Raw genomic sequence first — 126,584 nt, 5'->3', positions numbered from 1 at the left:
AGAACACCCTCCCTGGGCGCCCTAGTTTCACCAAGAGATGGCGCAGTCCTTGCGCTAATGTCCTCATTTGACCTCTCCAGAAGTCTGATCAGTGTGGAAGAACCGACCATGATTCCTACCTTCACTTCCGAATGAGAAAAAAGCACATGAAAGGCGTTCTAGCGTAATTTAATAATCACACTAGAATGCATCATATTTTTCCTACAGCTTCTGTAAGCCTTAATGAATAAAATCAGTACTTACAACTCAAAAGGATGATGACAATCTGCACAAATTCCACAGGTTACAATGTGACTTGAAATTTATTAACGTTAAGCCCTCATGTATATGAATATCCATCTTTTAAAACTGCTACGTGCAGATCTAATAGTTCACACATTACTAATCTTGAACTGATCTAGTCAGCAGGTCAGCATGCGTAAGAACAACTGGTGAGCCCATCATCAAAGCTGATTCTGGTTACTTTTAAAAATTTGTATATGCAAGATGAATAAATAAAAGATACTGACGCTATTTGTTAGAGTCAGGAATATGCTCACAAGCAAGGACAGCAAGGCTGGACTACTACTACACTAAATGCAGTGGGCCTTCAGGTATCAGGGCCCATCTGAACAAAGCACCTGCAGGCTGAGGATCCCTGGCATCTCTCCTAGAATGGTCCATTTTTGCTATGGCTGAGTTGCCTTTCTTGAGTGTTCAGCCACTTAATGGTCTTGTAAGAACTGAGAATGGATCATCAAGAGCATATAGCTGTTCAGATCCCTTTGGTTTCATTGGGAATCTTGAGCATTTTTGAGCCAGTGAAGGGTTTTGCTGCTCCAAAGACACTAATTTTTTGGTTCCTAATTACAATGTATTGTTCCACATCAGTGTAGTGTTGAGCATGGAACATGTTCCAAATAATAACAAAAATACATACACTAAAACTATTTTGCCTTTCATTACTGCCACATATTTTATATCAAACTGTATGTGACCTTTCATCATCGAGTAATGCAACTACTGGAAGTACTGTTTAATTCTTACTCCAACAAATAAATTTGAAGCACTGACAGTTTTACAATAGTAACTTGGCTTTATTATTATTTAAATCATTGCCAAACCACCCCTCTTCCACCCCATCATCTACATTCCAACATGTTACACTGCTAATCTGAGCATAAAATTCACAGTGAAAAAATTGAAGATGTGCTTCTCTACTATCAAAACAGTGCCACCACTTCATTCTTGGCATGGCAGATACATGTTTTATGACAATTACAATGCAAGGATGCTGGGGAGGGACTGTTCATTAGGGACTGTAGTGATAGGACAAGGGGCAACAGGTTAAAACTTAAACAGGGGAAGTTTAGATTAGATATAAGGAGGAAGTTCTTTACTGTAAGGGTGGTGAGGCACTGGAATGGGCTGCCCAGGGAGGTTGTGAATGCTCCATCGCTGTCAGTGTTCAAGGCCAGGTTAGACAGAACCTTGGGTGACATGGTTTGTGTGAGGTGTCCCTGCCCACGGCAGTGGGGGTGGAACTGGATGATCTTAAAGTCCTTTCCAACCCTAACTATTCTATGATTCTATGATTGCCTTTTAAAAATCAAACAAACATACTTAAATCAGTAAAAGGCAAACCTGAAGTTAGCCTATAAAGAGTATATGGTTTTTAAACATACGGAGCTAAAATTATATATCTCTGTGGGTATTTGAGCTCATACATGTATAATTTCATGGATATTTTGAATACGTTGAACATCTTAATGAAAGCAATTATGCCGAAAGCATAAATATGCTATGTGATACTGATTCATTACTGAAATGGGTCTATGGAATTATTTTCATACTCAGTGACTACAGTTTCAGCCATAAGAGTCTTTTTTAACTGTCTGTACCCACAATTTTAAGACTGGAGGGCTACAGAATACTGTCCTGAAATATTCAGGTACAGGCATTATTTTATTTAGGAAACGTATATTAGAATCACTGTGGTTCAAAATGCTATTATATATGAACTTAATACATCTTGCTAGCTAGAAAGTAAATTCTTTTATATTATCTCTCTACATTTCTGGACAACTCTGCAAAAATCTTTACTGCCTGTTCGTGTTTTCCGTCCTTAATTTCATAATAGTTTGACATTGTGAAGAATATATATGCTTCCTATTCTGGGGCAGGAGTTAGGGACACCATCTTTCTGTGTAAAACATACATTATGTTTTGTTATGCTGGTACAGCACCTTGTTTTTTCAACTCAATTTGAATGGAAAAAATAGCATGGACAATTTGTGTATGAGTCACCCCACAGGCCTGTTTGTCTCAGTAGAAACAAGGCAGACAATCAAAGCAGTCTAAGTTGGAATATTCTAAGTTGGAATATTTCTAATTCTTGTCCACTTTCTTCCAAGTTTTCATCTTCTGCAAAGATGTGAATTAGTCTTCCCTAGTTTGTTGTGGATATCATATTACTTAATACAATCACAACCTTACAGCTTTTCTGCCAATTTAAATTTATTTCTCCTTTTGTATAACAACACAAATGATCCATAGCTATAGAATCATAGAATCACAGAATCGTTAGGGTTGGAAAGGACCTTAAGATCATCTAGTTCCAACCCCCCTGCCATGGGCAGGGACACCTTACGCTAAAACATATCACCCATGGCCTCGTCCAGCCTGGCTTTGAACACTGCCAGAGATGGAGCATTCACAACCTCCCTGGGCAACCCATTCCAGTGCCTCACCACCCCAACAGGAAAGAATTTCCTCCTTATATCCAAAATAAACTTCCCCTGTTTAACTCGTTACCCCTTGTCCTGTCACTACAGTCTCTAATGAAGAGTCCCTCCCCAGCATCCCTATAGGCCCCCTTCAGATACTGGAAGACTGCTATGAGGTCTCCACACAGCCTTGTCTTCAGGCTGAACAGCCCCAACTTTCTCAGCCTGTCTTCATACGGGAGGTGCTCCAGTACCCTGATCATTCTCGTGGCCCTTCTCTGGACTTGTTCCAACAGTTCCATGTCCTTTTTATGTTGAGGACACCAGAACTGCACACAATACTCCAGGTGATGTCTCACAAGAGCAGAGTAGAGGGGCAGGATCACCTCCTTCGACCTGCTGGTCAAGCTCCTTTTGATGCAGCCCAAGATACGGTTGGCTTTCTGGGCTGCGAGTGCACACTGCTGGCTCATGTTCATTTTCTCATCAACCAACACCCCCAAGTCCTTCTCTGTAGGGCTGCTCTGAATCTTTTCTTTGCCCAACCTGTAGCTGTGCCTGGGATTGCTCCCACCCAGGTGTAGAACCTTGCACTTGGCATGGTTAAACCTCATGAGGTTGGCATCAGCCCACCTCACAAGTGTGTCAAGGTCCCTCTGGATGGCATTCCTTCCCTCCAGGGTATCAACCGAACCACACAGCTTGGTGTCATCAGCAAACTTGCTGAGGGCGCACTCAATCCCACTGTCCATGTGCAGCGACAAAGATGTTAAACAAGATCAGTCCCAACACTGATCCCTGAGGGACACCACTCGTTACTGGTCTCCAGACGGACATTGAGCCATTGACCACAACTCTTTGTGTGCGCCCATCCAGCCAGTTCTTTATCCACCAAGTGGTCCATCCATCAAATTGATGTCGCTCCAATTTAGAGACAAGGATGTCGTGTGGGACAGTGTCGAAGGCTTTGCCCAAGTCCAGGTAGATGACATCAACTGCTCTACCCCTGTCCATCAGTTTTGTAGCCCCATCATAGAAGGCCACCAAATTGGTCAGGCAGGATTTCCCCTTAGTGAAGCCATGCTGGCTGTCACCAAGCACCTTGTTGATTTTCATGTGCCTTACTTAGTATGCCTTCCAGGAGAATCTGCTCCAAGATTTTGCCAGGCACAGAGGTGAGACTGACTGGTCTGTAATTCTCCAGGTCATCCGTTTTCCCCTTCTTGAAAATGGGGGTTCTATTTCCCTTTTTCCAGTCATTGGGAACTTCACCTGACTGCCATGATTTTTCAAATATGATGGCCAGCGGCTTCGGAACTTCATTTGCCAGCTCCTTCAGGACCCACGGATGGATTTCATCAGGTCCCATGGACTTGTGCACGTTCAGATTTTTAAGATGGTCTTGAACCAGTTCCTCTCCTACAGTGGGCACAAGGTCTTCATTCTCACAGTCCCTGCGTCTGTCTTCCAAGACTTGGGTGGTGCAGTCAGAGCCTTTGCCAGTTAAGACCGAGGCAAAGAAGTCATTCAGAACCTCAGCCTTCTCCAAATCCCGTGTAGCCAGTTCTCCCGAGAGCTTCCTGAGGGGGCCTACATTCTCCGTAGTCTGTTTTTTATTTGCTATGTCCTTGTAGAATCCCTTCCTGTTATCCTTAATACCTCTAGCTAAGTTTAATTCTAACTGGGCCTTAGCTTTCCTAACCTGGTCCCTAGCTTCCCGGACAACATCCCCGTACTCTTCCCATGCCACCTGTCCTTGCTTCCACTTATTATAAGCCTCTTTTTTCATTTGAATTTTCCTCGGGAGCTCCTTATCCATCCGAGGAGGTCTCCTGGCCCTCCTGCTGCACTTCCTTCTGGTTGGGATGCAACACTCCTGAGCTTGCAGCAGCTGATACTTGAATATCAACCAACAGTCTTGGGCCCCTCTGCCCTCTAAGGCTGTATCCCATGGAACCTTCCGAAGCAGGTTCCTGAAGAGGCCAAAGTCTGCTCTTTTGATGTCCAGCACAGTGAGCTTGCTGCACACTTCTCACTGTCCTGAGGATCTCAAATTCGACATCTCAGGATCACTGCATCCAAGGCTGCCCTGGAGCGTCACATTTCCAACCAGCCCTTCCCTGTTGGTGAGCATGAGGTCAAGCATGGCACCTCTCCTTGTCAGCTCCTCTATTACTTGCAGAAGGAAGTTGTCTTCTACACAATCGAGGAACCTCCTGGATTGCTTGTGCCGGGCCGTACCGTCCTTCCAACAGATGTCAGGGTGGTTGAAGTCACCCATGAGAACAAGGGCCTGTGAGTGTGAGGCTTTTCCTATCTGTCTATGGAGTGCTTCATCCACAGGTTCTTCTTGATCAGGCGGTCTGTAACAGATCCCCACAGTAATGTCTCCCATAGCTATATTCCCTTCAACCCTGACCTACAAACTCTCTGTTGACTGCTCTCTGTAGATATAGCTACAGAGAGAAGTCACAGTGGACCAGATCCTGAATGTACGTTCACTTGGCAGGGTCCATGGTAGGGATGGAATTATGTGCTCCATCTTAAAGGTCTGCAAAGATGATTACTGTCTTGCAAATTAGAGGCATGACAACATATTTTTATACAAGATATAATTCTAAACAGATTCTTTTTTATTCACCCTGCTTTTCTCAGAAGGCTGTGAAGATAGAATTTGGTTTCTTTCTTTCCTACTGATACACTGATTTCTGAGAAAGGAAGGGTTCTTTTAGGCCTGGCAGCATCAAATGTACATACTGCAAAAGAGAACAACTCAGATGAGTGAAAGAACTGTCTTTTGCCTCCACAAAGTCTATGTCTCTGTGTTCCTGCTAACTTTTATGCTGAACTTAAGAAACCGAAGTCCCTTCTGAATCTCTGGGGATTTTTTACCAAAAGCTACAAAACTATAATCACTTTAATGGTTGTCCTATTACTTTATGGTATCTTTTGCATTTTTGTTTTACCAGAATTGGAGTGTAGAAGAGCAGAACAGCTTTTATATTCAGGCCACTTCTACATAGTTCCGGTAACAGCACAGGCAAACAGAGTAGCTATTTGGCTTTTAACAGTAGCTCTAATAGAAGCGGTCATATCTGAACCTATTTATCAAGCGAGAAGGTATCCAAGAAGTCAACAGTCTCTGCTATGCTGTATAATCAAGACTGCTGGATTTTTAATTTTATCCAGTTTAAATTTTATCCATAGGAGAAACAGGAAAGAAAAGAGTTCTTCTGTGGAACGGAGATGTTTTTAATTCAGTAGTTTTAGCATGTGTCGTGCTTGAGAGTAACATGAAGTAGAGTTATCTGTAACTGGAAAATTCGTTTCTTCTTAACAGATACCAGTGAGACAATTCTGTTTTCCAGAATCCCTTAAGGGTTACTTTACTGGCAGAGGCTCACATTCCATATTTATCTCCCTAACTCAAGATTCTAGAGGATGGAATGGAGCTGGATAGTCCTCTGGATTCCTTCTGTATTGATTTTTATTTCTTATGTATTCGGACAAACATATTTCCCTCTCAACTTCAAACTGAACTGAATCAATGCAAACCATTTTCCTATAATAACAGTGTAACAGTGGAAACGCTTCTATTTCCCATCTTATTCTTTCTAATAGAACCGATACCACTCAATTGTGTAATGATTACTTTGAAACATCTGCAGTTTCTGGCTCAAATTCAGAAAAGAAAATGGAGTTATTTAATATATGTCAGTTGTGAAGCAATGTTGATTTTTAAACAAAACCAAAATAAAAATAGCATTCGTATTCAAGCTGAAGAGGTTGTGATGCAATTACGGCTGTTTAAAAATCTATCCATTTCACAAGCTCCAAATGTCTTTAGCTGACAGGAGCAGAATCAAAGAATGTTCTTGAGCTGGTTAAGTGACAAACTGGTGGAACCGTTTTCTTCATTTTGGATTAACAGTTAAAATAAACATTCTTTGATGTCATTACAGCAGATGGATGCAATTACATGCATATGAAATGCAAAGACCCTGGCTCAAAGAACTACAGAGTTGTAAAGGTAAAGGCAATTTTCTAGTAGTACTATCCATTCCTGCTAAAACAGGGTTTACCACAGAATAATTATACAGCTGCTGGAAAATGAGAGACATTCAGATCCTGTTCTTGAAGATTTTAACTAGGTAACATTTAATGTAATCAGCTCCTGCAATGTTAAAAGCACCTGCACGTTTTATGTCTGCTGAAGTAACTGATGTAGCTGTAGGGTTCCCAGTAGGTGTCAGTCCCAATGTTCAGACACCTTCAGACATACCTACATCATGCTGTGAAGTGTGATGCATGAACCCCAGATCCCTGACTTAGATGGAACATGAGTCAACATTTCTGCCCAATGTACAGCTAAGTCTGGAAGCAGCATAGCTGTGTTAGCGCAGCTCTGCACCTGACCTAACAAGAGCTGTATTTCATAGCTATACTGTTGGTATTTCTGCACATGGGTGGAAGGAATTGCTGCCTTTCTGTATTATTTTCTTATACATGGCAGGTATGTCTCATGTTACGAAACAGGAGACTGTTTCCCAGCTCACTTGGACACACAGAATTGTCTTCAGTGCTTCAAACACAGCTGTTTTAAATTTCCATTCAAAGTTCAAATTTTGTGACCCAAATATATTGACTGACTTTTACTTGGGCCTTGTTTTCAAATGTTTAAAAAAATCAGCTAGCTGAAACAGCTAATATTACTGGCAATAAAGGAAACCACAGTGCCTTTTAAATACATCATCAGTCTGATCCAAGCCACATACTTTGATTACAATGTTAAAATGCTGGTCTGAACCACAGCCAAAACTTAAAATGAGCCTACAGCTGATCTTACACATACGGTAAAGAATATGTATATGCTGCTTTGTAATGATGCTCTGGCTGTCAGGAACTAATGGCAAAATACTCTCCTTGGATTGGCTTTTTTTCTTGAGTTAGCTGCATAGACTGAACAAATTGCAAGCAGCCTCAGCCAAGTGCGTGACTGTTGCGACATTTTATTGGCTTGTCCATTTCTAATCACAAATCAAATAGAAAATAAGTGCTTGAGCTGGTAACATTTTAAACCCCTAGTCAGTGGAAAAGACCTTTCAGAACAAGTGCTGCATGCCTTAGAAAACAATACAGAATAGTTTATAACTCTCAACCAACAACCTCAGAGGGATGTAGTAATGACAAAAGAGAAATGCTAAAAGGGAGTCTTCACTATGCACAATATTACGTAGAAGGTAAAAAAAAAAAATAGAAAAAAAATGTTTAAAGGCCTCTAGGGATGCATAAGGAAATCTGTTCAGAGAGGAAAGCCTTTTCGAGAGACCTACAAGGAAGAATTTAGGCTTTTATTTCCTTAAAATGGTGTAGGTCCTAGAGGAAATACTCCTGTTAGACAAAGAAACACAGTCAGGTTCTGCACTCAGTTTAAGCCTGTGTAATGACCTAGTTCAGAGAACCTGTTCTGGATTCTGCAACTATAGCCAGGGCAAAGTCTGATCACATGTGCAAGGGAACTACTAAGGAGCTTCCCAAAATCAGTGGTCTCAGTTCTTGGCCTGACAGGAGATCTCCCCTCTGGAAATCAGCCAACTAGTGTAAAGGAATTGTGTGATTACCTTCACTTTGCACCAGGTTCTTGAGCTGACCACTGTAATAGTTATGTAAATTGACCATTATTCAAGACAGGAGTTAATACATAAGATGCTCAGTATGTCTTCATCATAGAGTACTACTTATCTTATGCTATAGCTTGGTTACATGGATATCAGAAAGGCTGAGTACACTACTTTCACACTTTCTGTAGCAAGAGCCATCAATCAGCCAAACCTTCATTACTCCCAGTATCACCAGAAAGTAAGAGAGAAGCTGGAATAGCTTAGCATTAACTTGGCAAGAAACTCTTGGGGAAAAGCAGAATTCTTTAGCAATGACAAGTACTCATACAACCATAGGGTCTTAGTTGTCCTTATTTTCAATGCACTCTTGATTATGCCCTCACTGTAACTCAACAAGCAGTTTTAGCCCAGCTTTATGGATGTGGAACTGAAAAAAAACAACCTAGAGACTGACTTGACCAAGCACAACAAAATAAGGCATGAAGTGGGGCAAACGGTTAAGCCCAATGGGGACAAAGTTTGACCCTGAAAAGAATGGAAAAATGAAGAAATAGGGGGGAAAAGTGTATACAAAGGTAATATGGGAGAACAGAGAGATTGAAATTCACAGCTGGGTCAACAATTAATAAGAAATGCTATGACAAAAGTGGAATTTGAAAGAACATTGCAAAACCTGAGGAATATATCACATATATATTTGCATAAGTCTGGCTTTAGGGGCTAGACAGGCATATTTCAGAAATCTAAACAGAAACCATATGAATAAGAAATAGCTACTTTTGCACATGAGAAAGCTGTAAAGCATGACCGCTCAACATACAGATGTTTAGGAGACAGCTAGTAATCACAGCATTGCAAAGAAGCTGAAGGTAATTTTTATGAAGTCACAGAGGGGAGCAAAACAGCATTAAAGTGGTGGAAATGCTTTGCCAGCAGCTGGAGGGGGAGCAGTGGAGTTGTAGCCTGCATATTCTGACTTGTCATGCAGATTTCAGAAGCCTTTCTGTATAAGCTCTGTGTGGTCCACTGAACTCAATAGATTTTATTACCCAGGGTCCATAGTAGTCATCGGAGGAGTGTCCTCACAGAGAAGTCCTCCCAGAGTCCTCCCGGAGTCATCCTCAAGGCTCCCTGGCGATGTGCCTCTTGGTGGTTACCTTTTCCCCCTTTTATAATGAGTTGGGGGGAGTACCTCTGTTCTTCATGTCACGTATTACATGTTCCTGGTGGACCAGTTTCCCTGGTCTTGCAGCTAGCTGTTCAACTGCACATGTCTGCAGCTATTCTTGGGATAATGGGTAGCAATTCCTCACACCAGTCCTCCAGGTAATGGACTTAAGAGTCTTAGCTCGTTCCCACTCATCCGTCAGGCAGTGGATGGTGGAGTCCCAGTCCTCACACCCTTCTCACAGGCAATGGGTATTGGAGTCTTATCTCAACTCCTCTCACCCATCTCTGAGACAAAAGATAGGTGGAATTCCATCTCAGCTTCTCAGACCAATCTTTGAGACAATGGACAGTGGAGTCTGATTTCAGATGTGTCTCTCACAGGAGGTCTGCAAGTCTTTTGGGGAAGTACTTGGATCATAAATGATTTTCTTTCAGAGTCCAGGTCTTGAGAAAGAGTGGTCAAAATCTACTTGTCTTTAAAGCCTCCCTTCAGCAGGAGTAAGTTTCAGACACTTCGTAGGGACAGCTGTTGAGAGATACTAATTGTTCAACTTAAATAAATAAGTTTTAGATAGAATAAGTCACTTAGAGTTATAATATTGTTTGGTTTAGTATGTTGTTTGCTTAGCTTCACTTGCTTAGCATAGAGTAGCTGGATTTGCTGAAGCCTTAGGCTGCCAGCTGTAGACTTTGGCCTAGATAGGATTTTGGCTGGAATAGAGTTAATTTTCTTAGTAATTTTCTTAGTACCTAGCTGGTACAGTACTGGCTTTGTGTTTACTCTAAGAATGAGAAGGCATTGATGTTTTGGTTGTTGCTGGGTAACATTTATTCCAACATTAAGGCTTTTTTAGTTTCCTATGGTCTGCTGGCAAGCAGGTGTCTAGGAAGTGCAAACCAGAAGGTAAGGAGGCTGCAACCCTCTGCAGAAGCTGCAACTCAACAAGGTAAAAACAGTTAACAGCCTGCCTATATGGAGATGGAGAAAGAATCCCATAAATGTTAGAAGACCCCAGACCAAATACCACCACTGGACTAAAAAGGGATGTAAAGAGCATGTGAGGGGGCAGTGCATAAATTATACAGGTATGATTGCCCAGGGACTTCTTTGTTTGGGGTCCATTCCCAGAGGCACTGAACTTAAGCTGTCCCTACTGCTGTACCATTCAATTATAAATTATTTTTTTCTTGGAAATAAACATTTGAGACTCTGCTGCAGGAAATCTAGGCTCAAGCAGGAAGGAGGAGGAAGCCCAGCCAAGAATTAAGTGTGTGTGTGAAGAAGGAGTCAAAAGGAGCACCCATTAGTTTGCTGGAGGCACCTGCTGCCAAGGGACTCCAGTCCTAGCAGTTAAAAGTTTCAGGGGATATGTGAATACTCAGACAGCAGCTTCTCCCCTAACACCATGAAAAGATGGAAAGTTTGGGTTGAGGCAGTGTTTAAATTGTTATAATTGATCTTACTGCAAACACTGGAAATTGTTTCAGTAAAAGTGACTATTAATAATGAGATAAAAATCTCGAGGGTTCCAGAATGCTGTCTCAGAACCAGAGGAAATTTTCCAGTGAGCTCAGAAAACAAAAGCTGCTGGAAGCACAGCTCTAAAAGATCCATTAAGACTGTAAACTGCAGTTAAAAAAAAAAAAAAAAAGGAAAATAGAGTAGAAAACAAAAATAATTACCAGGCAAAAGACAGAAATGCAAAACCACCTCAAGGAGTAAGAAAAAATAGTTTGTTTCACTGAACATTTTTTTCAGTAGTCAGATCACTCATGTCATTAGTCTTCCCTCATACTGCTGCTCCCTTTCATATTACAAGCATTGCCTATGTGAAAAGAAGTACAAGTACAAAACTTGTCAAGAAAGGCTCAAGCTAATGTCTGTTTAAATAAATGTATAGTTTAATAGGCTTGAGTTTGTACAAAAAAAAAACAAAAGTCCTAAACTGAAAGCTGGTCTTCCACCAAGGATGAATTAACTGGAAGGATGAAGGAGAACTTAATCCTTGCCATCTATCAGTACTTCTTGTGCCCTACAAGCATCACCCACATTTTTGTCTTCCATATGATTTCCTAACTCTGACTGCACAGAAGAAAAGTGGTGGCACAGCACTCAGGAAGTCTGCATTTGAAGATCTTTGTCTCTTCTGTCTTTGGTATAAAACTTGATCCAGGGACTAGTCCTCATCACAGGAGTTCTTAATATTGTCCTTTACCCCAAGTTGGAAGCTACCCATAAAACTAATCCAGCTAACAGGACTTTTCAAGCACACAGGAATAAAGACCATTCTTTACATATTTTGCCTGGAATTTCCACTAATACTCAAAAACCGCTTCACCTTTGGACACAGAAAATGATTAGATTCTGCTGTTCTTGGAAGAGAATCATGGAGCATGATTCTGATAACTGAAATGCCTAAGCTGGCAGACAAAATAGTTCTTCCCTGTGACATACATATACAGTTGCAATTGGCAGAATTGTACAAGCATATTGCTCTGATGAGCTATCCAAGAACTAATGGTTACAAGGTGACCACCAGGCATCAGACAGAATCTAGAAGATCATTATTGATCAAGGTGTTGCCGTTACATGAAATATAACTATAAAATAACATGTTTAGGGCATTTCATAAACTGATAGGAATGTAAAAGTAGTCAGTGAGGCAGTCTCAAAGATTTGCAGAAATATATTCAAAACACTTGACAGCTTAAAGCTGTAAAATGTTTTTCAAAATCACTTATCAAGTTTGAATTTCCCACTTGGATTTTGATGTTCAGATAAAGACTTTCCATAATTATTAATCACCATCAAGAACAAATGAGATTCGAATCAGTCTTGAAGAATTTAGGCAGTACTCGGCTAACCCCTGGTGTGTGCCACTAGTGACTGGTCTCCAACTACATGTGGTGCTGTGGATCATAAACGTTTGAGGCTAGCAGTGCAAAACAATGCAATGGATATCAGTTTCTGACACATTAATATATGCACAGGGTGTTCATACCTATCACTTAAAACCATGCTTATGGAATGCAGCCTAGATAATAGTAAGCAGAGATGGAAATCATTTATGTATTTTGGAGAAATACAGAAGAATATCCATTCAACCTTAAAAATTCTTGTTGTCAGTAGGACTCACCCAGTCAGTGCTCTCCTCTTCTGAAAATGTACTAGGAACTCTCAGTATATTTGCAAGTCTGCCTACTCCATTTTAGCCACACAGTAAGTGCAAAATTACTCATTCAGCAAAGCCAATTTTGTTTCTAAATGTGAACTTCAGAGACAAATATGTTTATGTTCAGTACACACATTATGTTCTGGCGAAAAATACACACATTTCTGCACCACCCCCCCCCAACACCCAAATATCCCAAATGGAAAATGCTGCTAATCATAGAGCCTGAAAAGATCTTTCAGTATAACTCTCAGCACACAGTCAGGATCAAACATATATGCAACTAACACAAATCTCTGACCTTCACTTTATCTTGCAGTAGTTTCACTGTGAAGTTATGGCAAATCTTTTTCTCTTTTCTTCAAGTTTCCTACCTGTGAAATGGAATAAAACTACTAGAATTAGTATCTGAACAGTACTCTGAAATTTACCATTAAATATTACCTACCCATCTTAGTTATGAACCATAACTGTGCTTTGGATCCCACATACTGGAGGGCCCCGATATAAACAGAGAGAAAATCACAGCATTTTTCTGGGAACAGTCCCAGCTTTTGTCTGTCAGGTCATAGATAATAGTTCTTGTGACATGATATACAAAGGCATTTCTAAGATTACAGAGAAAGACACAGATTTTCCACAGACTTCAGAAACACATTTTTTTTTGCAGCAGCTGAAGATAGCTGGGTTTGACAGCTTTATTTAATTATTAATAATCAAGTTTAAGCAACTACTTTTAAAAAATGAAATTAATAGCAGAATGACCTGTGCAAGTTCAGTTAAAAAAGCAAGTCTGTATTAGGATATTTAAAATTCTTCAGAGATACCACCGTGGGCTTCCACAGCCAAAGAGAGCTTTACAAACAGGAAAGCTAGAATCAAATAAGAGATTTTCAAGAATAATGGACTTCAAAATGCAGAAATATTTACAGCAAACTTGCACAATATTAAAAGCTTTCTGAGAACCCTTTAACTCATTATGCCTCAACAATTCAAATCTGCTTGCAATTTTAATTTTTATGTGCTCAAAAACAAAATGAGAGTAACAAACCAGCAAATGTAAAAACACCGGGGGATTGCTCTGACAGAGAAATGATTTAACAATGCCCAGGCACTCCTAAATCTAAAGGCAAATCACAGGAATAAAGAAGCAGACATCCAAGTAGAACGAGCCAGGTCGTTCCTGCTCCTCAGGGGTTACAAGCTCAAGCTCTGCTACAGGGTCTGACTGGGAACTGCTGTGTGACACCCTCAGTGTGGGCCTCATTGCTTTGCTTAGGAGCTGTACTTAAGTACAGCCTTCACCCAGGTCTCTCCTCAGCCAAGTCTATTCTTGGCCTCGTACTGTGCTGGTGCAAACTGACCCAAAGGCTCAACTTCCTGGCTGGGTCCCAGATACTTACACTGCTCATCAGTGGGGGCTGCTGCCCCAGGACTGCTGGGTGGTGGCTGACCCTGGCCACCTCACTGGCCTTTCCAGCTGATCCTGTCCAGATGCTCTGGGACACTGCTCCAGCTGCTGTGTGGTATGACGTAAAGCTTTCTTTCAACTGACTGAGCTGTTCCTCTGAACTGCCAAGTATCCTCAGCTCCATCCAGATAACAGTGCTCAGGATCTCGCAGGGGGGTTTAATCTTTTTTAATGTGACTGTAAACGTAATCACAGCTACACTGCTGGACTTCCAGCAAACAGAAACTATATAATACTGCATATCTGAATATTCTTTTCAATTCACGTATGTCATTCCAAAAGAGTTTGGGCTTCATCTGTCGGGTTTTAGTTTTGTTTTGGTTTTGTGTTGTTTTTTTATTTAAATTAGTCCCTGCAAACTAGAAACTTCTTTCTCCTGTTGCTAATTAAAGGAGCTGCAAGGGTAGGAGACCCAAACTGCAACAAGAAAGGTGAAGGTCTGCACACAGTATGTGACATGGAACTGTGTTGTCCAGAACATCTCAGTATCTAATAAACGGAGATAAGATGCTGTGGCAGGACAGGCTGGGTGAGTGTATGACCACCCCCCCCCCCCCCCCCCCCCCCACTAGACACTACAACTGGAGCAAGCTAGACAACTCAAGGTAAATAAACTGCTGCCTCCCATCACTAACCATCTTGTGTCCATGAGCCAAGGTGTCAATACAACTACGCTTCCAAATCCAAAACTGTTTTACCCCAAGTGCAAGATGTCTGCATTTGAAGGCCAGTTTTTCTGTCTTGTCATTAAATTTGGATATACAACCCAGGATCCGCAGCCACTATTTCTTGGGTGTAAAATAATCAGTCATTATTATATCATTGATTTATATATGTTATCGTATTACTGGTTTACATACCACACAGCTGTTTGGCTACTTTTACAGAAATCTACAGAGAAATGTACTCAGTCTGAATTTTTCCCCATTAATAATTTGCTTCAATAATTGTCTGAAGTCCATCAGAAAGAACTCTACTGGTTCAAGTTCTACTTGATCAGTCAAGCCCTTCATCAACGCAGCAGCCACCTTTATAGCCACCTTTAACAAAACCAGGAAGAAAACAATACCTCACTGTTGTGGTTTAAGCCCATCAGTAAATCAGAGCCACGCAGCCACTCTCTCACTCCATCCCCCTCCATCCCCCCCCCGCTCCCAGAGGAATGGGGAGGAGAATCGAAAGAATGTAACTCCCATGGGTTGAGACAAGAACAGCCCAGTAACTACAGTATAACACAAACCACTGCTGCTACCACCAATAATAATAATGATAAGGGAAATAACAAGGGAAGAGAATACATTACTAAGCAGCAACTAAAAACATTGGTGTTATCAGCGCTGTTCCCAGCATGGACCCATCCCTATAAAGCTGCTGAGTCCATTCGGTCCATGATGTTGGGCTCCAGCTCTTTTAACAATCTTTCAGAGCAGGAGAGGCTGTGTGCTGTGTTCTCACTCGTGAATAACCTGGGCAATAGTGCCCATTGATAAGTCCCCCCCTCGATAATGAGTCCATCTCTATGTTGCATCTCTGCCCTGATGGCCTGAAGTGCCATGGGCCCACCAGACTCAAAATAATTCACCCTCCCCTTCAGCAGTTTCTGCAGCTTGTTGCTGGGGACTCCATACAGCTGCCTTGCACCTACGATGATTCCAAAGCACTGGAGGGGCCCAGTGGACCAGGTACTTGCCCATACTGTCCCACACACCCTGCCACTCGTGACTGTCCAGCCTCAGGGAAAATCTCTTGGTCCTTGTATATCGTTGTCTAACCCTAGACAAGACCCAAACCTGACTCTACTTAACTTTTGAGATCAGACAAAATGGTCGTGGGTAAAATACAGTCTGTATGTGTGCCAACATGCTGATCCCCGTCACAATCAGGAGGCAGGTCTCATGGGTACTCAAAGGCCATTCAAAACCTTCAGAACTCTCAAACAATGCTGCTGTACTTGTCACTGGGGCTGGTGTAGCTGCTGTGCTTGGTGCTGGAATAGCTGTGCTGTCCGCTGCAGTCGGCGTTTGAGTAGCTGCTTTACTTGTTGCAGGGGTGTGTGGGAATGTCCCCTTCATAGGCTGACCACCCGAGGAGGGGAAAAAAGATGTGTAATTGCTATACACTCCTATTATATACCTCCCAAAGTATAGAGGCGGTGACCACACTGGGAACACAAGCCGATCAGTTTCATGATCAAATGAATCTATCGTATTACAAGTCATTACCATAAAGTACAATGAAACAAGAACCTTAGCCCAAGGTCCCTAGCCAATAAGCACTAACACAGCAACTACCGGCTGTAAGTAAGGTATGACATGCTGAAACTGTCAGATCAAGAGCAACAACTCTGAGAGCCAATAAATCAGCATTGTGACAAGTGACTATTAATCCGAAAAAATGAATGCTTATCACAGATCCAATTAGACACACTCTGGGCAGATCTGTCATTATCTCAACCCTTCGTGCCTCATGCTGGGTGCCTAAAAAGAACTGTCGTGGTTTAAGCCCAGCCGTAAATCACAGCCACACAGCTGCTTGCTCACTACTGTTTAGAATAAAAGCAGCTGCATATAAAAGTTAAATGAGTTTTAAATAAACCTTAAGCTCAGTAATAAAGGCTAAAGACCTAGCTGACTAGGCCTATTTGCTGAAACTATATTTCCTTATCAGTCTTGTAGATTTAAACTAAATAGCAGGCTTTGCTATGACTGATCTCTGGAATATATTCCGAACCGTGACTTTCTTTATTCTGTTCTTTTTTAAAACTAGAATTGCTTTCTGGATTGGATAAAACTCCATATAAGAAACAAGATACACAGATTTGGTCATTATCAGTGTGGTTGCTGTATGATTTTCATTTGGATAATAACCTTCACTGGGAGACCTCACAGCACATCACAAAACCTGCAAAAAGAACCTTCTGGCATTTCTTGGAGAGTATTACCAGTGCATCGCCCATCACAGGATGACTGTCCCCTGATAAAAACAACTCAGAATGTGCTAGAAAAAGTGAACCTTGAGACATGGACTCTTGTCTCTCCTGGAGTAGAATTCACAGGCCAGTGAACAGGGCAGTTTTCATGCATTTACTGACCTTTGCAAAAATTTTTTGTGAGAAACTCATCTGAAATCAGACTCCACTGTCCGTTGTCCCAAAGACTGGTCTGAGAAGCTGAGATGGAATTCGAATTCTACCTATCTTTTGTCTCAGAGATGGGTGAGAGGAGTTGAGACAAGACTCCAATACCCATTGCCTGTGAGAAGGGTGTGAGAACTGGGACTCCACCATCCATTGCCTGATGGATGAGTGGGAAAGAGCTAAGACTTCAAGGATTGTTGCGACAATTGATACCCGTTATCCCAAGAGTTGCTGCAGACATGCGTGTGCATGTGTGTGTGTGTGCGCAGCTGAAGAGATGGCTGCAAGACCAGGAAAACTGGTCCACCAGGAACATGTAATACGTGACATGAAGAACAGAGGTACTCCCCCCAACTCATTATAAAAGGGGGAAAAGGTAATCACCAAGAGGCACATCGCCAGGGAGCCATTGCTGTGAGGATGACTCCAGGAGGACACCTCTATGAGGACACTCTCCACCAATGACTACTATGGACCCTGAGGGACACCCTCCGTGAGGCATCGCGACAAGGGCAAGTCCATCAGGACACCTCCACGGGGTACCTTCACAGGGATGACTCCATAACGACGCCTCCATGAGGACACCCACCTCCGATGACTACTACAGGCTCTTGGGGCCACTCTGCTCTGATACCGACTACAAACCCTGAAGGACTCCCACCACTAACGACAATGGCAACAGATGTCCGGAACACCACTGGATCCCTGGTGGTGGCTATCTGTCTCTCTCTCTGCACCCCGAATCCTTGCTTCATTTTCTACCTTTTTTCCAATCTGTCCTATCGCTATCCCCTTTATTACACTAATTTCCTTTTTTTATAATAACTGTCTTTTTGTCATAAACTTACAAATCGATTACAGTACTTGACCTAGTTTGAGTCTGAATTTCACTCTTGGGATCTCAAACTGAAACAGGGTCCAGCACTGGTGTTTTCCCCAGTCAGACCCTGACACTCTTGTTGCAGGAACTGAAGGGTGGTAAGCCTATTTGGCAGCCCAATCCAACATAACTAAATTCCACTTCTACTGCTTCCTGTGTAACAGATAGGCCACATTAAGACCAACAAGAAATACGTGGCAATATGTGCACCAGAGGTGCCAAATTTCTCACAAATTTGACTAATGAATGCAGATTTTGCAGCATAACCTGCAGCTGGCATGAACTGCTTTGAATCAAACCCAGTTATGACTTTGGTACCGATGCTGCCTTCTTACTCCAAAGTATTTCTTTTACATTAATGGAAGACTTTGGAAGCTAGGGACACCACTTCAGGGAACTACCGAAAAAAATGTCTCTGGAGCTACCAAAAGCTCTCTGATAGAGTGTTTTGGGTTATGTACACTCAATGTAGTCACATGTCAATGTTCGCAGAAGACCTGCATGAAACTCAGGGTTTGAAAGAGTGCTGGAAATTAGGCATCAGACAATTAATCCCAGGAACAGACATGATATCCCTGATATCCTGATGCCAAGCATGAAGACACTCTGGTAAAATGCTCCACAGTATCAACAGGATCAGAACTGTCAGCATCAAAATATTTCAGAAAGGTATCTGCTTCCTTACCCTCAAGAGATCTCATTGCAGTTTTCATCTAATTGAAATCCATTTTGCTAATACTCATTTGTGCAATAGCAGACTTAGCACTGTACTCTAGAGATCAGGGGTCTCCTCTCTTGGGCATAAACATGGAGCCACACATAGCTATGTGGCAACAAACAAAACCAGTCTCTACCAATGTGGAGGAAAAAAGGGAAACAGAACAATAAAGCAGCATACCAAACACATCCACATTCCCAATGTCTTCCTGCTGCAAGAGTGGATGTGGTGGCAGCTGGGACTTGACACACTCTCTGTCCCATGAGAGGCAGGGGCCTCACAAGTTATTTTGTGAGTCTTGCGGAAGACATTGTATGTCAGCAGTCAGTGACCTTTAATAGGCCATGTCTGCACTATTAGACCTTATGCTTTAGGCCTGAGAAGTCCATGTATTATTTATATAATCTGTAATTTACAGTATCTTTGAGAAAGGGAACATGTATGTGGATCAAGGGGTGGCATCTATTGATTTCACTAGGAGACTATTTTTATTAAGGAATTACAAACCCACATCAGAGCTGACCTGAGCAGGTGCTGAACTGCGCTGTGCTGCATGTCTAGTGTGCCCTTCAGGCCTGTGTTATGCTGCACCCGTGTGCCAAGTGAAAATCCATCTGGGGTCTGTCCAATGCTGCACAAACACAGGATTCACACTATCTGAAGGGACACAGAAGTTATTTGCTATCTACATTCCTTTTTCTGTTCTATCAGCTATTTCATTACACCATTTGCTGCTGGGCATTTCTTACTGAGATGTAGACAGAGCCCCACACCACATCTCTCAGCCACCTTGCCTACCACTCCCTGGTACAGAAGGCAGGCACTCAACTCACACCCTCCACTACTGGGAAAATGCTCAGCTGTACAACTCTTACACCAAGTCAAACTTACTGTGACGGGGGAAACTCACACTAAGATTGCCACAATAAATGCCTCACTGTCCCTCAGTCTGGTCAGCATGTGAAGATCTCAAAACCCTGAAAACAGTCAAATCCACTGAAAGTACTTTTTATTGGTTTCCAAGTAAAACTAGCAAAGGCCAAAATTATTACCTGGTTTATTGCAGACTCTCCCGTTCCATTCAGTTTTTATTTCTCTATCTGTCCTGGGTTCAGCAGTAGCAGTCAGTTTTCTTCTTCTTGGTAGCTGGTGCAGTGCAGTGCTTTGACTTTCAGCTCTGGAACAGAGCTGATAACAATGATGTTTTGGTTTGGCCAAGGACTTTGTGACCCAAGCTAGCCAAAGAGGTATTCCATACCACAGCACGTCATGCCCAGGATGTAACTGGGAGTTACCCGGAAGGGCTGGTAGACTGCAGGGTTGGAGGAGGTATCAGTCAGTGCTTGGTCAGGCTTGAGGGGGGGGCGAGTTATCGGTTGGCTGGTGGTGAGGTGTTGTATTCTCTTCCCTTGTTATTTCCTTTATCATTGTTATCATTGGTGGTAGCAGTAGTGATTTGTGTTATACCTTAGTTACTAAACTATTCTTATCTCAACCCGTGGGAGTTGCATTCTTTTTGACTCTCCTCTCCGTCCCTCTGTCCCTCCGGGAGTAGGGGGAGGGCAAGAAGGGGGGGGGAGGGGGGGGGAAGTGAGTGAACAAGCTGTCTGACTGGGTTTAACCACGCACGACAGATCTTTCCTTCACCTTAAGGTGAAGAAAGTGCACAAGTCCCAGGACTTGCTGAAACATATGTTCATGTCCTGAGGGAACTGGTGGATGAAGTTGCCAAGCCACTGTCTGTCATATTTGAGAAGTCATGGCAGTCCAATGAAGTTCCCACTGCCTGGAAAAGGGGAAACATAACCCCCATTTTTAAAAAGGTAAAAAAGGGAACTACAGTCAGTCTTACCTCAGTGCCCCTCAAGATCATGGAGTAGATTCTCCTGGAAACTATGCTAAGGCACATGAATAAGGGGGTCATTAGTGACAGCCAACATGGCTTCACTACAGGCAAATCATGCCAAATGTATTTGGTGGCCTTCTACAATGGGGCAATGGTCTTGGCAGATAAGGGAACAGCAACTAATATCATTTACCTGGACTTGTGCAAGGCATTTGACACTGTCCTGTGTGACATCCTAGTCTATATTTGGACAGGCATGTGACAGACAGATCACTTAGCAGATCAGAAATTTGCTGAATTGTCGCACTTAAAGAGTTGAGGTCAACGGCTCAGTTTCCAAGTGGAGATTGGTGACAAGTGGTGTCCCTCAGGGGTTAGTACCAGGACCAGTGCTGTTCATCATCTTTGCTGGTATCATGGACAGTGGGATTTATGCACCCTCAGCAAGTCTGCCAACACCACCAACCTATGTGGTGCAGACGACATGCTGGAGGGAAAGAATGCTATCCAGAGGGACCTTGACACACTTGAGAGGTGGGCCAGTGCAGACCTCATGAAGTTCAACCAAGCCAAGTGCAAGGTCCTGCATCTGGGTTGGGGCAATCCCAAGCACAGCTACAGGTTGGACCGAGAATGGCTTGAGAGCAACCCTGTGGAAGACTTGGAGGGGGTGGGTTGACGAGAAGCTCAACATGAGCTGGCAGTTGCTCACAGCCCAGAAAGCCAATAGTGTGCTGGGCTGCATGAAAAGGAGTGTAGTCAGCAGGTTGAAGGTGATCCTGCCCCTTTACTCTGCTCTCATGAGACCCCACCTGCAGTACTGCATTCAGCTTTGGGGCCCCCAACATAAGAGGGACATGGACCTGCTCCAGCAAGTCCACAGAAAGGAGGCCACAGAGATGATCAAAGGGCTGGAGCACCTCCTGTATGAAGACAGGCTGAGACAGTTGGGCTTGTTCAGCCTGGAGAAGTGAAAGCTCAGAGGAGACCTTAGGGCAGCTTCCATTACCTAAAGGGCTGATAAGAAATCTGGACAGGGACTTTTCACAAGTGAGAATGTAGTGGGAAGATCAGGGGGGGGATGGCTTTAAACTTAAAAAGGGGAGATTTAGGTATTAAGATTCTTCACTATGAGGGTGGTGAGACACTGCCACAGGTTGCCCAGAGAAGCTGTGGCTGCCCCATCCCTGGCTGTGTTCATGGCCAAGTTGGATGGGCCTTTGAGCAACTTGGTTTAGTGGCAAATACACGCACACACGGCAAGGCAGTTGGAACTAGATGAGCTTTGAAGTCCCTTCCAACCCAAATCATTCTATGATTCTGTGATTCTATGCTTAAGTCTTCAGATTCAAGTCTCCATTTCAGTTTGGATGTAAGGAACTGTCTGAAGCCAGCCCACAGCTAGAAGACTAATTCACACCTCACATCCTGCACAGAAGCCTCGGCCCAAAGCACCTTATGACCAAATGCAAGAAACCTGGCCAAACCCTGTGACGAAGGAATGGCCGGCAGGCTCGGCGAGGCAGCATGAGCGGCGGGAGGCATGGTAGCCGCACGGTGCGCTCATACAAGCACGGCACAGAGGAGCACCCTGGTAACCCAGCCCCGTCTGGTTACGACAGACTCCCGGAACCGCCAACCTGACCCCGCATTCCCGCCGAGAGACCCCTGACCCTCACCACGCCCGCCGCGACCTCCCACCAGGCAGCGCACATGCGTCACTACCTGCGCAGGCGCCTTTGCCTCTAGAGGCAGGGTTTCACGCTGGCGCTGCGGTCCGTGTTCATTGGGGGTGGGGTAGATGCGCTCCTGGAGCCGGCAGGGTCGATCGGCGAGGCGAGGTGAGGGACGCGAGGCGGCGGGAGGTGGCTGTTCTGGCCGAGCGGGTGGGCCCGGCGCCAGCGTCGCCCCTAGCGCAGGGTCTTGGGGAGGGCGCTGAACTCCCGCCGAGCCTCGGCGGTGAGGGGCCGCGGCCTTCTCCTCCCCGGGGCCCCTTTTCGGCGACGGCCGCGATGTGGCCGTACTGGGTCAGGCCGCGAGGCCCGCAGGGGACGTCACCGCGGCGGGCACACCGGTCCGGAGCCAGGTCAGCAGAGAAGTAACAACTGCTGCCGCTAATAAGTTGGTGGGAGGGGGTGTGTGTGTGTTTGGTTTTGGGTTGGTTTGGCGGATTTTGTGTGGTTGGATTTTAATTTATTGTCTTTAAACCTGGTTCTTTGGGGGAGTTTTGAATTGTTGCACCTGTGACACACGAGCGGTGGGAGGGGGTGTTTGCTGGTTTGGTAGGAGCACCGATTTGATCTGGGAGTCCGGAACAATGGGCAAAAGTCAGTTAATGGAGAAAACGTGATCTCAGTGCGCCTAGTGATCATTTTTTGTTATTTACCGTAGCTTAGCTTGTCATAATTATTTCTGATAAGGTGGTATGGACAGGATCTGAAAATGTGATGCAGTGACAACTTTTAATAATCGGGACAAAACCCCTGTCTGCCTCAGTCCTGTTAGCAGTGTTTGGCTGCCTTAGCATTAGGATGCTCTATTGGATTTAAGTGGCAAAACCGTGATAGTGTGAGGGTTGTAGGTGTGGGGTGGCTTCTGTGAGAGCATGCCAGAAGCTTCTCCCATGTTGGATGGAACTAGTGCCAGTTGGCTCCAAGACAGACCCACTTCTGTCCAAAGCCAGGCTACTGTTTGGGGCAGGTTTCTGCCAGGCTCAGTGGAGAGAGGACTCCACACTGCAACAGGCTCTGGGCAGAACGTGTGGCTTCGTGGAGAGAGGAGCCCATGCTGGAGCAGGTTTGCTGCAATATTTGTGACCCTGCGGGGGACCCACACTGGAGAAGCCTGTTCCTGAAGGACTGCAGCCATGGAAGGGACTCACACTGCGGCAGTTCATGAAGGACTGCAGCCCATGGGAAGGACCGACATTGGAGAAGTTTGTGAGGGATTGGCTCCTGTGGGAGGGACCCCTTGCTGGAGCAGAGAAAGGGCATAACCACAGACCTCATTCCCTGTTCCCTTTCTCTGCCTGGGGAGAAATTAGGAGTGAGTGAAATTGACCACAGGAGGAAGGAAGAGTAGGGTGAAGGTGTTTTTAGATTTATTTCCCATCACCCTACTGTAATTTGACTGGTGATAAACTAAATTGATTTCCTGGAGTTGTGTCTGTTTTGCCCATGATGGTAATTGGTGTGATCTCTGTCTGTCCTTACCTTGACCCATAAGCCTGTCTTTATATTTTCTCCTCTTGTCCAGTTTCCAGCTGAGGAAGGATAGTAATAGGGTGGCTTGGAGTGTACCTGCTAGCCAGCCAAGTTCAACCCACCACAGATGCTTACCTTTCACATTGAGTATGTTGGGAAAGCAAGTGTCTCTTTCCTATACCTTGTCTTTTTTAAATTTATCTTTTGTGCACACACCTCTGTGTGTTGTTTTTTTGTCTGAGGCAGGTGTTTTTTATCTGTGTGGTTGATGGTGTAGAGTACCACTTCAGCAATGAGAATAGGAAAAATAAAGTTTAGGACAGACAAATAAAAAAGATCTCTGGAGGAGAGAGGTGTAATTAGTTATAGCTAGGTAGGCTGCTGACATACATAGGATAAGTTTGGGGATGTTTAGTAGCCAGTGTATGCTTGCTGAGACCAGCTATTTTGGCAGGGCCCTTTGCAGTATGTTAGGAGAGGACTGCTATAAGAGTCTGCAAGATAATTACTCCCTTTCATAGTATTCCTGTACTGTTTTTTTATTTCTGGAGGCAGAAAAATGAGAAGGAACTACTTGCATGGAGTTTATTTTGGAGATGGATAGATTTGTGTCAGAGTGATGCTGCTTCCTTTGCAAAGGTTTTATTTTGTATAATGCTAATAATATTGCTGTCAGCTGCAACCTGGAAATAAATTACACAATACTAGAAATTGTTCATCATAGCATCATGTCATGGTATGGATTGGAAGGGACCTTAAAGATCATCTGGTTCCAACCCCACTGAGACAGGCAGGGACACTTTCCACTAGACCAGGTATCTCAAGGTTAAAAAAGATTCTGCTAAGTGTTTTTTTTTGAGACAGAATGCTGTCCCAAGTGTTGTAAGCTATGTAAGCTATGGTAGAGTTTACCAGTTGTTTTCAAGGCTGTTGTTGATGGGCTCTAAAGACTAACCAGCTCTCATGAGCCTGCCCCTCCTTGTTTTTTTTTTGTCATAAAAGACAGTTTAAGAGTAGGAAACATTATTTTGCCTTTGTTTTTCCAATTCTTCAGATTGTGTGAAAATTGTGCCATTCCTGGGAAAGAGGAAAAGGGACTGCAAGAAGTACTGATGCTTGCACTTTTGTAGAGAAGGGGCTTGGCATATTGACAAGAGTATGCAGTAACCATGGTTTCTAAAAGTAACAAAACAGTTGTTCAGAATCTTAGGTTTTTAATTATTGGAAAGTGGTCTCCAAATTAATGTTAACTATCTAAACTGAAGAAGGGGGGAAAATCCCTCACGTTTTTGTTTTTATTTGTTTCTTTTCACAGCATCTTAAGTCTTAACCTAATCTTGATAGCTTTCATATCTTCAGTGCCAAAAAAATCAAGACACTGGGTTAAGAAGGGTTTGTGTTGTGGGATTATTATTTTTTTAACTATCGCCATATTTAGGGAGTGCTTAGGTTCCATTTTATAAATCATATTTGGAATTTTCTGAAATTATTTTTACTATGTTTTGGCTTTGCAGTTACTACAACAGCAGCTGTGCTTCTCTTAAACATGTTCCTCCTGGCTTTGTCTCATTCTGTCATCAAGTGCTCACATAATTGTATGATGTTTCTATGTAGGTTGCTATCGGGAAGACTGGAAATGACACTTTGAGAAGTGGGATATAAATTAATAAATAGCATCATGGGGAGGTGTGCCAGCTCAAAAATACATTTAGCAATTCATAGCTGCTTTCTGATTCAAATCTTGAGCTGCGAAGTTCAGATGATTCCAGATGGCAATGTGAAAATGTATCTCTTCAAAGCTTTCAAAGAACACCAGCCACCACCCTTTGACTGGGTACTACTTTCTTAAAGCCTTTCTTTTGGTGCTTTTTAAATTTGCTGAATGTGTTCTGTGAACTTTTTACCTCTTCTCGAAAGAATGAAATTTTAATGGTAGTCTGATAACACTGCCAGTAGTCATCTTCCATGACCTGTTTCTTTGCGGGGCAAAGTCAGCAGAGAGAAAAGTAAGCATTCCAAATAATTTATAGTGTTATGAAAGACTTGGTTTTGCACAGATGAGTAACTATGAAATCATATGCATAGATTAGCAAAACTGTGAAACAGCATTTGATGTTTGTATTTTACTAGTGTGAAATAATAGCATTCGACATTGTAGTTACAAAGAGATACTCTATTAAGTATGTATTTGAGATAAAAAACTTGCTGCTCTTTGTACCTGTCAAAAAAAAAAAAGTGTGAAAAATAGATGGTAAAACAATGCATTAAAAGTAAGCTTTATTCTCTGGTGGTTTTTTTTTTTTTTCCTCTTCACAGTACTTGAGGTTTCTGTGTATTTGTGGGTGCCTGCATATTCCAGATTAAAAGATTTTTTGTCAAGTGTTCCAACTACAATTACAACTTACAGTCTCACAGGTGGGAGTTTTGTTTGTTTTACTTCTGGTTTTGCATGAAAGAATTGAAAAATTTGTGGAGAATCTTGCATTTTAGAAATGTTTTAGAAATTGTGAACACTCCTTCTGAGCTGTCCAGTTTTCAAGGCAATGAGATACTCCTAAAAGGCTCTCAAGGGTAAATGCTCTCAGACTACACATACAGTATGCGGTAAGGAACTTTATTTTGCTACAGCTACAAGAAATGTAGATCACCCACTCTGTGCAAGACCAGTGAGTATTCAGCATTTCATGGGTTAAAGCCCATAAAGCAAGGTGATATGGTAGACTTAGGAGGGGGAAGAATACTCTTTAAAGTTTATATCTGCTGTTAAGTACAAGATAAATCTTATGTATTTTTTTGTGGCAAGTAGCGTACTTTCTTTCCTAGTCCTAAGTATATTTTTAAATTTCTTTTACAGAGTGAAAGGTGGTGTCATATGACAGAGCCAAAATGCTGGATGACATTAAGAAGCGGTTTGAATTTCCTAATGCAGTTATTCAGTCACAGGTAATTTTTTTTAAAAAACATTAAGCGAATTGAATTGTTTATGGAAACTTTTGTTCCAAGGCCTGCTACCTGCCTGTAAAAAGGTGATGAAGAAGATGCTGGGGATGGTGAGGGGTTTGCTGCAAAGGCAGAAAGCCCTAGAAGTAGAGTGTTTTTAAGTTATAAACAAATACTAATTGCCTTCTCTGTGTAATCCAGACATTGGACATAGTTGCTCATCACTGTAAAGTCTCTGCAAGAAAATCAGAAACCTTCCATGACTGGAAGGTTTAAGTGGAGCAAATGGGTTTTAATGACCCTGTGATCTTGTGAGAAGCCAGGAGTTACCAGATACCATGTGTGAGGTTAAAATACTTGACAGTACTCTACAGAACTGTCTTTAGAACTGATCTGCTTTCTTCCTGTCTGATGATAGCTGAAGGACTACTGTAGTCTTATCTGACATCTAAGAATAACTGTGTTTACCTCCACTGTGATCAGCAGACCAAACATTTTCAGAGCTATGCATTGCCTCCTGGTCATAATCACCTGAAATTTTCTCATGTGCATGAAGTGTTTACCATAGCATTTTTAATGGACACTAAGAAAAAAATAGACTGTTTAAAAAATACACGTTCTTTGCTTTGGCCATGTCTCATTTCAGTATTAAAAACATATCTCTTTTGCTGTAAGCTCATTGGTAACTTCCCTGTTTTCTTCCTTTTCCTGTTTTGAATTCAGGATTAAATAAGTAGCCATTTGTTTGATAGAATAAGTTGATGTGCAACCTGGTGTTTCTGTTGCCTTTTCAATTCAGCTCAGTCTACAGTGGTTTACAGTAATTAAGTTTGAAAGAGAGAGAAGTCCTCTTGTGATCAGTTTCGTGTTTAGGAGAGGAAGTCATGTCTCTGCTAGGATTCATGTAAGGTGTAGTGAAGTGTATTGTACTGCTTATGAGTTCATATCACTACTAGCCTCGAAGCATAGGATTTTGCGCCTTTGAACCAGGTTATTCAGTGCGGAAGAATATCACCATGGTACAAGTACTGCTGAAGTGTCTTGGTTCATCACAACAGCTGCACATCATTAAGGGCTACCAGTTCACTTTGGTTGGTTTTGTGCTGTGCTTTGGTTGTTTTGCTAGTTTCCATTTATATTCTATGACCCTTGAAAAGCATGCTGTAATCTTCAAACTGTCATCAGGCCAGGATCCAACTTCATGGCAGATGTCTTCTCTTTTTTGAGATCAGGACATCTGCTCTGCAGAGCATGTAATCTACACAGACAAGGATCAGCAAAGTGAGGAACTTGAGCATAATTTGTAGGTCAAAAAAAGTTTACCATTCTATTCAAATTCAAGTTTTTGGAGTGCATTGGACTAATTTACATTTTGACTTTCCTGTATAGCTCACTGCAAAAGCCACTGTATTGATAAGCCCCTTTTCCAGTATAAGAAGAATGTTTTAAGAATGTGGGTGTGAATTAATTTCTGAATGTCCTTACAAGCAGGAAAAATAAAAAATAATAGAAGATCCACTTTGTAAGTGCCCTAAAAAGTTCTAATCTGCCTGGGGAGCATGTTGCTGTAGTTGGTTTTGCAACGCAATAACTGCAGAGAAACAGATACACATATATGACTTTGTCCCATTTTCTAATTTTGTTCTCGGGATAGTAAAATTCCCAAATAAAAACCAGTCTTTATAAGTCAAAAGTGTTAGAATACATATCCAGACCTTTGAAAGGCATAATCTTCCTAATCGAGGAAGGTTTAAAGTGTCATCTTTCCTGGAGATGAGAACTGTTATCTCAAGAGTGCTATTGTTTGTTATGTCAGCTTAGCAACTAGTATCTAAATGAAGTGTAAAAAAATCCTGATAGAAGAAGGAATGTGAAAACATTTCAAATAATGTGTTCCTTTCTTTTTATGCACTAAAAAAACCAGGAATGTCCTTATTACTTTTTTTCTGGCTGACTTCCTAGTTTACTTTTTCCAAAAGTAAGCATCTGTCCTTACCATAATGTAAATGCAGCTGCTGTTCTGGGTACAGTGATAATCTGAAACATTTTTGTCCTCTTGCTGCAAAAAGATGTGTATGTTTCTCACAGAGAGGGTTTTCTATGTATCCGTATCGATGATTAAGAAACGAGACGGAGTTAGGCATTACAGATCAGTCAGGAAACAAATGCCTGGATTCAAACACCTTAAACCCTTTCAAAGTATTCCAGTATCTCAGTCCACATTTAGATTTTTAAAAGCAGTTTGAGGAAATATGTTCCTTCTGTCAAAATAGAATGAAATGCTTACTCTTAAACTTCAGATGAACAAATACATGCTGTTCTGATAAGCATTTTTTTTGAGGACCTTGAAAATTTAGATCTTGTTAATGATCTCTGCCACAGAATAGCTTTATGAGGAATACTGTTAACTTCAGATGCCTTGTTTAAAGTAAATAAAGCGTTTCTGGCAGTAAATACGCTAGGGGATATGTAAACTGCCTAAGTGAAATGATTGTATGCAACAGCAGTGTAAATTCTTCCTATTTGAGAATTAAAAAATAGTGCTTGGTCTGTGTGTGTTCTTTTTATTTCTTTTTGTCTTTTAGGCAGTGGGTCATCTGATTGCTGCAGTACTGAAAGAAAATGTTTCTTCAGAGAAAATCTGGCAGGCGTCTGACCAGGTCTGTGAAATTCTCTCACTTCTGTCTCCTCTCCTATCCATATGTACTTACATTTTTTCTATGTTTTCTGATTCCCCTCTGTGTAATAAATCCTGGAAGATAACTTAGGTAGTTAGCAGTATATGTCTAGGTGGACAGATAGAAATAGCGTATCTCTGGGGTCAGAAGAGCAGTATCACTTCCATCAGAAGTCTGAATGGCAGAAATCTTAGTTCTGCAGATATACCAACGCCTAGCTCTGCCCAATTTAAGAGCAAAATTTATTTGCATTTATTTACGTTACTGAAAGTGAAGCGCCATATGGTGAGACTTTATCACTTAAGTAGGAAGGTGTTTTACATCACTTAAAAAAGTCAAAATTATGACATTTCACATACGTGTATTGGTGTTATTTTTAACATTAGCTAAGGAGAGGTTTTATCTCTTGAAGAGAAAGCATAGTGTAAAGGCATACTTTGTGTTTTAGATGAGTCAAGCTTGCCCAAGTGCTGGTCTGTCTTGTTAACTGAGATACCTATGTAATACTGGCATTTGGAAGTGTCGCAGCAACATAGGAGAAGTGTTAGTTAAGATTTGTTCTTCTGTTTTTCCTCACCAAATGCTAACTTGTACAGAAAGGAGCAGAAGATTATTTGTGGATTTTTCCTCCCAGTCTGAACCCTTAAAAAAATAAATAAAATAATCCCCAAACTAGCAAACCCAAACCTGAAAAGTGTTGAGTTGTGATGTGAGGGAATGTGGAGGGGGTGTGTAGTTTCTGTAACAGAAACTACTTTAACAGTCCAGGATCGTGTTCCCAAATGACATTATGTTTTGAGGTACAAGCTGACTCTTCCCATTATGCTGCCCCATAAAGGTTTTAAGCTGAAATACAGCAAAACCTTCTGAAACATTAAGAAGTAGAACATTGTGCTGTTCAGACATTAGTTACTCTTTTTAGACAGGAGTATTTTGCAGCGTTCAGTTATTTCAAAATGTCCCTTGTTTCCCCATTTGGAAGCTACGAAGTCAGCAAAAGAGCCTGTGAATACAAATTTAGTATAAAAACTAAAGCAACAGTTTTAATGGATACAGCCAAATCTTTGTGCTTCCTAACAAACGAAGAGCACTTTGTAGCATGAGTAAAGGCAGCTTACCTTTGGATAGCCCCTTGAATGCCTGCCTGTAGCTGTCTGCAATACATCTTGCTGTAGACAGAGCTGATGTAGCAGTTGCTGAGTTTTTTCCAATTACATCTTGATTTCTTTTAAAGAAAGTGAAATTGTTGAAAAATTTCTTTGCCTTACTCTTTTAGAATCATAGAATAGAATCATAGAATAGTTAGGATTGGAAAGGACCTTAAGATCATCTAGTTCCAACCCCCCTGCCATGGGCAGGGACACCTCATGCTAAATCGTATCACTCAGGGCCACATCCAGCCTGGTCTTGAACACTGCCAGGGATGGAGCATTCACAACCTCCCTGGGCAACCTATTCCAGTGCCTCACCACCCTAACAGGAAAGAACTTCCTCTTTATATCCAATCTAAACTTCCCCTGTTTTAAGTTTTAACCCATTACCCCTTGTCCTATCACTACAGTCCCTAATGAACAGTCCCTCCCCAGCATCCCTATAGGCCCCCTTCAGACACTGGAAGGCTGCTATGAAATCTCCATGGAGCCTTCTCTTCTCCAGGCTGAACAGCCCCAATTTCCTCAGCCTGTCTTCATACGGGAGGTGCTCCAGTCCCCTGATCATCCTCGTGGCCCTTCTCTGGACTTGTTCCAACAGTTCCATGTCCTTTTTATGTTGAGAACACCAGAACTGCATGCAGTACTCCAGGTGATGTCTCACAAGAGCAGAGTAGAGGGGCAGGATCACCTCCTTCGACCTGCTGGTCACACTTCTTTTGATGCAGCCCAGGACAGGTTGGCTTTCTGGGCTGCGAGCGCACACTGCCAGCTCATGTTCATTTTCTCAAGTCCTTCATTGCAGGGTTGCTCTGAATCTCTTCTTTGCCCAACCTGTAGCTGTGTCTGGGATTGCTCCGACCCAGGTGTAGGATCTTGCACTTGTCATGGTTAAACTTCATGAGGTTGGCATCAGCCCACCTCACAAGCATGTCAAGGTCCCTCTGGATGGCATTCCTTCCCTCCAGGGTATCAACCAAACCACACAGCTTGGTGTCATCGGCAAACTTGCTGAGGGCGCACTCAATCCCACTGTCCATGTGCAGCGACAAAGACGTTAAGCAAGACCGGTCCCAACACCGATCCCTGAGGGACACCACTCGTTACTGGTCTCCAGACGGACATTGAGCCATTGACCACAACTCTTTGTGTGCGCCCATCCAGCCAGTTCTTTATCCACCAAGTGGTCCATCCATCAAATTGATGTCTCTCCAATTTAGAGACAAGGATGTCGTGTGGGACAGTGTCAAACGCTTTTCCCAAGTCCAGATAGATAACATCAACTGCTCTACCCCTGTCCATCAGTTCTGTAGCCCCATCACAGAAGGCCACCAAGTTGGTCAGGCAGGATTTCCCCTTAGTGAAGCCATGCTGGCTGTCACCAAGCACCTTGTTGATTTTCATATGCCTTACTTAGTATGCCTTCCCGGAGAATCTGCTCCAAGATTTTGCCAGGCACAGAGGTGAGACTGACTGGGCTGTAATTTTCCGGGTCATCCATTTTCCCCTTCTTGAAAATGGGGGTTCTATTTCCCTTTTTCCAGTCGTTGGGAACTTCACCTGACTGCCATGGTTTCTCAAATATGATGGCCAGCGGCTTCGCAACTTCATTTGCCAGCTCCTTCAGGACCCACGGATGGATTTCATCAGGTCCCATGGACTTGTGCACGTTCAGATTTTTAAGATGGTCTTGAACCAGTTCCTCTCCTACAGTGGGCACAAGGTCTTCATTCTCACAGTCCCTGTATCTGCCTTCCAAGACTTGGTTGGTTTTGTCAGAGCCTTTGCCTGTGAAGACTGAGGCAAAGAAGTCATTTATAACCTCAGCCTTCTCCAAATCCCGTGTAGCCAGTTCTCCTGAGAGCTTCCTGAGGGGGCCTACATTCTCCGTAGTCTGTTTTTTATTTGCTATGTCCTTGTAGAATCCCTTCCTGTTATCCTTAATACCTCTAGCTAAGTTTAATTCTAACTGGGCCTTAGCTTTCCTAACCTGGTCCCTAGCTTCCCGGACAACATCCCCGTACTCTTCCCATGCCACCTGTCCTTGCTTCCACTTATTATAAGCCTCTTTTTTCATTTGAATTTTCCTTGGGAGCTCCTTATCCATCCAGAGAGGTCTCCTGGCCCTCCTGCTGCACTTCCTTCTGGTTGGGATGCAACACTCCTGAGCTTGTAGCAGGTGATCCTTGAATATCAACCAAGAGTCTTGGGCCCCCCTGCCCCCTAGGGCTGTATCCCATGGAACCTTCTGAAGCAGGTTCCTGAAGAGGCCAAAGTCTGCTCTTTTGATGTCCAGCACAGTGAGCTTGCTGCACACTCTTCTCACTGTCCTGAGGATCTCAAATTCGAGCATCTCATGATCGCCGCATCCAAGGGTGCGCTGGAGCATCGCATTTCCAACGAGCCCTTCCCTGTTGGTGAGCATGAGGTCAAGCATGGCACCTCTCCTTGTCGGCTCCTCTATTACTTGCAGAAGGAAGTTGTCTTCTATACAATCGAGAAACTTCCCGGATTGCTTGTGCCAGGCCGTACCGTCCTTCCAACAGATGTCAGGGTGGTTGAAGTCACCCATGAGAACAAGGGCCTGTGAGCGTGAGGGTTTTCCTATCTGTCTATGGAGTGCTTCATCTGCAGGTTCTTCTTGATCAGGCGGTCTGTAACAGATCCCGACAGTAATGTCTCCCATAGCTATATTCCCTTTAACCCTGACCCACAAACTCTCTGTGGACTGCTCACCTGTCCCCAGACAGAGTCCCATACTCTCCAGCCTATCCCTAACATAAAGGGCAACTCCTCCTCGCCTCCTGCCAGGCCTGTCTTTTCTAAAGAGCCTGTAACCTTCCGTTCCAACACTCCAGTCATAGGAGCCATCCCACCATGTTTCTGTGATGCCTATTATATCATACCCCCGTAGACGTGCACAGATCTCTAATTCCTCTTGTTTGTTCCCCATGCTACAGGCATTTGTGTAGAGGCATCTGAGCCGAGCTCCAAATGATGCCATCTTATTGGCTGGAGCGGCTGGGATATCCCTACATTGCTCCAAGCATTTATTATAGGTTCTGGCAACTGACTGGGTGTGTTGGAATGGAATGATGCCCCCCTCCCCCAACACATCTAGTTTAAAGCCTCCTTGACCAGTCTGGCAAGCCTCCTACCAAAACTGCTCTTTCCCTTCTTTATCAGACCAGCTCCACCAGCCCCCAGTAGACCTGGCCTACAAGCTTGGGTCCCATGTTCAAGACACCCAAACCCCTGACTATGACACCACCCTTTTAACCATTTATTAACCTGGCTAATCCTCCTAGCTTTTTTTTAGGTCCTCCCGTGTATCCTGGAGAATTGATGAAAAGACTGTCTGAGCTCCAGAGCCCCTAACCGCCTCCCCCAGGGCTCTGTAGTCCTTCTTTATGTTCCCCAGGCTACTACTATCTATATCCCTAGCACCCACATGTGTCACCAGGAATGGCTAATAGTCCATGGGACTTACTAGAGCAGGCAGCCTCTCTGCCACATCCCTGATCTGTGCCCCTGATAGGCGACACACCTCCCTTGAGATGGGGTCTGGCTGGCAGACGAGTGCTTCTGTCCCTTTCAATTTAGAGTCCCCTACTACTATGACCCGCCGCTTTTTCCTAGCAATGGAAAAGGTTTCCTGGGAAAACCTTTCTTGGGTGTAGAACCTGTACCCCAGCTTCCTCACTTGTGCTAAGTCTTCAGTTTTTATTTAAAAGTGTGTTTAAGATGAGTGAAAAAAAAAATCAGTGTCAGCTTTCTCATTGCATTTGTCTCCTGGTTTTGCCTTCAGACTCCTGCTCTGAACTTACTTTGGGAGTACTGCTGCAGTGAGAATGTTGCGTTGCGAACAGCCTGCTCTGAGGGATTGGTGGCACTTGTTGCAGAGAAACATGCTGAGCTAGACTATGTTCTTCATGGAGCTCTCAACCTAATTCCCTCAGCAAGGTAATGTTTGGTTGCCTAATCTTGTGCCTTTTGTCATTGCTATTCCCTTGTAAATACAGGGGAAGAGGAAAGGTTCTGTAAATTAACAGGGTCTTCAAATAAGCTGTGGCATTAAAGGACTGTCCTTGGGCTGTCACTTTGCTGAAGGCTGCTGCTTTCATCTTGGCAGTTTGTCGTTGTGGGTCTGACTTAAAAACTCATAGAGTATCCTACGTGTGTTGGCTGAAATTGTTAGCTGTTCAGACTAATGCTCTGAACTTAGAACTGTTGCTCACATACAGTCACCATAAATCTGTGGGTGGGGATAAGGAACGCTATATTTTATTTCCCTGTCTGCTGAGGAAGAAATCACTTTACGTAGCTCTGCAAAATTCTGTAAATATAATGTCTACATCTCACAGTGGTGTTTTGAGCTAGACTGGCCTGTGCAATGTACTGAAAGAATGCAGTTGTGAGGGAAAAAAGACACTGCACATAAAATTTACAATGGGAAGTCAAGTGATGCTTGGGAAGATGTTTCCGTTCAATCTTACAAAGTTCCATGGGGTTATCTTTGTCTCCTCTGATTTTTGGCAGCTAACTGGATTTCTGCACTAAGGTTTCTCATTCACTTCCTACAGAATGCTGGAGTCGGTTTTAGCCAAGCCAGCTAGTTGGTGCTACACTTGTGATGTATTGTGCTGATGGGCTTAACAGCTGGTTGCAAGAGCCATGTTGTTCATGACATGTTTTTCACCTCTTCTAACCCTCACATCATCAGTTTTAGTCTGAGGTTTCTAATGGTCACTTTGAGGCAGAGGTGAAGTTAGGTTTGAGTAAACTAGTGAAATGCTTCAGAAACAAGACATTTTTAAAGAGATTACTTCTTTCCTTGTGACTTCATTGTTTACAGCTAGGATCTTGCTGTGAAGGTACTGTCTCTATACTTAGTTTGCAGTAGGTGGTTGTGGATCCCTAGGAAAGAGTTTGTAAATATATTTACATAATATGAATAATTTCTGCAAAGCAGTGCCCTCCAAATTAAAAATTTTGCTACTTCAGTTTGGGGTTGAGAGAAGAGTTGCCACTGTTAACAAAGAAGTAAAAGCACCTGTACTTAGACTATGGAAACCTGAGTCCATAGTGGAGGGAAGGTTTATTAGCTGTGGCTTGCAGATGAAGAAATGTGAAATTCCTGTTCAGCCAAGGGTTTGTTACAGCATTAGTGATTTATAAGGAAATTAAATGCTAATACAGTTTTGTACTTGAGAAAATAAAAAGTGTAAAATGGGATATTAAGGATTGAGTTAACCTTAAAAACAGAATCAAGGTTATGTTGAATGGGCTTGTATATGTGGCATTTCTGTATCATTCTTAGATTTTTTCCATATGTGAAACCAACACATATCACTGATTGCTTAGTACATGCTGTTAAATTACCCAGGAACATTTTATGAGTTTTCAGCTTCTTTCTGCTGCCATCCCAGTCCCAAGCTGCTATGGATGTCTGTGGGTTTAAAATGTCTGTAGACTCAGGAGCTGACTGAACTTCAGATTGGTTCATTTTAGTGCTGGTACTGTTGTTTTTTTTTTTTACTGACTCTTAGAATTATAGCCTGCTGTTCTTCATTCTGTTCCGCCTGCCAAATTTTCATCCAGGTTTGCTCTGTGGCTTTGCAGTGCTGTGTGCACAGTGTCTGTAAAAATAAAGTAAGTATGAAATTAGCTGCCAGTGGACAGGCATTTGCAATTGCTGAGCATCTTTTAGTGCTGGATGGAGGTAGGTGAATGTTTTATTGGCAAAGACCATTCATGTTGTGTACTTGCTTCTCTTCCATTGTGGTGAATTTAGCAGGGATTTAGTGCACCTGGTGGGTTTCATTTTGTCAGGTGTATCAAATTCTGTGTACTAGGTAAGACAATTTGCTTTGATAAAGGTGAATATTGAGTGTTTATCTGAGTTGACTTCATATAAGATTAACGCTATCTGTTCGTTATACAAATGGGACTCTATTCTTACCTCTCCGGTACGTTGTTGTGCCATAACTGTCTCTCAGACCCAATTTTGAGTTTCCTTTGTTGCCCCAACAGTTTAAACCTCATGGAACATAGTATTTATAGGTGTGTTTGTATGTGTATGCATGTATGCAAAATATGGATACACGTGTAAACATATACACATTTTTACACATTTTTAAGATTGGTCTCCAGCTTTCTATGTAGAAGATAATGGAAAAACTCTGTGGTCAATAAAGAATGAGCATAAATAATTAAACCAATCTGTTAAAAACCTGTGAAACAATGGATTATGGTAATCTCTAAGATTGTCAGAAGGATTTCTGTGTTACATATTAACGTAGTCTAAATGTGTGTATCAACTCATAACTTAGGAATTGTAGAGTATACTGCACTGTATGTCAAACAGCTAATAATATATCCTTTTTCTCATGTCTTAAATGAGTATGATGGTTTGTTTGTCCTGTGAGAGGGTTACACAAATTCTGCATAGTTTCTTGTTTACAGCTTGTCATCTGAGGAGTTCCTGCAGTGTTCCATTCATTGATGGAGAAGTGGAATTGCAGACAAAATAGATTTCTCAGATTTTTTTTTCCTGGTAGGAAGAAAGGAAGGGGGAGCAGCGAGAAGGGAAAAAAAAACAACACAAGCAGTGACTATGACTTTTTCTGTTCCTCTGCTTCTACATTTTCACCTTGTGAAAAGTGTGTTTCATTATAGAATCCAGGCTATTTTCTTGAGGGACTTGTTTTGGATCTGGCGTGGTCTGGTTGGAAAGGTGTGAAAAAGCACTTTATGAAGAGGAGAGCAAAATTTTGATAGTTGTACTTTTGGTCTTGTAAGCTCAGCCAAGCAGTAGTAAGCTGTATACTTAAGCTTTTTACTGCATGGTCAGAGAGGCTTTTTTTCACCCTTTGTGGTGGACTTCATTGATTTCATTAGTGTCTCTCCAGCAGAATATGGAAATTCCTATCAAAATTTCAGAAATGATGTTGTTTCTTAAATTTTCCTGAATGTTCAATTAAACAAGATAGGAGGAGGAAGATAAAGTAGCTGTATGTATTTCTTTCTTATAGTCCTTGGTTCCTGAGATCAAAAGTCAGAAAACTAGGTGTCTCAAGTGTCTTTTCTGACAGTATGATTTCTCTTGCTTTTGCTTGCTAGACAGGAGGAAATTTGTGATGTTTACCTGTATACTTGCATTCAGAGAAAAGTTTTTAGCATGTTAAAAGCACCAGTTTCAGTTAAGCTGGAGACAGCAAATATAGTTGTAAGATACGGTAGAATCAAATCATCAAAAGTTTTAATTGATGGATTAATTATACTCTCTGCTGTGTTGTTAGTTACGTGAAAAGGAGAACAAAGACACATGGATTTACAACTTGTGTAGGCAGATGTGAAGAAGTCCTTAAGGAGAACTCTAGGATTCTGGTTTTCTTCCTGGATTCCTTCTTTTATGGAAGAATCAACTAATGTAACTGCATGTGACAGTCATGTATTTCTCCTTATCAACAGGAATGTACATGGTTTAGTAAAAACTATTTTGAAATTACTACAAATTCAAGCCATTCAACTGGGAGAAGATGGAAATGAGGCTGTCTGGAATCTTTATGGCATCAGGTTAGTTTCACTTTGGTTTTATTTAGATACCATAACAGTTTTTTTTCTGATTTTTTTCACTGGCTTTCTGCCTGTGTTTTTTTGGTTTTGTGTTTTTAGGTTTGTTTTTTTTTTTTGGCTGGTTGGTTTGGTTTTGTTTGGTTGGTTTCTTTTTGATTTTATTCTGTTCAGGTAAGTAAGCACTGCACAGGTTGTCTGCAGAGATTGTGGAATCTCTATCTTTAGAGATACACCAGATTGCATGTGATACTGAGCCAGCCGAAATGATTCTTCAGTGGTGACCATTTCAAGCTAAATGACTTTCTGATTCTAAGATCTGTTGTTGTTGTTGAAAGTTTCAAGGAGTTTTTGTAGTACAGGGGTAAGATTGCCACCATAAGCTCAAAAGGGGCAATGGTAACATGAAGGCTGAGTGTGAGAAAGAGCAAATAAATACTGTTACTTGTTCACATATAGTAGCTCAATGATTGCTAGTAGTCCTTTTTAATAAGTCTTGTTTTAAGACTGTGGACCTCTTCCCTCTCACTTGTTTTTCCTGCTTTATTCCAGTTATCAAATAAGGTTCCTAAATGCTTTTACTGTTAAAGTGCTTGCCATATAAAATAAATGATTTAAAGATGCATTCAGAGCTCTCGTATAAAGCTGCTTGTCAGGTGGCAGCAGCCTTCGTACGGGGACATCTTGGTGACTTCATCTAGCTGTTGAAAAACCATGAGTCAGTGCTGACATTAACAGCCATTATTATATCTACTTGGCAGATGTCTTGAGCATTTTTCAAGTTGCATCTTATGCAGTTAAGAGGTATTGTAGCAGGCCGTAGCTCTAATGCTTTAAGGGTCTAAAAGGCACTAGTTGGAAGACAGGAATCGTGTTTTAAGCGAAACAAAATACTGAATTAAAACAGACTGTGGAGCACTTGATGTGCTTGCATTCATGAAATCCTGTGTGCCTTGGTTTTTCTAGCTATATCAGTTCTTTCTACAAATTCTACTGTCCTATAGAACAGGTGTAACTGAAGGCAAGTAATGAAGGGCGGGTAGTAAGGTGGAACCCTCTTGGAAACTTTAAAAGTAAATAAACTCATTTAAAGTCTTGTGGTAGAAGAGGTTAAGTTCAAGTAATCCAGGCTATGTGTGAAAAAGAGTAGGAGGATGTGGCTGAAGTGAAGAAATGGCCTCTCCCCAGTAGGGTGAAGAAATGTTACCACTTTTTGGTTTGTTTTCCCCCAGCTACCAAAAGAAAAATTGCTGGAAACATAAGGCAGGTGAAACTTGGTCATCCAGAATAGTTTAAAATAATAGAAAACTGAAAATAGCAGCAGACTAACACTTAGCCTGTACATTTTTGGTTTTCCTTTTGTTTCCGAAGTCAGATTTCTTGGCTTGTTTCTGAATATCTAGGAGGCTATTCTTTTTTAGTGTACACAAAGGTCTGTCTTTATTCAGTGACTTGTTATGTAACAATTTTTGTAGTTGTGTTTATCAAGTGCCATTAAAACTTGATTTCTGGAAGAAATAAAAGATTGCATACCATAACTCACCAAGAGTAACCTCCTCTTGAAGTGTTAATATATTATGCTATCAACTATGCAGAAGTATTCCATACAAAAATCATCAATGAAGAATCAAAAAGCACAGTGTGTTCTCAGGTAGTTTTCTGTTGTGATCTCTGTTGGGTCGTTTTAAAACTAGCGTTACAGGATAATAAATAAGTTTGGTTTAGACTAATGTTAATTTTGGACAGTAGAATTACTTTTAAAATGCTGCCTGTTGATACAATGTAGTATCATGAACAGTTCTGGAAAAGAAGTAAGAGAAATTAGTGTCTGTAGTTTTGGGGGGGGTTGGTTGAGTTAGCTTTTCCCGTAGCAACCATCATAGTGCTGAGCTTTGTATTTGCAGCTAGAATAGTGTTGATAATATACCAGTACTTTGGTTTCTACTGAGCAGTGCTGTTTTTGCATCCCACCCCCACCCCTTCAGATGGGTACCAGTAAGGTGGGAGTGTGCAAGACTTTGGGAGGGGACATAGCCGGGACAGCTGACCCAAAGGGATATTCTATAGTATAGGACATTGTGCTCAACAATAAAAGCTAAGAGAAAGAAGTTGGGGATATGGGGGGGCATTCATTATTGAGATGATGTTAAGACATGTACTGAAGCCCTACTACGTATCCCAGGAAGTGGCAGGGCATTACCTGCTGATGGGAAATAGAGAGTAAATCCTTTTGTTTGACTTTGCGTTCATGTGTGGCCTTTGCTTTTTCTTAATTAATCATCCTATATCACAACCTACAAGTTTTTCATATTGTTTTCTTCCCATGTGCTGAGGAGAGGGAGTGAGGGAGCAATTTGGTGGGCACCTGTAGACAGCCAAAGTCAACCCACCAGGTAGGTTTTCCAATTTCATCTGGGGAAGTCTCTGTAATTCTAATCCTGAGATTCTCCACTTTCTGTAAGCAAATTAACCATGGAGAACAGGGAATTGATTACCTCTGTTACTGCAGGAAGTGGGAAATGTTCCTTTTACCCATGTAAGTCAGTAGAAAACTGCCTCTCCTATCACTGAATGTTGGGATTCCTAATTGTTTCCATAAACTGTGTAAATGCAGCTGGTTGGGTTTTGTTAGGGTTTTGGGGGTTGTGTGTTTGTTGTGTTTTGTTTTGCTTGTTTGGTGTGTGTTTGTTGTGTTTTGTTTTGTTGCTTTTGTTTGGTTTGTGTTTGTTTGTTGCTGTTGTTGTGTTTGGTTTTCTTTTTTTAATAAGTAGCGTTCCAGTGGTGGATAAATACCAAAGCAAATCTGATGGGATTTTTTAAGGATGCGTGACTTTTAAACTTGCACATGGAATGATTGGCAGTGTTTGTTACGAAGTTAGGAGGTGTTGTAGCAGAAGTAGTTTGCAAGTTGGTTTCACTGTGGACTAGAACTGAGCATTCCCAGGGGATTTATTTGTCATATGGCATAAAGCTCTATATTTTCTATGTGTATTAATGTAGCTGTCCAGTAACCTAAGCTCAGGCTGAATTGAGTGGGAAGACAGGGAAGAGGGGTTTTCGAGGAGTGCTTGTCAGCCTTCTCAGTGCAGAGCTTTGGCTGTAAGTATCTGCTGAAAGCCATTTAACCTTTTTTTTTCTTTTTTTTTTTTTCCTTTTTTTTTAAATGAACTAGTATTATACATTATTCTTAATGTGATTACACATTGTTTTGTCTAAAAATTCTGGAGAGCTGAAACTTTCTGAAAATCAAAATTAATTCAGAGCAGGTAGAAAAATACTTTTAAAATGCATATTTGATAAAGTGCTGTTCCCCCTTTCTGAAAGGACCAGGGTCAATGCTGCATACACAGAAAATTATGTTAATAGCAGACATTGTTTCCTCATACAGAAAAAGCAAACTGACACTGAATTTGTGCTTTAAATCTGGTTGGTGTGCTCTTTTGTCCAGAGATGTAACAAGAACATTGAGATGACATTAGAAGTAATTTTTGTTTTATTGTTGCCCCTTACATAAAATGTATAACTTTGTTTCCCTAAACACTTATGTATTTACAGGTGGATAGCTGCTGTGTCTGGTTGTGATTTTTGCTTTATCCTGAACCCAATATTTTCACAATAATTTAGGGTAGTAGCACTGTAATGTCACTCAAACATGTGCATTTTATGACTCTTCAGTTAGTATTAATGATAAATTATACCTACACACCTGATTTTTCCTACTGCTAATAGCGTTACCAAATGGAACTTTTTCAGGCTGCACATTTTAGTATTTCATTATCAATCAGTGTTCAATATGGAACTTAGCTTATTTTTTTTCAGCAGCGAGTTCAGTGCAGTTTTGTGAATTTTAGAACACACAAAATCTGTCATAGAAGTCTTGCCTTTTTTTCTGGATAGTAAGTAATTTTTTATTTCCGACTTGATACATCACATGTGCTGACTGACTTCAGTGTCATAGCAACATTTAGATGACTTCATTACATTCTTTTCATTAGGAAAGGTAATTCTAAAAGTATGACAAAGCTACTAAAATAAACTGCTGCTGTAACTCTGCATGTCTCTACAAGGCTATGGACTTTAAAGGTCCTGGCATGGTATGTGAACAGTATTTCTAGACTGCTGCCTGATAAATGATACTGTCAAAAACCAAAACCCTAACAAAACAAGCAAACCAACCAAGCAAAAAACACAAAGAGAAACAAAACAGAAAAATCTATTCCCCTCCCCCCCCAAAAAAAAAACACAAACCAAAACCCATGAACAAAACAAAAAAGTCTGAGCTTCATAAATTTTTTTTTTTTCAATCTGAATTTGCCAGTTTCAATTACCAGCTTCTGATTCTTGTATGCTAACTTGACACTTGTTGCTTTATGGAATTTGTGTTCTCAGTGAAGGTACTTGGGTTGCAATGACAATATCCCTTAATATAATGTCATTATCTTGTGCTAATAAGCTTAATAATATGCTTATTAGTATGTGTTTTTCCAGGTCTTCATGAGACAGCCATGGGAAGAATTAAACTTCTCTGTATTTTTAATAACTGACTTGAAAGACAGTGTCCTGATTTTAGCTGTAACATTTTTTTTTTCTTCTCCTTCCTAGTATCTAGTGCAGTGCTGTGTTTCAGCTTTAGTCTGAGAACAATGCTGGTAACACACCCTTGTTTTAATTGTTGCTCCTTAGCACTTAACCCTGGTCAAGGGCTTTTCAGTCTCTTATACTAAGCCAGTGAGGAGGGGCAGAGGAAGCTGCGAGGAAGCAGAGACAGGACACCTGAACCAAGCTAGCCAAAGAGTTATTCGTATTGAATGCATATGTTGCCTTTCCATTTATTCATACAGCCCTGCTCTCTCAAGTGTTTCTAGCAGATCTGTGGCAATTGGCAAGACTCTTCCAACTTTCCTCACTTGCTATTAGGAAAATTGCTTCCATTTTGAGAGCAGGCAAGTATCATTTTGTCTGCTGTTAAGCTGTTGGTATCCCAGAGAAGAATATATAGTTGGATGAAGCAGGAAGGGAAGCTGGGAGAAAACAGGGACGTTTAGCAGTCAGGCGGGAATAAGTGGGCCAGTCATAGGAAGAGCAGTGGGTAAACTTCAGAAGGAGGTGATGGAGGTAGTGATGAATCTGCCTTCACATCACCAGTTCTTCCCGATTTCCCACCTCTCCAGGAAATTCAGTGTCCAGACTCTCATGTTCTGCTTTCCTTTCTTATACTGACTTACTGTACCAATGCTTGGAAGACTGAACTGGCATGTTACATGGGGTTCAGAGTTTTCTGTGGGTGTTGCTTAGAGCCCACTGCTAGGGGGTAGTGCTGCTGCCAATGACTAGAATCAGGCTACACATTTGAAGAGTGATCCTTAAATATGTATTAAAAAAATTAGAAAAACAGAGCAGGACTTCAAATACCTTTTTTTTTCTTTTAGGTCTTGTTTCCTGAAGTTTCTATAAAATACGCTATTTTGACAGCATAGCAGTTCTGGCAGACTTGATAAAGGAGTTAATACCAGAGGGTTGTCTATTTCTACACTGCTTTTGTTTTAAAGATAGTTATTTTGCACACTTGATTTCTGCATTGTATATCTAAATGTGATTTCTTTTGTTTCAGGAACAATCCTCATCCATTAATCAATGTCCTTGAACACAGACCTGATTGCTGGCCAATTCTGCTGCAGCAGATAACAGTTTTTTTCCACCAGTGTCCAGAGAAGTAAGTAAATGAATAATTAAAAAATAGCAGATGTAGGCAACTGAATCGTATGAGTGTAACTTTTTTTTGAAGGCAGCTGCAATGAGCAGTCTTTTGAAAAATATAATTATAAAAAATTATGACACCATTTAAAGGTTAAAAATAGAATATTAATGAAGTACTACAATAATCCATCAAAAATATTTTGTTTTTTCTAAACTCTGATATTGATGTAATTTTTATGAATCTGGAAAAATGTGTGCAAAATTCAAAACACTTTCCAGCAATTTTGATTATTTGCTTTGTCAATATTTTGACTGCTATGCAGGTATAACTTATCCATACAAAATGGTGAGATGATAAAGGTAAAGCACAGATGGTTACATCTCACCATAAAGGATGAGGTCCTTAAAAATAATGTTTGCTTCTTGATAGAAAAAAAAAATTGGGCTGTGCCACTGTTTTTTTCTATAAAATATTTGTAACAATGAACAAAGCTGCCACCAATTTCAACATTTCTTCATGCTTATCTTGAAGGAACTTGTCCAGTGAGGCTTCAGTGTAAGACACCAAATGCCATAGCAGACTAAGTGCAAAATGTTTTCACTGATTTTATACATGTATGTATGCTCTTCAGATAAAAGGTATCTCTTCTGTTTTCTGGAAGACTCATACAAATCCAGCAGAGTAATAGTACAGTGAAATTGACTTCTGTATTCTGTTTCTCTGATTAAACAGATAAGTTTATTAATCTCTCAAATTTCTAGTGGTCTTAGACTACATGATCCACAGTAAGGCTTTGATGCAAAAGTGTGTTTTGTTCAATTTAATTCTACAGAGTAATTTTAAAATACTGTTTTCAGACTTGCTCTTCCACACAGCTGCTAAATCTGGGACTTGTGAAAAGTCCTGTCAGATGTCTGAACGATGGAATGAACTGTGGATTTTTTCCTGGTAGCTCGCTTTAAATTAAAACAGGAATTGTTCATGCCGAGAAGGAAAATATCTTAAACTTCTTTGCTGCTTTTTGTGCAAATGTTTCTGTGGAATACATTCCAGACTGAGGATATAGAATCATGGAATCATAGAATCATTTAGGTTGGAAAAGACCCTTAAGATCATCAAGTCCACCTGTCACCTAATACTGTGTCTGTAAGCACCAGAGCAACAAGCACCACCTGCATACATTGATGTAGATGTAGCCAGTTCTTAAAGCTTTGCATCAGGACTAAGTCTTGTTTAAAACTGACTTTTAATTTTGATTCCCTGCATATTTGTTAATTGCACTTCATTGTGTGGTTGCTATATAAGGTGTCATGACAGTACTTCATGCTGACAAGTGCTAACAAGTTTTTTGTGAGATTTACTAGTGTCTCCCATAACACCTTTCTGTTTATTGTGTCCTGTAAATTATTTCAGGTAAGGTTACATTGCTTGGGTCTTCCTTTTTATTTGTTAAGTCTTCAGTAGAAGGCAGTCTTGGCAAACTTGCTTCTTGAACTGCAGGGCACAGAGTTCATGTGTTGGCATAATGGCTCCATTTCTAAGATACCTGTATTGCGAACCATCTCAGTTACGGGAATATGCTGAACTGCGAATGGGTTTACTTAAGATCTTACTTCAGCCCCATGGTCCAAAGCACAAAGAAGCACCCTCTGTGCTGGAATGCCAGATTCTTCAACTTCTGTGGGATATGGTTCCCCACCTTCAGGTACAGTTGTTGCCTGTTGTACAGTTGTTGCTTTAGAAGTTGCCTGACCCCAACTTTTACAAAGATATGCTATCAAAGTAAAGATACTATAAGTAGTATTATTGCCTTTCAAGTGTGCAAATACATCATTCTCTTCCATTTTTTATAGGCCTGATTTGGTAGTACAGAAATCTAACAATCTGGGTCTCTGTGGTAGAAGATAAAGCTCTTCAGTTGTTTAAAATCTGATACATCTTATGAAGCATAAATTGAAACGCATTTACCATAATTATTTGTCACTAGTTGCAACATTAAACATACAGTGAAGTTGTAGAGATACCCATGAGAGAGATAATTTTGTTAAATGTTAAAATGTTTGTGAAAACATGCAATTTTTAACTTAGCATGGGTAATACTAAAATGAAACAAAATATATGATAAGCACAATTCAAGTGTTCCTAGGTGTTCCCTTCTCACTCTTTGTAACAGAGGAATTAGTGGATATGAAGACAAAACTTAATCCCTCTGTAATATGCTGAAGTTTGACCATGTTTTTTTAAGTTGCACAGTGATACTTGCTAGGAGCTAGGGATTTAATCTTTTCTGCCCCTTTTGGTTAGGGGTCTGGGGTATTGGTTAAAGTTCATAGCTCTGCTTTGACTCATGCTTTACTGTGACATCGGTTAAGCTTTTTTTTTGTACCTATATACTTTTTTTGTCCTCTTTAATATTTTAGCACCATTTTCAGTGTGAACTAGAGTGACTCAAACATGATGTGCTATGATATTACTGCCATAGGGAGATAGTTTATAAAATCAATAATGTAAAGCATATAGCTTTACATCAAGCCTTATTATGCAGGCTTGATGAGGATATTTGGTAGCATCTTTCTCCTGCGAATTTTACTAGTAAAGTCTTCTTTCCACTAGTAGCTACTTTTCACAACCTTTTGACCAATAATAACTTCGATTCTACGCATTTATCTTGGTTCAGGTCTACACTTCGTGATGATAGGTAAATGCTGACTTTTTCTGGTCACAGGGTATTTCTTATTTTGTCTTGATTATACCTGAACTTCAGTATAACTTTGTGTCCTGAAGGTATGACCAAGCTTCTAACTTGGTAACATTTAGCCATAAAATTGGCACCAAAGATTTACAACGATTAGTTACAAACCTTTCTTTCCTTCATGCTTGTTGACGCTTTTTTTAGTAGAAGTATGTTTGTTTTTTGTTAAACTTGGATTAATACTTAAATATTTTTGTCTTGTCTGAGATACAGCTTTCACAATGGAAAGGGCAATACTTAAAGAAGCCCATTTAATGAACTGGTTTATAATGTTATTCCTTCTGCTCTTTCTCTGAACCTTGGGTTCTCCTTATCCTTTTAAGCTTAGCCTTATTTAATCCTCTGTATTGTAATGTTTTCTAGTCATTTTGTCTGATGATATCAACCAAGCTGTCAAAGGTACAGCTTGTCACCTGCAGACTTTCCTAATGAAAAAATTTGTGGAATTTAGGCTTCTGGTTCGAGCAGATTATTCATGGACTTTTTTCTAAGGTACTACAAATTATGGTGTTTTCCTTAATGCTGGCTCCAGAATTTGGATTGGAACAGCTGGGTCTGTAACTAGTGTTTTTCAAGAGCAGAAATGCTCTCAACTAACACATAAGGGTTTAGAGGCAGCTTGCTTCTTGAAGTCTCTTTACTTGGCTTCCAGGTACAGAGATAATGCTTTTGGGTTTTACACTTCAGCTTTTGATTTTGTAGTAGGTAGATTATGTGGTGCTCCGAAAACAGAAAACACCACTGCCTTTGTCTTTTGTGACATATATTAATATATCTTCATTATGTTACAGAGGAAATACCCTGAGGCAGAGAGTTTCCATTACAAGATATTAAATGCCCGCAATTTGGTTTATGTTGCTTTGAGAACCCTGAGAGCTGTATTTGTTTGCTATTGCTTTTGCCGAAAAATGGAGTTTTCTCAACAGCTACCAAGAAACCTTTTTATTCTTTCACGTTTCTAATTTTACTTCAGAATATTAAATAGCAGTTCATCTATTGCTTCTTCAGGGAAGTTGAATAAGAGATTTCTGGGTTTAATTTATAAATGTGTTTCTTCAAAGCCTTGGTAATATTTGCAGTGCTAATATTATTGCAGAGCTAATAGAACTAATTCTATACTTGGGAAATTCTCTGTGGATAGGTAAGGGGAACTAAACCAGAATGTGTTTTGGTTTTGTTTTGTTGTTTTTTTTAACTGCCTTTCTACAGCATAAAGACTTACTGCAAGTTACAGAAGCCTCATTTTTTCTGCAAGAGCTATTCCTCAGTTTACTGCGTTATTCTGTGTTTTGGAAAGTTCAGTTATCTGAGTTTTGTCTGCAACTGTTATGCTTCTGTGAAGTGTGCTTAAATGTAACGGGAGAATGCTCATCTTTGATCTCCTTAATAGAGGACAACTTTGAGCTCTTAAAAGAGGTAAGAGTTCAGGGGGAAAAAATGAGTAGTTATATTAAATTTAGAAAATGTCATTTTTAAGACAGTAGTGGCATTGATATGTGACATTCATCTGCAAATGACCAGTGTTGTTTGAAAAGTTTCTAAATTTTTTTTTCCGTAGCTGAAGACTTTCAGAAGGTGAAAACTAGTTCTGTACATATCAGTTAACTGTTTAGTATGGGAGTTGATTTAAACTGAGCTAAAATGGTTTGAACAAAGTAGCGAATTAAAATGTTGTAGTTATTCACTTAAAATATGATTTTTACACTATTTGTATTCTTTATTACATGTGCTGTGTAAGTGTGCACTCACTATGATTCATGAGGAAACTAGAGAGAGTTTTGCTTGCTGCCCATTTGTACTGTTTAATCGCACTGAAAAACCAAGGCAATTTGAACCACTTCTGGTTTTCCCTTGCAGGCATTTCCAGTGGAACAGTGTATAATTGGACTAGCACTTCTACTGCTGCAAACCCCCAAAAGTCAGCAAAAGTCTGTTCTGAGTCTAGGTAAAGCTCTTCTTGTCAAAGAGGAATGTACACTCTCAAGACTGTGCCTGTTGTTTCTTCACGTTTATGTTTATACAAAAGCTGTATTCCCCTAAGTTGGATTGGGTGATTGGGGTTTTTGTTTGTTCTTTTTTTTTTTTTTAAACAGGGTTTTCCTTGAGTTTAAAAAGCAACATTGCGTGTAATGGCAATAAAAATAAATTTTCCTGCTACACTAACTTTTTTTATGAATGTTACTGTATTTTAAGCTCCTTGCTGTCTTAGAGCTTATCTGCTTTGGTTTTGAGTCAACAATAGGGTATTCTCAGCTGAGATTGATGCTTGCTGAATGGTTTCTTTTGACAGATCTTAAGAGAGCAGGCCTGACAGTCATGGCAATGTTTGGCTGAGCTTTTGATTTAATGGTTTTGATTAGTGGAGTTATTCCAGTAAAAGCAAAGAACTGTGCTGTATTCCACTGTTGCATTTCTTGCTGCCATCAGGTACTTTGTTATAAACAACAGGAATGTATGGTCTGTAAACAGAATTGGAGTTTTCTAAAAAAGTCTTTTGGACTTTAGGTCTAGTATGCACATACTATAATTCCGTTACTTTGCTTGACCAGTGTGTTTCATAGAAATGTTTGTGTCATGCCTCAAAGTACAAATATTGTTAATGCTTTCTTCCATACATGATCTGTGTTTTTCCCCACCTTTTCCTAAATAGCGTGCAAGCTCCTTTCCTGTTCAGAAACCCAGAACATCTCAGCCACAGCCTTTACTTTGGTGATGCCTGTGCTACAGATCTTAACTTCTACAACAGTTGGGGACTGCCTATCAGAGGATAATTCTGGAATTACAAGGCAGCAGCTGGCTGCAAACCTTTTGGAACTAATACAGGAGGAAGGTGTGAAGGATAAAAAAGAATTGGTAAAGTTACAGGGGTTTTTCTTTCTTTTGGGGCAGGTAGGAGGATGGATTCAACAGGATTGGCATTCTAGATTGCTGATTTTTTTTCGCATATGGTGGTTGTAATGCGTAAGTAATGGAATAATTGAGTTTTAATGTTTTTTAAGAGGTCATCTGAAGTACAGAGGTGTTCTAACTTCCATTAACCAAAACAAATTTACATTGCTGAACAGTGAAATTCTGTGATTTTTATGGAGAGCAGCTTTTGCTACTCAGAATCTCTTTCTCCCTGGTAATTTAAAGGTTAGTTGGCCCTGTGCTGTTGGAGTCTGAATTCCATTTGGAGACCTCTTTTCAACTAATTTCTTAACCATGATTTTGATATAAACATTCTTCATCTGATTACTACCTGCCAACTACTTTCTTGATAATTGAAAGGCATTTCTGCAAATAGTGCATTTTCTAAGAAAACAAAAAATTGCTAATAAAGAAATGGTTTTTCTTGGGTTAAACTTTATTGTTTTCATTAAAAACTTTGAACTTCTCTATTAATGTGCAGGAGCTTCGTAATATGCATACTTTTATATATATAAAAATCTGAGTTAGGACTTCTCACTGGTATTTAACTACTTTCCTGCTTACCATGTTACCTTTTCAGACTGCATCTGTAGAACATTTTGTTCTGAGAAGTGAAACAGTTTACCTGAAACTGAGTTGTTTTATTAAGTACTATAAAAAGTTAGAAGAATTTCCTTAGAATAATGTAGATGATAGGTACACTTTGTGATGCACCTGTCATTGTCAGGAATGGGAGTTTTTAATGTACTGCAGTCTTACAATGTCCATTTTAGTGAGGAAGTAGCACTGCAGTTACCAGCAGGAACAGGAATGATGGATGCCAAATGAAGGGGGAACTCCTGAATAGGGAGTTAGCAACCCATTCAATCATCCTTAGTATGATAATTCATATAAATAATTGTAAAGAAATGTATTGCAATTTATTCTTTACATTTATTGTAATAGGACTCTAAAAAAAGGATCTGCTTTAGATAATGGAACTGGATTAGTTACATTTTTTTGTTTGATCTTTCATGGTGCCTTCGTTGCTTGATTGAGAATTATTTGTTTCGCTTGTTCTCAGGTATCCTGTAAACTCCTTTACCCCATAACCAGCTCTTACAGCTCATTGTTTACAACCTGGAAGATGATAGAGCTCATGAAAGAGAAGTCTGCAGTTACTAACTGGTTATCTTCAGTTAAATCGCTGTTACCTGTCACCACTCAAGTCCCTGCCCATGTTTTTCTTCTGCTGGCTTATCTGCTGGTCCAAAATGATGGAGACAGTCTTCATGATGTACTCCAGGGTACTACAGAAATAGTCAAGGCTGATTGTTCTCAGGTAAAAACTGTTACTCGATTTCTGTCACAGGAGTTGTGATAGATTGTGCAGCCTGAGAGACACAACTCTGCCACAGCTTAATGACCTCAGGTCTGACAAGTAGTAAAACTGCCTGTACGCCCAGTAGGTACATCGCGTGCAGCACATGTGTACACCACATACCTGTGCTTGTATGTATGTAATGCAAGCACACAGAGCACGCACAAGAATACAAAAAAGCACCAGAGGTCCTACCCTGCTTCACTTTCTGGCTAAGCAAGATGAGGGTCTGCTAGTGGGAATATGTGTACAATGTACGAATATGTATGATAGATATGATATGGAGCTTTTCAGCAATGGGGAATACACAGAGTGCACAGTAGGTGGCTTCTGATCCCAGTCTCACCAGTTGCTGGCATCTGGACGTGCAAACCTCTGAGGCCGCAGCTCCGCTGCAGTTGCTGGTGCAGACTGTCCCACCCATCCTGGAACACACACAAATGCACCCCTCCACACATCTCCTGCCCCTAGGAGCACCACTGCTCTCTGGGACTCCCCTCACCCCTAAGCAGGCACTTCCACTGTGGTCTTAGTGGACCCTTAGACGTACACATGCACATGTGTATTCCCCACACTGACTGGAACTCTACATCAAAATATGTATTATGTCTCAGTTTTAGAGTATTTTTTAATTGTTTAGGCTTAGGAAAAAAAGACTGGATTATTTGTTAATATTATCTATATATATGAAAATACAACATGATGAAGTGGAAAAGAGGCTACAAAACCATTTCTGACTTTTGGTGACCTCTTAAGTTATTCTCTCTGTTCTTTTGTGGCTATTGGAAGACTGCAAAGTCCCTTGCGGTGTTTGTGTACTTCTTAAAAATATGTGCACAGGCTTTGTCTGCTTCAGTACTGAATTCAAGCTAGAATTATGCATCATGCTTATATTTATCCACATAACCTGGAAAGATGAATGGCGCTATTTAGAAACAATAATAGGTAGTGCATGAGACATTATACACAAGCAGTCACATCTTATTTGAAAAACTAAACAGAATATAGATAAGGGGGAAGTGTTACTTCCAATTTCAGATGTGCCATAAAGACAGGCTTTATTTGCTTCTTTTTTTTTTCTGTCTCAAAGAGTTATCATATCCTGCAGCACAGTAGTTGGATAGAGCTTACGAAACATGCACTTGATGACTTGTTGTGCTGAGCACTCTGACTCTGATCCAGGGAAGCAGTTTAGGATGTGCTTGCTGTTGAATACATAGTGAAATGCTGGGCTAAGCTAGGCCTGTTGTACAGTGCTTGTGGAGATAACTGTATTTCTTAAGCCAGAGAAGATTTTAAACCAAATGACAGTTTCATCTGTTGTGGGTTGCCTGCTGTTAACCTTTTATGTCTCTTCTCTAATCTTTTTCAGGGTAGTCTTTTGTTGTTTTCTTATATGGGTGTGTTTTATAATGCACTCAAATTGATATAGTTTTGGAAGTATATGATTTGTTTAAAATAGTTTTGTCAATTTGTGAGAATTTTGCATTTTCTTTGTCTTTCAAGTATTGTATTCAATGCTTTTGTGTTGTAATGAGGCTTGTACGGATTAGTAATTAAATATTTCTTCAAAATTTCTTTCTATAAGTCAACATTCAGATGTAGCATGAGTAGTCTGACAGGTTCACTAAATAGCCTGTAACCAGGCCCTGTAAGTGAATTAGTTACCATCTAGGAAAAGGGATAAGTAAGTTACCAATACATGTTGCAACACCTGCAGTAGATATAGATATATACCTCTGCTATATCCTATGAAACTTCAGTTCTGATCCATACTGCTGCAAGTGAGGCAGTTTCCTTCTTGTGACTAACTTAGCTAGTGGTGTAAAAAGTGCTAAGGTAACTTCAGGCTTTTTATCGCGGCTTTCCTGGTTTTGTGTGTAGATTGACTGTAACTTGGTTCACTGCATTAGGTCTTTGAGTTGTATGATGAATCAGTGTATGATGAATCAGTTGTATGGTGAATATTACAGAAAGAGGAGAGGCATAATGCTTTGTTTATTAACTGTTTGATATAGTTGTTCAAAATACAGTTTGATAGTAATTCAGAAAAGAAATAAATTGCAGGCAAAAAAATATCACTGAAGAATATGGCACCTTAGCAGAGTGGCCTGGACTCTATACAGAATGAATCTCTTCTGAACTCCCTTGGAGTAATCTGGAATTACTCCACTGACTTTAAATGAAAAGTGTTAGAGACAAATTTTAATGCAAGTCAGTAGAGTTACAGAAGCTTTAGACACGCAAAGGAGGAATTTATCCTGAACTTCTTGATATTTAGCATGACATGAATGGCTTTACCTCCTTTGTTCTGCCTGTTTGAAGGCAAAGCTTTTATTCACCAGTGCAGTAAGTAAGATTGATGGGAGCAGCCTCTTGAGCTAACTGTGGTGCTCTGACTATATCAGAATTAAAGTCCTTCCTGGCTTTGGGAAAAATGGCTCATGCCCAAATGCAGCAAGAACGTGAAGTTCAAACTGTATCTTGTTTTCTCTTTCCCTAATGATTAGCAGAAGGTCATGTGAATTAGAAACTGTTGTTTAAAATGCAGAACTCAAAATGACAATCAGTTTATATCATCTAACTGCTCACACTTTGCTAACAAGAGACTGTAGATGGTGAGCTTTTAGTTTTTTAAATTATTGTGGGTACTAAAATTCATTTCTGCTAAGTATGTAGAGCATTCTCCTGTCTTTTTCGTAGTTAACATGAAGCAATCAGTATAAGTAGTAATACAGCAGGAGTTCTGCTGGGTAATATTTGGAAATACCTATAGTGTATTAATTAGAAGGCTGTTCTGAAGAAGAAGAAAGAGGTTGGGTGTGGAAAGAAGAGAACAAAAAATGGCTGTTAATCTCAATCTTATTTTTAAACAGTCACCTGTTAACTTGAATCTCTTCCTTTGGTGTTAGTAGCATGTGAACACTCTATTTAAACCTGGGTGTTTGTAATGGAAGGATGATCTAACCAAATGAATGTGGATATATTCAGAATTCCATGTCTTTGATTCATGTTTGAATCAAAATAAACTTGTACTAGCAGAATCTCAGCACTTAGCCTTGCAAAATGTAAGTAAAATGTCTGAAGGGCAAAAAGAAAAAGTGTCAACTTTGCAGCCAAACTGTAGACTGCTTGTATGACAGCAGTGTATACAGAAGTGCTGAGATATTGTGGTGTGGGGTCATAGCATAAAAAGAATCATGTGTTGCTTTTTTTTCTTTCTTGTTTCTTTTTTATTTTTTAAAGTGATCAAGTTAATCAGTAATTCTGCTGTTAGTGAAATTTTGTTGCTGTGTGGTTCAGACGGTTAGTGGCTCTAGCTTTGGGTGGTGAATTGAAAATTGAATAAAAGGGTGATTGCCATGCAAAATCTGTTCTGAGGAATTGTGTTTCAAAACAAAACAGGGTCAGAAGAGAATGTGCATTGAGAATGCTTTTGTCATTGCTTTCATGTTTATTACAACTCCGTGGGGGTGGGTCACAAACAGTATCTCCCATTTCCACACTGAATGCTGTTCATGTAAAGTCTTTTTTTTTCTGCAGTAAATTAATGGAGCATTTTAAAAACCTTGCTAAGTTTAAAAATAATTACTGTAATTGATTTTGCAGACATTGTTCTGGTTATGCTTTATTTTTTTATTTTCTTACCCTTTCCATGAAGGGAACCTACAAAAGACTCTCTGTATGTATCTCCTCCTTCCCCATTGAGTAAAAGCCTTTTTGTGGTGCAATGTTAATGATTGTATAAGATCTGTTTTTAGCTGAGGCGTTTTGGGGTAATGATCTGAAACACTATAGAAGAAAATCAAAAAATCTTTTTAAAAGGCTGAGGACTAAAGAGTAGTACATGGCCTTTTAGTCTGTCTTAAATCGCTGCAGAAGCTGCACTGACACATGATGTTCGTGAAACACTTAATACAGTTTTTCTAATTGGGTGAATTTTCTTGTTGTGCAAAAACTGTTACGACACTCTCTGTGAAACCAGCTGTGCTGCAAGGGGAAGAAATTAAATCATCTGACTGAGAGGTCACTGATGAATAGTAGCGCAAGATCTATTACCATTATTAGAGGATTATGAAGCTCTAGAGGACATCCCGTCTTTTATGGTCTTTCAAATGCTGGAATAAAATATTTTGGTGGTAAATGACACCCTTCTGGAAAATCCATCTGAAGATACATTTTTGTGCACTTCGGGGGTTGGGAGTGTGTTTAAAAACAAAGCAAAATGTAAAATGCATTTTTATCTGTGTAGAAAACATGTTTATATATTGGACTGGATTTGGCTTGCTCAGGTGGTGTCTGATGATATTGTTCGATGTCTGATTATGTGTACTGTGGAGAGTAGCAGTAGGGAAACAATCACATTATAGTCAGATCTTCATGGCTGAAATTTACTGGTTAGGATCCTGCCCCACAGTACATGAAACCTTTGAAAATCTAGCTTCTGTTCTCTAAAAAGTGCTTCTAATTTTTGAAAACAGTTTATTTTATAACTTTTACAAATAGAAAGTGAACTTCATTTGTGCACCTTTTTGAAAAACTGGTTCCTTCATTTGTGTGAATTTTTTTGATGCTTCCCTCTTGCTCATTGGAGCAAGAAATGCCAGAGTACTGAATGCTTTTGAAAACCTGCTCATGTCACTGCCTTGCATACTGGGAAACTAGATTGTTGCTACCTCTCTTGCAGAACTTGGCCTAACATTTCCCAGAAATAAAATCTGGAACTTTGTAGTGACAATTTGTTTCCTGCCTTCTGGTTAGCTTTTTGTGAGGGGCCTGGAATGATCTTTTAATGTTAAAATTGACCCAGATAACTAACGTATCCACACCACATTCCACTACATCCTTCAGAAAGTGCCCTATGGAGCTGAAGAATCAAAATATTTTAAGTTTGCTGTGATGGCTTTTCACTTTCTTAAAGGATATTCTGATCACTGTTTTACCACTTACTTTACCCATCTGTTATAAAACACCATTTATTTATGTAGAACTGAATAAAAGACAGAAGCAAGATAAGCATGCAAGCAAGGAAAATATGGTGGGAATAATGTGAAGTGATAGCCAACATCTAGAATTTAAAATTATGTTTTAATACATATTTGATTATTCGACTTCCCTGACACATCCTCTAGGAGTGTAGGGAATGCAGAAAGCAGTGTTGCCAGGCAGCATGCCTCTCCCACCTCTGGAGCTGCTTCCTACCTACTGGGAGCAAATGGGTCATCATGTCTGCATTTTGGAGCTCTTGAGCCATTTGCTGAAAATTTAGCATAAATTAATGTTGAAATTAGTCACAGCGTTGTTTATCCATTACGTGAAGCAGATGGAGAGAGGAGCAGCTTTGTTGTACTAGAACATTTTGGTCTTACTCCTTTATCTTACAGTGTGAATAGAAAGGTCAAAACAAGTACACTTTGAAAGACAATACCTTAAGGAAATTTGTAACTAAGCGTGTGCTTAGTCTTTTACTGAGAATTTTGTAAATCAACTTTAGTATCTGTTTCCTAGATTTTAGTGTAAAAGTCATTGTAGAATTTTTATTTAATACCTGCCTAGTTTAGAATAAAATTTGTAACTGGAAAATTAATGCCAACCCAGGAGTTGGAATGAATTTACCATCACAGCTGATAAAGGCTAGGCTTGAGCTTACTGGCTTTAAAGGGTTTGGATGCTTTTATAACTACAGATTAGGACTATAATTTATTTTGATTTGACTGTCATTCGGTCAATTGTTGTATGTATAGTCCAATGTAGCTACAACTGAGAATACAGGAAGTAGCTTGTTAAATAGAGAACTAGCTTATGATCAAATGGAGTTGCTTAGGACCCTTTCTCTGGCAAAAGGAAGAGTCACTGTGGGGAGAGATCTGAAGGAACAAACTTAGGTAATGAGTTTGATTACTGTAACAACATATCTGATGTCTTTACTGATGTTTTATGTAGCCTATTTGTCCAACAAAGGATAAATTGATGACAGCATTTATCAGGGATGGGTATGTAAAGAATTAACAAAATGTTCTTACCATCTGAGCTGAGAATATTTCAACCATGCTGCTGCATACAAAACTGTCTGGATAATATTATCCGCATTGTTTTAACACTTTTATGGAGAACTTATGCATCTCAACGGAGGAGCACGCATGACCTCTAAAATGGTGACGTGAAATTGGGACTCTAAAATGGTGACGTGAGTTGCTGTATTAATGTTAATGATTACCCTCACCCCTAGAGATATGGAATGTCTATTGCTTGCTTGTCACCCTGCAATTCACTTTGTGTCATTCATAGATTTAGGTAACAGCAAATCAGGTGATACTTTTTTCCTTGACACTTAAGGTACAACAGGTGCTCAGAAATAAAACTGCTTCTATCAAGTCTTCTAGCTTCAAGGGGATTTTTTTTTTTTTTTTTCCTGTATTTGGTTTCTGTACAAGTTTCCCTTTCCCTAAGGCTTGATTTAGCCATGTCCTGGTTTTGAAGATGTTTAGCCTTTGGTACTCAAGTCTTCTGTTCAATTCTATTTAATTTAATCAGAAAGTTAATTCTACTTTTCATCCTGTGTAGTAAATGAACATAGGTTTTTTTATAGTCATTGTTGTTTTCCTTTTGGCATGGGTAAATCAGGGACTATGACTGCATTGTGCGTAAGTTAGTCTAAACAAATCATTGCAATTGGGGGATGGGAAGGAAGGGTAAGTCAGCACATTAAATCTTCAAGTTTTGGGTAAATGTTTCATTTTTCTGTTTTTCAGTGTTCAGTTTGGAATAAATGGGTAGGAGAGCAAGTCTTGTGTTGAAAGTGCTCCTAGGTGTGTCTGCTCAGATGAATACTACCTTAAATTCTCAGACGTATTTATTGATTCTTACTTTGAAAGATTTGCAGTAAAGCCAGTCCTCTGTCTGGGGAGGTTATGAAGTGATGACTGCCTCTACAGATGGTAGACAGCAACCTTGAAAAACAGGGGAGGAGACTAGTCAATTAGTAAAAAAATGTGGGGAATAAATAGAATAAACTGGTTTATTCTACTTAAGAATGTTAAGTAGTAGTTGTAAAACCAGGAAAAAAAAAGTGTTACAGATATTTCTTTAGGTATTAAATACATATTCCAGGACAAAGGTTTTAGGTCTCTAGATGTCCAAATTTGTATTGTTCAGCTGTAAAGATAAGTGATGTCTTGTAGAACAAACAGTATTTTCTTTTTGTCTGTAACTCGGAACCAGTAATTACAGAAAGAAGCAAAATCCCAGAGCTCTTGAATTTTTATTCATTATTCTTGCTCTGTAGTTTCTGTATACTGAGACAGGCTTGTGTAAACTGAAATGTTATCATCTGAAGACATCTGCTCATGTAAAAATGCATGTTGAGAGACTGCTGTAGCAAAGTTTCCCATTGATAGGTTTTTTTTTAACTGCTGCATTTTTAAACCACTCACATATATATAAAGGGTCAGCTTTACCAGGGTGAATTTTCAGAGGTGTAGGAATGTGAATTAAAGATTGGATCCAGTCCTGTAAATGTTGGGTTTGAGAGTTTCTTAGTCTTTTAGCTCAGCCCAGTATGTGTAGAATTTAGTGCACGTTTGTTCTCCTGCTTTAAGCCTCCAGTCTTGGCATTACTCAGTGAGTTTTCTAAAGTTACAGTAATTTGAGGTTGAAGAGGAAAAAACCTCTTCCAGGGGTGACTCACTTCAGAAGTAAACACTAGAAATGAAATGGAGAACTCTGTACCCAGTTCACCATAAAAGAAAAATTATCTTCTGGAAGCCAGAAGACTCAAAAATAATTTTGTCTGCTTTCTACTAGTGAATACCGTATTTCCTAATTAGCTATTCTGTTCTTGGGAATGACATCTTTTCACGCAAGTTTTATCTGTGGAAGACTAAGCCATGTGGCTAGGTGAAAATCATTAGTACTGTATAAAGGCAGAATGTAAAGCAGTACTATGTAATTAATTTTAAGTATCCATGAAATCAAGTAAGGGAAAAAGCAAAGCCAGCCTAAGTAGTTTTAATTTTACAGGGTAGTGATGTGAATATGCCCAAGTAAAAACTGAAGGACCTGCAGGTATGGAAATACTGAAAATCTGGTCTAAATAAAGGGGGAATGGATGTGAATGTCTCCCATCCTTTTTTGTCACTTCAGGGGCTGCTTTCTGGGAGTTTTGTACCATATATTAAAGAGTGCAGTAAATTATATAGTATTATGTGACAGGTTTGTGGGCTATGATAGTAGCATCATTGGAATGTCTGTGTAATGACAGAACTGAATTGGAATAGTTTCTTCATTCATTTGGTATGGATTTTAGTGTACCACTTTCAATTATGTGTTCCTTTCAATATGCCTGTAATGTTATTTCAAGTAAAAGTTCATGTGTGGATTATTGCAGTGATTTCAGCTGAACATACGTAACACAGTGCTTGTAAAATGATAATTTGAAGGAAAATAAATTGTTAATCCTATGAAATTACAGACTTAAGAATTTTCCTTTCTCTTTCCTATTAGCAGAAGAACTAATGCAAAAGGGTAGGAGTTTGTAATATGTTCTGACAAGGTCACTGTCTTATATATGATATCGTGTTGGCAACCTAGTTTTAAGCTTATTTTCTTCTTTTATTTTAGGTCCCAAATCTGATCCCAGTTCTAATATTTAAATTGGGAAGACCTTTGGAGCCTGCACTTTACAGGGATGTATTGTATACATTGCCTACACTGGGTGTACACAAGGTCAGAATAAATGTTTTTAGTAAAAGAAAAACTGTATCAATAAGAGGTCATTTATTTTCTAAAAAATTATTTAGACTGAGCAATGCATATCTTGCTTAAAATAACTGATTGTAAGGTTCAGCACAACTTTCTAATATCTTGGATGGTATATGACGTTTGTTTTAGAGTGAAATGTACATTATGCTGTATTGTCTGCACTGTATCATTATATATATGTCATAAGAAGATGTTCTTGGACTTGCACTGAAGTTTTTCAGAAAATTAATTTCACATTGCAGTTGGACAGTTATCTCCTTGCTGTACTTGGTCATAAAATAATTTGTAGATTAATCTTTGTTCTCAGACATAAAAAATAACAGTGAAATTTGGTTAAAAATTTTCTTTCAGGTTTGTGTTGCTCAAATTCTGCGTGCCATACACATGCTGGGGAGCGTGCCAAAGCTTAGAGCAGTTACTTTGCGGCTGATGACATCCTTATGGGAAAGACAGGTTAGAAAATTCTCGTAGTGTTCCTAAGATAAGTGTAGTTGAAAAACTAGTTGCCTCTAACCAAGAAAGAAATTAATTTTGTAATATTGCTTACACTAATAGCTCATTATCAGTGTTAATAAGTAAGTGGTGGGAGTGGTGCCTCCACTGACTCTTAGTGAAAAATTTCTGTAGTATGTCTTTCATGAAACCTGCTTTTCATTTCATGAGCTCTTAGACTGGATGTTTGAAGGACAGCTTTCTGCTTTTCATGATGTACAGTAAGAATAAGACCTTAGTTATATGGCATTAATTTGCTTTTATGTTCATAAAGTAGCAACAGAGATTTGGTCTGCAGAAGCCATTTAGATCTCAGTGCAGCATTAGATTCTCCTAATGAAGAAAAGCAAGGTATTTACAGATCATATAAAAGTGCTAACAATGAAAATGCTGTTATCAGCTCTCAAAGGTGTGATAACGTTAAAATTTAATCTTTTCTAGGATCGAATTTATCCAGAACTGCAGAAATTCTTGGCAATGTCTGATATGCCATCTTTGTCTGTTGACAAAGATGTTCAATGGGAAAAGCTGATTGCTAAAGCTGCTTGTATAAGAGATATATGCAGGCAGAGGTAAGCATGAGTGTAAGTGAAACCAACTTTTTTTTCCTCCAGACAAGCTGCATTATTTTTTCCTACTTTGTTGTATTAATTGCAAGTAATATTTTTCTAGCTGTATGAGATACTGACTCATGCATTACTAATCTCAGCAACTAGTAAGGTTTAGGGTTTGTAATAAAATAATAGAAAACACATATAAATCAAGTTAAATTAAAATCTCTTCAGCCTGAAGCAAAACATGCATCTTGTACTGATCCAGAGTAGAAACATAAAGGCCTTTCAAATTATAAAAAGAAAGTATTGAAACATTAGAAGGAACAACTAATGATCTGTCTTTCTATCCAAAGAAAGGTTGGGTGCTTTTCTGGATTTTCCTTCTCAGTCACTTCTTGAATGATGTTATCTTTTAGTATACACAACATCCTTGGACAAAATCTTCCATTGCTTCATCACTTTGTGATGTTCTGTTTGGAACTTTGATGTGTGCTGATTTAATTCTCCAGGTCACTCAGCCTTTAGAGCTTTCTATCATATCTTTGTTTGTATCTTTTTTTACCTCCCAGTTTTAATCTGGTGTAGTTGTCACTTAAACAAAAGCAACACATAATGAGGTTTTGTGTATAGAATAGAACTTGTGTATATGTGTGAATATTGGCTTGCATCTTCATGTTTTTTTCTTTTAGGCCGTACCAGCATGGAGCAGACATGTTGGCTGCAATTTCCCAGGTATTAAATGAATGCACAAAACCTGATCAAGCTTCACCTGCTGCCTTAGTGTTACAGGGTCTTCAGGCACTTTGTGAAGCTGAGGTAAGAATTTGGCTTGCTGTTGTGTTTTGATCTGTTTGTGGATCATGGACTTTTTTCTTAGTTGTCTTTTGTTTTAAGAGTACTTTGGATTGTGGCAGATTTTTTCTTTTTTTTTTTTTCTTTTTTCCCCTTCCTTCTGACAAATTTAATTCCTCTCTTCCAAGATCAGTATATTGTTCCTGGGAAATTGTACTGTGAAATTCTACTACAGCAGGTCAGTCCTTCAGTGCATTGGTTGAAATTTTCAGTCATCTTTCCAGTGTATTTCAGAGACATCCTTTCATGTCTTTTCCACGAGATTTGAAAAGAACAGCTGTTTGGCACATAATTCTGATTGGCTGAAAATTATGTAAAACATCTAATCTTTTGATACCTTCTTACTGGCCTGCCATACTGGGCTTGATTCATATGATGTCAGATCACTTCTAGTGGGGAGGTTTTTGTTTTATGTTTTCTAATGCATTCATTGCTTACTGATGAAGAGGGCAAGTAAGCATTGGAACATCCTGCCCAGAGAGATTGTATTGTCTCCATCCTTAGAGGTTTTCACATTCCTTTTGGACACAGCACTGAGCATCTGAGTCTGATCTCATAGTGACCCTACTTTGAGCAGGAGGTTGGACTAGAAATATCCTGAGATGCCTTCCAACCCATATTGTCCTGTGATCCTATGATATCCCTGAGTTAGGAGCCAAGGGTCTTTGTTTCCACAGTGGCATACCAGATGTGGTGATACAGGCACAGACATGCTGTGAATCCCGCTATAGACAAACTGTGGACTATGCAGGCCGTCTCAGTTAGTGGACTAATGATAGCCTACAGGTATATTTACTTACCCATCCTGTCAGACAGCAGTTTTAAGTTTATCCACTTCTTCACTTTTAATGCAGTGTTTACTGCTGTAGGCCAATCCAGCAAAATCCAGCCATTGCCATACATTTGAAATCATGTCAGCAGTTTAAGAGCAACATGGTAAATGGTTAGCAGTCCACAGACATTAGTATTCAGTATAGTTAAAAATCTTCAGACAAAGGCTAATAAGAACCAGTTTACTCAGGGTAATCACTGTGTTTGCTTTTGGTGTGGAATTTGGCTTTTCTTAATTTCACATAGGTTCTTTGAATGCTGGCCTCAGTATTTAGTAGTTAAGCAGTTTAGTGTTTCAGCAGTATTTTCCCAGGCTGGATTATATTTAGACTTTGTTTTGCAAAGAAGCAGGAGCTAGGCCTATGACAAATGTCACATTCTACTGTGAAAACCTCATTTGGGAGCAGACGTTCTGTACCCCTGTTGAAAAGTGATAGGCTGAGACAGCAATAGCAGCTCATGGAGGAAGGAAAGAAGGAATCACTTAGTGGACAGGTACCAATTTTTCCTGTCCTAATTCTTACATGCCTCCCTCATCTTGTTTTGCTTCCTCATTTTCAGACCTGCCACCTGGGAATAATTAAACTTTAATGGGGAATTCTCTTGTTTGTAAAGTAGGTAACCATTTGGGTTAAGTAATGCAGTCTGTCTCTTGTTTAGTAATTAGACTTCAGTCTGCAGTGCAGTAACCTTAAAGGGCATAATCATAGAGGTTGGTTGGAGGGCTTTGGTTTGGTGTTTTCTCTCTGCCACTGTCTTAATAAATAACCATGGGAAAGGGTGCAGCTGCTTAGGTGCAGAATTTTTGTGAGTACCTAATTTTCAGCCAGCTTCTGCACCACCATAACAAATTACGTTTTCATATGTATAGTGTTGACGTAGTTGAAAATAGAACTTTATACACTATGTGTCTTTGTCAAAGCTGAGTTAGCTAAGTTCTGAGAGTCTCAAAAAAGCTTCTTTGTGAAACAAATGCTATAATAAAATGTGCTGTAACATTGTTTTGTTGTTGGTTTGTGTTTGGTTTTTTTTTGTTGTGTTTAGTGGGTTTTGGTTTTTTTTTGTTGTTGTTGAACAGCATTAAGAATATTAGCTTAGTTTAAGTGGGTCTCACAAGGAGGGCTGTTCTCCCCTCTTTTTTTCTAGTAGCTTTTAATGAATAGTGCACAGTGACTTGCATGTCAAGAATGTAAAATACACATTTTTTTTTGCCAAGCCACATTTCCTAATTCTAGGCAAGTATTTTGTTGTTTTTTTTCCCGGTAATTTCAACGGAAGCCAGTGAACTTCCTATGAGGACATCTATCCTGGCATTTAATCGATTTCTTGTACCAAGTACTGTATGCAAGTTAAGAAACATTCAAGAACAAAAATTACAAGCATAGTTTTTAGAACCCTTTCCAAGCTTTTTCTGGAAGTGGTTTCTTGCTGTTTATTCCCTCAGTCCACATTTAATCATTTTATTGACCAGAAAGAAACCAGCATAGCAGAATAATATAAGGAACTGAAAAGCTGCATGAGAACAAACAGTGTTGACTGAGTTTAACCTAAGTAGGAATTACAAAGTTGGTTGCTGTTTAAAACCATAAAACTGTACTTTTACAATGGTGAGTTTGTGTTGAGATATTTTCAGGTCAGATATACTCCTCATTCTCTTTTTGCCTTACTTTATATCCTCAGCCTTGTACGTAATTAACACCATAATACCTATTTGAACTCTTTAGCCAGTATTGTAGGTGCAGTTCCTTAGTTGCGTAGGACTGTTGTTGAAAGGAACTGCCAGGCTTTATATAGGTACGGGATTTTCCACATGCTGAATGCGTGAATAAAATAAGTTGACTTGGAACCTTGTTGGCCTGCGTTCAGTCTGACTAGTCTGGTGAGCACCCACTGTCAGAATATTTGCCATTTTACTGGCTATCCTGCTAACCTGCTACTGCCTCTAAAAATGCTGCTGCTGCTTTTTGTTTTTTTGTTAGTTTTGGTTTTTTTTTTATACTGGTTTGGTTGTTAGTTGTTTGTTTGTTTGTTTTCTCCTTTCCCCCTCCCCCCGCCCATCTGAATTGAAAACTGTGGTTCCACCTCCACTTTCAAGTCATCTACCAAAAGCCATTTCAGTGTACCTTCATCACTGGTGCAGTTTCTGGTTTTTGAAAGCTGGAAATGTCAGATTTTGTGGCAATGTAAATGTACTTTTTTCCTTTTGCAAATGCATTGTTATATCATCAAGTCATACAATGGTTTCGGTTGCAAGGGACCTTTAAAGGTCATCTAGTCACAGTTTCTCCTTCTGCACCTGTCTCTGCACCCAAATTCTCTTCATTTTGGAAACATTCACTACAGTGGCAACTTCATTTTCTGTCATAGGATGTGTGGTATACTAGCGTAGTCCAGGGGGTGCTAACATTATTTTCTTGCTGTTCCCAAGCTTTGTCATTTTATGTATTTTGACAGTTCATTTAGTTGCTTTCTCAAGGCTAGAAAAGAATTATAACTTTGTCTTCTGGTTTGCTAATAAGAATCTCTTGGTTGGGAAGCATGCAAATAAATAAGCCTTATTGTAGCAGAACAAGCTGTAATGATTTGAAGGATGTTTTTCGTTGTAAAGGCATCCACTGAGGAATTAAACACACAAACATACACCTGCACTATTTTTAAGTTATTTTTTGATACTTAGAAAACCTTGCCTTTTGCATTCTTGAAGAGCTATAGTTTCCAGAATGCTAGTATTTTTTGATTTCTGGATGTATCAATGGAATTTTTCAAACATTCTTGCCATAACTGCGAAGAATCAAAATTTGCTTGGGACTTTTTTAGATCTGATACTTGGGTGTTGGATTATTGAATTACGTTTTAATGTTTGAGCTGTCTGCTGTCAAAGGCATTTTTACAGGACCATCTGCCTTAGGCTGGGAACTCTATTGCAAGTGTTCTTCGCAAAAGCAGAAACATTCTGGGTGGTGTTGATAAGTTTCTGGATTTCCATCAAATTACAAGCACTCTTAAAAGATCAGAGACATCATACAGTAGGAGAATTTTAATTAATTAACCATGCTTAATGGTTCTAAATTGTGATTATCTAATTGAATACCTCTGAACTGAAAATATTATTACTTAAATTATGGTAACGTCTTTGTAGTTCTGTAGTTTCATTGAATAAAGAATTTGATGTAGACTGGTGCTTATTTTTGTAATTGCATTGAATTGAATGTGAAATGGGGTTTGAATTCAGAACAGTGTGTTCCCAGTGTGATTGTGAATCCTAGAAATGTGAGCAGTTTCTCAATGCAAAGTTTTTTAACTAGCTGCCAGAGTAATATGTGCCTTTCTAATCTGAGAAAACACTGGCTGTGGAGAATTCCACTGATTCTTAGCTGTGTTGTTTAGCTTCATACACAGCTATTTAATGGGACTATGGTGGAGATGATCCTGTGTCCAGTAGCGGTCCAGAGTGCCGCACACTGAGAAGACAGGAGAATACAGTAGATGGAAACATCAATGTTCTGTCATCAGTTAAGACCCTTCCTGCTGCTCATCCTGCCAGCATCTCAGATGTTCTGCAGGACTTGAGCCTTCAATTCTTTGAGTTTACAACATATATAAGACTGGAGCTGCACAGCTTTGGATTTTAGGCAGCAGCTGGTACTGTGCATCGGGGATTTTGTCTCAGTGCCTGGCCAGTACCTAAAGACCTGATCCAAAATGAAGATTCTTTTTCATACCTTTTTTCCCTGCTTTAGGGCTTTGGATAGTGGCAGTGTTATGATGAAGGGTCAAGTCTGAAATGTCACTGGCAAAGATTTTTGATAGCTAAAGCACTTTCATTTTTTTGGACCTCCTTTAGTTTTAAAAACAAACCTTAACAAACAATCTCCTTAAATACAAATAAAGAAAGCAGATAAAATGGTGTTCTTTACCTTTTGCTCTCAAGAACAGTACAAGGGCAGTGGTGAGTGAGGAAACTGAAACATTTGGTTGTGAAAGGCTGAAAGGATCCACAAAAGAAGTATGAATGTAATTTTAACATTTTTTGTTTGATTGACTTCTTTTTCCTAAGGAGTTATTTTCTCAAATAATGTAACTTGTTAGACATGGTATATTTTGGGACTGTATGTCATGTTTAGCATACCATGATCTCGACTGAGAGAGTATATTAGCAGTTGCAGTTAAGTAAGACATTTCAGCACATGTTGAGCATGTTAGAGACTGGCAAGTCATTGATTACAAAAACAAAATGGTCAAAAGTTGCATATGCTGGTGTATGTATATTGCTGTACTGTAGAATCATCTTTCTGTGAGTAGAGGATGCCTATACTCTTCAAGAAAGTATTTAGCATTTGGAAACACATGATGTTTCTTTTAGTTGCTAGAAAAAAATTTATTTCTGCTGGACTTCCACTTCTCAAGAAGATATGTATCAGTAGATTTAAAATCAATAATGTGTTAATATAATCTCTGCCATTTTTATGAATATTTTTGTATATAAGGAAATTAAACCCTTTGAAAGGAAAAAATCTTAAAAATTTCACTTTTTTAGTCAAAGTATTGGTGTTGACTAAACTACTGAAATAGTATTTATTCGCTACAGTATGCTAAGTACTAGATCCTGTGTGGCACTTAGTACTGCGCTTAGCGTGTATGATGTTTACGTGTGTATGTATGGAAAACAATCCTTAGCATGTAAGATACCATATGATTGTTGTAATACTGTTGGGGATGTGTGACTTAATGCTTGTGGTTTTTGGCTTACCAACTATACGTGGTCCAAAAACAGTATGTTGTTTCAGTGTAGCTGATACAAAGACGTTTGATATATGATGTACCTGCAGATTTGACTTAGGTCCTTCTGCTGTGGATGAAAATGCTGAATGTTGAAAATGCTAAGATGTGTAGTCGTTCCAAACAATTATAAAAAAGTGCAGTTTGCCATTGCTTAGGTGTGGTGTGGATATCTGCTGAATCTGAAACTTATGTTAGATTGCTCACTATTTTTTATGGCCTTTTTTTCACCTGTTAGCTGAAATTGGAGAATGTGCGTTAATACCATAGAAAAGAATGACATTAAACCATCTTGTCTAGCTACCAATTTCAAAGTCTTCCTAAATAAAAATATCAGTTGAGACCTCATGAAGACACAGCAGCTTGAATCTCTTTCTCTGTGTATTAATACAAGGTGTATTTTCTGTTTCCAGACAACTAGCTCATTACAAAGTTAAAATGTTTAGGTAGTTTAGTTTAGCTAGTGCTAAAAAGTGCTGTCTTTCTGAATATTGGAAAAGATATTTTCATGTTCTTGCAAACAGTGTTTTGAAAAACGGAAAAGAGAGACATAGTTTTCATTCAGAATGTTACCAAATTAAGTCTTGCTAGCTGTCAGTGGTTGTTACCATAGAAACATACTCATGGGTTTGCTATCTCTGAAATGGATTCAACTCAAAAGGCATCTTCAGTTTTTGTTAAACTGCACTCTGAAATGTGTTTTGCACTCACTGAATTTACTGCTCAATTAAGCAATTGTCTGAATTCAGTGATGCCAAGGATGCTTTTTCCTTTCAGTGCAGAATAACAGTAAAACTATATTTCTTAATGCCTTTGTATAATATGCTCATAAACATCCCTTCATGTGATTTCATTACATAGAGGGATTTGTATTTATCTTTGACTGAGTCTTCTGTTGCTTTGCATTAATTTCATAGACTTGGAAGTTTTCATGGCATTGTGGCTCAGATTCTTTAAAGAAGAGTTTTGATTTGCAGCTCTGGTATGTTTTCCCCTTTCAAAAGCTGAGTCTGTAAACTCATACCTAGCTTTGCCATAGCTATTTCTGTTTTGTTTTTTTTTTTTTCTAGACTTTGGTTCTATGCCTGCATTGTTACAGGTTTGGTATGTTTCTTTGTTTTGTCAGTTTTGTTGTTGTTGTTTGGTGGTTTTGGTGTGGTAGTCCTGTTTGTTGTTTTGGGGTTTTTTGTTTGCTTGTTTTTTTCTTTTTTCTTTGTGGCGCTGTTGTCATTGCAGTGGAGCCTGAAAACTGAGAGACAAACTGTAGGAACAGATAAGTTCCAGGCAGAATTATTTTAGATATGGTGGCAAAATCTGAAAAGTGAATTTTTCCTCAGGGAGTAGTGTGAGTTTTGCTGAAATGCCTCAGGGAAATTACCTAAGTTTTTGCTAGAATACATGGCTTCTTACAGAGAGAGAGCATAAGCAAGTGGAAAAGTCTCTCAAGAATAAAGTTTTAATACCAGTAATACTGCCTAGTCAAGCTTCCTTTGCAACTTGACACTTCTTTTTATCACTTCTCTGTAATTCTTCAGCGAGAACTGTAACACTGGCTGAGCATTTTATAGGTGTTTTTCACTGCCTAGAAATTCAGAATATTGTACTGATTGTTTATTGAGCTGTCATGCAGGTCTTTAAGGGTGAAGATGAGCCAGTAGAGGCTTATTTTTTATCCAGGAAGGGCTAAGTAGGACCAATTATGTGTTGCTGTTGTGCTTTAGTTAGAGTTATGTAGTCATTAGTTTCTTCACTATACAGAGTTAAGCTGTTAATGAAAACCTAGGTAAGTAGCAGTTACAGCCTAATAGTCTTTAAGCTTTGTCGAAGATAGTATGGATGTGGAAAACGTCACTGATGGCAGAAGCATAATTTTTAACCCTTAAAAACATTCTAAACACCTAACCCCAAATGTTATGAATGGGGTCTGAGGCAGTGATGTCTTCCTGAATGTATGGATGTTCTGAAACACAGGTGCATTGGTATACAGAAGGCTTCTTTTCCATCTGAAATGTGCATCAGTCCTAGAGATAAATATTAACATTTTTTATACTTAATAAAGAGCATACATCGATGGTTTAAAAAAGAAGAAAGAGGGAGAGAGAGATTGATAACCCCTACGCCAGAAGAAGCAGATACAGAGCAGGCTTGTGCAGCATCACTATTTTCCTCAGCAAAGAATCACTGTGGCAGCTGGTGCAATCAGCTTTTGAAATCACTGTGTCCTCCTGCAGAATAAAAGCTGACCTTTTCACTAGGGGTCTTGGGGTTCAGTGTGAATTCTGGAAGCTGAATGCAACACATGAGCATGAAAAAAAGATTATTTGTGAGATGAACGGATCTTGTGTATTGTCAATCTAGTAGTTGCCTGTTACTTTAGGTCTCATGGTAAAGAGTAATCAGTATAGATAGAATCAGAGTAGTAAAGTAACCATGAATTTTTAAGAGAAGCTCTCATCTAAGAGTACATGGAGGAATGTGAAGGAATTATTTGACTGTCAAACAGGTGGATAAGTTAAACTGTTAGTTTGAGCTGGTTTTGCAGAGTAAATTGTTCCTACTGAAGAAGAAATGAGGAAAGTATAGTGGGAATCGGAGTATTAGCTATGAATGGATTTGGACTTGAAAACAAGTGTTTCATCGGGTCCCCTTCCCTTTCCAAAAGGATCAAAATCACTCTTACTACTTGAACACTTTTCATCAGGTTCCAAGGTGAGAAAGGCCATTTGCTTTGACTGTGCAAAGATTTCTGAGGGTGTCTGCATTGGTGTGAGGAAGAGTCTGAAGAATTTCCAGTGTGCATAAAATACTCAAATCACTTTGGGTCTTGAAGGAGAACCTATACAGCAGGCCACAGCTTAGCTTGAGATCTTCCTGTATGCTGTTGTTATTCTTCATAAAATACGACTGTGAATATAAGCAGTAGACCAGAAAGGACTTTTTTAGCATCCCTAAGTGGAAGTATTCACATTTGTAAGGAGACTTCTTTCTTTGTGAGTGCACTGAATAATGCAGATTTCGTTGTCATCTGAAGCTTGAATCATGTTTTCTTGGAAATAAAGCTGAGCATCAATAACTACTGGGTCAAGGGGAACAGTGCTGGTTTTGCGATCTTTTTTTTTTTGGTTTTTTTTTTTTTTTCATTTGGGTGTAATTGCTTTCAGCTTGCAAAAAATCCCTGTGTACTTACCATACTCATGCTGTACTGACTCGCAACACTAGGAAAAAGAGAAAAGTAAAAGCTTGGATTTCAGCTCTGGTATTGCTGCACAGCAGTAATACCTTTACTTCAGGATAACCTTCTGTCTGAAGAAATCAAAATACTTCTCTAACAATTAATCTGTATCACCCTTGTGAGTATTCTTTTTTTTCACTGAGAGACTTCAAAGCCTATACTTTTCTTCCAAAGCTTCAACAAAATAAAAAGCCTGTGTCTGCTTCCTCATCTTTTCATACGACACAAAAGCTTACTCTTTTCTCTATATACTGTAAAATTTTTTGCTTGATTGCGTGTGGCACTGATGTTTTGGGCACAATATCTCAAATGCCTTGATGACAAGTTGCTTAACAATTTCAGAGACTCATAACTTAGAATTAAGGATATTTTGGTAAAGTGCATAACAATAATTATGAACATACGCACAAAAAGTGATCTTGTATTCAGTGGACTGTTCATGTATTTAAATCTAGGCAAAAAGTGGAGTGCCTTTTTTAATTGAGTTCTCAAAAGTGAATCATGTCTCCAGGAGAATCTTCTCTTATTTTCCTTTTGCTGCTGATATACTTGTAGAAGCCCTTCTTGTTGTCCTTGATGTCCTTTGCCGAGCTCAATTCTAAGTGCACCTTGGCCTTCTCCGTCACATCTCTGCATACCCTGCTGATGTTCCTATGGCCCTCCCACTTGGCCTCTCCCTTTTTCCACCTCCCGTAAATTTCCTTCTTGAGTTTAAGGTTTGCTAGGAGCTCCCTGCTTATCCATGCAGGTCTCCTGCCCTCTGGCTGAATTCATCATGGGTATACACCGGTCTTGAGCTTGGAGGAAGTGTGTAGTGCCTTTCTGGTTTCTGCAAAGGCAGATTTAAAAGGCTGAAGTTACTATGTTCTAAGGACTTGGAAAGCAAATGTCAAGACTCCAAATTCATTATTAACGGTAGAAACAATTTTTTTTTTTTTCCCCAAGTTAAAAATTGGAAGCATGATGCTACTGTGGTTTCCTGACAGAATTACTTTTCTTATGTTTCTTTTTCATTGAAGTGATTTCTCTCACTGAAAATTGTAAGAACTGACCTGCTTAGTGGAGGGGTTATGAAGCTGTGGTATTAGTGTTTATTTTAATTTGACATTTTCCCCAAAATTGCTGTATTCCTGTAGTTTCACAGTCTTCTTCTGTTCTGCAGACCTATTTGGATTTGATTATGTGTAAAGATTAAGAGTATTTTGGTTTGGAGGGCTCCCAGGAAGCATAGTTTCCTCAGTAGCTTCCTCTGCTTTCATCTTGTTGAGCTCCTGTGAAGAGCTTACTTTTAAACTAAGCTGCACAAGTGAATTGGACCAGTAACATTACATAAAGATACGTCTGCAACTTTGTATGTATTGCTAACAGCATCCTCTTTGCTCCTTCTAGTAGCTGCTATATCTGATGAAATGTTGTGCAGTATTATTGCATGATGTCAGTTAATACATGGTGAGATTGTTAACGCAGATAAAATTTTGACATGCTTGTTTTTTTTTGTCAATACAAATTCCTAATTCCTGTTCCTAAGTCGGAAGAAAGGTGGCAAGTGCTGAAAAGAGATGTTTAAATCGTAGGGTTTGCTGTTAGCGATGGTGCCTTCTAATCTTCTTCAGGTTGTTTGCATCCGTTCTACATGGAGTGCTCTGTCTCCAAAGTTGTGTTGTGATACAAGGCCCCTCATTTTAAAAGCACTGAATGAGTTTTTTGCCCTGGTTCCCTCATTAACAGTGAATACAAGTGAACATGAGGTATGTGTTCATGGAATAAGGTGAGTCTCTTCTTTTCATGCATCTTTGTGTATGTGTTTTATGTGTACCTGCTTGGTTTTAGTATCTGAATTGCACACGCTGCCTAATTGAGGTTAATCATAATGCATGTTTCCATACAGTTTCACAAGTTTGGCTTGCATTAGTGAATCATGGGAGATAGGTGGAAAATCCCAGTGCAAGGTTGATCAGTTTTCTGTCTTCCAGAATGTGGGGATATGTGAATGCGTCTGAAGTTTAAACGTGCCCTTTCCACTTTCCTAGCTCAGTGCATGTTGATGTAGCAGCAGTTTGTTTTAGGTAACTGTCTCTATTTCAGCTGCTTATTTGGTTAAAGAAAACCTGAATGTCTGTTTTGATTGCTTTTGCAGAAATTTAAAGCTCAAGTTGTCAACTTCCTTTGGAACAACACACAAAACAAGGTAGGTGATACAGCCGAAAGTGTTAATTCCTGGTGTCAGCAACTGGATATTGTTTTATACCTTTCTAACAAGACAAGGTTATCTGTCTCATAAGGGGTCTCATTTCTAATACGGTTTCTTCTTGTTACTGATCATTTAATGCTGCTTGTGAAGCATTGTAATGCACATGAAAGGTGGTAACTGATGGTCCTAACATCTACCACTCACAATGAGAATTGTAGCAAAAATAACTTTGACTCCAGTGGTGGACTTCAGCTTTAATGTGGTGAAGCATCTAGGCAAAACTGCCACAATGAGAACTAACTGAATTCTTTATTGGGGTATTGTAATGCATCATCACCATAGGACTGGAGGAACCAAAGTATTTTAGTTTAAGCATAGCTTGGATATTGCTACATAAACTACCCTTCCAGCAGTAATGGCGTTTAGCAGTCAGACGTTTACTATCCAGCTTATGTAATGGATCCTCCTAGTTTGCATTGTATGTATAAAGTAAGCAATTGAGAGTGTGCCTCAGGAAAACATTGTTATTTTAAAGTTTTTTTCAGCATTCAGTATTTAATGGATAGGCTCTTTGTGTGTGCAGTTTCCAGTTGATGGCAATACTGTATGCTGTGCTTGCGATTTTCTTTTTCCTCCGCTTAATTTTCTAGGATGCTGTTGTAGCCATTTCAGCTTACAAATCACTCTCGGCATTTGGCTCTGAAGAACATAAAATTCTTCATCTTCCTGAACAGGTAGCATTTTACATGGGTTGTATCCTCTTACCTTCTTGGAAAGGAGAGAAGAGTTTGTGCCAGAGAACCATCTTCCCTTATAGAAGGAATCTGAGCTTCTGCTGGTGAAATGGGATGGTAGTATGTATGATTAGCATAAACAGGACTTAGGAGAGGGTACAAATGGAGAGTGAGGTGTAAGTAATCAGAAAGTAATTTTTTTTAATGCATTAGTTAAATCAGCAGGTTATTTTTTGGTCACCTAATTTGCATTTTAAGCTTTTCTGTTATTGGTTGCAGTTGAGTCTTGACACTATGCAGCACTTGTGATTACTGCTTCATCTGTTGCAGTCACCCTCATGCTTAGTGCTTTTGTTCCTGAAATGGGCAAGTCAGTTTGAAAAGTAGGTGCTGTTTTTGGAAAAAAGTTCTTTTTTTTTTAAGACAGACTTGGCAATAGTCAGTAGTCTGTTTGTACTTTATGGTGTAGTAAATACTTTGGTAAGTTTTTATTTACGGCATTATTGCAAGGTTGGCACCATCTGTGTGTTGTAACTAGCTATTATGAAAGGTCAGAATAAGCAACTTTAAAATTAAAAAACGTTATTGCTTTATATAAATCAGTGAGGCGATTTCAGTACAAACGTTACAGCTGAAAAATGTATCTAAACATTGCTGCAATACTGAATTTTCACAATAGTACACAGCTCTTATTCGTGCTGTTACTTTACACTTGTTAGAAAATAAGTAAATATGTTTTCATTGAAAGCATTGTAAATATGTTGCAGTTTTTCAAATTCTGAAAACTAGTATGAGATCATAACGCCTAACACAAGTGCCGCGTGTATATCAAAGTGCCAATATGATTTTCTCTAATTGAAGAAGAATCAGAGAAAATGAAGTTTTAGTAATATTACTTCAGTTTTGACACTTAGAAATTTTACTTTTATAGATATGGATTTACATACTCATGTGATTTTTATCAACCAGCTTTGCCTTTCCTTCAGGTAGAAGAAAAGCTTTTATTCTTTTAGTTTCAAATTAACAAAATGGAGTGAAACTAATGAAATGAGGAACTTCTCATATTTAGTCGGTATTTTTGACACTTCGTTGACACTTGGAATCATGAAAGGTAATAGATTTTGAAATTTTGTGCTGATTAATTTATTTCTTTAAATCTTTCAGGCACGACCAGAAGTAAACACTTTGGAGGAGGAGGACATGGATGAAGAAGATCTTTTTGTTCCAGGCTCTTCATACATCAAGCTGTTGTCTCTAACACCAGCTTATGTTTTAGGAGGTATATTATATTCAGTATTTGAGGTTACTTTGCAGATTTATAGTCACCACGACTATACAGACGTGGCTTTTTTATAGTGGAGTGTCATGTTAAAGTGCAGCTGGAGAATGTTACACCAAATTACAGGAAAAATGTTAAAGCAAAAGTTCAGGGGAAAACAAAAGCCCAACCCATTTTTAGGAAGACAGTGGGTCAGAGGTCGTGATGGTGGAAAATATGCTTATAATATGATGTTAAAAATCCTTATCTGTCCTAAAGTAAAAGCCAGTTGCTTATTACTTGCTTCAAGTGTCCATTGTTTCATTGAAGTGCAACTTCAATAGGGAAGACTGAGAAGATGTTTTTAAAGGCAGCTCTGTATTTTAGCCCAGCACGGGCTGAAGGAAAAAGCCATACACCCAAGTCCATGATGTTCTATAAACAGAGTATCAGTAGTATTAAACCAATGCTGTATACAAAAATCTATTTAATAAATAGATTAGTGCTACGCTTAATGTTTTAGTGATGCATATTGATTTTAAATTAGGCTTCAACAGATGATCTCTGGTTGATGCACTTTTTTTTGACACCTATGTAGTTGAATCACTTTCAGTATTTGGGATTTTGAATGTTCGCTTGATTACTCTTATGAATGTTATCATTCGTTTCCAGTTACAAGCTTGTTAATGTTAGTGCCTGGACAAAAGTATGATTATTTCACTGTTTATAGAATACATGAGGTATTGATGTTTGATTGTAACTTGTAAACATGGCCATGGGATAGTAGTAGTATTTTGTAGTATTTTCTCCCAGTGGGGGCTCACTGAAAGATCCATTCACTCAATACTGCATGCATTGGAGTCTGGAGTATATGCAGTCTCGCCTGGAGAGTTTGTGTTGTGATAGATGTGCTAACTGTCAAGTTCTGGAAGCTTTGTGGGGAAGGCTGACATAACATACAGCAACTAAAGATAGTGATGTGTCTGGGCAGAAAACTCAATGCTGAGATAGGCAACTTAGCAGGAAGATGGGAAACCAAAATGGACTTTCGAGAGAGCAGGCAGAGTAAGAAGATGCAGCTAGTATTCACTGGTGTCCTGGTTTCAGTTGTAACAGTTATTTTTTCTCCTTCCTAGTAGTTGGTGTAGTGCTGTGTTTTGGCTTTAGTCTGAGAACCGTGCTGGTAACACACTGATGTTTCAGTTGTTGCTCCGTAGCACTTATCCTCATCAAGGACTTTTCAGTCTCTCATGTTCATCCGGTGAGGAGGGGCACAAGAATCCGGGAGGAAGCAGAGACAGGACACTTGAGCCACCCAAACTAGCCAAAGGGGTATTCCGTACCACAGCGTTTCATGCCCACTATATAAACCTGGGGGGTTGCCTGGAAGGCTCAGATCACTGCTTGGATCAGGCTGTGTATCAGTCAGCGGGTGGTGAGCAATTGTGTTGTGTATGACTTATGTTTATTGCCTTTTTTAACTTCCCTTTTTAATTTTATATTCTCTTTGCTTATTATTCCCTTAGTATTACCATTGGTAGTAGTAGTAGTTTTGTATGGTACTTCAGTTATTGAACTGTTCTTATCTCAACCTGTGGGGTTTACTTTCTTTCAGTTCTCCTCCCCATCCCGCCCAGAGTGGGGGAGGAAGGAAGGAGCAAGTGGCTGCGTGGTGCTGAGTTTCACCAGCTAGGCTTAAACCACAACAACTGGTATAAAAACACATAATGAAAACATATAAAACTCTTTGTTCCAAGCTGCCATAGGTATTTCTTGGGCCCAGAAAGATGAGTGAATACCCTTTTGTCTCCTTTGTCCTCAAGTTTCTAGTCAAAGTAGGACTGCATGTAATTTGGGAGCTTGTATGCCAAAGTTTCAAGCTTACTGTGAAGCAGTTGTTATAAATCCTCTTAAAACTTAGTTATGTAACAAAAGCACTAAGAGATTTTTAAACATGCAAGGTTTTCAGGGTGCTGGTGCAATGCTGGCTCTTTGTGATGTGGTAACAAATATCTTGCAGTTATATATGTGCATATATTGTACACACAGAACATGTACAGAACATGTTTTTTTTCTAATGTGTGCCTGTAGAAGTTGCTTAACTTCACAAGTGAATAGTAAATTAGTATTAATTCTGTGTAATGTTAAACCTGATTAGACTATAAAATGCATAGCTTGAGAGCAGAGAACTGTAACAATTTGTACAGCTATGGTAACAGAAGTCAAGGTAATACTTCCTTCTGTCTGTATCCGCTGTTTGCATATATAAACTCCCTCTCCATCTACCTTCTTTGCATTGTGCTTCTTCTAAATGTGTTTTAGAACAACCTGGTTTTAGAGACAGTGTTTTTCACTGTGTTGGTAAATATCAGTTTTATTTCTCATTGTCATTCTGTCAGCTTGTGCCAGTTTTATATGGCAGTCAGAAGGCAATCAATATCTCATGATATAGTTAAGACCATGTTTCTTCCCTGCCTTAGTATCTGACTTACTCAGAGCCTCTTGATGTTGCATTTTGGTGTTGCAGTGGTGTCAGAGAGACTTGCTAAGAGTTCTGGTACTTGACATGACTAGCCTATCTAAGCTTATCTCCCATGAAGCAGTGGTATCATTTTGGGTTTTCCAGGGTTTGATTTGGGTCCTCGTCATCATGGTTTGTGACACTCCCTTTCTTTTTTTCTTTTTTGGTTGGTTTTTTTGTTTTTTTTTTTTGTTGTTGCAATTCATCCAGCATTTGAAGAGTTTGCTACATCACTTGTGAAACAGGAGATGACCAACATGCCCCGTGGTATCTATCATTCTGCCTTGAGAGGAGGGATCACACGGTCAGACCAGGGGAAAGCCATGGCAGGTGTTCCGAACTTCTTGCTGAAAATGTATGAGAGGAACAAACAACCAGGCATGACGCCAGGCCTTGCAGGTAAGCTGTTAGTTTGTTGAAGTTAGACAAATATGCATGCTCTGACCCAAGTATTTCTGTGCATCTGAGAGTTAATCAGTTCAAGAAACAATGTCTTATGCCACTTGCCTATGCTTACACAGGCTTTTTAAATTGAGGGCTTTGTTAACTTTGCTTTGGGTTCTCCCCTGACTTATGCAAGACTTATGAACTATTACCATGAGTATTGGTATTGACCCTTCTTTTCCCCTTCTCTCCCTCCTTAAGCTGGTATGTTGTCTTGTTATGACCTTCCAGTCCATATGGGCAAAGATGGGAAGCCTATTAATCGATTTTTGGCCAGCAGGGGCCGTAATTTCCAGCAAATGTTGGTAGCCCTCCTTCATGAGGTAAGTTGCTGGTTTTCTTTCCTTTTCAGAAGTATTATGCTTCCTTCCTTGTCTTACTACCTCACTTGTTTATGCTAATTAGGTATTAGCATCAGCTAGCAATGGCATGTATGAATATATGATAATTAACTAAAGTTGCTGTGAGGACCATCTAACTTAACATGAAAATACTTTTTAGGTATTTAAGTAATACTTATTTAAGTATTATTCACTGATGAAGTACTTCTTCTGAAAATCAGTAAACAAACACAAGTTGACCTTGAGGGGGAAGCTGCTTCCCGCAGTCTGAGGGGGATGAAGAAAGACTACAGCACCTTGGGGCGGATGGTGAAAGAGTCTGGGGCTCAGGTGATCTTCTCCTCACTCCTTCCATCTTCCACTGATGATGTGGGACAGAATGGGAAGATTCAGTCCATAAATGATTGGCTTCGAGACTGGTGCTACAGGCAGGGCTTTGGATTCTTTGATAACAGCTGGTTTTATAGGGCACCAGTCTGGACAAGGACAAGTGAGAAAGGTTTGTCTCACAGAGGCAAAAGGATGCTGGGGCACGAATTAGCAGGGCTCATTTGGAGAGCTTTAAACTAGATTCGAAGGGGGATGGGGTTGTAGCTGGGCTTGCCCCAGTGGGGCAGCACTCCAGAATTGATGAAGACTGGGAGGCCTCCTATAATCCTAGGGTGAAATCGGTGTGCTCAGCTCGCTCCCTGAAATGTCTGTACACCAATGCGCGCAGCATGGGAAATGAGCAGGAGGAGTTGGAAACCTGTGTTAAGTCAGGAGATTATGATCTGGTGGCAGTTACAGAGACGTGGTGGGACAGCTCACATGATTGGAATATAGTCATGGAGGGCTATGTCCTTTTCAGGAAAGACAGACCAGCCAGGCGGGGTGGTGGGGTTGCTCTTTATGTGCGGGAGCAACTACAATGCACCGAGTTCTGTCCAGGGACAGATGACGAGCGAGTTGAGAGTCTGTGGGTGAGAATTAGGGGGCAGGCTGGCAGGGGCGATACTGTTGTGGGTGTCTGTTACAGACCACCAGATCAGGGTGAGGAAGTTGACGAGGCCTTCTACAGGCAGCTGAGAGCGGCGTCACAGTCACAGGCCGTGGTCGTCGTGGGGGATTTTAACTTCCCTGATGTTTGCTGGAAGGACCACTCGGCAACCCAACCACAGTCCAGGAGGTTCCTCCAGTGTATGGATGATGACTTCCTCCTGCAAATGGTGGATGAGCCGACCAGGAGAGGAGCGATGCTGGATCTCATCCTCACTAACAAGGAGGGTCTGGTCGAAGCAGTAAGGGTTGAGGGCTGCCTTAGTTGCAGCCACCACGAGATGGTGGAATTCAGGATCTTGTGTGGTAGGACCAGTAGAATAGCAAGTAGAATTGCAACCCTGGACTTTAGCAGGGCAAACTTTGGCCTTTTGAAGCAATTACTAGGGGAAATCCCATGGGCAAGGCTGCTTGAAGGTAAAGGGGCCCAAGATAGTTGGTTGGCAGTCAAGGATTGCTTTTTCCGAGCTCAAGATCGGAGCATCCCGACACGTAGGAAGTCAAGGAAGAGGGTCAGGAGACCTGCGTGGCTAAATAGGGAATTGCTGGGTATGCTCAAGTGGAAGAGGAGAGCTTACAGGTCATGGAAGGAGGGGCTGGCCACTTGGGAGGAATATAAGGCTGCTGCTAGAGGATGTAGGAAGGCAGCTAGGAGGACTAAGGCATCCTTAGAATTAAACCTGGCGAGAAGGGTCAAGGACAGCAAAAAGAGCTTTTTCAAATACATGGCAGATAAAACTAACACCAGAGGCAATGTAGGCCCACCGATGAACGGGATGGGTGCCCTGGTGACAGAAGATGCAGAGATGGCAGAGTTACTGAATGCCTTCTTTGTCTCTGTCTACTCTGCTGCAGGCAGTCCTGAAGAGCCCTGTACCCCTGAGACCTCAGATGAAGTCAGGTCGACGGAGCGGTTTGCCTTAGTCGATGAGGAATGGGTTAGAGACCAGTTGAGCAATCTGGAAATCCATAAATCCATGGGTCCAGATGGGATGCACCCACGGGTGCTGAGGGAACTGGCGGAAGTCATTGCTAGACCACTCTCCATCATCTTTACCAAGTCTTGGGAAACAGGAGGGGTGCCTGAGGACTGGAGGAAAGCAAATGTCACTCCGGTCTTCAAAAAGGGCAAGAAGGAGGACCCGGGTAACTATAGACCGGTCAGCCTCACCTCCATCCCTCTGAAAGTGATGGAACACCTTATCCTTGGTGCTATCTTAAGGCATATCAAGGATAAGAGGGTTATGAGGGGCAGTCAACATGGCTTCACCAAGGGGGAATCATGCTTGACCAATCTCATAGCCTTTGATGAGGAAATAACACGGTGGATGGATGATGGCAGAGTGGTGGATGTGGTCTACCTTGACTTCAGCAAAGCATTTGACACAGTCTCCCACAGCATCCTCACAGCTAAATTGAGGAAGTGTGGTCTGGATGATCAGGTAGTGAGGTGGACTGTGAACTGGCTGAAGGAGAGAAGCCAGAGAGTGGTAGTCTGTGGGGCGGAGTCTAGTTGGAGGCCAGTAACTAGTGGAGTGCCTCAAGGGTCAGTACTGGGACCGGTATTATTTAATATATTCATCAATGATTTAGATGAGGGAATTGAGTGTACTATCAGCAAGTTTGCTGATGACACTAAGCTGGGAGGAGTGGCTGACACGCCAGAAGGCTGTGCTGCCATCCAGCGAGACATGGACAGGCTGGAGAGTTGGGCAGGGAATAACTTGATGAAATATAACAAGGGAAAGTGTAGAGTCCTGCATCTGGGCAGGAACAACCCCAGGTTCCAGGATAGGTTGGGGAACGACCTGTTAGAGAGCAGTGTAGGGGAGAGGGACCTGGGGGTCCTAGTGGACGACAGGATGACCATGAGCCAACACTGTGCCCTTGTGGCCAAGAAGGCCAATGGCATCCTGGGGTGTATTAGAAGGGGGGTGGTTAGTAGGTCGAGAGAGGTCCTCCTTCCCCTCTACTCTGCCCTGGTGAGACCCCATCTGGAATACTGTGTGCAGTTCTGGGCCCCTCAGGTCAAGAAGGGCAGGGACCTGCTGGAGAGAGTCCAGCGCAGGGCAACTAAGATGATTAAGGGAGTGGAGCATCTCCCTTATGAGGAAAGACTGAGGGAGCTGGGTCTCTATAGTTTAGAGGAGACTGAGGGGTGACCTTATTAGTGTATATAAATATATAAAGGGGGAGTGTCACGAGGATGGAGCCAGGCTCTACTCAGTGGCAAACAATGATAGGACAAGGGGTAATGGGTACAAACTGGAACACAAGAGGTTCCACTTAAACTTGAGAAGAAACTTCTTCTCAGTGAGGGTGACAGAACACTGGAACAGGCTGCCCAGGGAGGTTGTGGAGTCTCCTTCCCTGGAGACATTCAAAACTCGCCTGGATACATTCCTGTGTAACATTATCTAGGTGTTCCTACTCTGGCAGGGCGATTGGACTAGATGATCTTTTGAGGTCCTTTCCGATCTCTAGCATACTGTGATACTGTGACCTTGCCTTTATCCACCTTGAGACCTACTGTACCTGCCATATGCCTATTGTATGTAACCAGCTGTGAATAACAGGTCTGAACAACGATGGGATTCTGTGGGGAAATGACATTTTCACCTTGCTAAGACTTGCTATTTTATTTTGTCTTTTAAATGTTTCAACTCCCTGACCTACTAGGCTTACATCACAGAAACCATGCAGTTACCTTTGGTGTAGTTTCGGCTAAACTACAGCAAAACTTAATCATTACAGAAAATGAAGTGCTTGTAACAAAATCTTTCAGAGAGTTTAGAATTATGGTATTTATGGTTGATATGAAAGTTGATATCTGAAAATTTTGGAGAGCAGGAAAGCAACTAAGTAGTTACACTGGGTCCAGGGAAATAAGTGGTCCTTTACTAATTTTGGAACTGCCAATGAGAGCAGTTACTTAGAAGAGTGTAAGTGTATTCATTTCCTTAAAAGTTCATAAAATAATTCTATTAATACAGTCATTTTGTATTGCTGCAGAGGTTGATTGCAGTCTGATGGTGAATTTTCTGCTCACAGGACACAAAAAAATGTATAAATTGTATTAGTCTGATACAAGCGAGAGCTTAAATGGTGATAAAAAAAATCTCCTGCAAAATTTAGATTCCGTCTTAGCCAGAATGTCCAGAAATAAAAATGTATGTGTCTGAATATCTGGACATTTTAAAAGCTTTCTTTTTTTTCCCCCACCCCATAGCAATACTAATTTCTGTTATACTTTCCAAGGATAGAAAAGCTTAAACGGTCCCATTACTCCTTTTTCTGTCCTGTTTACAGGCAGTTTGGTGCTATTCAAGATAATTTTATTGTATGCTGTTTTGTACAGAGGAGCCTTCAGAGCATAGGATGGACCCTGTGTTGATAGTGAACCAGAACTGTGTAAAATAAAAGGAACTGTTTATCTAGTACTCTTACTGTACTTGTTGCAGAAGCTGGAAGAGCTAGAATGAATAAAATATGGTTTGCAGGTGGGAACATAGTTGGGTCCTGATTTTGGTGACTGACACCCAGCAGACCTGGAGGCTAGCAGCTGCAAAATTCCTTTATGATGCTAGTAAAATCACTGACACCAAACACTTTGTGTCATGAAATAAGTGAGCACAGGGTTTGAGTGGGAAGGTTGCATGCACAGGGTTTGGAGAGTTTCCTGTTTACAAACTGAAAGTCTGGCACAGAACACAGGTGGACATGCAGTAGAAAATGCATGAGGGCTGCTGCGTTCTGATCTTGTGGTGCATCTGCATAGTGCTCTGCTAGCTTTGCTCTCAATTTCTGCTTCCTGCTTTTTCACACTGCACTTACAGTGGTTCGTTCCCTCACTCTCTTTAGAGCAAATGAACTAGTTCCCTTTCTAGCAAACCTGTCTGCTGCATAGTTTGCCTGAAGTTTCCAGTCAAGCAATGTGTTGTATGTATTTTGAAATTGGCAGCTTCTGCCTAGTTCAGTCTTCCAGCCCTGAACCATCTCTCAAACACTTCCACATATTAGGGTACATATAAATTTTTTACCTATCATACAGCATCTTGTCATTTTGGTCCTTCTGAACTGAAAAGCCACAAAATAATAATCATGTCTTGTGGCCATAGAGACACCACATGGATCCCAGTAGAAATTAGTCCCAGGGGTACAAGGATGAAAGCTATTCTACACCAGTTGTACTGGGGTATAGAAATCGTTCCCTGGTACTCTGTTATGAAGCCAGTGTCAGCAGGGTTCTGAAGTAATTCAGATCTCAAGTTCTTCTCTCAAATAGTAAAAATAAAAACCCTAAAACCACCCTTAAACACAGATCTCAAGGTGTCTAATCACTTACACAAGTTTAACAGGTATTTTCCATTTTTACATCTAACTGCAAAGGATAAAAGCAGAAACTGGAGATAATACCCCTCATCCTCACAGAAATGTGCAAGTAAATTAGTGGATGTTATCTAACATTTTCCAATGGAGAGCACAGGGGAAGTCCACAAGGGTACTGCAAAATGTGTCATGGAAGCAGATTTAGAGTAGGAAGTTATGAATGGTGCACGGACTTGCATAGCATCCGTGTGGTGAACTGAGTGGAGTTAGTGATATATACCAATGACTGGAGACAGAAATATTTTATGAAGTATCTCAGTCTTTTGCAAAGTTAACTGGGTCAAGGTGATTGAAACTAAAAAAGAAATCCAAGTATGTTTGAAATATAAACCTAAGCATGAAACATCTTCAGACAATCCTAACTGTACCCTTTTAGTGAAAATTCACGATTGTAAAGTTTTGATTGAAATAGATGAGTATTTCTGCTCTGAGCTTACACTGCTTTAACAGACAAGTTTTGTTTCTGCATTTTTTTTTCCTTGTACAGAAAGATAGTTGGAGTTAGGGTTGTCACAAAAAGGTATTAGTGCCTTTGATGGGAAGAGAAGGGTGTCCATGGGCTCATCTGACTGAACTTTGTTCCTTAGTGTTTATTTAGCCCTCAATGTTCTTCTGAGGAGCAGAGTTTAACAGTAAAAAGGGAGCTTAAGCTATAAAGCTATCAAATAGCAGTATTGGTCTAAGAAAATTGAGTTAGTAGGACCTAGGCTCACCTTTTGCCTGTACAGTGGCTGTAGGAATTGGTGTGGTTTTGTGAAGTCACTGCTGCAGAGTTCAACACAGCACATTAAGCGAGGGTTTATTAGGGGGTTTAAATTACCAAAATGACATTTGTTTGCTACAGCTTTGAGCCCTTTTTATTTGCAGGGAGTGGGGAAGGGGATGTTAACTCTTATAGTGACTTCTTAAGTAAAGTGAGAAGCATTTGTTAAAAAAGCTTAAAGTGGTCTTTGAAGTATTGCTGTCAGCATAAAGCTTAGAGAAAATCGTGAGGTGGATGTAAAGACCAAGAAATTACAGTTAACCAGGAGCTAACAAGCATCCATTCACTTTATTTCTAAAAATCCCCAGTAGTTGACATTTCCTTAGTGATTAGCAGTCTTCAGTATAATTGATGTACTGGGATAATAAGGTTTTTGTCTCTTCAGTGCTTTGCTCTATGCTCATATCTGTAGAATCTAAAACTACTGGTTGTGTATCTGTATGCTTAGTTGCCATTATTACACTCAGTTTTGTGAAAACTGGGGCATGGCGAGGGGCTTGAGGCAACCAGTTTCATTTTTGTAAGATTCTTTATGTGTAGAAGAGTAATGTCTGAGATTCTGCTGCCAAAAAATAAAATAACTAGTTGTGTGAGGTCTGTATGCAGAGGATGAATGTTTAAAAGTCTATAAAGCATACAAATAACAACTACGTGGGTTTAGCTGCCATTCAAATCTGAGAGTGACAGCGATAATGAAAAGGTAATTTAGAATCATAGAATCATAGGATCGTTAGGGTTGGAAAGGATCTTAAGATCATCTAGTTCCAACCCCCTTGCCATGGGCAGGGACACCTCACACTAAATCATGTCACCCAAGGCCTCGGCCAGCCTGGCCTTGAACACTGCCAGGGTTGGAGCATTCACAGCCTCCCTGGGCAACCTATTCCAGTGCCTCACCGCCCAAACAGGAAAGAATTTCCTCCTTATATCCAACCTAAACTTCCCCTGTTTAAGTTTTAACCCGTTACCCCTTGTCCTATCACTACAGTCTCTAATGAAGAGTCCCTCTCCAGCATCCCTATAGGCCCCCTTCAGATACTGGAAGGCTGCTATGAGGTCTCCACACAGCCTTCTCTTCTCCAGGCTGAACAGCCCCGATTTCCTCAGCCTGTCTTCATACAGGAGGTGCTCCAGTCCCCTGATCATTCTCGTGGCCCTTCTCTGGTCTTGTTCCAACAGTTCAATTTACTATTAAACCTTAATGGGCCAGAAATATTCTATCTCCTGGGTGCTACTCTAGATGAGGGAGTGCATACACCTGTAATACCTGTCAGCAAAATCAGATCGAGATGGTGCAGAAGGCGATTTTGATGTCATTTGGACTGGTATCTCACAGGAGGCAAAACGTATGTTCAGTAAACAGTAATGCATTTAAAATGTTGTATTGCTCTTTACTGGTGGCTTGAAAGAGGAGGACCATCTTTCCCAGAAATGGGGATGTGCTCTTCAACTGATTATTAAACAGAGCTTGTTAACCTCTCTTTGAGAGGACATGTAAGCTACTGTAGTCGCAGTGGTCAGAAATCACACAGAGCATGGGTTTTCTTTGTTTTTTCTCTACAGCTGCCTGGATCAACTATACAAGAAGCCCTGTGAGGTTATCACAGTCACCTGGGCTAGGTTAGCTAATAGTTACCTGTGTCTGGTTCAGTTTTGGGAGTAAATCTAGGAGCTTACAGGAATAATCTCTCACCAGCTTCACTTATCTGTGTTGTGAAAATTAATTAGGATTAGTAGTCACATATGTTCACGTCATGCACCATATGTTTTGATGGTTCTGTAAATGTATGTTTTGAGTTACTAGGCTTTCAGCTAGCTACCCATCTTTTCTTTCTGTAATGGAGGTAAAGGGAATGGTTCATGCTATATGAAAAAACAGCAGCCTTCTTTTGACAGTTGAAACCAATGCAGTGCTTTTAGAATGAAGGATGGTCTTGCTTTCACATGTTTCTCAATATTCCAGTGCTTTCTTTGTGTTGAAAATAGCACAGTTATTTTGCCCTAATAATTAGTAATATTTACAGACACAATTGCAAAGTTGGGTGCCAGCGATGAGTTGTACACTATTAAATACTGTTCTACAAACAATGATTATGTTAGGCGCTCTGCATGCTCACAGAGCATTCCTTGCTTCTATTTTGAAGCACATTCATTAGATATACCGCGATGACTTGCATCTTTGAGCACTGAAGTGGGAAACTCCTTCTGTACATTTCCTACCTGATCTCATTTTGATATGATCAAGAGATTTATGGCCTTATTTAAACCTTATATGTGAAGTACCTTAAGGTGATAATTGGATTTCCTGGAGCAGAATTCACTGTAGTGTATTTGTCTGTGCCAAGGTATTTCTGTGGATGTAGTTCAGATTATGAACTGCTTTGTGCTGGTTTTCACTCCTGAATTTACTGAATATATCTCCTCCAGTAATGAAACGGTATTCAGGAATTAAGTTTGTAATCTGTAGGGTTTTGCTTTCCTTCTCCTCAGTCTAATGTGCCTTGGAGAAACTCGGACTATTTTTTTTCTCACAAAGGAATGCTGGGAAAGGACTTAAAAGTATAGGCACACAAATACGTTAAAAAAGAGCCTCTAAGCAAAATTTGAAATTAAAAGAGATGCTGCTTCACTCTTTCACGGATGTGAATATGTAATGCTAGCCTCATTTATGAACTGAGGCTGCAGTTTATATGCTACAGATATGAGAAGGACATTTTAAATATGTGCCTAAAAATTTAAATGACATATGGGTATTGTTTAAAACATGTTTTCACACCCACACATTTGTTAGAGATGACTGAAATTAGGAATCAAGTGAGTTGGCAGGGCTACTGAGGTGGAAACCTGTTGTAGTTAGTAAAAGAAGTTACTGAGATTCCCTGTCTCCCTGATCTACAACAGGTTTTAAGATTGGCCGTAAATATTAATGGTATCATCATTTCTAAATTCTGTAGGCAGTATTCTCTCTATTAGATATCTAATAGAATAGAATAGATAGAAACAGGCTTAATTTCACAGTTCCCTAAATTTGTTTCATGTGCCCTCATGTGCTTGCATCAGTGCAAAACAAGTGAGCAATACACAAAGATCACTGGCAAACACAGTGGTACCAGTGCTGAAAGTGAGCTCATCAAGACCTTGCCAAGGTGTTTGATTTTTAGTTGGAGTGCATTGGAGAGGGGAAACAACCTTCTGATTTCATTTGATATTATTTTTCAGTCTTGCAGGAGCGTGCAAAATTTGTGCCATGTGTATTCAGAAGTGTTGAAGTACAGGAGCAGGATCTCCCGTGGTTTGCCAGCATTCCCTGTCTTGCAGTTTGGCCAACTCAGTCTATGCTTGTGTGTCTTTTCAGGGAGACATGCTCTTAAGCTTTGATCAACAGGTTCATATTACTAGGTCCTAGCTCATGCAGTTTCTTACTGCCTCAGGTATCAGGCTGCAGCTCGTCCTTGAAAACTACTCAGCAGCCTGGCCTGGCTGTGCTGCCTCCTGAGAACATCACAGGACTAGTGTGGCAGTCTTTCACTACCACTCATTGGTTCAGAAGTCACTTAACCTTCCTTCCCTCTGCCTCCCACTTGCCCAGTATCTTCTTACACATAAACTGCATGCTCAAAGGAATCTGAACTTCACTTACTGTCAGCTTTGTCTGTGCTTGCTAGTATTAGTTAATGAATGCTTAATGTAGTTGTTGTCATTGTGTGTCCAGTGATAGAGGAGGAGTAAAGAATGCTGCTTTCCTGTACTGAAATAGCAGGTATCAGCACTGGCTATGTGATAATCTTCAGCACTATACCCAATCATTTTCAGTCATAGGTGAAATCTAGTTGAGTGTTCTTTGTCATGTGAAGATGTTATATTCCCTCTTGTCTTCCTCTCATTCCACTTTTTGTAAATGTTTACTGTCATGAAGAAGGTCAAATAATCAAAAGTTGCTCAGCAGTTCTGCTGGTCATCAACTATATCTGCGAACTTTAGGTAAGATGTGTGAGTTGTGAATAATACATTCCTAATTAGACAACATGGTCTAATTTGCTTTAAATGTGACAATACACCCAAAGCTTTGTATTTCCTGCCAGAGCATCTGAAGTGTTTTGAAGGCCTGTTTTTGTTCTAATGCACAATTATGGATTATGGGGTGAGCTTCATAGATCACCATGAGACAAATCTGAAATAGTTCCAGAGCAGAGACAAAGGGAAAGGCTGGATGTGCTGCAGATGCCTCTGGAACCTGAGGTACACAATTCTGACTAGGGCCTTGACTGCTTATCAACAAGGGATAATGAATTCAAATTTAAACAGGGGAGCTCCAGGTTAGATACAAGGAAGAAATTCTGTACTGTTGGAATGCTGAGGCACTGGAACAGGCTGCCCAAAGAAGTTATGAATGCTCCAGGCTGGACAGTGTTCAATGCCAGCTTGGATGGGGCTTTGAGCAACCTGGTTTAGTGTAAGGTATCCCTGGCAATGGCAGGGTGGTTGGAACTAGGTGATCTTAAGGTCCTTTCCAGCCTTAACCTTTCTGTGATTCTGTGCTGATGAGCAGAAATGAGAGGGGTGTGTGAATAAGATTTTGGCTAAAAAGGTAATTATTTTGATAGATTGACTTTTAGATTTTATTTATTTGCATAGATGTATTAGTACTTATGCAAAATCATTTTAGGTTTACCACTAACAGTGGGCATGAAGTTTTAGCATGGTCCTATACTTTTTGTTATAAAATCCATGTTGAGAAAGAGTATTGTCTGCTTTATGTACATTACGAGGGGCATAAAATAGAGAAGATGAACCAGGAAGCCTTAGGAAGGTACTTAGCAGACAAGGAGAGTTCAGTTGTTTATCTTGGTTGACCAGTATATACAGAGAGGCCAGTAGAGCAAGATGGGGAAAGGAGGGGTTTGCGTATATAGAGGCGTGGAGTAGTTTACATTTTAACAGTGACTAGTCTCCATAATAAAATAGGAGGAATAAAAACCTGCCAGGATTAAGCCTGGCAAGATTAGTTACTCTGAGTGGGCTTTGCACAATTTCTGATCTCAGGGTTTTTCCATTACCTGCGGAGTCTGTCGTGTTCTTTAATTTAGAAATAAAATGTGAAGGCTTAAGCAGTGGATACTGAGATACCCCATCTCACCTCAGCCTGACATTTTTGCCTCTCCTTTATTAAATACTGATTACCTGGAAACTGATGATATTAAGTAACTTACTTCAGTGGAGTCTAAATGGCTATGGTGACATTTTCTTCATCTTGTTGGCAGAGGCAGAAATAATTGGACAGTAGAAAGAAAAATAATTCTGTATGTCCACCTTTGAATATATAACAATGCACAGCCATCATTTTAACTACAGAGCTTATGTTGGGTTTGGATCTGAAAACATAGCAGTTAGGACACCTGTACTCTTACTATAATAAAATATTGCTGCAATTAGGACAGTCATGGAGAGAGGGAAATAGAGACTCTTCTAATTAGTTGTGATACGCAATTTTTAATTAATATATTTTGATTTATAAATGGGATAATACGTGAATAGTGGGGGGAGAAATGGACATTATTATGCAGGTCTCTGTTGTCTGGAAAAACTTCCTTAATGGCCTTGAATTTGTGACCCATTCTATTTCACTTAGAGCTGTAATTACTTCCTTAAACTTTCAAGGGCTAGGAAATGGCTTGTCACTGAGATCACTTGACTTCATTTTTGTTTTTAAACATGCATGAAAAAGTTAGTTTGCTATGATACTTATTGAAGACACCAACCTTGGGCTCCTGAGAGAAGTCTGTGCACTTGTATCAAATTGTGTAGTTGACTGAGTTACTCCTCTGTTGTGAAGTTGAGGCTGTCATACCTGTGTAAGATTTGAAGGCAGGCAGGGACAGCTGCTGCATACTTCTTTAAATTATAACTGAGGTGGTCTTGTTTCCCTCTTGTGAGTTCTATGCTGGTGCTTCCTAGAAGGAAACCTTGTCATTGCTTTCTTTTTTTAACAATTTCCTTAAAGGAAGTTTGAACTCTGTATTTGAACATAATTATATATACCCCAGTCACAAACACTAACTTAATTTAAATAATCTCCCCTGTATTTTGATATCATCTACTTGTGTTTATTTTATGTCTGTTTAAAGCTTTTAGAAACACCTAAGCTTTACAAAAACTATGACATATGTAAGCGGCACCATCATCTTTGTTCTGTGTGTCTGCCAGCACTGCCAAGTGTGGTGCTTATTGCCGCATAAAATTCCACTACTCTCTCTGGGATCAGTTATCTGACCTGCCTGAAGCAACCATCGGTAACGAAGCTGAAATTAACTTAGTGTGTTAACCAGAAAGGATAACAAAAGTACATTATCATTTTAGTTTCCTACACCCATGTGTAACATCTCACAGGTTTGAGCCTGCAGGATTGTTGTTACAATGAATGCCTGCAAATCGCAGCTTGGAGAACATACATTCTGCTATGTTAGCCTTAATGTAACCAATTCTACCCTTTCTGGTGTCACACAGGTTAACATTCAACCTTCCGAATGGCACCGCTCCATACTGCTGCCACAGTCCTGGTTAGGATTTATGAGTCGAACCTACAGTGCAATCCTGCAGGTAATTTTGAGGTTCATAATATTGTGCACACTAATATTCATTCAAGTGGTATGAGTTTTATTTTTACCAGGAAGAGCATCCTCACAAGTTACAGTAAGCTTGAGGTGTTTAATGGTAAAATTTATGAAAAAGAAATAAGATGAGTCTTAAGTTAGTATCGGTACAAGCTGGGATACTTTGGAGAAGTATAACTTCTGCTTAAGTTTAGGTTCATGCTGTTTGGTTCCTGGGTCAAGCTGCAGAATGTTCCAATTCTTAGAATTTTTAGAATGTGATATTTTAGCTAGAGCTCTGACCTGTTATTCTGAGTGAGAATTTTGTTATTAGAGTACCACAAGGGGCACAAAAGCTATCAAGGAATGATTCATTAAACAGAACTTCTCTTCATTGGCATACAATGCTGTCACAGTATGAAGGACTCACCTTTTTATTTTATTTTTTTTTTCCTATCTCTAAGGGTTAGGAAATATCTTAAATCCTCTCTTTCATTAGATTACCTGACCTGGTATCTAGAGCAGAATGTTTTTTCCACAGGAAAATTATCAAAAAAACTTTTAACAGACAGCTGACTTGCGGAAGGCTCTCTTTGTGCTACTAGAAAGTCGTTTGTATTTCCAGGCCACATCAGCTATTTTCAGTGTGAGCATCTCGGGTTGCAGAGCAAATTCTAGAAGCTTTGATTGTTCCTCTTTTTGCTGTGCAACAAAACATAATCTGCTCTCACATTTTCAAAACAAATTTTATCTTGGCCATCAGCAAAATACCATATTCTAAGTGAGCGTCCCATTGCAAAGCAGGCAACAGCTACTTAAATTGTAATTTTAGGTTGTAACTACAGAGGGGGCCATTGTTGCTTGCATGTAATTACTTTTTTTATTTTACTTCCACTCTGAGTCAAGATGTAGAAAGCTTGGCATTTACCAGATTTGTTTCTGAAAGCCTCTGTTGGATCTTGTACCATTTTCCTGGGCAATAGGGTGTATTGTTTCTGAAGTCCCTCACTGGAGACCTGGTATCTTTACTTACTCCCTTTGCTTCTGTAATACGTATCATCTGAGATGGATGGACAGAAGAGACAGCAGTATGAGTAGTCTGGATAGTATGTAGTTCAGTATTTCTGAACAGCTAGTAACCATTTCTACACTTTAGAGGCAGGCATTCAGAGAGTCCAGTGCACCAAAACACTTGCTTGAGGATTTTTTTCCCTTTGAACACCTGAAAGTCCTCGTCTACTCACATGCTTAAGCACTTCCACCAGCTTGTGCATTCAGCATGTTTTTGAGACTTTCTGTAACCTTTTGTGTGACATACGAATTTACAGGATAGACTCTATTGTATTCTCAGGGTTTCTTTGCACACCCAAACTATAAGTGTTCAATACCTGAACCTGGCTATATTTTTTTCAGTTAAGACTTAATAATCTACTAAGGAGCAGTAACTGACAACCTAAACAAGTTGAGATGTAATTTGCATTGAGATGGATACTGAACATTAAAACAAAGCTGCTTAATGTGTTTAGAGAACAATTGTTTAAGAGGCCAGAATCCATATACTCGCCTTTAAAATATGGAAATAACTGCTGTAGGAGGTCGCAGGGAGGTTAGATAATAGAAAGGGAAAGGATGAGGAATTCTGCTTTAAGTAGTGAATCAAAAAAAGTGATGTTTTGCTGTTACAACCCATGTTAGCTAGCAAGCTTCTAAATCTTATTTCCTGCTCGTTGTACCCCTTCCAAGGGAACTTGTATCTTTGCATGGTCTAGGAGAGATGGCTCAGTATGTGTGGCTGTTTGTGCCATCTGCAGTTTGTTTTCCTCACTCAGAATAAAAAATTACAAATTTTTTACCTAATACGTTGTATATTACATCTGAAAACCAGTCAAGTTCACTTATAAAGTAGCCCTCTGATGAAAGACAACATCTGTTACGTAAGTGTTCTCTGAGGAAATGTTACTATGATGATTTGCTGTGAAAGATCTGACTTACTCTGTAATCCTGCAGGGCAGGCACGCAGAGCTGGAGATGCAGTTAAAACATGGAAAAGAGAATCCTGAAGAGGTGCAATACAAACAATTTACAGCCTGGCTCTGGTAAGGAAGTGCTTATTTGGTTCTCATCACTCGTAATGGCAAGTGAAGGGGCAGAGAAGGGCAAGACTTCAAAGCCTGTAATTTTGCAAGTTTGAAGACTGCATGAGCACTATTGAAAAGCAAAACAAAACAGACACTAGATACAATGGCCAAAGTGCAGGGGGATTGGGAAGAAGCTACTAGGTAACTGTCTCCAAGGATTCCATGTGCATGGGTTCCCAGGTACCTTCCCCTCTACAGTGTCTGAAACTTTGTCGGATAAGCAACTGGAAGGAGTAGAAAATTCTGTTTGTTTTGTCTCATGTTAAAGGAGACAAAACAAATGCAGCAAGCAGAATTTACTCGTAGAGACTAAATGAGCTGTCTCACTGAAAATGTCTTGAAAAAGCCATGGTGTCCCTGCCCATGGCAGGGGGCTTGGAACTAGATGATCTTTAAGGTACCTTTCAACCCATTCAGTGATTCTGTGTCTGTTTTATTCCAGCTAAATCTAGATTAAAGGGTTTCATAGAAAGATTAGTTTGCATTTCCTAAATAGTGTGAATGTAAGATACATAAAAAATGAACAGAATTCCTTGTAATTTACTGCTTTGATTTCTCTTCTGTTAACACAGAGCCCGGTGTTAGCTTTCATATCTTTTACTATAATTGCTTGGTGCTTCAGGGCTTTAACTTCAGTACCATTTAGGCATTTGTGTTACTGGTTGGGTTTAACCTGCTTGTGGACAGCTTGATATAAACTTCAGTGTTAACGCTTTATTGTGCAAGTACTGTGAAATTTTACATTCATATTTGCTAAGTTGATGTGTTTCTGGTGTAGACGGGTTTGAAACTCTCTGCAAGTACAATGTGGTTTTATGAAGGAAGCCTGAGTAGGTTTCTTTTACAGCCTGAGAATAACTCAGTCTTATAACATACAGCCCTATTTTACAAGGCATGCATAATCACATACTGTGGACCTGTGATTGTAGTGTATCTTTTTATGTTGGATAAAAGTCACGACCAGGCTGATACTGTATGTTATAGTGACAGAGGATATGTTTTCTCACCTGAACTTTGTAATATAGAAGACTCACTGCATCTCTGCTTCTGTCTTGATAGGAATGCAAAACTAAACAGATGCAGACAAGTAGCCTATTATAAATCAGCTACACTAATGCGTAAGAAATTTTAGTTACTCCTATGGCTTTCATTTAAATGGATTCAGGTTACTATACTGACAAATGGCATAACTGCCTATAGTAGTTTCCAGGAGTGTAGTAAGTGTCGGATAAATTGTTATGTTTATCACGGTAAAATATTTTCATTTTATTAAGGTGAGAAATATCACAGTGATCTAGAATCTTATGTTAACAGGTCAATGGACATATTTATGGCTATTATATGAACCTGTATTTTACAAAATGTGGTATGAAGTCAAATAAGAGGCATTTATAAAACACTGGTAGAATATATGACAATGAAGAAATGTTTGGTGGTACATTAGCACTTTTACAATTTTAGTGCTTCTGATTAATTTGTGCGAAGTCTTCTGATAGCAAAATGAGGTATTTGTTAACCTAGAATGGACATGTGTAAGGCATAAGGGGAATTCAGCTAAGTTCATGCTACAGTTTAATGAACATGGTGTAAACTCTTTCTGTTTCTGTTGCAGGGTCAGAGATACGTTGACTGATATCATCAAAGGTGCTTCCAAGTAAGAATTATGAATTTGTTACAGATGAGAATGAGTTCTGTTTTGTGGCAGAAGATGTAAGATAATATTTTCTGCAATTGGTTATATGCCAGTTTCATTATTTCACATGACTGGTTTTTAGGAAAGGAACTCTTTCCCAACCTGTGCCATGAGATTTTTACTACAAATTGTGTCTATTAGAAAGTCTGATGCTTAATGTTTTGAGTAATACCTGGGTAGAGCTATGTGCACTACTAGGTCTTTTTTTAACTAGCAGCCTCAAGTAGCTTCACTTCCCTAGTCCTGCTTGTCACACTATTTCTGATATGAACAAGAATGCCGTTGGCTGCTTTGGCTGCCTGGGTATACTTCTGGCTTGTGTTCAGCCAAGCACCCACCCTTTGGATATTTATGTGCATTAATGAGATGCCCTCTCAGTCTTCTCTTCTCTAGACTAAACATGCCATGCTCCTGCAGGATCTCCTTGTAAGAGAGGTGCTCCGGACCCCTGATCATTCTTGTAGCCCTTCACTGAACTCTCTCCAGTAGTTCCTTGTCTTTCTTGTACTGAGGAGCCCAGAGTTGGACCCAGCACTTGAGATGTGACATTACCAGGGTTGAGTAGAGAGGGAGGATCACTTCCATGGACCTGCTGGCCACAGTTCTCCTGATACCCAGGATACTATGAGCATTCCTGGCCACAAGGGCACACTGCTGGCTCATAGTCAGCTTGTCATCCACCAATACTCCCAGGTCCTTCTCAGCTGAACTGCTCTAGTGTCACAGTATGCTAGAGATTGGAAAGGACCTCAAAAGATCATCTAGTCCAATCGCCCTGCCAGAGTAGGAACACCTAGATAATGTTACACAGGAATGTATCCAGGCGAGTTTTGAATGTCTCCAGGGAAGGAGACTCCACAACCTCCCTGGGCAGCCTGTTCCAGTGTTCTGTCACCCTCACTGAGAAGAAGTTTCTTCTCAAGTTTAAGTGGAACCTCTTGTGTTCCAGTTTGTACCCGTTACCCCTTGTCCTATCATTGTTTGCCACTGAGTAGAGCCTGGCTCCATCCTCGTGACACTCCCCCTTTATATATTTATATACACTAATAAGGTCACCCCTCAGTCTCCTCTTCTCTAAACTATAGAGACCCAGCTCCCTCAGTCTTTCCTCATAAGGGAGATGCTCCACTCCCTTAATCATCTTAGTTGCCCTGCGCTGGACTCTCTCCAGCAGGTCCCTGCCCTTCTTGACCTGAGGGGCCCAGAACTGCACACAGTATTCCAGATGGGGTCTCACCAGGGCAGAGTAGAGGGGAAGGAGGACCTCTCTCGACCTACTAACCACCCCCCTTCTAATACACCCCAGGATGCCATTGGCCTTCTTGGCCACAAGGGCACAGTGTTGGCTCATGGTCATCCTGTCGTCCACTAGGACCCCCAGGTCCCTCTCCCCTACACTGCTCTCTAACAGGTCGTTCCCCAGCCTATCCTGGAACCTGGGGTTGTTCCTGCCCAGATGCAGGACTCTACACTTTCCCTTGTTATATTTCATCAAGTTATTCCCTGCCCAACTCTCCAGCCTGTCCATGTCTCGCTGGATGGCAGCACAGCCTTCTGGCGTGTCAGCCACTCCTCCCAGCTTAGTGTCATCAGCAAACTTGCTGATAGTACACTCAATTCCCTCATCTAAATCATTGATGAATATATTAAATAATACCGGTCCCAGTACTGACCCTTGAGGCACTCCACTAGTTACTGGCCTCCAACTAGACTCCGCCCCACAGACTACCACTCTCTGGCTTCTCTCCTTCAGCCAGTTCACAGTCCACCTCACTACCTGATCATCCAGACCACACTTCCTCAATTTAGCTGTGAGGATGCTGTGGGAGACTGTGTCAAATGCTTTGCTGAAGTCAAGGTAGACCACATCCACCACTCTGCCATCATCCATCCACCGTGTTATTTCCTCATCAAAGGCTATGAGATTGGTCAAGCATGATTCCCCCTTGGTGAAGCCATGTTGACTGCCCCTCATAACCCTCTTATCCTTGATATGCCTTAAGATAGCACCAAGGATAAGGTGTTCCATCACTTTCAGAGGGATGGAGGTGAGGCTGACCGGTCTATAGTTACCCGGGTCCTCCTTCTTGCCCTTTTTGAAGACCGGAGTGACATTTGCTTTCCTCCAGTCCTCAGGCACCCCTCCTGTTTCCCAAGACTTGGTAAAGATGATGGAGAGTGGTCTAGCAATGACTTCCGCCAGTTCCCTCAGCACCCGTGGGTGCATCCCATCTGGACCCATGGATTTATGGATGTCCAGATTGCTCAACTGGTCTCTAACCCATTCCTCATCGACTAAGGCAAACCGCTCCGTTGACCTGACTTCATCTGAGGTCTCAGGGGTACAGGCCTCTTCAGGACTGCCTCCGGCAGAGTAGACAGAAACAAAGAAGTAGGGTCAGCTCCCAGCCTGTGCTGGTACTTGGGGTTCTTCCTGTAAGTGCAGTACCCTACACTTGCCCTTGTTGATGCTCATTAGGTTTCTCTCCTCCCAATTCTCCAGCCTATCAAGGTCCAGCTGAATGGCAGCACAGACTTCAGGTGTACCAGCCATTCACCCCAGGTTCATATCATCACCATTTGCTGGGGGTACGTTCTATCCCTTCATCCAAGTCATTGATAAACAAGCTGAGTAAGACCCGACCCAGTATTGATCCCTGGGGAATACCAGTTACTACAGGCTTCCAAATGGATTCATGAAATATAACCTGTTTGAAGTCAATGGCCAGCAACACCAAATGTTTACATAGATTGGGTAATTATTTAAGGCATGAGATATGGGGAGATTTAAAAGAACTTAACTAAGCACCTGGTTGTAATTACTTGTAGGTATCTCTTATCTGAAAGGAAATAGTTCTGGTGTTCAAAGCAGGAGAGTTCAGTGACAGTCGATTAAGACCTGTGTGTCCTGTTTTAAAAAGAAAACCAGAAATCAGGTGGGGTTTGGATTGGAAACAACTGCCTAAATTTTCACTTTTAAAATTAAATTTAAAATAATAAAAAAAAATAAATAGATTTTTACAGCAACAATTGAGGAGGATTTTAGGAATGGAAGACTGGTGCAAAAAGTGTAGTACACTGGTTTAGACTGTAAGAGATCTAGTACAGTTGTGTTGTTCAGCTGCTATTGTAAAACAACTAGGTTCCAGCAGGATTATATTGTAATATGTTTTTCTGTGAGTAACTGTGATACTGACATCTATCTTTTCATGAGACTGAACACAAGTTAAACTCTCTCATTCCTAGATGGCAGATTTATGTATTTTTTCTTGAGTTCTGAAAGTAAAGGTTTACATCATGGTATAACTTAGTACTCCTTGAAACCTGTTGTTTTCCTTTTATGTTAATGTTTTCCTAGTGTAAGAAAGTAATTCATAACTTTTTTTTGAAGCTGAGATTTCAGTGATGGCTGCTTTGCTAAATCTCCTGAACAGATGCTGTTGCAGTGAAGCAGCACCTGCCTGTCTAGCATTCTCTGTTTGAAGAGCTTTTTTTTTTTGTTGTCCTATGTAGAGATGGTACTACTTAAGACCAAATGGTGCATTTCTGTGAGTGCTACTTGCTCTGCAGGGTGGCAATCCTCATTACAGTGGAAGCAAGCTTTTGTTTTTATACGACTTTGTGTGTGCTAGGCTTTATATAAAAGACAAGTATGAAAAAAGACTGAAACACTTCTCCCCCCATTTCTCCATTTCTGTTTCCTGAAGATGAAGTGGAGTAGACTTTTGCTGAGCTAGAGGACAGCCCAATAGAGTTGCTAGGTGCAGAGGCCTTCCCTTCTACCACCTGTAGCATAATTTCCATGCACTGAGATACATATTTTGTTGCCTGCACCTGTTATGCTTCTTAACGTGTTTGCCTTTTTCTGTCCAGAGACAGCCCAGTGGTGAAAGGAAACTCTATTTTTGCCTTAACTGGTCTTGCAGTTGCTGTAGCCAAATATGAAAGCAGCCTTTCCTCAGACATTGAAGGGATGCCTGAGGTGAGTCAATGTAGGAAAAGGTTTCTCTACTCTTAGTGGAATGTAAGGAAGCATGTTTGGTGTGCTGGTAAGTGGATGTGAAGTACTTCGCAGTTTGAAGTTCAAATTTCACCCTACACAGTGAATGCCATCTGGTAGCTGCTGTATGATCTACACAAAAGGAGATAGAGTGTGTAAGCACATGAAAAGCCAGACTAACACATTTATTTTTTGGTTTTGGCAGATGAGATAGGGATCTAGTGGACACTGAAAGCCAGCTAGCCTCCTTTCTCATTTTTGATGCACTGAATAGTACCTGATGAAAAATAGTGTCTCAAGGATCAGCCCTGGCGAATAAATCGTTCTACTTGCTGTACATAAGAATGACAAAATAATCTTATTCCTGATGGATCATAACTGGAACATCAGCTGTTGAGCTTCTGTTCAGGTAGGACCAAATTTAAGAAAAAACTCTAAAGAATATTTGGGTTTGATCTTTGCAGACTGAACCTGATTTTCTTCCCACAAAACATTGGATTTCTATGGTCACAGAGACCCTCTTTAGTATTGTGAATAGCCACTATCGCCCTAGAGGTCAAGTCTTTCCATGGTTCTACCAGGTATGTATTGTGATCTTAAAGGCAGGAAAGCATATCTGTATTTCATACCTGGTGTTCATAGTGTGGAGTTTTCTGGTCCTGCTTGCCCTGTAATAATTGTAATGCAGCAGAATTAAAACTTTCTTGCTTTTTCTTTAATTGTGTTTTCTGCTTATATTTGGGTTTGCCTTGAGTTTTTGTCTTTATTACCAGAATAGTAAAAACCACCTGTGAGGATATGTGAATGAAGGAAATTAAAAAAAAAAAACAAACAAAACAAAAAAAAAAACAAAACCACACAAAACTCAGTCAAAGCCTGGAATATTTGGCATGTATATACAAAGTAAAACCTTCTAATGTGAATAGGCTCTCCTCAGACCACATTATCAAATGCTGGAGTGATTGTGACACCATTCCTCAGAGCTCTGAAATGCATACCTTTCTCAAAACCTAATCGTTATGGAGCCAGTGATTCTTATTTCATGGCACAGGGCCCCTGCCATCGCTGATAGGGGATGTAGATTACCAAATCAAATATAGTGTTAAATTAATGCTAGACTGGTTGGACATAAAGAGATTCAACTACTTGCTTGGCACTAGCAGTTCTTGCTGAATTGTTCTGTGACTTCTGCCTTTGAAAATAATGCTGTTTAACAAAGGTGGTTTTGAGATGGAACAATGTGATGATGCAATTGTAAAATTCACTCTGTTTAAAAATAAATAAATTTAAATCTTACATTTGTAAAACTCTTAAGGCACACAATAGAAATTGCTGTTCTACAGGGTGCCTTGAATCCTGACGGGATTTTTTTTCTGCTCCTTTTCAGACTTGCATGTGGAAGTAATAAATATACATTAGGCTGTTACTTAGAATCAGTTCATTGCTATATAAGTAGAGGTAGCTGTATGGATTTTCCATTTCAAAATGGAAAGGAATTAAAAACCTTCGTAATGGATCTTCCTTCTGGAAAGCATCTCTACCTGTTATCTTGCATGATATTATGACATTTTGTCATCCTAGGTGCTTTTAAGTTAGTGCTTTTTTTGACTCATTAAATCCTTGGTGTGTTGTAATTACCCAAGTACATTAATATCATTGCTGGTTTCTGTTTGCCCTTCTGATCACCCTGCTGGATATTTTAACAAGGAAGTTGAAAAGTCAAATAGACCAATGTATTTATCTGTAGGGTAGCTATTAAATTCACCCTGCCTTATCCATTATTTACAATGTCATGCTTAGCAGTCTTCACTTAAAAATTATATTCTGCAATACCCTAGTTTTAAGCTTTTACAAGGTAAGGCAAATGGAAAAGTTACCCTAAGCAATTCCATGAAACATCATTTATTGACAGATTGCAATACGTCTGTGACACTGTTTGCTGTATAGGTATTTATTTTAAATTCCTGAGGTTTTGAGTGTTACTACCTGGAAAAGAATTTTATTTCCCTCTCCCAAGAAGAAAGGAAAATAAAAATCCTTTTTATGTTTTTATAGAAATCCTATTCAGGTGAAAATACTGCCAGTAGTATAGCTCGTTCCTGTGCAGCCACTGCTTTGTCTCTCCTGGTGCCAGTTTTCATTGTATCATGGAAGGAGAAGGTTGAGGATGTCCTGAATATGCTGACTGACAGGTTGCCTGGAAAACGAAATGCTGATGAGTCTCAAGCTGTTCAAATCCACATGGGCCTTGGGCTGGGGATGTTTATCTCACGTTTGTATGAAGAAAAAGTCAGGTAACAATTACCATATGTAATGTAGGTGTGCAAATAGCTTTCTTCTTTTTCCTGCATATAGTCTTAAGTTCTGAGGAATTCAAAGTATATACAGGTCATAGGCAAATGAGTCTTGTGGGGCTTTGCAACATTTCTTAAAAGGTATCTTTTATTACCAGTCTTCACCACCCCCTGCCCCGGTGCTATCCTGGATATTTTGCCATTCTTTCAGTATGAATGATTAATTTTCATAACATCCTTGGATACCGCAAAACAGTCACCTGGAAGCGCCACACATACACTTTAAAGCAGGACTAGCTGCTGTAGGAGACTTAATTGTAAAATAATTCACAGTTCTCATCCATTCCTTTCTTAGAGGTGCTCTGGAGACGTGATAGTGTCCACTTATATCATGTGAGTTATGCATATGGTAATGGAGCTACAGGAAGTAATGGACTGTCCATAAGGTGTGCTGTTAACAGCTACGTCGGCAACAAAGCAATGTTCTGAAGTTAGTAAAAAAGGCCTTCTTTACAGAAGGGTTAGCTACAGTTGCAAACTTTTGATGATTCCAGAAAAATTGAGAAGCAGGTTTGGCTTTATACTCCTCCAGCTTCTTTGCCACTAGGGATTCTGTCTGCTTGTATACCTGTAATAAATGTTTAATTGATGCACAAGCACAGGTGTCAGACGAATTTGGCTGTCAGTTGTTAATTTGCTTAGTGAGGCTAATGTTTCCAACACACCTGCCTTTGTTAAAACACTGTGCAGTGCTGTTCTGTTCTAATCTTTGTGCTCTGGCATCTTGATGCCGTGTTGCCTGTGACTCAGCCGCTCTTCTGTTGCCCTGTATAATTTCACAACTTAATCTCAGACATCCTTCCAAACACTGACTTACAACAGCAAAACTTGTGGGGATGTAGTTATAACTAATACCAAGTCATAGAGTTAGTTTGCATTAGTGTCCTGGTCATTAAGAACTATGTGTTTTGTAGGAGGGAGTCCCTGTGATGTCTTTGGAGTGAGATGTAAATGCCTTTTTTTTTTTTTAATCAGTAAGATAAGCAACGAGATGGCAAGAGAGATTGATGAAGACGGTATCTTAAAATATCATGCATTTCCTGATCAAGTTCCATCAGTAACCTCCTCCTTCTGTCAGGCATGTTCTACAAATCGTGGATGCTGGGAGCTGTAGCAATAATGATTGCCAGTTAAGGTCTTAATCATAGAATCATAGAATAGTTAGGGTTGGAAAGGACCTTAAGACCATTAAGTTCCAACCCCCCTGCCATGGGCAGGGACACCTCACACTAAACCATATCACCCAAGGCCTTGTCCAACCTGGTCTTGAACACTGCCAGGGATGGAGCATTCACAACCTCCCTGGGCAGCCTATTCCAGTGCCTCACCACCCTAACAGGAAAGAATTTCCTCCTTATATCCAATCTAAACTTCCCCTGTTTAAGTTTTAACCCGTTACCCCTTGTGCTGTGTTTTTATAATTTGTATATGTGTGTCACATTCATATAAACAAACTCATGACCAGTCATACAGTTTTCTTACAGACTAGTACCAGAACCTGTTACGGGAAGAAAAGAACTATTTACTGGCACTTTCAGTCTCAGCAGGAGATTTAATATCCTGTATGGTTTAAAGAGCAGAGCTGTGTTTTGGATTTTTTGTTTGTTTGTTTGTTTGTTTCTGTTTTGTTTTTGTAGTGATGTATCTGGTCAGCAAATGAACTTGGTTCTAATGAAGTCCCTGGATGCACTGGAAGACTCCTGCTTTGACACTAGTCTGGAGTACAGGTGAATTTGCTTCATTAGAGAAGATATTTTATTGTTTTTGAGATCCACTTCTTCAGTTTATGCTTGTATTCCCTAATTTTGCACAGACGAGTATAGGAATAGGGTAAGAAGAGAGTCTGTGCTGAGTACTTACATAGAATCACCAACTTGTGCAGGCTGGCAAGGGCTTTGAGGTACATGCCCTCCCTAAACATTTGCCCATGGACTTTACAGTCGTGACTTTACAGTACATGACTGCATTGCCCACGTCTTTACAGTCAATGTTTGAAACCTGCAAGACTGGAGATAGTGTATCTCTAGGCCCTGGCTCCACTTTGGGGCTGCCCTTATGCCCGTGTGAACATCTGATGTTTCAGCTTGCGCACCCACTGCCTCTCAGCCTCTCACCGTGCAAGAGCCCAGCTACGTCTCCTCAGTCATAGAATCATAGAATGGTTATGCTTGGAAAGGTCCTTAAGATCGTCAGGTTCCAACCCCCTGCCATGGGCAGGTACACCTCACCTTAGACCATGTCACCAATGGCTCTATCCAACCTGGCCGTGAGTACTGTCAGTGTCACAGAAGCTGCTGGGTGCCCCCAAAGCCATCCCTTTTCACAGATGAACTAGCTGTGGTCCCACAGCCTCTGCTGTCATGCAAAGTCTCCAGCCTCAATGCCTCTGTGAAATTGTTCAGTTTTATTGATGTCTTCACCCAGTACTGCTAGCCCTCATCACTGCCTGGGTCCATGTTTGACCGTGACTCAGCTTGTTGCCCTTCAGTGCCAGCACTATCAACCAAGAACTGTTGTCCAGACCCTCTGGTCCCAGCCTGTCTGTTGCCAGGTGCAGGACTGTGAGTTGGTGCTTCTTGAATTTCAGGATGTTTCTGCTGGTTTATTCCTTTTTGTACCGTCTCTTCTAGGTGAGTGTGTCCATATATAAATAGATGTATAATATTTATATATGAACATACGTGAGTGTATGCATATGTGCCTGTATTTACACACACAGGGTTTTTTTCTTTTCCATACAGTCCCTACTATGAGGTGAAAAGAATCAATGACTAATACAGCTAATCCCTGCCAATGCACTGGTAAAAAACACGGGCATGTATAGAGAACTGCACAGTCTTGCTCAGAGGCAGTGGGAAGATACCAGCAATTCTAGGAGCAGGGCTGCTCATCTTATCTGCACATGAGTATTTTTGTCACCAAACAATAGTGTAAAATTGTGTATAGAACTTGCTGTGTAAGCCATGTCCTTATTTTGTTGACTGTTCATTAATTCAGATATGCCAGTTACTTAAAAATATTGATTCCAAAAGTTTGTTTCCTCGTCTTTGCTGGAAAAAGAGACACCATTGCCAAGACACCAGTCCAAGTCAAGGCATGCTTATCTTCTTCATCCCCAGTTGCTGAAAAACATTAACTTACAAATATGACCAAAGTTGATTTCAGAAGTTTCTTTCTAAGTTGGATAGCTGAAGCTTAGAAGAATGCTTAAGATCCTAGTCTCATTTATTTGACTGCTTGCTACATAGGGTGGCTGAAATTAGCATGCTCAGGGAGATGCATGAGGGGAAAATCATCTTCAGATAAAAGATGCTTCTTTAAACTATAGTATATGCATGTCAGTGAGAGATTATCTTCAGGGCAGTGAGTATCTGCTATGCTTTTGGTATCTCATCATGGCAGCCACAACTGAGAATATTTAACACAAGTTTTCAGTATTATGACTGATGACCTGTGGAAACTGAAATGCTGTGGGAGTACAGGCACTGAATTTAGTTAAGAGTTCTCTGGTCTAGAATGGAAATTCTCATCAAATCTGAAAAACAGGCAGGGACTGTGAAGCTGTTCATGCCAGCAGCCCTATTAAATCATATACAAGAATTTATGTTCTTCTTGTTGCAATTTTAAGTATCCTCAGCATCAGGCCGTTAGTTTTGCTGAATATGTCTGCCCTGCTGAAGCTTGTCCGCTGTTACCTATGCTGATTTTAGTACCCGTTGGGTGCAAAAAAGGGACTGTCACGGTTTGAATCCAGCTGGCAGCTAAGTACCACGCAGCTGCTCACTCACACCCCCTGCACTCCTCCCCTTTCAGGAATCTGAGAGCAATGGACCATAATACAGCCAGTGGGCCTGCAATTAGTATTTTTAACTGGGATATCAGAGTTTGGGATGTTGGTATAAATCAAACGTAGAAGTTTGGATCCGTACTTATTCCTACCAGTCGATGTGCTTGTTGATGGGGCTATTGGTTCTTCAGGGACCACAAGAAATTTCTTCAGAAGAAGAAATATCAAAGCTCTGTGTATAGGATTTATTATTTTTAATACACATTTCCTTTTTATGCTGTTTTTTCATTCTGTGTCTCCTGAAAAGCATCCACCAATGTGTGAAATAAAAAACACCTGTAAAATTGACTGTAGTAGTAATTACCTACAGAGCTAATTATCAGGCATGGCCATACTTGCCACATCATACTTAATCCTTTTTCTTTTGTCTTCTCATTAAGCACTGGATGTATTTTGGGGGTAGGACTTGTTCTGTCAATTATGAGTCACAGTAACCAAACAGAGTCACGAGTGCATGTTTCTGCTTCATTGAGAAAACTCTGCAAATACCTGGACAGCAGTGAGGACCAAAGTAGATGGGTCCAAGAGGTATGACATATTTTATTGTAAACTATAAACTTTCTTTTACTTTGTTGCTTCCCTTTAATAACTATAGACTTTTACTGAAGCTTTATACCTGTGGTACTGGAATACTTGGTTTCTGTTATTTCTTTCACAATATATGGTTTTATATCTGCTGAATAAGACAGTGATAATAATAATAGAATAATCTGTAATCCTGCACAAGCATTAAGAAACTGCCTAAAAAGTTAAGACATCATTCTTTCAAGTGCTTACTTAATTCCTTAACCTCAGATTGAAAGTTAGTCTCAAGTAACTGGATATGGGTTTCTGTAATATTCAGCTTACTGCTCATCTGATCTACTAGAAAGCAGATAGTAAGTTACTGTCAGAGAGAGCCTCTGAATACTTCCTCCTTTCATATGTCTGTGTTTCCTTCTTTGAAAGCTGCTGTCTCTAGCTAATGTGAATCTTGCTCTTGTGAATGTTGCTATGGCCCCATGTGCTGTTTTCTTTCTATGTTTTGAAGAGTTAAACTGACTTCTGCTAAGTTTGCACATCTGTTTCAGTTTATGTTGCCAAGATAATTGTCCTGTAAGTTTTGATGTCGTCTGTGCACTAAGTCTGTAAACTTGTTGACATAAAACTTAAGAAGGAAAACTGATGAAACTGGAGTTTACAACAGAAACCAAGAATCAGTAAGCAGGTGTTTTGCATGAAAAAAGAAGCAACCCTGTACCTGATGTATGTAAGCCTGCAGCATCTGAAAAACTGAATTGCTTAATCTTCTGTTTTTTTCTAAGGGAGCTAGCAGAGATTGTTACTGTTATTCTTTTTCTCCCTTGGTACTACTCTGAACGCTCTTTATTAAAGGTCTTCATTCATGAAGTTTAATTTTTTTGGCAGTACGTGTATGTTGGGGATTAAAGTTTTGCAGTTTATGGTTCATGCATTAAAATGGTTTACAGCTATGAAATCATTTATCTCTCCTCAGAGATCTCAAAGTGCTTTCCTGAACTTAAACTGGGTTCACTACAGCAACTTCTGAGATTAAAGGCAGCAGATGTTTAATATCGTTAGATACTTTGGAAGAGAAGCAAAACTTACCCTTTTCAGTTAAAGCCTCTGAAGGAACTGTACAGATAATTACATGAGTAAAATTTGACCAGCACCATAGGATGAATACTACTATATTTATGAGATGCACGAGGCTCTTTGAGAGCTGTAAGTGACTGGGATGTAATCCTGTACTTGAGAGGTAACTTTGCCGTGCTGCCACAAGAGGTACAATCTGAGCATTACTTGTTCTAAGTCAGTTTGTTGTCACTCCTGCACAGTATTTAAGTTCATTTAAAACCATGTGTTGTTCTGTTGCTTAGCAAAGGATGTAAAACAGTTGGCGCAGTTGAAAATTCAGACTTCATTTTCTTCACATCAAAGTCTGAGGAACAGAAAAGCAGTGTCACTTGTGAATCCTTCTGCAAGGACATAAGGGTAGTAGTGCACTGTGTGTGGGAGACAGTTCTACTACACATTCATCTTCTGGCCTTGTGGACCTGCTTGTAGCCCTGATAGGATCACAGGATGTGTATGCTCATATAAATAACAATCAGACACTTGTGTTGAGAAGAATAACAAGATTTGTGTGGAAGACCAAGAGTTTGGCCTACATAAAACCAGAAGTACTTTCAAGCTTTAGCTGCATTTGTTTCATGATGGTGTCAATAAAGAATCTTTCAGAGAGGATATCAACATCTGAAATTAGAAATAGAAAACGTCATAGCATTTTATCATGCTAGCACATTGCTCCAAGCGCATATTGCTACAGTGGATGTGATCAGTCACCAGTTAACAGAATTAAATATTTTTATTTTTCAGGTACTTGCCTATTCTGTGGCCTGTTCCTGTGTCTCTGCTTTCAGTGTTGGCATCATAGAAGCACATGAGGCTGAGGAGGCCATGAACAAGCTACGGACCTTAGTTGAAAATAACCAGCAGGTCATAGTTTAGTGCTTGGGTTTTGGTTTAGTTCTGGTTTTCTCTGATCTATTTGATATTGGATACTGCTTTATCCATACTATAACGTCCAAGAAAATCATGTTGATTAACTTTTAGCATTAACTAACACTGAGCGTGTTGCGCATACCATGCAATAACCAAGGCTACCACTTGATCCACTGATGCATTGTCTACAGGTGTATAGCTATTACCAGACAGTGAAAAAAAAATAGATTTTATAGGTTTGATTGCATTTAGAAGGGAAGTTGGTACTTCTGAGTTACTCATGTCTTTAGTCTCTGCATTGTGCCAGTTTTTGTCCCCTTTATAACATGTTTCTTCAGATTCTTTTTCTTACCAGGAAAATACATCTACTGTGCTCTTCTGAATTTTTGCTTTCCCCTAGCCTCCAGACAGTGCATCCTAACCACAGCTTTCCCCAGGTGTCTGTTTCATCCCTAGTGTCTTAATGTTACCCTCTAAAAATTCCAAAAATAATTTCCATTATCTCCACATTACAGTGCATGTAAGTAATGCAAGTAACATGCTTGCTAGTGGGGAAAAAAACAACCAAAAAAAAAACAAACCCAACAAACAAACAAGCATAAAATCTCAAAAAAAAAGAGAAACAAACCAAAAAACCCCAAAGCAACCATTTTGAGTCAAAGCCTGTTATTATACTAACCAACTGTTTAGAATGTTTATGTGGAAAACAAGAAGTCAGAACAAGTTACCTTTGCTGCAGATTTTTTCTTTGTATCAGAAAGTGCTCTAAAATAAAGGCTCCAGATCAATCCATGTGCCAAAGATCAGTAATTAATGTCAGAAAATACTATGTTACTTGATATGAGAAAATACTTGAAATAAGAATGTATCCAGTATTTTATATGAAGACATTGCTTCTAATTATTGATAAACAATAATTGATGTTTCAATAAGTATTTAAAAGATTACAGAATAATTTTGAAGATCTGTTTTTTAATGTGTCTTTTTCATCTTGTAGACCCATGGCTTTGCTTTAGCTCTTGGTGCGATAGTACATGGATTGTCAGCTTGTGGTCATGGAAAGGCTGAAGACCTGAGTAACAGGCTAATGCCAGCCTGGATAAAACTTGTGCTTGCAGAGGTAAAGGAGCTGGAATTCATATCCTGTTTTTTGCGGGAAGAGGGAGAGTGCATATTTTAAACGAACAGTAGGGACATCATTTTCCTTGCCTTCTGCAGGAGTGATGCTAGGAAAAGTTAGGACTATCCAAACATGTTTTTTGATATTTGGAAGCAAAAATACATCTTTGGGCTGTTTGCCAAAGTTTAAAACCAAATGTTTCTCTTCTGCATGTGCTTATCTTAATGAGATCATAATTTGTACATCTTTACTAATTTGGAAGAACATCCAAGGGTAAAATCTAGGTTATTAAGTGAAGATGCCTTGTGAAATTAGGTGCTACTTAACAAAGTTAAACTAACAGAACGGTGAATATAGTGACTCAGTTGTTGTAATAATTTTAATTTACCTCATTGTAACAAAAAGTGTTTGAAATCAAACTCTAAACTTACACGTAAAGACTGCAGCTGAAAAGGTAGTTGGAATGAGAGGTGTACAAGTGACAAGACTCATGGTTTTTAAGTTGGAAGAAACAGGTGTTTTGTCCTACAGTATTGTGTGTGACCACATTGACTTGCTTATCCTGAATTACGCTTCTAGGGTTCTCCAACAATGCAGCGTCTGGCTGCTGTCAGTGGGCTGGTTGCACTGGTGGGCTCTGAAGGAGGCATGATACAGGTGAGAGAGCATGCAAGCAAATGATAACCTTTATCTCTTCCAGAAATTTGTCTAGAAGGTAAGTTGGAATGATGTCTTCTGCATCCTTAGAGAAGGGATTATATACCAGGGCATCATGTTTATGCACTACTGAGTCATGTTGAGTATAAACCAAGTGGGATAGAATTACAACGTGTAAAATGGGGGTCTCTTCCATTCTCCCATAATATGGCCCATGTGCAGTACCAGAGGGGAGAAGCTTACAGCCATGTAGGTTTTCTTCTTTTATCCTCAACTCCTCCACAAAAAGGCATGTGTGCTAATGTAATCTCTTTTCAGCACTTGCTCTGTGTTTTGTTTTTTCTTTCTCTCCTTTATAAAATTCACTCCCCCCCCCCTTTTTTTGTTTTCTTTGGCAGCTGAAAGCTGAGAGAATTCAGTCCTCCCAGTTTCAAAGTAAGCTGAATGAAGTCATCAGAACCCTTACACAGGTAAGAAAGTAGCCTCTGTTTCCTGCTTTGGATACTGTACTGTGACACCTCAACCAACCAGGCCAAATCTGCTTAAAGAAACTGCGTAATGTCTGTGTCCAGCTTGAGTGAGGCAATGTAGGGAACTCTGCCTAACTAGTCATTTATTGCCTTAACAGATAATCAGTCTTTCAGGGCAGATTGGCCTTCAGACAAATGCAGCAGGACTTTTGGGACGCCTTCATATGTCCTGTTTGTCTTCTACCCAGAACAGGGCATCAGGTAAGATGCTTTATTATTGCTGCTTAAAGGACATATAGAGGTAGCACCTAGCTAAAAAGGCAGCAAGGGACACATCAGATAATACAGGCTATGCCCTGAAGCCCTACTAAATGACATGACAGCTTTTTAATGGGTGTCATGGTCCTGTGTGCCATGCATAAAGGTTGGAACATGAAGCAGGAATCAGTGTGCTGAACAGAATTCCCCGCACCTGCTTTTACTTGCAGTATCAAAATAGGGTTCTGAGTTGTTCTATTCAAATTTGTATATTGCTTCTGTCTTTGTTGTTTTATAGAATAAACTGTAAAGAAGTTTTATGCTGCATATGGCACGTGTTTGACATATACAGTATCTATGCCCTGAGAACTGATTAATCTACTTTTTATATATATGTATTTATTTTTTTTAGTACTTCTTCCAATATAAAAAGCCAAGAATTAAAAACTGATCCATAACAAGAGCAAGTGACTTTTTAAAAGTATTTTTCTAAAAGAGATCTGCTCTGTTTAGCTGAAGTCAAAAACTACTGTTCTGTACCCTTTCAGTGTACCAATTAGGATAGAAATTTATATTCTGTCAACACATCATTACCTCTGATGTTGTTTCAATATCCCTTGGTAAAATTAAGGCAGAATTAAACCATTGATGAAGTACCAGTAATAGGAGGGAACTAATGAAGTGGAAGCTGTTCCCTTCAGTGTGAACCAAGTTGGAAAAATATGAAATGTAGATAAATATCCTCAGAAGAATGATTCTTGGAATTTCTACTTTTGTATAATCATGGCACATGTGCCTGTGATTATGTGGATACGGAATGTCTCTGTTGTATTAAACTTACTAAGGTTTTGAAGCTCTCCTTTTTAAAGCCTAGTAGCTGATAAATATTAAGAAAGTTCTTATCACTGGTATTTCAGTTGGTCAATGAATTTGGTTTTTTTTGACCTGGCACCTCTCACCAACACAAACGTTTAACTTGCCTTAGTGAAAAGGCCAATACATCTATCTTGTGGTCTAAACGCTTTGAGTCACCTACAGAATTAGGCCAAACATAGCTCAACTTGGTCTTTGAATTTACATGGGAGTTGAAGTATGTAATTTTTGCTAACATGGTCTAGTATATAAAGAGACTTTTTGTCTTCACAGTTCCTCCAGATTTTGGCTACTTGCCTGAAAACAGCTTTATTAGGGCAGCCATTGACTTTGCCATTGAAAGTGGGAAAAAAGGTAAGAAGGGATCAAACTACAGTGTCCCACTGGGAAATTTGTTATGAGTATAGAAGGTGACCCTAATAACCTGCTTTTTTTTTTTTGCCAGAACTTTTCTAAATACTAATTTGAACTTCATTAGTGTGGGATATTTAATGTCTAAACAAAAAATTGAATAACACGTAAAAAGATAAGGTAGAATTATGTAGTTATGCTTTAGTTTTCTCCCCTGGATTTTCATGAGTTTTTAAACCCTTTCCATTTCCCCTTCTCTCTGTGTCTGTGAGAGAATGAATCTTCTCTGTTGGAATGAAAATCAGATAACTTTAAGTGTTCCTCTGTATCATCAGGAACACTCCATCATCAGGCAAACTTGATGCTGCCCCTTATTTCAGTGATCTGAAGTTAAGATTCTCTGTAACAGATCAGTATTCAAATAGGTTACTTCTGTCTGATAAATGCAGAGGAACCTGAAGAAAATATCCTCTTACCTGAGGAGTGGTAGTAAAAAGATGTCTCCAAGTACAGTGTTAAGGGGCATAAAGCAGAGGAGATTATTCCTGTGTGGATTTAAGTGAGCTCACTGCTGTCCTATGAAGCAGGCTTTGCTTTCAGTGGAGGTAGAAACTCCCATGCCTTAGGAGCCCATGCCTTGCCTCCAGCAGGACTGAGCTGAATCCCTGTATTTAAGTAACACAGTACATAACAAAAGTTAGCATCTGTTTGACAGTTTTTGTGGCCTGTACCTACAGGATGGGGAAGGAGGGCAGTATCCAGAAACTTTGCTATTCTCCTAACAAAAGTAAAAATATGGTCCTGTCAGATGAGGATTAGCTGTAATTAATCTGTAAATTAACTCAAGAAAAGTTTCTATTTGTTATTAACAAGAAGCTTTTTGTGATATGACATTAATGTTAAAAATACAATTGTTGATTATAAGCAAGAGATAGTTTAAAATATAAAAAGATATAACTAATTTTATAATGCTTTTCAGTTCTTTATTGCGTATTGGTCTTCAGTGCAGTGTTAACACATTTTCCCTGAGCTGCTTAGCGAAATGTGTGTGTATGAAATTCAGACTATGATTGGATCTTCTGTTGTAGGCCCTGAATCTGTCCCATCTGAGCTGGTAAAAGTAGCCCTGGCACCCATTGCATCAGTTGGAGAAAATCATCAGTATCCACCTGTAAACTGGGCATCCATTCTTTCTCCTTTGATGAGATTAAACTTTGGTAAGGTTAATAGTTTTCAGTCTTTTGTACTTGTCACAGAACTTCTTTACTGACACAGCTTTCACTTTAGAGCCCACTTCAGGACTTGAAGTTACTGCAGGGATTGGAGTGTTTACTATACTTTGAAGACCAACTTTTTAATCTTTGCAAGCATATATTTGTGATCACTATCTGGACATTTTGTTACAATGCAGAAGACCAGAGATGGGAATTTTGAGCAGTATTAAAAGTTCCCTAAAATGCTGGTGAATTTGGATCAAATTTTTCATTGGAACAGTAAGAAGAGCCCCTCATGAAACTTAACTAATTGTATCTTATTTTCAGTACCTGCTAAATGCTGGTCTAATACCGGTGTTAGAGGCTGCAGGCAGCTTTATCACCAGTTTGAACTGCTCTGTAGTTCATCTTTCTGTCACTGGTGTGAAATACACTTTTTTTGCTAAATTACACTGTGTGACGGAGAAAAGCATATCCCTTTTTCCATCATGACCGTGGTGTTGTCAGTGCTTCTAAGAGTATTTTTCTTTGTGTTGGAGAGTAGCTCTGATGCTGAAGTGTTGTGTTGGAAAGCTTGTGTAATACTTTTCTACTCAGGATATCTGTCGGTGCCTGTTTTATTTGATAAGAGGTGTTTGCGTTTCAAACGCATTTCCTTAAAAAAAACCAACAAACTACTGTGCAAAGTTCCATAGTCCCTGTTTGGTTCCACTAAGTTTTGTTTCTGCTGATCTATGCAACTGTTATTACTGGCCTTGTAGGTTGGGCAAGTGCTGTTGTGTTTAAATTGATGTGCTGCAGAGCCCAGGATATGGAAGATTGTTCTTATTCCTTTACGGTGTTTATTTTACTTATACATAGTGCTTGTATAATATAGATATATATATTATATAATTACTATATTATGTTGTTATGTATTATGTATATTATTATATAATTATTAGTATGTATTATATGGAAATCATTGAACTATCCTGTGAGGATCAACTATGTGCTAGATACAGGAAAGGTTAGCTACGTATTAAATTTTTTTTCTTGTACTTGAACTGCAGCTTCTGTTCTACTTGGTATTCTTGCAATTGATTGTACAGTCTTTCGTAAGAATAAGTGAAAGAATTTTCTATACTGAGTCCATGCTGACGCAAATTTGTGTGCAACCTTATGAATAGCTGAAACTTGTTAAATGAATGGGGGATTTTCTTATTTCTGTTTTTCACTTAGGAGTCTTCATTTTGTAAATCAGGGGAATTCCAGAAAAAACAGTACATTGGCATTTATGGCTGGTTTTGTTGACTTCAAACAGCATCGCAGCCTACATTTTTTTATGCATAATTTCTCTTGACTGTGCCTGTGTAGTGGTGTGAAATTTGCACACCCTTCCAGGTTGGACAGAGTTTTGGGTGAAATGGTCTAGTGTGAGGCATGGCATGGGGTTGGGACTTGATGATTAAGGTCCTTTCCAACCCAGAGAATTCTATGATTCTGTGATTATATATGCATTCAGAAGTAAGTCTTGCTGTGTGCTAGTGAGCAGTTTTCAAGTTGTGCTGGAAAGCATAATGCAGAAGAATTGTATCATGACCTAACAGTCCACCTGGAAATGTGGCACTCTAACAGTTTTTCTGGAACAGAATTTTTTTTTTTTAATGAAAATTAGATTATATGATCAATTTCTCAGATTCTCTAGGTTACTGTTATTCATGTCTGAGAATTTATGTCTCTTTGTGAGCTTTAAATGTTTCACAAATTCTAGATGAAGATTTGTTCATCTGTAAACATATTAAAGACAAAAGTTTGCTTTCCCATCTCATAAGGTTTATTGCAGTTGTTGCTGAGCAGAAACAATATCATGTGATTGAAGTAGTACCTGATTGTTTTTCAGTAGAGATCTGCACTGAACAGTCATAAGCAAATCATAATCTGGGTCTTAGCAGTCCAAATTAGTGAGAGGTAATTCTTGAATTGGCTACCAAAGTATCTTGTAACAATCTCACCCTTTTCCACATTCTGCAAATGACTTTTCATATAAGATACTATATTTCAAAGAGCCTGATGATAGACTCTTAAATCTTTGCTTTGTTCATGCACTAATGTTGGTAAACTTTATAAAAGTCATGCTATATGGATTGCCACTTTCATTACTGAAAGAAAATTTTACCTTGCAATATAAGTTTTATGCTGACATTTAACAGTAATATATCTTCTGTCTAATGGGTCGAATGCTGGTATAATACTTAAATTGTTTGTCCTTATGTTGCTATAGCAATCATGAACTGTATGGAAGCCATGCCATTGCTCAAAGTAGCTCTTCAACATATTTATGACTAGTGATTCTATTACGAAACAGGCTGTACCAGTCATTAAGGTGACTTTAAGAGAAACCAGTAAGGATCCCATAACCATCATAATCTCAAGGCACAGTAAGATCTTCCCATGTGTTAATCTGGAAAATGCTGCAACCAAGAACCCATAGCAGTAACATTTACTAACCTCTGTTCTGTGACACACTTAGATGAATATGGGGTACATGGAAGAGCAGAAATGTGAACAAATGCTATTTACTCCTACATTCAACAGGAAGGAATACTTGACTCAGTTCTCCTGCTGTAGATTAAATCTTCTCTTTATTTGGCAGGAATTTCTTTTTTACTCTTACTTTTCTTATCACTCCCATATTTTTATTCTCGAGTGAATTGAAATTAATTTGGTCAAGTCCGGAGATTTCTTGCTGAAAGTGCATGAATGGTAAGAGGAGACTTCTAACATGTATGTGTTACAAGCTTTACTAGCATCTCTAGAAAATGAGATTTTAATGTCGTGCTGTAGTAGAACAATAATGCTTCTTTATTATATGATTTGAGAACAATTTAAAGTGAAAATAATTTTTTCATAACATCTGTTTGTTTTCTTCTGCTATAGGTGATGAGGTAAAACATCTCTGCCTTCAGCTGGCAGTGACACAAGCCCAGTCATCTCAAAATGCCGCAATGCTTTTGGGGATGTGGGTGGCATCTCCCCTTGTCTACAGTCTCAGTGTATGTATGTCAGAAAATTTATGGGAGCTCAGCACCTCTTTTCTATAAGATTGATCAGTGATGATGTTTACGATGTCACAGCCAAAAGGGATTGCTGGGTTCAGAATTCTGCAGAAATACTGTTTAGGCAGTATTTACAGAGAGAGAAAGGCTATTCTGGGGCCTTGAAATTCAAAGCAGACTTAAGATCTGCTACACTGGTTTCACTTAGATTGCTTAAGACTTTTTTTCTTCTCTCTCTTCTCCTGGTTCTGATAACTTGGAGATGTAAGAAGCCACAGCATGAGGGGAGAAAAAGTGGGTTTTATTATATGAATTTATAGTCTTAGAAAAACTTCCCATCTATCTGTCCAAAATCTTCCCTGTTTCTTCCAGCAGTGTCTCTTGATCTAGTCAAATGTGTTACTTCTTGAATTAATTCTGTAGACAGTCAGTAGACTAGCCTATAGTGTAATCAGATTTGGTCCTGCCCTCCACTATAGTGCAGTTCTTCTTACAGAAGTAAAACGTGGACACGATGACACACTATATCAATCTCCCTAAATCCCATGGTACACTTGCAGTTCTCTCAGTTTATACAAGTTGAGGATCAGGATTTCTGTGACCTTTCTAGTACTTCAAGGGGTATTTTTGTCTTGTAATTTTTAATTAATTAGTCTTCACAGATACACAAACACTTGGTGGCAATTTTAAGATACATTATTGATAAGGTACCAAACAAAAGATGAGCACCAGTTTCTCACTGCAGTGGGCGTTAAAGGTCACAAAATGAGCTTGGCAACAGAAAGTGTAAACTTTGGATTCCTCTAAAGCAATTATTTATACTTCCTTGATAGATAGCAGTGTTAATGGTGCTAGGGGTACCATACATCTGTCCTTGGTTGTCTAGTCAGTCCCTGTGCTTTATGTAGGAATGTGCTGGGCACCATGTAGGGAAATAACAGTTGTCCTGCCAGTACAGAGATGTAAGATTCATTGAAAAGTTTTTAAGGAAAATAGGATATTGACATGTTTGTACGTTTTATTAATTCAAGCAAGTCATCAAAAGAGGGAGTAAGAGTCGAGAAGTATTTATGACTTTGAATGCTTTTCTGAGTGGTTTGAGTTACTTTTGTGTAATTTCATCCCTTGTAACAGTAGTTGAAGGTCATTAAAGAGCTAGAATCTGAAACTAAGGAGAAGTTTTTCTTTTTCAGATGAAAACCCAGAAATACCTTTTCTTGTCACTCTCTCTCTGGATGAAACATGTTGCAGAAGACAAACTACAGTCTTTTATAGAAGTGTTTCTGATACAACAATTTGGAGTGAACCACAGAAAAAAACCAGAAATTTGCCAGTGTGTTTTACAGGGTCTTATGCAAGCAATGAAACTTCCAGACCTTGCCCAGTACTGCTGGAGCTTTCTGTGCAAGGCTGTGGAGAAAATATTTAAACTTCTACCAAATGAGGTTCGGGTAAGGAATAATCATGAGAGGTATGAACATTGTAACTGGATATTTTTAGTGATGTTAAGTCCCATCTTTTTGCACTGACTCATCAGATTTTTACATATGAAGTAGATGTAAAATTTTAGTGATAGTAGTCAAGATGCCTGTGTCATTTCAATTTAAGTTGCTTTCAGATATTCTTTAGAATGACTGAGTTGTGAAACAAATTTAATGTACACTTTTCCCTCATAAATGATTTGGTAATGGAAAAATACAGTATGAATACTGAAATAAATGGTACTGAAAAAGAAGCAGAATACAACCAGAAAGCTTGGGGGGGGGGGGGGTTTCCTCACAGAAGATTCAGCTTCTCACAGTGATTTAAAAAAAACTATCTAGCTACAGAAAATATCTTCAAGGAAGAAGGGCATTTTTCCATCAAAAGTAAAACTGAGTCTTTGGAAATTTTCAGATACCATTATTATTTATTAATGAAGCACATTGAAGACCCTAGCAAATACAGAATTTCTTAAATAGGATAAGTAGAACAGGGCTGGAGACTAGATTAAATGTTCATCATGATAATTAACAAAGTTCCTAGACTCACCAGTTTTAATGATGAAGAAACCTGGAATTTTACATCTCAACATGCATTTGCTTTTCTGTTTCCAGAGAAGTGAACTGGAGATGTATGTCAGTGTAGCAAAGTGTATCTCAGAAATGGCTGTTTCAGAGATTGATCGCATTGTCCAGATTTCTCAGGTAATTATGTTTTACTTCTGGTCTTTCACCATCAAACCATGTGAAACAAGCATGCCTTACCATTTTTATGGTCACCAGAGTGTTTTAACTCATTGGGAGCATAGATTAGGTGCCATGCAAGTAAGAGTGTTCTGGCTTTGATTTTGCAGGCAGCAGGGAGAAGAAAGGTTGTAAGAGTTCATATCCAAAACTTTCTCTAGGGAGATTTCACATGGAGCTTTGAACTGCGGAGTCTTAAGCTACTTGGTCAAGTTCAGGGAGGGGTCTGTTAGCAGAACATTAATGCTGTTAGATCTTCTGAATCCCAGACCAGTGAAAACAGCAGATCATAGTCCTTTTTGGTTAACATAACCACTTACCTGAAACAGACTGTAAATGCATCCCAGTGTTTAGATGTGCTTAAATTGGTGGAGCCTCACTTCTGTTAAAAATGTGAAATACTTTGACTGAACAGCTTTTCATTCTTGACTTACTGTGCTATATTTGTGTTCACAGTCAGAATGGTTCCTGGTGGACAGGATGATTAAGAATAACAACAGAATGGAAAGCTTTTAGCTTCTAGCTCACCAGTGGAATCAATTAGCAGTGGAATTCTCTTAGCAGCTGAAGTGCTAAGGAAATGATGTGTGGAAGAACTTGATGTTTTTAAATGAGGTTGTTATAAAAAAATCCATGATATAAAACTATTTTGTGCTGTTTACTGGCAGATTCACTAGAGAATCAAGCATTTAAATAGTTAGGGAAGCTGAACTGTCATTTCCTTATATCTTTGAGCTCTTATTTCCATACTGGAAAATGCCATTTAAGAAAACCATTTTTGTCACTGCAGTGAATCTGTCTTTGCAGGAAGACTTGCCTATCCAGAACTGTCAGGCTGGCTCATTACAATTTAAAGGGAAATATAAAATTTAAAGCAGTATGAAAACAGTAAAAATATACTGAGTTGTACTTTGCTGGATTATTTACAAGCACATAAAATTAATATGTACTGTCTTTTGTTTTGTAATTTTTCTTGAATCAAAATGAGCTGGCTAGATAATTAAATATTTTCTTCCCTTTTTCTATAAAAGGGAATATGGCGTCTATTGTTTCCATGAGAAAGGTACATTTTTATCTAACAAGTTTTTTAATTGCATTTGCAGAGCAATATAGAGAAGGCCACATTCATGAAAGTGTATTTAATTTCTCAAGGCAAACTGCCTCTAATGAATTTGCATGCTGTGATTGATACTGTGGCAGTATATCACAAGAAAGAAAATATTTCATGGATGCTGTTGCATAGTTTCTATCATGCTCGTGTTGTAAGCCATGAAAATACAGGTAAGGTCAGGCTTAAAGAAGAATCGGTAACAAAATTAATAGATACTGATGTATCTATGCAGAGTTTAATAATTTTAAGATGGTTTAACCCAAGAGTTTCCAGATTTCGCCATACTAGAAACTACTCAGTCTTCAGAATTTTTATGCTCTTCAAATACTCTTCAAATACCACTAAAGTCAGAATTCAGAATGTGGAAAGAATTTGAAAAAAATACTTGTGTCAAATACTTGTGTCAAATACTTGTGTCAAATACTTGTGTCAAATACTTGTGTCAAATACTTGTGTCAAATACTTGTGTCAAATACTTGTGTCAAATACTTGTGTCAAATACTTGTGTCAAATACTTGTGTCAAATACTTGTGTCAAATACTTGTGTCAAATACTTGTGTCAAATACTTGTGTCAAATACTTGTGTCAAATACTTGTGTCAAATACTTGTGTCAAATACTTGTGTCAAATACTTGTGTCAAACATTGCTTTTATGTTTTTCTCCAGTTCTTCGTTTCTGTGGATTAGCTAAAAGTTATTTATATCAGACGAGTGGTTTGCAGCCTAGATTTTAATCTAGCTTTGACTAGATCCATATCTCCTAATATTCATAGACTTTCAGTGTACGATAGTGTTAGAAATGTATGTGGCACACTGGAGACAAGTCATAGTGCAGCGCTGATAACTGTCAGATCTAGTAACTGAATTACCAGTGAGTGACACGGTAGGGGTGTGTTACCATGAGACAGGTTGAACCAAGGAGATTGCTTGTTTTTCTGAGCTTCTTGTAGTGAGTCGACACAGAAAACATTGCCCTTCTGCATCTTTGAACCACATCAGATAGTATCTGGTGGATTAATGTGCTGGACTGGGTCAGCTAAGGCTCTGATAAAGCGCTGAAGCAAGAGAACTAGTAAAATCACATAGGAAGATAAAGGAGGAAGAAACAACAGAGAGAAGCAAGAATGAGATTTTCTCATTTTCATAGCAGAAAGATCTTTGGCTGGCAGTGTTCACAGAACTGCTTCAAAGCATTATATTGCTGGATGCTTAGCTGCAAACTGTGTTGAAGAACTTCAAACAGTAGTGGGTTTTGAATGTGTGAAGTGAGGCTTCTTTGCGTATAAGAGGAGGCAGCATGTAAAGAGTACAAGGAAATGGTAGTGTATGACGTAATGTGGTTTCAAAGGTGAAGACTGTTACTAACTTGTAGGAGGCAGAACAGGTTTTGGGCAGCAGAATCACTAGGTTAAGGGTTGATTTTATTTATATGCCTTTATATGTATTTTACTGGTCCTCTCTGCACTGTAGAAGGATTTTCACAGCACTCCCCACATTGTGGCCCAATGTACAGTGACATCAGTTCTAGACTTAAATGAAGTACTGTGACAAAAAATTCAGGGAGGCTTTAAGATTCTGTAGTGGTCCTATATGCAGACTGGGTTAATGGGACCTGCAGGCTGTCAAGTGAAATAATTATTGCTTAGCATTCCTTTTTCTATGTGTACAGTCCGTTGCTTGCATTATAAGCAAAGGGTTTGTACTGTTTAATTGCCCACATTCCTTCTGTCAGTGGCAACCATGAATCAAATGTGATAGTGGTATTCATGATCATTGTTCTTCCACAGTCAGTGCTTTGTTGCTATAGTGATACCCTGTGCTTGCTTTTTAATGAAAAAATGTTTCATTCCAGTGTTTCATGTGAATCAGTGTTCTTGCTCTCCTTCTAGGAGTGCTGAAAAGAATGGACTGGATGCTAGAGCTGATGGGCTACATCAGAAATTTAGCGTACAAGTCAAGACCCTTAGAAAATGTCAATCTTAAAGAGGTACATACGGTGAAAATAATTTGCAGCTTTCAGGAAAAGAGGTTTCGATGTATTTCAAATTATAGCTCAGCAATAAGTAGCGTTCCCCATGCTTTTATATTTTAGGTGGCTGTCATCTTACCTCCATAGAGGAACTCTTAATTTTTGTAAATGTATATGTATTTAAAGCTCATACTTTAAAATAACCATGGCCTTTAAATTATGATAGAAGCTAAAGGCAACTATAAGAAATCATTACTTGAAATTTACTGTATTTAGAAAAAATAAAGGAGAAATTGGAATTCACCAGTAGAAATATCTAAGCAGTTCAGAACTGTGCAGCTGCTGTTTCTAAGAGGTTTTGTACAGTTTTAGGGAACTCATATTGTTTATTGTACAACAAACAGCTGCTTATTCTTACATCTGTTCAGCTGTTCTGGTTGGGGACATAAAACAAGATGCTGTTTAGATCAAAAAAGCATTCATTACATTGCCTCAATATTTCCCAGCTATTTGTAGCACCACAAGGGTGACCATCTCTAATTTCCCTTAATAGTCAGCGTGCTGTAAAGAAGTTATTTCCCCATTTTAAATGAAATGTGTATCAGCATTAATCTAAACAATGATTTTTAGAAGTGTGGTTTTGCTTTTTTTTTTTCTGTAGACATTTTAGTTTGATTGGGAGTTCAGAAAAATGCTTATGTTTCTTCAAGTGTAAAAGAATATTAAGATATATTTATTTCTTGCATTTTGGATGTTAGCTGAATTTTCAGATGTTTGTTTTAAAGAGCAAGCCATCATCTGGATTTTCAGTTTGCATTTTTGCTTTTTTCTTTTTTAGTTCATAGATTTTCTCCTGTGGCTGTTCGCAGCGTCTGTGGTGGCCTGGGCTGACCATGGTGCACCATTACTGCTTGGCCTCACTGCTAACTGGTTACTGTGGAAGCAGCAAGCAGCATTACCAGAATTATCTGAGGATCACATTGGCAAGCACCCCATTGACAAGCTTGCTGTGCAAGAGACTCTCACTCTCCTTCCAAGCAGCATTTGCCTTTTGCTGGCCAAAGAGCCTTGGAAAGAACAAACACAGAAGGTAAAATTTCATGTAGTAGTAAGCATTTTCCAAGGGTCAGAAAACACCCTGGTTTTAGTAGTCAGCTCAAGTCTAAAGTGAAATAGGTGTTTTCTCTGTATCTATTGCATGTGACTTGTGATCTTGTTTTTCTTTATTTGTAATCAGATATGAATGTAGTTTCTCAAGTAGTATGTGAGAATTGCAAAGAACAAAAATCATTACAGTTTTGGGAGTCAAACTCTTAAGAGGATACAGATGGGATAGGAGAGTTGACAGGTGATGGTAGCAAGTCAGTCTTCTAACCACTGAACGACAAACCCTCTGCAGTTGGACTTCTCCATGGTGGCAGTTTAGGGCTATCAAAGATCTGTATGGTTTATACTGTGTGTCACGCATAATTTTTAAATAAATGTGGAAAATCATACATAATTTGGCAACCCTACTGCAGGCTGCTTGTGATGGAAAGATGTGGAAATATTGTTATAAACCTATAGATGAATAGCTGTTTTGTGCAAACCAGAATCTGTTAAGGACTGGTTCCTGTACACAGCTGTGCTCAGAGTTACCAGTGAAGTCAGAATTCAGAATGTGGGAGGAAAGCAGGAATGGGCTGTTAATATGCAAATGCATAATTAATAAAAGAATTGAGAATATGCCCTGAATATCGTCTTGATAAGTTTGAGATACCACATTCCTCCAGGCACCCTGTGCTGCTGGAAAGACAATGAAAAATGAGAGAGGTCGAAAGAGGGACAAAGGCAGTTAAGAGTTCTGAGGATTTGCAGTAAAACATTTGAGCAAGACCCTGATAAGAAAGGATCATATTAACATGTTAAAGACATGAACAGGCAAGATGAAGGGAAAGTATTTACTGTTCTGTCTTCATTACAAAGAATTACTGCTTAGGTAATGGGATGGAACAAAGGGAGTTTCAGATCCAGCTGTGGGAGAAATTGTACTGACAGAGAGATGTACTCTAGGGCATTTGGATAGTTTGGGCAGAAGCTTGATTGACCACTGCCTCTGATAGATAACTGTGAGTTTAGCTGCAAAAATTGAAAGAATTTGTGGTGTTCTGATACAGAGGCTGTTGTAATTCAGATTTTTCCTTTATATTTCAATCTTCAGTTTATTGACTGGCTGATCAGTATGATGGAAAGTCCTAAGGAAGCATTATCAGAATCTTCTATGGACCTGCTGAAAGGTAGGATATTTTTAATTGGGTCCTTATTTTTCCATGACTATCAGTACAGCTCAAATTCCAGTTGTTAAAAGAAGTGAGATGAATCTATACTGTTAGCATGTGTAGGAGAGCTATATTTTGCCTTTAAGAAAACCTTCACAGGTAAGTCAGCATTCCTGTATCATCTTTTTTTTGCTGTCTTAATCGGCTGACACTTAAAATGTACTACTAAAGATCCAAAGGACCCGAAGGTACATATGGCTGTACAAGCGTATATAAGTGGTAGATCTGTCAATTATTTTTGAGTTACCTTTAAAAATAAAATGCAACGTATTATTTGGAAACCCTCCATTACTACAATAGCAATCACATAACAATTTATTCAGGTGCAACTGAAGACTGTACTGTGGGGAAGGGATAGAAACTGTCAGGCCAGGAAGTGGAAAAGTCATTAAAAGATTCAGGAAAAGGAGAACTGAATCTATACCTGTGTTAGTAAAATGACTAGGGAGAATAATGTCCTTTCTGGACTGCACAAATTAATGTAATTTGTCCTTGTCTTCACAGTTACAGTTCTGGCCTTGAGATCTGTTCCAGAGTTCAGGAAGAAAGCAGTGTGGACCAGAGCTTATAGATGGTAGCTGCAAAGTGTTATCTTATCCCATGAAGAAAAATGCACATCCTTTGAAAGCATAATAGCATTACTCAGGCATCAAGAAGACCAGTTTCAAAGAGGTTTCCTATCATGAGGTCTTGGCTTTGTGGGGGTGTTTTTTTGTTGCTTTTTTTTTTTCTTGTTTTTTGGAGTGGGGGTTTGGTTGGTTGGTTGGTTGGTTGGTTTTTTGGTTGGTTTGGTTTGGTTTAATTATTTTACCTTCTTTTGAAGACTCGCAAGATAAAAAACAGTACTTGTTTTTTTCACTGGTGGGGTGGTCGTCTTGTACAGACTACTTAGCGTGGTTTGCGCTGTGCTGAAGCTGAATGAGAAATATGCATTCAGTTGTTTCAGTTGTATTGTTTCGGTGACACCTGGGGAGCCTCAGAAGTTGCATTCTGAAAAACTCATGGAAGCTTGTTAATAAGAATGACTGAAAAAAATTAAAAGTTTGGATTCAGCCTAATGACTGAAGTATGTTTTAGTGTAACAGACTTCTGAATTAGCATTATTTTTTAAGTGATAACCCTTTTTTTAGTTACATCATGATGCTCTTGCACAGTAGTGCGAGAAGATACATTGAACACTTTTCAGCACACTGAAGTTATATAACCTGAGTGTGGTTTATGAAATGGGTGATATGCTTGTCCATTTTGCAACAGCTGTATCAAGATCATTGAAACAAAACAAGATAATGGAAATAAATCAATGATTCTAATGGCTGCTCCAGGGCAGCTGCAGTTTTCTTTCCACTTATGACTGTTCTTGTCTCGTTTATTCTCATTTGCACATAAGGAGAGCTTTTCTCTGCCTCTAGGCAAAAGTGACAGTATAGCAACGTTTTTCAGCCTTTGTCAGCTTAAGCAGGGTAGCCCCTGACACTTTCCTTATTAAAAAATTTTCTCTTTATGAAGGAATAGAGAAACTTTCTACTTTGCAGTCTTCCTAAGACAGACCTTAAAAGTGGTTTTGTATTTAGTAATCCTCACTAGTGTAGACAAAAATTAACTGAATATAATTGCCTGGGTACTGGTCACTGAATGTCTTCCAAAGCAATACTAATGAGAGTATTGTTGATTTTGACCAGTTTGCATGAAACGTTACCACCCTACAATCTGGAGTCACCACCCAATGAAGGAATTCTCTTAATTTCAGGATGGATAACATATTCTGTGGAAGAAATTCTCATCTGACTTCTTTATGGGGTTTTCTCACCTTTTCTCACCACTCTTAAGAAGTTTACTGTGGGATGGCCTCATAGCAGCCTTCGAGTATCTGAAGGGAGCCTATAGGGATGCTGGGGAGGGACTCTTCATTAGAGACTGTAGTGAGAGGACAAGGGGTAATGGGTTAAAACTTAAACAGGGGAAGTTTAGATTGGATATAAGGAGGAAATTCTTCACTGTGAGTGTGGTGAGGCACTGGAATGAGCTGCCCAGGGAGGTTGTGAATGCTCCATCTCTGGCGGTGTTCAAGGCCAGGTTGAACAGAGCCTTGGGTGGCATGGTTTAGTGTGAGGTGTCCCTGCCCATGGCAGGGGGGTTGGAACTTGCTGATCTTAAGGTCCTTTCCGACCCTAACTATTCTATGATTCTGTGATTCTATGGCAATGAGATTACCACAGTAATCAGACATTTCTTCAGACATTAGATGTGTGGAGGATTAACACAGTACTTACTTGTATTCCCAAATTAGTGTATAGTAATGATAATTTACTGCTCTGTATGCAGCTATATACTGAGAAGACAAGTCTAAAGGTGAATATACAGAAGGATTGACTTACAAGCAGTTGTCACAGAGTCAGTGTCTCATGACATTTACATTTGTGTTCACTCCTAAGTAGCCTCTGCACAATGAAAATGTGACATATTTGGCTTTCTTAATCTCTGGTGCAGTTTCAGGCTAAGTTACACCATTACTCACCTGAGTTTGCATGCGTGTTAGCCTTTTAATTCACTTTAAAATTTGCCTTATTTTAAAGATTATCTCTGGGTAATGCACACATGCTGTGTTTTAGTTTGCATAGCAGAACAGTATATAAACCTCCGAATTAAACTATACTGATACACAGTAGGTATTACATATCTTGGCTTACAGATGGTAGGCCAAGAGACGTCATAGCACTACCAGAAGGTGGCAATGCTCACGCAGATCCAGGGAGCACTGTGGTTTAGGAGTGTAACTGAAATGCTTGTACACCAATGCACAAAGTATGACAAACAGCATGAACTGGAAGTGCTGGTCAGTTCCCAGAGCTGTGGTGTCACTGGTGAGACTTGGTGGGATGAGTCCTATGACTGGAGTGCTGAGATCAGGGCTGCAGCTGTTCAGCAGGGATGAGCAGGGCAGGCAAGGTGGAGGGGTTGCGCTGTCTGTAAGGGAGAGCTTTGGCTGTACAGCCCTTACAATTATGGGTAATGTGGTTGGGAGCCTCTGGTGAGGATGAGGGGGATGGAATGCAAAGGAGATTGTTGTATGTCCCTTCCAAATGGAACTATTCTGTACTAGATATTCTAGTATACTCTACAGCTCTGTGCATTCAGCCCATAGGAATAAACTAGAGGTAAAAACCTCTAAAAGGCAGATAAGTTGGCTGTTGGGTCCTCATTGTAAATTGTTTCACCCTACAGTTCCGTTTCTATTGGGCTGCTGTACCTGCAAGTATACAGATAAACTGTGATGGAGAGAGTATTCCTTCTATTGTGTGCTAGTGCTGGACAAACAAGTAAGACTTATTTCTAGGTGATCTTTTAGAATAGTATGTTGCTCTGGAGACAGTTCAAGGACTGAAGAGGGCAAGTTAGTTGCTACTGCATTGTAGATGAGTGGAAAGGCAGCAAAGGAAAGCTGGTGGTGAAGATACTTGTAGGACACATTCTTGTGATTCCAGCATAGCTGTTCTGTGGGCAAACAAAAGGAATTTTTTTTTTTTTTCTATCCTTAGCAGTTAGGTGTAGTTCTTTTCCACACTGTATGTGTTTCATATGTGTATTTTATGAATTCAGTCTCATCGTACATAAGCTCTACTAAAACTAGTGGGGTTTTAAATTTCAGACAAATGTAGTCAAATACTCTTCTGACTACGTAAGTTGCTC

General features: G+C 39.7%; 1 protein-coding gene across 1 annotated transcript; it reads left to right on the top strand.

Annotated features, from left to right (window-relative positions):
• Positions 1 to 26,228: 26,228 nt before the first annotated feature.
• Positions 26,229 to 123,628, top strand: FOCAD (focadhesin). Its single transcript, XM_061470846.1, has 44 exons — positions 26,229 to 26,338; positions 26,778 to 26,866; positions 29,449 to 29,523; positions 34,501 to 34,655; positions 38,166 to 38,270; positions 43,879 to 43,980; positions 45,466 to 45,670; positions 47,927 to 48,133; positions 48,575 to 48,662; positions 49,368 to 49,570; positions 50,691 to 50,948; positions 59,607 to 59,711; positions 60,099 to 60,200; positions 60,681 to 60,811; positions 61,483 to 61,609; positions 72,101 to 72,235; positions 72,625 to 72,675; positions 73,329 to 73,412; positions 74,577 to 74,691; positions 77,402 to 77,590; positions 77,837 to 77,958; positions 90,671 to 90,763; positions 92,764 to 92,852; positions 94,507 to 94,548; positions 98,461 to 98,569; positions 99,052 to 99,168; positions 100,643 to 100,881; positions 102,579 to 102,668; positions 105,169 to 105,316; positions 107,168 to 107,287; positions 108,291 to 108,413; positions 108,993 to 109,070; positions 109,469 to 109,540; positions 109,699 to 109,801; positions 110,945 to 111,025; positions 112,111 to 112,239; positions 115,156 to 115,271; positions 116,468 to 116,725; positions 117,371 to 117,460; positions 118,603 to 118,780; positions 120,500 to 120,597; positions 121,418 to 121,669; positions 122,780 to 122,855; positions 123,402 to 123,628. The coding sequence occupies exons 2-44, from the start codon at positions 26,810 to 26,812 to the stop codon at positions 123,473 to 123,475; spliced, it is 5,391 nt and encodes a 1,796-aa protein (XP_061326830.1). The 5' UTR covers positions 26,229 to 26,338; positions 26,778 to 26,809; the 3' UTR covers positions 123,476 to 123,628.
• The last annotated feature ends 2,956 nt before the right edge of the window (positions 123,629 to 126,584 follow it).

The sequence above is a fragment of the Pezoporus flaviventris genome, unplaced genomic scaffold, assembly GCF_033815535.1.
Source record: "Pezoporus flaviventris isolate CSIRO_AGI_PZ_B2104156 unplaced genomic scaffold, CSIRO_AGI_Pfla_v1 ptg000064l, whole genome shotgun sequence".
Classification (NCBI taxonomy): Eukaryota; Metazoa; Chordata; class Aves; order Psittaciformes; family Psittacidae; genus Pezoporus; species Pezoporus flaviventris.
Note: the sequence above shows the minus strand (reverse complement) of the source record. Positions and strands in the feature narration are given on the sequence as shown.

Coding starts and splice junctions, on each gene's coding strand:
- FOCAD (XM_061470846.1), top strand. CDS start 26,810: ATGCTGGATGACATTAAGAAGCGGTTTGAATTTCCTAATGCAGTTATT. Junction 49,571..50,690: donor TGAAGGATAAAAAAGAATTG/GTAAAGTTACAG, acceptor GCTTGTTCTCAG/GTATCCTGTAAACTCCTTTA. Junction 77,959..90,670: donor TGGTAGCCCTCCTTCATGAG/GTAAGTTGCTGG, acceptor GGTGTCACACAG/GTTAACATTCAACCTTCCGA.